This window comes from Adiantum capillus-veneris, chromosome 24 (assembly GCF_014529385.1).
Source record: "Adiantum capillus-veneris isolate H3 chromosome 24, ASM1452938v2, whole genome shotgun sequence".
Classification (NCBI taxonomy): domain Eukaryota; kingdom Viridiplantae; phylum Streptophyta; class Polypodiopsida; order Polypodiales; family Pteridaceae; genus Adiantum; species Adiantum capillus-veneris.
In genome coordinates, this window is record NC_140954.1 from 3,923,898 (window position 1) to 4,068,076 (window position 144,179).

General features: G+C 43.3%; 1 protein-coding gene across 6 annotated transcripts; it reads right to left on the reverse strand.

Moving 5' to 3' along the window:
• Positions 1 to 12,158: 12,158 nt before the first annotated feature.
• On the reverse strand, positions 12,159 to 104,135 carry LOC147425857 (arginine-specific demethylase JMJ20-like). 6 transcript variants are annotated; one of them, XM_086498481.1, is made up of 9 exons: positions 103,981 to 104,106; positions 103,795 to 103,867; positions 46,065 to 46,220; positions 45,633 to 45,789; positions 38,557 to 38,674; positions 38,308 to 38,458; positions 38,149 to 38,205; positions 37,955 to 38,066; positions 12,159 to 12,771 (listed from the first exon to the last, which is right to left on the reverse strand). In XM_086498481.1, the coding sequence occupies exons 3-9, from the start codon at positions 46,170 to 46,172 to the stop codon at positions 12,173 to 12,175; spliced, it is 1,302 nt and encodes a 433-aa protein (XP_086354607.1). In that variant the 5' UTR covers positions 46,173 to 46,220; positions 103,795 to 103,867; positions 103,981 to 104,106; the 3' UTR covers positions 12,159 to 12,172. The 6 variants fall into 6 exon arrangements, with proteins under 6 accessions (XP_086354607.1, XP_086354608.1, XP_086354606.1 ...); XM_086498482.1 differs by lacking the exon at positions 103,795 to 103,867 and adding an exon at positions 49,351 to 49,849 and having other exon boundaries at positions 103,981 to 104,091; XM_086498480.1 differs by lacking the exon at positions 103,795 to 103,867 and having other exon boundaries at positions 103,981 to 104,135.
• Between the last annotated feature and the right edge of the window lie 40,044 nt (positions 104,136 to 144,179).

Genomic DNA, 144,179 nt, shown 5'->3' on the forward strand with positions numbered 1-144,179 from the left:
TGTTATGCATAGGAGGGGTGTTGTGACATCATTGCTAAGCTATAGGTGCATTCAGGACCAAAAATAGTTAGGTCAAATCTACCCTGCAGCTATTTATCGTGATTTTGGCCAGTGGTCTTAAGGGGGATTTGAGAGCTTGTCCTTGTACCTTTAGGTGTTTCCCTATAAGTTTGGTTGCGTTTGGACTCCATTTTCTTGGTGAAATGATGAGGTTCCCTTGAGATGTGTAACTAGTTTTTGATGCCTGATATGCAGCTGAGTGTTGTTTTGAGTAAGCAAGGATTGAATGTGTTTTCCAAGAGACTGAAATCTCTTATAGCCTTCATGCACTAGTCGGATCAACTCCGTCCCACGGTATGACATTTATGTCCGTGGTTCTCGCTATCTCTACAATAAGATAGTTTGGCTTGGCAAGCAAAGGGCCCAACACTAGTGCTGGGGATTTGACTATGAATGATCAAAACTCTAACATTGGTAGATTATGAATTATGGGCTCCTAAAACTATTCAGTGGTATTGCACTCTTTGGATTGCATTGATTTTTATAAGGTGGATCAAATCTAGGGAAATGCAGCCAGTTGCTACTGGCTTTGTTAATTTTTCGTACTATTGGAAGCTTTTTTGAACTATTATAGTTACTTAGTTGAAACTATCTATTGAAGTAATCACTCATTTAGGAACAATGGGTTTACAAATCATCTTGTTTTCTTGTCTCATACAACCAATCAATGGACTGAGTTACTAGTTGGTTAAAGATCCTACTTGGGACACGTGTAAAATCTTAGATTTAATTCTTGTCTACAAAAAAAATTGGAAACTGGAATTGTTTTGGCAAAGAGGCTTTATATCTTGACTTCTTTACTCTTTTGGGGACCACACTTAGATCAGAAGGGGTGATGGCCTTCTCATCACATATATATATATATATATATATATATATATATATATATATATATATAAATGGGGTAAATTGCTAACCTTAATACATCACAACCTAATTCAAAGGATCTCGCTTGGATTAGAAGGGGGGTGGCCTTCTCATCACAACTTAAAACTATTTAAAATGTATGTAATCTTTTAAAATATATGGGGTATCTTTTGAAAAACACACCTTAAATACTTTACACTTGATCAGGAGCATACCATTTTTGCTGAGAATGGATACTTGTCTCTATTTTATACTACATGGATGGTAGGTTTAAGTTAAATTTTTTTTAAAGTAGGACATGGATAACATATGATAGGGTTCGTTGACATCTATAAAACATATTCAAAGCTAACCAATTTGTTTTTTTGTTATATGGATGCAGGTGAGAATTCTATCTCTACTTGGAAGCTTTTTAGCTTTATTACCGTCCCTCACTAAAGAACCTGACCTCCTATACTTTAAAACAAAAAACTCTTTTTGATTATTTCTTGTACAAAAGCACTAGAATGATACTTTATTCTTACTTTGATGTACAAAAGTGACTCTAAGATTGAGTCATTTTTGTGCTAATCAATGTCCTTAGTCTAATGCCAGCTATCTTTTGAACTATTAAGTTCTTTTGTGTATAAGTATAAGTTTAATACAGCAACACACACATCTTAAACACAAGGTTTTCCCATAATACTGGGAGACCATGATGCTAGCTTTAGATATAGAATGATGTAAAGGGCTTTCACGGACCCACTATCTATAATTCTTATTTAGGTTGATTGGTGTTAGGTGGTCCATCATAGACTATAGGTCTGATTCTTGCTCAGGGCTATTATAGTCTTCGAACTTTGCCACTTTTAGGGTTGCAGGTTAATCCAAGATTACTTACCCTTGTTCTAACTAATTTTTCAGGTCCAAATTAAAGACAAGATGACTGCTCAAATGAGGATTATCCATGATCCCTTGAAACATACAAAGATTATTGAAAATATCCAGCAATACTTCAAAGACCACCCATTACATAAACCCTCTCCTCCTAGAACTAGGCCTTTTTTAGACAGAAAAGCAAAAAACAAAAAGATCCCTTATCCCAAATAAATACGATCTAATCTCTCACTCTTTTGTTACAAGCCTTATCCCTTTCCCAAGGGCTTGAGTTAGCTTCAGAACCTCTTTCTATTGCTAACTCACTTGTTCTTCAATGTATTAGCAATCTGAATGCATCACAACTTATATATGATTCCGCCTTAGCAACTGACACTTGACAAATATCCTGAGGATGGTGTGGCTATGATTCACAATACATCTCCCAAATACCTATATTAGCTCAACAATATAATCAAGATCTTGCTCATTTCTCTTCGTGGTGCCGAACTTGTCAATTTTCTCAAAAATTTATGTGGGCTTAATCCCACTCTCATTAGTACTCAAGCTACCCCTCTTGTCCCACAATTTGGTGGCCTCTTTTATAAAGACAATTCTACTCTAGAAGGTGTTAAATAATTCCAAAATAACTTTGCACTCTCAGTGATTGTACCCTACTCAAAATGGTTCCAAAGATCTCTAAAGTGTTTCCTTTTCTACCGATCACACAAATCAAAGTAGAATCTTTTGGAAATGATCATCAGCTTTGGATTCTCCCTAACAAAGATTTTTTGGCACCCATATTTAGTGAAACTTAGGTATCCCTGGCCAACCTACTTGCATCTACTGTGGAAGACTGTCAACTCAAAAATTTTAAAGGTGGAAAGTTTTTGGACAAAGGGGAGCTTATAAAGGCCCCTTTCAACCTCAATTTTGTTGATCAAGCTAAATGTACCTCTAATGCTGACCTATATATGCGCACAAAAGGCAATATGGAGCTTGCCAAGAGAAATCATGACTTCTACATCGAATCAATCTGGAATGTCTATTGACCATATTTAAAATGTGCTTGTAAATTCCTTGACCCTAAGGCAGCTTGTGACTCTAGCAATATATGGTTTGACTATGTTATCTGGTACATTCTCAATCATTTGGAACAACTCTTCCCTGAGAAACATGTAGACTTCCATTTGTCTTTGATCTACTCTTGGCTGGGTGGATAAGCTAGATCCCTTGTTATTTCTCAGATTGCTTTCAACGCTTTCAGAAGCTTAATGCTTGACATCCTCAAGGAACTTAAATCCGATGAACCAAACACCTAACTCACCACTTATGCCAACTACAAAGGAGTCAAAATTGTCACTAGCTTACTTAAACCTTGTATTGAAGATGATAATTCCCCCTCTCTTAAAAGGCCAAACTCACTAACTATCCCCAACAACTCTTTCACATTTTTTCTTACTCCTAGCACTTCTACTAGCTTCATTATAGAAAAATCTCGTAGTTTTACTAGAGGGAAAGGAAGGAGCACCCCTATTCGATACCTCCTTGACATGTAACTCATTTTGATGTGCAAGTTATTTTTGTCCCTTGTGGAAGAAAATTTATTTTTGGTAAAATTTCTGTGCCTGATCAAAGTTATGTACATTGTTTATACTACAATGAACTCCTTGACTAGTTTGCTCCAAAATCTATCTTTTGTGATTAATCATTTTGATTTATTTTTTGGTAACCATAACTTACTGGAAATTTTCATGATAGGATGGACTTATCATCAGCCTAATAAAAATCTTATTTATAACACAGACTTTTTGCAAGACAATACTATTCCAGATTGTTCTTGTGCAAGATATGAGCTTTTTTGTAAGGACTTGGGTGAATTAGGTAAGCATGTGTGTACCTGTGATCTTAAGATCATTAATAATCATGTTATTTGAAGGATTATTGGTAAGGGGTTGAATCATATTCCTATATTCCAAAAAAATCCTTTTTACCCTTACAACTTTACTTAGTTGTTTGACTGAATTAGTCAATACTCTCCGTCTGGAGATAGTCCTACTAGACTTAACCAATTTGGTTAAAAGGTGATTCTTACAAAAAATAGCTCTCTTACCACACTTTCACAAAAGTGGTTCATTGTTGGGCTTACTTAATAAGGCCGCCAATAACCCTACTTTTATCTGCAAAAATCTTGCATGGAAGGCTACTCACTTACGTCTTGTCGAGGATGAGTCTACTTTACTTATCTCATAGAGAGGTCACCTCTTACATCACTAATCACTTTAATAATTTTGGATACTCATTAGATGAAAGAAAACTACTTGTGCTATTTTCAATGTACAAACACCACAAACATAAATTTAGATGGATTTCAGATGCTTCTAATGGGATCTTCACATGTGTGACTACAGACATTACTATGTGTTTTGATCTCGTTCTAACTGAGTTCAGATAAGTTTGTACCAAAAAAAATAATTGTGTTTTGATTTTCTTAAAATCCACTACAATCCATATTGGCTCCTTTAAAACTTCGCAGATGTAACACTTAACCTCCCATATCAAATTTTCTATCTGTTTTTTGCTGATATCACTCAATGTTATAAAAGTATACCCATTAATGGTGATCTTGGACTTCAAAAAAATCTAAGAACAATGATCAAGATAGCATTTAACAATGCTAGCTTGAGAGGACTTTCTTACATTTCTCTAGCACATAAATCCAAGTAAACTAAAAAGTTTAATGGATCACCACCTACTAACTTCAATGAAAATAATCTACGTACTATCATTTCATGGCTTCTTGATAATTGTAAAGTACAATTTGGAGGACAACACTTCAATCAATGTCTTGGTATCCCAATGGGCTTCTCATGCTCTCCTCTTATGTGTAACCTATACTTGGCATATTTTGAATACAATTGGTTTCTCAATACCATGGCCAATAAGGCTACAAACAGAAATCTCTCCCTCTTTACTCACACTTATCGATACATGGATGATATTCTTAGTATCAACAATAGATCATTTCAAGAGGAAATATCATCTATATATCCAAAATGTCTCAAAACCAAGCCTACCTTGGGAACTGGCTTTAATACTTCCTTGGGTTTCTTTTCCACATCTAAACATTTCTTAAACTTTTCTATTTTAGTACATAGTCCATATAATGAAATTTTTATATGCGGTTCATTTGGAAAAGAGAAAACCTTAAAATTCCTATTGTTGAGTTTATAAAAAAGAAGAGTAATTGACCCACTAAAGTGGCCATTAATTTGCGTTTAAGCTTATTATACATGATCCTATATTCTTCCTCAAATTGCTTCGTTGCTTGGGAGGAAATTAATTGCCTTCCTAATTAGCACTATGCCATTTTACATAATAATTGTCTAGGACTAAGTAACAATCTTGAGAACCTTATCACTTTCATTAGGCAGTAGGCCCATACTCAATGGGCCTCCTACTGACTCATTAAGTATGGTACCTAGGATTGGACGGACACACACACACACACACACACACACACACACACACACACACACACACAGAGAGAAAGGTCACTATTTCAATGGCTTACTTGCAGAACAATGTCCCTGACTACCCATGCACCATGTAATGGTAAAAATAATCCTATACCTCTGTTGCACTTACATTTTTTAGCCGCCTACTAGGTTTATCACCTCTTCTTGTGCGTATCAGGGGCTAATACCCTTATATTAGTGATCTTGATAGTACATGTCCCCTAATCTTTTCTCTCCCTTAGCTGATAACACTCCCCTTGAGATATTTTAATGAATGCATCTCTTTGCTTAAGTCCTAGATGCCTTGAACTATGACTCATAAATGAATCTTGGCATACATATCCCGTTTAAGAGCATGCTTATTTACGCTTGCTGTGTTAGGTGGACCTCACTCCATTCAGGTAAAAAGGTTACATCCTTTTGGCCCTTGTCGCTCTCCGGATATTCTTTGAAGCACGACCCTTCTCCTATCTAAATCTACCAGGTACACCATATTTATGTATACCTAACATGGCATTTATTTTTGCACGCCTCCAATACAAGGTATTTGCCATTCGTATTCCTATCGAGCTGTCGACTTGCTCTGCTAATCCTTAAAAAATACCCCTCTCTTTCCTCTCCTAGCCTTCACGCGGGCTATGCTTAGTCGATACCTCTCTCTCTCTCTGGCTCCCTTGTAGCAACAACCGTGTTGATTTGTAGTGCTTCATTCTCTAGCCTCTAGGAACTCATATCTCCTCTGGATCCTGGCTAAAAGCATTGAAGGGGGTGGATGGTGATGGGCTACCTACTACTATTTAAAGAAATGTGAGGGTGAAAACTTTTCTAAAATAAGGGGTCATTTTATTCATTCAGACATGTTAAAAGAGGGGATTTTTTAATACCCCGTGAATGCATGTATATAGGGGTATTGAAGGTGAACCCCCCGAGGTTTTCTCTTTCATTCTGTGAGATAGGGTCGTAGCATGCTTGTTGACTTGCTGTCTTCAACATGAAAATTATAGAGAAGGATGAAGCTTCTCAGGTTGGTGCCGAAATTAGTGTGTATTGATAATTTTTTAACTGTGGCAGCTTTGATTTGGTATATTTTTGGCATTTAAATGGCTTATCAATGTTCTCCCCAATGGCCTAACATCTGACGTGTGGCAACAATTAGCCATACTGGTTGAGGCTGAACTGCTGGTTCTTTTAAAAAAAAAAAAAAAACTAAAACCATTGTTGGTTTTGCATATGAATAAAATTCCTCAAACCTCTGCTTTCTACCATAACACGTTGATTTCAATATTGTGTCACTATGTTTTAATGCTGCTTTGGGGAAACTCTTCTAGGAAACTTTTTGCTTAAGACTACTCAAATACTGTTGGTTTGAATGGTTTTGGAAAAGCTTAGTAGTGTACAAGTTTTTTACTTAATGTGTTACGATGAACATGATTATGCTGGTTCTGACATTTTTCTTGGGATTGATTGAGCAATTTGTGCTCCTTCCCATTGGTCCTTCTCAAATTGTTGGTTGTTGGTTTTCACTCGAACATAATGATCTAACCAAATATTAGGGTTTCATTGTTTTGAATATAAATTAACTCTTGCTTTCATATTGTGCTATGAGAAACATAGCATAAATTAGGATTCCGACTCGGGCATATGTGCAATTGGCATTTAGCTCAATATAGTATGGTATAATATTGATACAATGCTTGATCAGCCGATTTAATCTAGGAATTACATGTATAAATTAGATCACATTTGAGTTGAAGCTTTTACATACTTTACCCTATGATAGGTTTAATTCAAGTTCTTTTTTTGGATCACTTTAGGGGTTATAATGAGAATGTTTTTACCATTTTTTTGACAAACCTTTCTAACTAGATGATTATGGTGTGCATATTCTAATGACGGATATTTTAGAACCTGGCTAGTGCTAGGGATTTGACTAGGAATGATTAAAACTCTAACATTGGTAGCTTATGAACTGTGAGTTCTTAAAACTATTCAGCGGTATTGCACGCTATAGATAGCATTGAGAGGTGGATCTAATCTAAAATGGATTAGGTCTAAAATCAAGGAAATGCAGTTTATTTCTAGTGGCTTTTTTGAGTTTTTGTACTACTGTGAGCTTTTTTGAACTATTATGGTTTCTTAGTTGAAACCGTCTGTTAAAGTCATAACTCGTTTAAATAGGCACCGTGGGTTTACAAAATCATCTTGTCTCATATAAACAGCCGATGGACTAAGGTACAAGTTGGTTAAAGATCCTACTTGAGACACAGGTGTAAAATCTTAAATTTAATTCTTATCTAAAAACTGTGGTAGCTTCATACCATTTTTGTTTAGAATGGATACTTGTCTCTTTTTTACACTATATAGATGGTAGGTTTAAGTTAAAAAGTTTTTAAGTAGGACATGGATAACAACTAATATGTTCGTTGACACCTTTAAAATTATTCAAGGCTAACGAATTTGTTGTCTTGTTTATATGAATGCAGGAGAGAATTCTATCTTTATTTAGGAGCCTTTTGGATTTGCTGATGTATGTCACTAAAGAACGTGACCTCCTATACTTTAAAACAAGAAACTCTTTTTGACTATCTCTTGTACAAAAGCACTAGAATGATATTTCATTCTTACTTTGATGTACAAAGATGAATCTAAGACTGAGTCATTTTTATACTAATCATTGTCCTTAGTCTAAAGCCAGTTGTATTTTGAATTGTTAACTTCTTTTGTGTATAAGTATAAGCTTAATACAACCACACACACACACACACACAAAGAAGAGAAGAGAGACTTAACTGTTGAAGGGACACTCCCAAGAGATTTCATCTATCCAACACATCTTCTTGAACTCAAGACCTATTACTTAGAGGAAAATGAGATAATTAATCTATCACAATTGAGAGAGAGAGAGAGAGAGAGAGAGAGAGAGAGAGAGAGAGAGAGAGAGAGAGAGAGAGATTAATGACAATTCCAATGCAAAAGATTTTATCTTCTTCCAATACCCAACGCTTTTTGCAGGTGGAAAATATGCTTGCACTCAAAATTTCCTTCAAGAACTATAGTGAATTGTAAGATAAATAAAGACAACATGAAATTTTTTGTTATTCCCATGAAGATTTAGGTGTACGAAGCCAAGAAGTGCCCAAAAGAGTGGTGAGGAACTTGACATGCTTGCTCCCACAGCCACATGTAAGGAGATGTCATCTTGATAGTTACCACATCATAGTGATGGCTGTGGTGGATAGAGAAAAAATCATATGAAGGGTTTTGACCATTTCAAACCTCTTTGTACACCACATTTTTTTGCCTTCATATGTCTAGATCTATTAACCACATGAACTACGGTGTTCATAGTCTCAATCCAAAACCCAATGGACAACTTAACATGAAAACATACTACAAACTCTCTTGAATAGTACGATTCATCTTTTTGGGCACATGTATGAGGTTCAATAAGCTCTTTGTAATTCTATCTAGCATGCTCTTGGAGGCTATGGAAAAGGTTGGTAGATTCCCTCAACAATCACAATCAAATGTACACACATGCATCTTATATATGTGCATTGCCACATGTGAGCACCAACATATTGGTCAAAATAAAAAACATTAGTGTGTGGTGAGCAATAAGGGAAAGCTAATACTCGATTAGACAATTTGGGGATATTTTCAACCATCTCTCACCTTGTTAGTACATGTAAACTAGAGAAATTAGTTTATGCTCTTTCTTATAATCCCAAGAATAACCAGCAATGGTGCTAAAAAGTTATGCAACAATCATCTTAGGAATCGGATGCCATGAATCAATACAAACATCTAAAATGTCCATCTTGGAGCCATAGTGATCTAGTTAAGGCAGAATGGTATTCCACACAAGGTGAGTCGGAGTTCAATAGTATGAAAATTGAGAAAGAGGAATCTATTCAGTAATGAACACGTGCAACGTTTGAAAGGTAACACTTCTTATCAATCCAACATTCTCAACTAGATACACTCAGAGTAATGCATGCATCCTCTTCATCAAGCACGCGTCCGCTCCACACACACATATGAAACTAGTTTAGCTTCCACCAAGCTTTGCACCATGCTCATGCAAGAAAAGAACACACACTAACACTACTTAAATAAAAATCACTAGAGCTTAAGTGCATAAGCAAAACATGACTTCACATTGTAAAAGATAATTTAAACTAGAGTTTCTCGTGACAATGTCCAAATGCCCAAGAACGGGTGTGCATCTTGATCCCAATTATGATTACCAAGATTTACAAATTGCAATTCCATTAAAGCTCCTTACAAACGCATACTACTTTATACCCACCACATTGTGAAATTTTAGCCACAATAGGTCATCATGTTTCAATCATTCTAGAAAATTATTTCTCAGTGTAATATGTTTACTTCTCTTAAATGCTAGCCTCACCGGAATACTATCATGTTTGCCATTGCCATGGTATTGTAGTAAAGTTTTTGGATGAGATGTACATTGGTCACAATCTTAATTTAGGTGATAATTGTTGTACTTGTCACTTTATCTCGTGGGTTGTATAAACTCAATGCATATGACAAATGTATGAAAGACTCAACATACTCAATGTCCGATTCAATGGCAACAAAGCAAGATTGCGGCATGGACATTGTGATGCTCTTAATTTTTTTTCGTTTGCTACATTTGTAGAAATCTAAGATGGTTGCTTCGTTGCTCCCTCGAGGCACAATCTAGACATGTGCACCCACCAACTCTCCTATTACAGCTTTGTAGTCTCTTACTTTGAACAAAGCCCTGCGTGGACAAAAGCCTTGTATTGCTCACTTGCACGTCTTTGGTTATCTGACCTATGCTGGCTAGAATTGAGAGACAAGGCGTACGAGTTGTATCACTCACGAAGTTCATTAACCTTTATAAAATTGAGAGTCTTGATGGTTGTATATGTGAAACAAACACCTACATAATGGACTAAACATCTTTAATTTTATCAATCATCCATAGCATAATGTCTTAAATTTGCCTTTCAATGCTTATAATGAATGACAAGTGGGATTGAGGTCGTCTTTGGAAAAATTGGCAGTGAGGCCTAAAGCTATAAAATCACTTCTGCACATAGCTTTTCATTATAACACCAATTGTTTGAAATGAGCTTTGAAGAGTTGGGTCAATGCACTTCTGTGTTGCGAGTCATTGTGAAAAATACATTTTTTGTAGGGCCTGAAATTGAGCATTTTGGAATTCTGTTTCTAACTGCATCAGCTTATAAATTTTCTCGGATTTTCTAAAATATGTCTTGACACAGACTCCATGAACACCTCAAAGTGTTGTACCTAGCTTCAGAACATAAGCCCAAAACTCTGTATTGAACTTGTGTTGAGGGAGAAGAGTACCCTTGATTTACAATATAACTCATAGAATATGGAGAAAAACATGCAAGTTGAAGAGATTAAACTTAGATAGTAAAAGTCCAAAGATTTAAGGAGTGTGAATTTCCTTGGACATAAAATGTTGGTCCCTTCACATGAAGTAGTCCCTCAGAGAGGCCTTTCTTTTAAACACAAGTACATCTCATCTTGTTGTTCATCTCATCTACGATATGTTTTCTGGACTCCCTTGTTGCCGCTTCTCTGTTCCATCTCTACGATTCTCATCTTTCTTAAGAAATTTCTCTCCCCTTTGAGAGCTGCTTTGCACTACAACTAGCCTTGTAAAAGGAACTTGATGAACCCATTTATAAGTTTGCAGTTGAGCTTGCATACAACAAGTTGGTTTTACAATTTTCGAAACAAAATAGTTACCTGCTGCTAATCTCACTGGAGAAGCATTGCTTAATCTTGCTATCTTGGTTGCAAGTTGACATTGTACCCTTTCATCCAATATGAAAAGAATACCTACTCTCACATTACCTTGTCCACCTAGAGAAGTGGAAGGAGGGTCGTAGCCTTGCCCCCCAAAGAGCCTTGCTTTTGGAGAATTAATTTGGTGATACAATCTATGGTTTCGCAATCTGTCTGCACTCTATTGACAAATTCCCAGCCCATACTAGAGCATTCTTATACTCAAATACTGGTAATGATACTGGTAGGTTCTTAATCTTATTCAATAGCCAGGAATATTCTCATCTCCTTATTTACCTCTTCATCTCGTCTGAAGTCCCTTTTCAAAAGGGATATGATTGCAGCGTTCGAACGAGGGTGGGCAACATCAGCAATCACTGCTATAAGCCAAGCGGGCGAAGGGCTTGCTTGTTCCACCTGCACTGAAAAAGTTTTTAAAAAAAACTATGAAGCAGCCCCTGGCATCGCGCCCAGTTGTGGCATCTTGTCGCCCATTGCCTTTCCTTCACAGAGCTTTGAGAGAAAGAGAGAGTTGCCATGCAGCCACCCACGTTGAGAGAGAGAGAAATCATCTGCAACCACCCACGTTACGTGTGTGTGTGTGTGAGAGAGAGAGAGAGAGAGAGAGAGAGAGAGAGAGAGAGAGAGAGCGAGAGAGAGAGAGAGAGAGAGAGAGTCGTCAGACCATGCACACACAAAATCGCAAGAGATTCTCCTTAATGTGTCATTTCTCACAATCGAGGAGACATACTAGAGCAACATACATTAACACTAATGTCACAATGAGTCAGTTGACCACTCATTTGTACTCTCTCTCCATTAAACCAAGTCTTAAGCATCCCTTGCCTGCTTGTGGCTTGCAGATCACCCACTTGCACTAGTGCAGGCAACTCACCTGACAAAACCATCCCTACCTTAAGATGCTTCATGTTAACAAGCTGCATTATCCAACACTGCTTCAAGACTAAAATGGATTGCAAACACTCCTCCACTCATTGAAACAAACCAATTTGCGAAAGATTAATTGATCAAGCAAACCAATTTGCGTAAGAAAACTAGAAACCAATTTGATAAGCTTGTCTAAATTGATCTATAATAGCTTGAATGACCAGGATCAAAGCAGTAGGTGTTTTCACCTTCGCTGCAACAACACTGATACTTTGAGTAGTACCTTGCAACAGAAGCCCACGTGAAGTTTCCGACTTCCCCTTCTTCGAGCATTCCATATCAATTAAACTAGCACGATGGGATACTTCTGACATATCAGGAGCACAAAGACACGATCCTGATATATCAGGAGAAGTACATGGACCAATCAAATTTGACAGAAAGGTGCCATACTCTGAATTCCGAGCATTATCAACCCAGGGAATCCAATTAGCACTTTCCACTTCACCTTCATCAGGTGATGCTAACATGCATTGCTCACATGTATCCACTGAAGCTAGAAGTTGAGCTACAAGCCTGATTGATTTCAAGTTAAACAGAACTTGAGTTGAAACTTCACGACTGACAGATGTTTTTTCTATAGACGTGGAAAAAATTTCTTGTTCATGCTTCTCCTCTTTGATCGTTGACCTATTATGATGTAAGTAGGAGAGAAAAAATACCATCATTCTTCTTAGAAAAAGAAATAAGTCCTTAAAATTCATCCCTGCACAAACAAAACTCTCTCTCTCTCTCTCTCTCTCTCTCTCTCTCTCTCTCTCTCTCTCTCTGTCATGGGGGTACCCACACAGTTCATTTGGGGGCTTGTGGCTTTATACAGATCAGTTGCGGGGCAGGTACACACTCCCGGGGGGACTTTCTACCTTGATTCACTCCACTATCGGAGTGAAGCAGGGATGCCCGCTATCTCTACTTTGTTTGGTATGTATGTAGATGAGGCATCTGATTACATTACGAGACTAGGGGACATAGGAGCACAACTAGCAGGGACATGGATCCCACTTTTGTTGATAATATTGTGCTGATTTCTGACTCCCCAAAGGGAATGCAGCGCCACTTGGATGCCTTACATGTATTTGCGGAGGATAGTGGATTGTCTGTCAACCTTGGTAAAACCAAGGTTATGGTGTTTAACACCACACCGCAGTGGGTCAAGAGGTCAGCTCCCACATTTACATATGGGCAAGAGACTGTGGAGTATACAGATGCATGTACTTATCTGGGGGTAGTTTTCAGTGGCCAGTTTTTTCGCTGAGAAGAGCAGCAGAGACTAGATTGACCAGAGCCTATGCAGCCTTGGACAGACTTGAGAGGATGTGTTCGCAGTTTCAGGAACCTCGAACCAAACTTTGGCTTTTTGATACTTTGGTGACCTCAGCTACGATGTACGGGGTAGCTATGATGTACGGGGTGCAGATTTGGGGCCCTGTCACGGCAGAGCTGGCAGCACTAATGGATTGAAAGGGATGGAGAGGCCCTTGGTATCTATGATTTCCCGAATGATTAGAGCCAAGGCCTCAGTACCTCATGAGATTATTAGAGCAGAGCTAGCTGCCACTCCGGTGGTGATTGAGACACTTACTAGATCAGTCTCTTTCATACATAGCTTGTGGGACCTTCCCAGAAACAAATATGCTCGGCTTGCTCTTGAGTCCTCCCGACAGTTGGCCTTACAGGGAGGCGCGGCCTGCTAGTATGGACAGATGACTTCTTGGTTCTAGATGCATGGTTTTAGCATGGACAGACTACCTCCCTTCCAGTACTCTTTGGAGGCCCCCTCTCTCACTGTGACACGAACAAAGATTACTAGATTTATCCGTCAGGACTTGATTCACATGGACACCAGTAGAGCCTACTCAAGAGTTGGGCACGAAGATAGCTTTTTACAGAGAACGTTTTCTCCAGCTCACGGCAGATGGCTTTGTAGTCAGGCCGAGCTATATGGATACGCATGTTTCGATTGAGGCCAAGGTATGTCTTGTATGCAGAGGGAGAGCCAGAGACAAAGCTGCATTACATATGTCATTGCTCCACATACTATGAGATTCACGGGCGATTCCATTGCTTATTGATGGAGGGTTTTGGACCACTTTTCATAGTTATGGGATACCAGGATCAGAGATGCTTGGGTTTGTTCTTGCTCAAGTTAAGGAGACTTAGAGATCGCTTGTTGAGGCGACCAGAGAGACAGACTTAGTGTCAGGTTACAGACTATTTCAGGCCAGCCATTACCACTAGACAGCTAGACAGGCAGGTTTTGCAGCATAGTTCGGATCCCACCTCCACTAGAGGCACAATGATCGACTATGCGATGGACCTAGGGGGATCGAAACGTCCACGATTATAGAGGAGGGCATCCAAGCATAGACGGAGATTACAGATGAGGATGAGGATTATTTTGGGCGCACCAGCACAACACCCAGTCAGGTTTTTGACCATGGAGGACATCGAGGAGATCCGACACCGACCGATGCTGGATTTACTCTGAGCTGGTGGATTATCCCCTTCTTAGTAGCTTAAGTTTCTTGCATCCCTCATTATTTTGTACCATTGTATCGACTAGAGAGTCTCTAGTCTTTCCCCCACTTTCACTTTCACTTTTACTTTCACTTTCACTACAACATTTTGTTTAGGATGTTAGTCTTTCTTTCAGCACACAGACTTTATATTAGATTCACCAGTTTGTAACTTGTTGGTCTCATAGGTCATTTTGGCCTTTTGTAGACGTTAATATGTCATTTCATTCTCTCTCTCTCTCTCTCTCTCTCTCTCTCTCTCTCTCTCTCTCTCTCTCTCTCTCTCTCTCTCTCTCTCTCTCTCTCTCTCTCTCTTTTCTAAGAAAAAATCTTCTTATTGAAATAAACATCTCAAGGGCACAGACTAAAGATAACTGTACAAGGCCGATCACTACAAAGGTGCAATCTCTTAATCCTCAAAATATACAAAAAATACCAGGACTACTACTTGGTTTTCAAGACTCTCATATCTCCTAGCATGTACATTTTTCTACAAGCCACAAGGGGAAAAAAAATTCCCCTCTACTATGTCATGAGCACAGCTAGAGTAACATCTCTCTCAGAATTGCATGAAGGTACAACAATGTCCCTAGGAGCCCTATCTGGCTCAAGAGAAGCGGGTGGAATTTCTAGAAGTGCAAGCTTGAAGAGGTGGATAGGCAGTCGTTGAATATCTTCATGCCTAAGACCGTTTGTTTGGGAGGAGTGTTCATTGCTGCTGTTTATTTTTATGTCCAGAAACATACATCTGTAAGCATTTGTGTTGCATCTTGATGTGTCAACCACTGAATATTCCTAATTGGGTGAGATTGCCTGGGTATATAACTTTAGTGCATCAAGACACCCCTTTAGAGATTAGCACGGTCTAGGTGTGATGGCTAATTTTGCTACGCTAGAATATCAAGAGCTTCAATTTCGAAAGAGAAAACTGAATGACCCTCCAGCTTAGCTTGACCCTCGGATATTTTTTATCTAACTTGAGTTGTTTTGCAGATATAAACGCAGACGATTACTCTTCTTGTAAAGAGGGTGTGTCACAAAATGTTGACGTGTCTACCACTGAAGGCCAAGAGGGTTATACCTCCCTAATCCTAGCCGAAGCCAACCTGCAGATCCTGGCTGAGGGGCCTAAACCCTAACTAAAAAGGAGCAGAAGAAGAAGACCTACCAAATTGCTGAAGATGGCCGTGGGGCTTAAAAGACAAAAGGGGTTATGATTAAAAATCTTGACCCAACCAACTTACAAATCATTGGCCCGAGGGGCCTAAACACTAGCATAAAACAAGGTGCTTGCTTTTGGACCAGCTGCTTTTAGAACTAACGCTTTTCATGTGAGATGCTTTTGGATAGGCCAAGGGCCTTCTAATATGTTGTGTGGGCTCTCTCTCTGGATTCTATTGTGTGGAGAAGCATAGCAGAGTTCCTAGAGCTTGTACTTTGTGGAAGCAATATAAAGAAATAAGGAAAGGGGTGCCAGGTTGGCATGCCGTGCTCATCCCGTTACAAAGTGGAGGGACCAGAACATCTACTCTTCCCACACATTGTCTCAATCCTCTCCCTTCTATCTCTCTCAAGTTCTATTTATTTTCAGCTTATCCATTGCTTATGTGCGCTCCTGTTTGTGACACTGGTATCAAAGCTCGGTCGTCTCTCTTTTTTTTTGCAGAGGAGGACCATTCTGAAAAGGAATGGGAAGAACCATGATGTGTCAAGGGAGAACCGCTGAAGAAGAGTTTCAGCAAGTACGAGTTCAACTTGCAGAATTGCAGCAGCTGTAACAAACTTGGACACTCCAAGTCAAGATTCCACCACGACAGAGCAAAGATTCACTTCAAAACAGTTCACAATTCACAATTGATTCGACACAGCCAGGCGGAATTCCGTGCCTAGAGATATTGGCCCCAAAGACTCGCGTCCCTTTCGGTATTTTTTTTTTTATTAATTTGTCACGTGACACATCCAACCCTATGTGTCCGTGGACAAGCTACAGCATGATCAGGGTTCGGTTACTCCAGTCAAGTCTAGATTAGCAGTGATCTGGCACTTTTGTGAGTCTATTCGTAGACCGTGCATGCCCAGTCACTGAGTGTAGATGCATATCCTCTGGTTGCACACATCATGATCATCAATATTCCCTTCAGAATCCATCAGATTCAGTCAGGGGAATTTTCCACTGCATTTAGCCTATTTTCCCTATTTTTGGTTATTTTCACTTATTATTTTTAAGTGACTTTCGAACAAAAGTAGGTAGGGCAATTTTGCTAAGTTAATATATAAGCAAACCCAAGTTAGCACTTTCTGGCAGAAGAGGCAGCATGAGCACATGCTCAACAGGCACCTTCTCAGCAGGACCCCAAAGGCTTCTAGCGTTTTTGCTCCACAGCATCTTGGCTAGGGTTTTTGGACAAGACACAGCAGATCAGCCAGCGTTTTACATTTGCAGAGCCACGGCGACAAGACCACAGCAGATCAGCCTAGCGTTTTTGCATCTGCAGAATCCCGGCGACAGAAACTCCATTTTCAGCCCTAGCGTTTTGTAGATCTATCGCAACAGAATCAGCCCTAGGACCAGCGTTTTCAGTTTTCAGCAGTCAGACATCGCAGATCAAGCCCCAAACATAGCAGATCTCACCTTCTCGCAGCAGTTCCTTGCCGCACGGTCAGTTTCCACAAAGTTTACAGTTTCAGCCCGGAAAACGCAGATTTCAGCATCTGCGTTTTCAGCGCGTCGTCGTCGCATCGTCGTCATCGACATCGTCACCGACATAGAGTCAGAATTCAGTAGATAGAAGATTAGCAGATTTCAGCCCATAGCGATTTTGGACAACAGTAGAAAGATTGCAGATTTCAGCCCTTAGGTCGACTTCGTCATCACCGTCGTCATCGTCGACGTAGCCTAGACTTGCATCAGTCTCATACATACCGTTTGTACCAGATTGTGCAATCATAAGTAGACCACTCTTGCCGACGAGTGTGGGGCCTTCAGAGGAGGGTTTTACAACGTCTCTGGTGTCGTATCTCTCTTCTCTCTCTCTATCTCTCAGTCTCATACACTTACACGCACAATGTCCATTCACTTTGTTTGTGATCGTAGCACTCTCTCATTAAGAACGGAAGGCTCTACCTTCGATAAGAACAAAAGGAACCTTGAGCACAATTCGGAGCACTCATCTTGAACAAAGCGCAAACATTCATTCCGCTGCACCTAACATAATCTGTGTTCAAAGTACAAGAGAGTGGGAGGTTCTCACTCTCAGACTCTGCGTCCAGATGCTCTGAGTTGTGAGGCCCTGCCCACTAATTTATAGGTTTACAAGGGATGACCAAAAAGCAAATCCCCAAAAGCTTTTCTTTTAAAAGCTTGTAAAAATAAAGCAATGTTCCAAAAGCTTCTCAATTCAATTGTGTAGAATTCAGCCCTGCGTTAAAGCAATTTTCCGTACGCTTTGCCACGTCAGCAGGTCAATGCAAAAAGCGCCGCAAATCACGGAAGTCAATACGGTATGCCACGTCAGCAAGTTCAACGTGAATTCCAAAAATCTGCCACGTCAGCCTGATGTATTTTACCAGGTCTGTACCCTACTGAGTGTGTCTGGGCATGCCACGTCAGCAGTTTGTGACATACCCCGCTCTTGAAAGCATTGTAATCGCCCTCGATTACAATGCAAAACAGTCAGAGGCCATAAACTATCTTAGCAGACACTGACTGTTAGTACCGACGCACTAGGAACAACACATCCAACACATGTACCAATCGACAGTCACATCACAAGACATCACTTGACATCACAGGACATCACAAGACAAATCACATTCAAAAATCATTCCAATCTCAAACCATGATTAATCGGCAACGTATTTAGCAATCGCATCTAGATCCAATCGGGACCTTTCAAATGCCCGATTGACTAATCCTTACTGCAATCATGTCTATAGAGATTTATCACACCAAAATGCTGCAGTCATTTCGTCTATCAGTTCCTACACTCAAACAAGTCAAGTACAAATCAGTAACATATATCAGGAATTCCAAATCTTAAAGTCATTACAGCATAATACTATCAGCTCACAGTATCCTTGAAACCCAATAAGGACATCAGTGACTTATCAAAAATTGGGGCAATCTGTTGACAAAGGAGCGGAGTGACTCCCCTCTTGTGCAAGCCCGCTACACCAAATTCCACCCAAGCTGAAATTGGGGTTCTATCGGAGTAGACTATGCTAAACCGAATGCTTCAAGGTAAAGGTTCACAATCTGAGGAGTATCTGTTAGGTCCTCCTCCTCCATCCACTTCGCATCCAATGCGAGATAGTTCTTGAATTTAACCAAGAACCGCCTTATCGCTTTACCTTTTATCTTTCTATCTTTATGTGCCAATATCTGTTCTGGAACGAGTATCTCCTCGCTTTCCTCCACTTCGGGTTGCTCATCTGGCTCTCCATCATCGGGCACAACGCCTTTAAAAGGCTTCAAGAGACTCACATGAAAAGCATTGTGAATTCTCAAAGTATCAGGCAACTTCAATCTAAAGGAGATGTCATTTATCTTTTTGGTTATCTAAAAAGGTCCATAATATCTCATGCTAAGCTTTGGAAAAAGCCGCTCCTTTCCCTTTTTCTTTCTAAGGTGAGCCTTCTCAAAACGTAAGAGCACCCAATCGTTCTCCTTTAATTTCAAATTGCGACGATGTCAATCTGCTGCCTTTTTGTGTCTTTCCTGAGAATTCTGTAAAGCCTCCTCGACCTTGGCAAAAGTTGTGTCCAAGTCCCTTGTGTATTGGTCGGCTTCAAAAAATCTTATCTTTCGTGCTTAAGAAGGGTGGAACCTTCGGAGCACCTTCAATAATCTCAAATGGCGCCTTCCCCGTCGAAGATTGAATCGTGTTATTGTAGGCAAATTCCACCAAGGGCAAATACTTTTCCCATTGAGTCTTCTGATTTGAAATGTAAGACTTCAATAAATCCAGTACGACTGAATTTGCAATCTCAGATTGCCTATCTATCTACTGCGGGTGAAAAGATGACGAGAACAGCAATCGTGTATCAATGTTCTGCCATCCAAAACAAATCGTGAATCAAGGATCTCTGTCAGAGACAATTGTCTCAGGCATGCCATGTAATCTGAATATCTGGGCAATGAACAGTCTTGCTAAGTGATCCGGCTTGACTATTTTCTTCACCGAAATGAAATAAGCTTGCTAGCTAAATCTGTCAATAACAGTCCAGATACCATCGTGCCCACTCTGTGTCTTCGAGAGATCAAAAATGAAATCCACAGCAATACTTTCCCAGGGGCGGGTGGGAATGGGTGAAGGATGTAACAATCCTTGTGCTTTATGTCTGTCAAACTTAACCTTCTGGCATACCAAGCAACTGCGTACAAAATCGTCCGCGTCCTTCTTGAGTCCCGACAGAATAAGTATTTGTCCATACCTTTCAAGGTGGTATCAATGCCGCGGTGACCCGTAAATGGTGGACAGTGACATTCGGTTAGAACCTTTTCCCTCAACGGCTGTGTAACACACAACATCCTTTTCTTCATTAAGTAGCCATCCCGAATAGAATATCCCGCTACTACCTCCCCATTCTGTATTTGACCGAATACATCTGCAAAATCTGGATTTGTGGCATACTGATCGATCATGTCCTCGAAGCTTCTATGACGTATCGCGGAAATAGCCAATTCCAACGGCTTCCGGGACAAAGCATCTGCCACCAAGTTCTTTTGTCCCTGCACATGGACAATTTGGAAGTGAAATTGTGACAAGATGTTTGCCCACCGCATCTGCTTTTCCGATAGCTGCTTCTGTGACAAGAAGTAGCGTAAACTTTGGTGATCTGTGAAGACCCTAAAATCGGCTCCGAGTAGGTAATGTCGCCACTGAGTAAGAGCATGGATAACTGCCAAAAGCTCTTTCTCATATATCTGTGCTGTCAATTCCGGCCTTGAAAACAATCGGCTCTCATAGGCAATGACATGGCCTTCTTGCATTAAGACTGCACCCACTCTACTACCACAAGTATCACAATATACCTCGAATGACTTTTGCAAATCCGGCAAAGTCAAAACTGATCCCGCGGTCAATTTCTCTTTCAATGTCCGAAAGGCAGTCACCTCTGTTGGTCCCCACGAGAAAGGGACTCCTTTCTGTGTCAAGATATGCAAAGGGGAAGCAACCTCTGCAAACTTTCTAATGAACCGCCAGTAGTAAGAACATAAGCCCAAGAAGCTTCTAACTTCATGGACATTCTTCAAATCGGACCAATCACGTATAGTCTCAATCTTGATCGGGTCCATCTGCACTCTTGTTGCTGAGACGATGTGTCCCAAAAAGTGTATCTCTGGTAGGAAAATTTTTCTTTGCATAAATCACCAACTTGTAATCTCGCAATGCTTGAAAGACTTGTAGCAGATGTTCTCTATGTTCTGCCTCATCTTTGGAGAAGACAATAATGTCATCAAAGAAAGTGCCAACAAAAGATCTGTACTCTCTGAAAATCCTGTCCATCATTCGGTTAAAGGTCGTTGGAGCATTGGTAAGGCCAAAAGGCATCACCAAAAATTCGAATAAATCGAAGGTCTTCCGGAAAGCTATCTTGTAGACATCTCCCGGCGTGATTAGGATCTGATGATATCCGCTCTTCAAATCGATCCTGCTGAAACAAGAGGATCCCTGTAGTCGGTCTAGAATATCTTCGATCCTAAAAATCGGAAATCTGTTCTTGATGGTGATTTTGTTGAGAGCTCTATAATCAATGCACATTCTCCAAGATCCTTCTTTCTTCAAAACCAACAACACCGGAGAGCAGTAAGGTGAAGAACTCGGCTGGATAAGACCCTTTTCCAAGAGGTCTTTCACTTGGTTCATAATTTCTTCATTCTGGGCTCGGCTCACACGGTAAGGTGGCCGGTTCGATGGTATGCTTCCAGGTATCAGATCGATGGTATGATCCTCAGGACGAGTTGGTGGCAACTCGCCTGGCAGGCCCTCAGAAAAGCAATCGGCATGAGTGTGGAGAAAATCTTGGCGTTCTTTATCAAGTTCAGACATATTTGTCCTGTGTTCATCATTCAACTCTTTCAAAAAGATCGAGTAAACGAACAGACTGGATTTCATTAATTTTGAAACGGCCGAAGCCGATACAATAGGGACAGACTCGCCCTTAAGTTTCACATTAAGTACGAGAACCTGAGCGAGTGCGACTAGACATAGATGTATCCAATTTACTATCACGCAAAGTATGCACCAACCATTTAGGCATACCCCTAGCCTCTTCATTCTCAGCCCTTTCCACATCAAGTACAACATGCACGTCTGCATCAATAACACGCTGATCTGTACCCCCATAGGCTGTACATTTACCTCACTAGAACATTCAATTTTTCTCCATTTGCCTCATTGGAACTTACATTTAAGTTTCCACCGTTAAAAAGAGACAATAGAGTGTCATAGCTGTCCTGTGAGCTTACATTACTATCCTTGGTACATGATAACAAGGGCTAAACAGAATCCTCCACAAATACATCATCTCGTGAAACCAAGATACGCTTTGTTTGCGGATATTACAACCAGTAACCCTTGCTTTCAGGATTGTAACCAACAAAAATGCATTTGACAACCTTATCATCCAATTTTTTGCAGTGCTTTTGTGGTACCAAAGCATAAGCTAAGCATCGTAGATGCTGATGTGAGCATTAGATGGCTTCTTATCATGCCATGCTTCATAAGGAGTCTTAGACTGCAAGGCTTTGGTAGGACACCTGGTAAGTACATAAGTAGCACACATAACAACCTCAAGCCAAAACGAATGTGGTAAAGCTTGACTCTGGACATACATCATGCCATATCTATAAGTGACCTGTTTTTCTTTTAGCAACACCATTTTGTTGAGGCGTATACGGCACTGCACATTGATGTTTTATCCCACGACTGCTAGAAATGCATTAAACTCGCGAGACATATACTCCCCCCCTCGATCTGAACGGAGGGTGCCCATAGTACATTTAAGACATTTTCAATCATAATCAGAAATTGCTTGAAGCATATAAAACACTTCTGACTTAGCTTTAAGTAGATACACCCATGCATGCCTGGAGTAATTATCAATGAAAGTCACGAATTACAAGTAATTACCCAAGGATGGAGTTTGCATACGCCCACAAACATTATTGTGCACAAGTTTACACCTGTAGCCCGCCAACTTCCTTGTCGCATTTCTCGTTGTGCATCTACATCCCGTACCCTCTTCCCTTTCGGTCCCGTCTTAGCCTTCAACATCCCTTGCTTTCAAGTGCAATTTGCCTACAGACATTGGGTGTTTCCAACCTCGGTAGGGTGGTTCCTGCCCTGCAATGCATGCTTTGGCAAGCGAGAGCATTAAATTGTGTTGATGCTTCTTTTGCACAATGTTTTGAAACCTCTTGGAGGGGCTCCCCAGTCTTGTTTCAACCCAGCCTGAAGTGAACCTTGCAAGCAAGGACCCTACATTGGTCTTCGTGGACGTGCAGAAAGTGCTCACTCTCACATGTCATCCTCCTGTACAAGCTGCTTGACGGGTTTGGTTTTTGTTCATTTTCTCGCCTTTCTTTACTTTATTTTTAGTTTTCAGCTTGCAATTCCTTGCAGTGGTTGGTGTGTGTGTGTGTGTGTGTGTGTTGGGGGTGTGCAGAGTTTGGTTTTGCATGCATTGTATTCCTCGCGCTCTTTAATATGACTTGTGTGTGTGCGCATGCACACCTGTGTTTGGGTGGCTGTGTGGGTGTTGGTGGAGTCTGTTATTAGAGCATGTTTTTTGCTTGATTTCCTTGGCTTCCTTCTTTTGTTGTTTACTTCATCGTCTTCCTTGTTTCCTTGTGTTTCCTGCATTGGGCTGGATAGGTTTGCTATTGTTAGCTTGCCGCTCTGCTCTCTACTCACTCTAAAACTTGTCCTCCTCAAATCCTCCTTCACTGTCTTCTTGGAGTTCCTTCCCTACATCTGGTCCTCAGGAGCCAACTTCAGCAAGTGGACTGGTTTTTATATTGGATGATAGCACCTTGTTAGCTCTGGTTCAATGCTTTCTTGCTCAGCTTTTGGCATCCTCCTGCAATTCCTTGGTGGTGTCCGTTGCCCCTTCTCTCTCATCTTCGTCAGTGGTTGCTCTCTCCCTTGTGTTTATCCATTGCCTTTTGTTGTCAGATTATACCAGCTAGCGGGCTATGCCTGAAGTTAGAGCTCTCACTATTGCAGATGTTCCTTGTCTTTTTCACCGCTAGTGGCTTTTGGTGGTTCAAGTTTTGATATACAATAGAGGAGTTTGTTTTTGGTGGAAGTGACTATCTTTCAGAGGCTGTTGTCATCCTCTCTCCATTTAGCTTGCCAAGGTACTTTTTACTCTCTTTAGTTTTTACCTTGGCTTTTAGTTTTTTGAGTCGCCATGTGGCTAGTTGTATCTGGTTTTTACATTGTTTAGATCGCCACCTTTGGGCTTGCTTTGTAATAATTGATGTATTTACCCTCAAAATTGGCACAATTTGGGCATTCTAAGGGATCTTTCGAGTAATAGAAATCAACTTCTTTCTCTGTCACAAACAAACGCGCATCCATGCGGGCGCACGCGCGCGCGCGCGCACACACACACACACAGATGAAATGAAATGACATATTAACGTCTACAAAAGGCCAAAATGACCTATGAGACCAACAAGTTACAAACTGGTGAATCTAATACAAAGTCTGTGTGCTGAAAGAAAGACTAACATCCTAAACAAAATGTTGTAGTGAAAGTGAAAGTGGGGGAAAGACTAGAGACTCTCTAATCAATACAAAGGCACAAAATAATGAGGGGTGCAAGAAACTTAAGTACTAAGAAGGAGAGGTCGTGCGTTAGAGCTCTTTGCACATTTTCCGCACCGATCTCCATCGCTCTCCCTTCATGGCGCCGCGCTGGGCGTGCATGTCATACCCTCCCACGTATTGCCGAACTACTACAGATGTAGCAGCTGCGACGAACTGCCCCATCTGACGCTCCGCCAACCCCTCCCTTTACTTCGACACCCCTTCTCCCTTCACTCCCGTCACCTGCCTTTGTGTCCTGTGCTAGTTTTCTTGATTTCTACGTTTTTCTTTCACTCACAGGTTTCTTTTCGATTGCTTGGTTGTTGCTTGTCTGCTTGTTGTGCCTATCTGCGATTCTTTGTTTTGTGTGATTGCTTGTAGCTGCATGTGTTTGTGTGTCGTTGCCTGTGTGGGGTGTGGATGCGTGTATGGTTGCTTGTTTGCATGTTGTTGTATGTTCTTGCTGTTTCGTTTCATGTTTGGTGGAAGTAGGTTCGATGGTTTTGGAGTGTGTTGAGGGTGGCAAGCATGAGAGGTTTACCCTCGCCTAGCTTCTTTTGCAGGTTGAAGAATGTCATAGGCCAGTTGACTTGCCAGGGATGGATAGAGGTCATCTCTCTCCCGGGTGTTTGGTGCAGAGTTGATTTGTAGCGGTGATTCTTATTCTGCTAGGATGCGTCGTTTTTACGGCCTTGGAGACTTGGGAGTCTTCTCTCAGAGGTTCTTTGGTGGAGTTTTCAGTGGGTGACCTGTTTTTGCTTCAGCTCTTTGTTACTTTCTTCCCTTACTCCCTTGCTCCTAGCTTTTGTAAATTCACCTATCTTTTGTAACTCTGTATCACTGATAGTTTTTCCCCTACAATTTGTGGATCTTGAACATTTCAGAAGTTTTTTCACTATCAGATCCATAATATTTTGTGTGCCTATGCCATGGGCACATGTAATGCCTTTGTTCCTGTAACTCTGATTACGTAATACGAAAGGGTAACAAGCCCCACTTTTTTTTTTTTTTTTTGGGGGGGGGGGGGGGGGGGGGGGGAGAGAGAGAGAGAGAGAGAGAGAGAGAGAGAGAGAACACCACCCTTTGCCACACACCCACATCCTACCACCTCTACACATTTGGAACCATTCGCTCCACCTCTTTTGTATGCCCCTCCACCTCTTCCTGTTCCTTGATCCTTCATAGCTAGTGCTCCTGTAGCTTGGCAGTTTTCTTGAGCCGAGTAGAGTGGAGATGGCACATGTCCTTCAGTGAGACGACTGCACATTTTGCAACGTGCCCAGAAGGCACGCTCTCTACTCGGCAGAGCAGTAAGAGTCCCATGTTCTCCTTCTCAACCTTTTGGCAGCGTAAGGAGCTGATGTCACAAACAGGTGACATGGCATGCCCGGACACACACAGTAGGCTACAGGCCCGAGAAAACACAGCAGGCTGACGTGGCAGATTTTCGGAATTCACGCTGAACTTGCTGACGTGGCATGCCATACGGACTTCCCGTGATTTGCGACGCTTTTTGCGCTGACCTGCTAACAGGGCAAAGCGTACGGAAAACTGCTTTAACGCAGGGCTGAATTCTACGTAAGTGAATTGAGAAGCTTTTGGAACATTGCTTTATTTTTACAAGCTTTTAAAAGAAAAGCTTTTGGGGCTTTGCTTTTTGGGCATCCCTTATAAACCTATAAATTAGTGGGCACGGCCCTCACAACTCAGAGCATCTCGACGCAGAGTCTGAGAGTGAGAACCCTCCCACTCTCTTGTACTTTGAGCACAGATTAATACAAAAAGAAACACCGAAAGGGGCGCCAGTCTTTGGGGCCAATATCTCTAGGCACGGAACTCTGTCAGGCCGTGTCGAATCAATTGTGAACTGTGAACTGTTTTGAAGTGAATCTCTGTTGTGTCGTGGTAGAACCTTGACTTGGAGTGTCCAACTTTGTTACAGCGCTATCAGAGCGCAGCCGATTACTCTGCTACTGGGAAATCCGATCCTCTTCTCGCGGCACTTATGGATTCCAACAACGAACAATCGACTTCCTCTGCATCTAGGGATGCGGGAAGAGATCATGAAGAAGATTCTCACGAAGAGTACGGCCCGCCTCGGCCTACTCATGCGGAGACTGAAGAGATGGAACGTCGACAATTGGTTGACGACGCAACGAAGATGATGATCAGCCTTGCGAAGGATCCGAAATTTGCAAAATTTTTGACTCAAACATCCTTCGACAAAGTGCACACCCAGTGGCAGAAGGCCACAAAGCCAACCCTCAAAACGGCACTCAAGAAACCTCCTACTCTAAGGATGTTTACAGAGCAAGAAGTGGAAGAGGTGGTTGATACACGAATTACTCAACTTTTTGACGCGAACAACAAAGCCAAAATGCAAGACAAAAAGCAGAAGAAAGGAACTGACTTCCCAGGTTATTTGGGTCGTCAATCTACTTTTGCCTCGGTAAGAAAGCAGAAGAAGCGTGTTCGATTTGAAAGAGTATCCAGTTCTTCTTCTTCTTCTTCTTCTGACAGTTCTTCTAGCTCTTCTGACTCGAGTGATGAAGATAGGGAATGGAAAAAGCGAAGCAAAAAGCAAAGCTTCGGAAAGGGCAAGAAAAAGGCAAAAAAGCCTAAGTTGTGCCCAGTTTTTGACAGTTCTACAGAGGACTCGTCTTCAAATAGTTCGGACTCCCACGATCACAGATTTTACGCAAAGAAGAAGCATTTTTATAAAGCCAACCAGTATGACTTTCTCGAAGATAAAAGCAAGAAAGTTTGAGAATTTAAAGAAGGTGAACAGTCAATTAAGTTTTGACACTTTTTTTGGATTCCGAGATGCTTCGAGGGCTTTGGCCTTCATACAACAATTTGATATAGCTTTCTCTGGAGGGCATTACACAGAGCACTCCAAGATTCGGAGGGCTACCTCTTTCTTCAAGGGAAATGCTCGAACATGGTGGTCCACTCTTATATTAAACAAGAAAGCGCCAGTTAAATGGCTGAAATTTAAATGGCCTATTATTTCTTCTTGGCTGACTCAGGAGTACGAACGAGACATACAAACTGCTTGGAATGTTCTTCGGATGACCAAGAGAAATTCTTTGGATGCATACTGCGAGAGGTTTTGGAGCTCTTTTCTACTTGTTCTTCATTTAAGAAGATCTTGTTTAAAGAACAGATTGAGCCGTTTTGTTGCGGACTTCCTCCAGAGATCCGAGATCACTGCTTCGAACAAAAGTCAGATTCTATTCAGAATTGATGGGTCATGTGAAACGGGTTTTGCCATACAGACACACGGAGGATTCTTCTCCGCCACAGAGGGACTCCATGGCAGCCCCCTCGCCTGACCCCACAGAACCCACCATCCGACTTGCTCTCTCGCCGACAGAGCAAGCGAGCTTAGAGGCAGAGGTGGCGCGCCTTCAAGCCACCTCTGTTATCTGCAAGATTCTCGACACCAGACCCAACAGCGGGGAGGTGCGTGATCTCCTCCAGGCCCGCCTTCTCGTAGAGGTGGGCAAGATCCTCGATGTTCAGCTTCTCGGACGTGGCTACTATCAAATAGAGTTTGAGACTCCCGAGATGGTGTCCAAGATCATCGCGATGAGCCCCTTGGCCATCCGAGCAGTTCGAGCACACTTTCGACAGTGGCGCAACGGTTTCCACCCAGCTACCGACGTTCTTGTCGAGGAGGCAGCCTTGCCCATCTCAGTCTACTTCTCCAGCCTGCGAAGGGAGTACCTTTCGCTCCTTTTCAGGATAGGCTCAACGATTGGGACTGTCCTGGAGACCATAGTTACAGGGGACGGGGGGGACGGGCCCTAGGGCCAGGGAACGGCTGGGAATGCCGAGGGATGGACGGAAAACGGGCCGGACGGGCGGGTCGCAGGGGGGATGGACCGGGGACGGCCGGGGCCGGACCGGGGTCGGACGGGGACGGCAGGGGTCGGCCGGGGTCGGATTCAAAAAAGTGGCCGTTTTTTACCGTTTGCAACGGCTCTGTGCAGCCCCAACTGCCATATTTTTTAAGCCTTGGCCCTTGGGAGGCTATAAAAGGCTCCCTTGGGCCTCTGCTCAATGCTCATTCCATTTCCCTCAAGCTCAAGGCTCAAGCTCATTCCATTTCCCTCAAGCTCAAGGCTCAAGTTTGAACTTTGAAGCTCTCCTCTCCCTCTTCTACCCACTTTGAAGCTCTCCTTTACTCTCTCTCCACACAAGCTCTCCTCTAACCCTTCTAACTTCTAAGCTCTACTCTCTCGAGTCTCTCCACCATCATGTCATCTCAAGCCAACTCCACTTCTCAAGCCGCTTCTTCTCGAAGGAGGCCCGCCGTGCAAACGTGGTCGTGGTGGGATGAAGTCTACTTTAGCTCGCGTGGCAAAGGTGGCGGTGCAAGACCATGGACGTGCAAGCTATGTCCATACAAGAGATCGGGTGGTTCAAACAAAGTGCGAGCCCATCTTCTTCATGAACCCGGTCACGAGGTGAAGTTTGGCCTCATGTAGCTCCCAAGAAGAGGTTGGATCTTCTTGAGAAACTCACTGTGTATGAGGTTGCGGAAGCGGCCAAGAGGGGCTGTTTTGTTGCCGTTGATCCCTCCGCCACGGCGACACCGCGAGAGCAAAGGGAAGCCAACCTTGACGACATCTCTCGAACCTTCAAGAGCCATGGATCTACACCGTCCTCTTCCCTTCCGCATCGCCAAACCACTCTCAACGAAAATTGGAATCCTAAATTGAAGGAAGAGGTAGATAGGTCGGTTGCCCGATTCTTCTTCCACGACCACATTGCCTTCCATGCTTCGCGGTGAGTTTCCCTTGGCATATGCACATTGCAATCTTCCATTTTGTATTCATAATGGGTTATAATTTCTCGACTCTCCATACTAACGCAACATGCTCTATTTTGTGTGGATAGGTCTCCATACTTTCGATCCATGGTTACGAAAATAGGGGAATATGGCTCCTCTTATGTGCCACCTTCATCGGAGAGGCTTCGCACCACCCTCCTTGACAAAGAGAAGCTTGCCATGGAGCAAGCGGCCCAAGCAACAAAGGATTTGTGGGAGACCAATGGCGTCTCTCTTCTTGTAGATGGATGGAGCGACACCCGCAAGCGGTCCATCCACGGGGTGGTAGCCTACTCTCGGGGGGAGATGTACTTTGTGGAGTCACATGATGCATCCGATAGTGGCAAGGCCGCCGAGATGCTTGCTGCGGAGTGGACAAGCACCATAGAGATCACCGGCCCGGAGAATGTCCTTTGTATGGTTGCAGATGGAGAGGCGTCAAATAGGGCAGCCGGAGCTATCATTGAGGGCATGTATCCCAGCATCCATGTCACATTTTGCATGGCGCATTGCCTCAATAACCTCCTCAAGGACATAGGGAACTTGTCATGGATTTCACTCACCATTGGTGACGCCTCTCGAATTGTCTCCTTTGTGCTCAACCATCAAAAAGTGCGCCATGAATTCTCAAAGAGGAGCCACTTGTCTTTGCTCAAATATTCAGAGACAAGATTTGCATTCAATTGGCTTATGCTAGGCCGCTTGTCTACATGTGGCGGAGCCTTAAGGGGCCTCTTTCTCAGTGATGAGTTCCAGGCCATGCCGGAGTCTACATCAGCAGTAGGATTGAAATGCCGAGAATGGGCCGACGACGCCGCTTGGTGGGAGGAGGTGAAGACTCTTGACGCCATGGTCAAGCCTATTCTACACCTACTTCGAGTGGTGGATGGCTTGCAGCCATGCATTGGCAAAGTCTACGAAGCCATGGATCGGATGATAGAGGCACTTGAGAAGCTTGTGCCCGACCCTGTTCAGTATGCGGAGATTCATGGCTTGTGTGAGTCGAGGTGGAATGGATACTACTCTCCACTTCATGCGGCAACTTATGTGCTTGACCCTGAGTTTCAAGGAAGGCGTCAAGAGACCGACAAGGAGGTGAGCAAAGGATGGCAGCTTGCATTGGAGCGCCTTGAGCCTAGTAGTGACATTAGGCGCAAGATTAGAGACGAGCTACTCAACTACAGGCAAAAGAAGGGCTCCTATGGATGTGTAGATGCACAGCTTGATCGCAACAAGATTGGCTCGGTTTTGTGGTGGGAGGACTATGGAGGAGATGGCCCACATTTGCAGCGCTTGGCTGTTCGTGTCCTTAGCCAAGCATGTACCACTAGTTGCTTGGAGCAACTATGGAGTGTGTACAGCCACATTGCCTCTAAGAAGAGGAATCGCCTTGGCGTTCAGAGGGCCAATGATTTGGTGTTTGTGAGCGCTAACTTGCGCATGCTTGCCAAGAGCGTCACACACAAGGCAGATCCTTTCACTGAGTGGGAGATGGCACAAGAGAATCCATCTATGGCCGATACTCTTTTGGAGGAGCTAGAGGAGGATTTCGAGCCTCAATGCGAGCCTCCCGAGCCGGAGCCCTCATACGTTGCTGACGACCTCGACTACGACGACGATGTGGAGATTCAACAGGCGAGCACTTCTTGAGTTTGATGATCATTGATCACTCGACTCTCGAGTCTAGACTCTTGAGTCTACGACTCTACATACTACATAGCCCTTTGTACTTTTTGTTATCCTTGAGGCCTCAGGCTTGTCGTAAGTCCTTTAGGCTTTTTGACTCTTGAGCCCTTGTGGCATGCACTTCTCATTTTGTATCCATCGATCATCGATATTTTATTAGCACATTTCAGCCTATATGACTCGTGTTCTTTGGTCTATTTAGTGTAAATTTATGGTCAAAGTGATGCTCTATGTGTGTGGCATGTGTAGGTCAAAAAATGCCAAAAAAACTCTCTTTTTTTTTTTGCCGTTCCGACCCCCGTCCCCGTTTCCTGACTTTTGCCGTCCCGACCCCGTTCCCGACCCCGACCCGCCGTCCCATGTAACTATGCTAGAGACACCTCGCACGGCAGCCTCTGTTGCTGCCAAGGCGGCCGGCATCCCCACAGTACGTGTTCTGGTTCAGGACACCCACACTCTCCCTAAGGTCATCCTACTACCTCAGATGAGTGGAGGTTGGTTCCGTCAGAGCGTGGAGTATTCAGGCCTCCCGAATCGATGCTTTATTTGTCGTCACATGGGCCATCTTGCGAAGGCCTGTCCACGGAGGAGACCCCGACCTACACCGCAGACTCAGCCAGCCCCAGCCTTCACGGGCTGGCAGCAGCAGTAGACGAAGTCACAGGGTACGCAAGCAGAGCCACCCTCCGAGACTAGGGCTCAAGTGGAAGAGGGCTAGCAACAGGTTCGTGGAGACGTCGACAGGGGCCACCACGCGAGCCTGGCACTCAGAGTGGTCTCCAGGCTCCAGTCCAGCAACAGTGGGTTCCAACAGGGAACCGTTTCGACCCTCTTCAGCAGGACGAGGCTCTGCTCCACCCTCCACCTCAGCCTCACCTCCCACAGCCCCTCCTCCCCTTGAGTTCCCCCCCCCCCCCCCCCCCCCCCCGCCCTCCTCCCCCCTCCCCCCCCCCCCCCCCCCCCCCCCCCCCCCCCCCCCCCCCCCCCCTCCTCTTTCTCCCACGAGCCCCCTTGCTTCCACATCTCCTCCCGCCCCTTCCCCGCAACCGTCCCAAGAGGCAGGACCATCCTCGGCTGCTAGGAGATCTCTTGGTGGCACTTTTGCCACGAGTCACTTGGCGAGAGAGGGACAACCTTTCTTGCAAACCCCCCTTCTGGTGCAGACGGACCTCTTTGCAGCAGTTCCTCTTGAAATGACGAGCTTCGACATTCGTCGTCGTTGGGATTTCTTTGCCTATGACTTTACACGGTTTCTCGGCGACCCCTCACCAGACTTTGAGGCAGCTTGCTTCAGAGTTCATATACTGCTCCTTGCAGCTAGAGGGTTAGAGGCCCTGAACTCAACGGTTGGCTTCTCTTTTCCCCTATGCGGCAAGGACAAGCCTGAGTGGACTTTAGACTCGGTGTTGGAGTGGCTTTAGGCACATGCCATCGAGTTCTCTCATCACATGGGAGACCTAGGGGTTACAGACTTGGTTCAGACTCTGTGGCTGTTGGCCAAGTTTTCGGTGACACCTCCAGACTCAACAGGATGTAGACACATTGTGGTTCACTTCTTTGCTAACACGCAGAGCCCGCCATGCTATGTACACATAAATGAGGACTCTTGGACAGAGGAGGTTGCCTTGCGCACGGCTCGTTCTTCTTGGGCTTGGGCTAGACACTCTTTGCACTCACGCCTATCTTGGGGACGCTCGGATGCAGATTACTCCCCACCCAAGCCTGCCTCGAAGATAGCACGGTTAGCTACTGTTGTAGCATCAATTCTCTCTCTCTCTCCCCATGAGGATCGTCTCATGGAACGTGCAGGGATTAGGTGGGCCCCAGTTTCAGCACCAGAGGGGCTAACTGCGTCAGGAGCTTCAACGATGCCTTGTGGGAGGAGAGATTGACCTTCTTATGCTCCAGGAGCATCATCGGTGTGAGAGCCGCATTAGACACTGTGGTCAGCTTTTGCGTGGGCTGTATGAGACATTTTGGCCACCTGCATTTGGACTTGGTGGCATCCAGGGAGGTGTGTGTATAACTATTGCGGATATTGGTAACAAGCCATTGTTGATAGAGGGATTATTGTGCCTGGCAGGGCTCAGTGGATCACTATGCACGTTCAGGGTTGCCTCTTGGGCTTCCTGAACATCTATGCGCCCAATGTGGCGCGTGCACGTGCAGAGTTTTGGTCTCACATTATAGAGTCTATGCCGCACGCAGAGCAATGGTGCATTGGGGATGACTTCAACATGTTGGAGGACCCCTCTGACAAGATTGGAGGTAGCCATACTACTGGGCATGGAGTTGAGTTGGCAGCTTGGGAGAGGTTATGTATGACTCTGCGAGTTTCAGATGTGTGGCAGCATTCTAGCTTTGTGAGGCCCCCTCGACAGCCTGGCCTTCTCTCGTTTGGACCGCAGAGTGAGAGGAGTGAATCTATCTCGGAAAGATCACTTCTACACTAGTGACCACTTTTGTGACTTAGGTGGGACAGTTTGCATTCTGGCTGGCACTTCTTTTTCGGACCATGCACTAGTGATCCTCACAGTGACAGATAGATAGAGGAGGAGGAGACGATGCTTTGCATCCCTGAGAGGGTCTTGCTGGACTCTGCTCTCAGAGAGCGAGTGGTGGCTCTTTGGACAGAGGACTTAGACATGCAAAACTCTCCTGCTGACAGAGTGCCGACTTGCTCAGCTTATTTGGCTATTTCTTCAGGAATCTACGACACGCCTGGCCGCAACGAGAGAGGAGGAGCAGTGTCTCCGACGTGGCGTGGCTTCCTTGCAGAGGATGCAGGAGCAGCATCCAGACAGTCCCTAGTTGGAGGAGCAGTTGCAGCAGGATCGCCAGGAGCTCGCAAGCACAGAGCAGAGGCGCCATGAGTTTGCTTTCCATCGACAGGCATCTCAGTGGACCCAGGTGGGTGACAGAGTGAAAGGGGCTTTCTTTGAGACAATGGGACCCCGACATGCGCATGCCAGGGTCAGCCAGTTGAGGAGGCCTGACGGGTCAGTTGCTTCAGAGCAAGAGGACATGCGTGCAGTTGCTACTGACTTTTACCGTAACCTGTTGTCAACAGAGCCTCAGTCAGGGCATCAGGATGCATGCAGAGAGCAGGTTTGGGCACAGATGCCTTGTCTTGTGACTGAGGAGATGTGCCAGAGGCTTGAGCTGCCTCTTCAGCTAGAGGAGCTCCTCGCGGCCCTCGGAGCACTTCCCCGTGGTAGTTGTCCAGGTGAGGATGGTTTGACTCCCAGCTTTTTCTTAGAGTACTGGGACTTGCTTGGCTCAGATCTCTGCAGTGTTTTTCACTACATCCTACACACACACACAGGAGAGATGCCTGACAACATGAGTGAGGGCCTGATTTACCTCATTCCCAAGGAGGGTGGCTCCTTGGCTGAGATTCGACAGTGGCGGCCAATCACCGTCCTCAACTTAGCCTACAAAAGTCTTGCCAAGGCTCTGAGTTGAGGATTCAGCCACTTCTAGAGAGCATTACACATGGGACACAGACAGGTTTTGTCAAGGAGCGTAGTATCATTGACAACATCTTTACTTTTGGGGAGGCATGTGCCCTCGCGTGCCTCTGTGGTGAGGATCTGGTGATACTTCTTCTCGATTTTGAGAAGGCCTACAATAGAGTTGACTGGGACTTTTTGGACGGCACTCTACGCAGGATGGGCTTTTCAGATGCCTGGATCATAGGTGTGTCAGCTCTTTACAGATGGGCACACAGTCAGGTACTTTTGGCAGGTGGTAGAGGTGATCGTTTCATGCTCACACATTCGGTCAAACAGGGCTACCCTCTTGCCCCCTTCCTCTTTCTGTTCTATGCTGAGACGATGAGCAGATTTTTGGTTTCGCATCAGATTAGGGCACCCTATTCAGGCTGACGAGCTACTGGATGCTGAGTTTGCAGACGGCTCAGCTTTGTACTTGGAGGGCCAAGAGGTCAACCTTCACAAGTGTGAGCAGGCTCTAGAGAGTTTTTGTTGTGCATCAGGCGCACCTGATCAACTCGAGAAAGAAAGTGGCTTTCTCGGTTGGAAGTGCTCCTACGCCTGATTGGCTGCCAGGCGAGGGTTTCAGATGGATCCCCCAAGGACTGCAGTTCCATACTTAGGGCTATCACGTTGGCTTGGACTCGTCTCCTCAGGCAGCAAATTGCTCCCCTCCTCTTGTCCATCAGGAGGAAGTTGTTACACTGGAGCTCCACACGAATTTCTTTGGCAGGCAGAGTTGTAGTGGCCAATCAGGTGTTGTTGGCTACTATGTGATACATCCGATCTTGTTGGATCTTTTCGAGTTCCTGCATCAACCAGGTAGAGAGGCTGATCAGGAATTTCCTTTGGTCAGGGCGCGGCACTCAAATAGCGTAGGCCAAAGTGGCCTGGCACGTCATCACTCTACCTTGTTCTCAGGGGGGGTTGGGGATCATAGACCCAGAACAGTAGAGCAAAGCCCTTCTTGGGAAGTTTTTTGTCAAAGGATTGCTTCCAAGGGAGGAGCCCTGGAAGGAGTTTTTGCTTCAGTGGCTTAGTGCTAGAGTGCCTCAGGCTGGAGGCCCTTGGAGACCTTCGGCCAGATGGATTTTCACAGAGATGCGCAGGGTTGGCCTGAGCAGGAGATTGGAGGACCGTTTTGTTGTGAGTCTGCTCCGCTCATGGGAGGAGCTGCGGAGAGGCCTGGAGCAGCATCAGCCTACTTGCTTGGAGAAGCACTTGAGATAGCCCCTTGTTTGGAACCCCATGGTTAGCACTCACAGAGGCCACTTGGTTGGTAGTAGGCCTCATGTTTCTTGGGGTCCCATGGCAGAGTCCAACACGCACTTTAGGTGACTGGCTACAGTTCTCACGCTTGTTAGAGGAGCTTCAGAGCATCCAGCTACAGGGCATGAGAGGGCTGCAGAGCATGTGTCAAGACATCACAGAGGAAGTACCAACTAAATGGCTCACACCTCTCGAGTCAGGCGCACCCAGATGGATGGGGGCCTTCACGCAACTAGAGGTCCTCATCGCGGCTTGCTCAGAGACTGTACCCTCCCTGTTTTTCGAGCTACATGGTGAGGGTCTTTTACACCGAGTTTCAATAGAGGCCCCACAGGTGGCAGAGTGCTGTTTTCGAAGGATCCGAGTTGTGGGCATATGTGAGAGGACTTGTGTCGTAGATCCTGACCCATCACCTCTTGAGACTGGCCACTGGAGGTTGTTGGCTTGGGAGAGTTGTCCACTAGCACGAGTTCAGTGGGATCCTGGAGAGTGGTTTTGGAGGGACCCTTTCGACTCAGCCAACCATCCAGTTGTCCCTTTCTTTCAGTACACTGTTCGACTGGGACAGCACATACTAGCAGCACGGAGAGAGGCTCGTCTTGCTGCAGCACCTCATTGGCAGGAGGAGGGTCTCACAGCTGAGTTCTTGTCAGCTTTTTGGGCGAGGTTGGGGGACGCCAAACAGCCGCGGCGAGTCACTTTGTTCCAGTGGCTCGTTGCACATAGAGCTACAGCAGTGGGGAGCTGGCTTGTACATAGTGGTCTCTCGGCAGCATGCGTAGCTTGTGACCATCCTATGGTGAGTCAGCGTCATTGTCTTTGGGACTATCCTATGGCACAGCAAGTTTGGCTTCGTGTCCTTTGGCTGATGCCAGCTCTTTCCACAGCACGGCAGTGTACTTGGGGCGCAGCTGCTTGGTCCACTCTCACGGGCCCGGCACTACAGTTTGAGCTATCCTCCACCAGCAGGATGATAGTGATGCAAGGGGGTCGACCTACACTCCAGCCTCCTACAGAGCTTACTCCACAGGAGTGGTGCAGTGAGAGAGGAGTGTTGGGAGCTCATCTGCGGCCTGACACTATGGTTCATCTGGCGGGCCCGCTACTTCAGCATCTTTGAGGCTCACCCTGTACCACCAGCAGAGACGGTTCGAGATCTCTGGCTAGAGCTGATCCATACTCTCAGGGGACAGTTCAAGCGACTCCAGGGCAGCTCCGACCGCATGCGGGAGTGTAGAGAGGCTTTCCTTCGACTCTGGCACCCTGGGCCTTTCTTCACCATGGTCAAGGGTGTGCTCAGATGGCACTACCGTCCACCTGTGTGGCTCTTCCCTCCTCCCATCTCCTGATTTAGCCTCATTGTACATACGCTGTTTTTTCATTGGGAGAGTCTCCCCTTATGATTGTTGTAGCCCTCTCTAGTAGAGGTGGTTGTAGCCCTATGGGCAGTTTCATTAACTAATAGAAGGATCTTTTTTCTCGGAAAAAAAAAAGATATGGATGCAGAGGTAGAGCTAGAATGGTTACATCAAAACCTGGCACCACCAAAAATATCAATCCTCCCGTAATGTGCAGGTTCAGGAGACCCTGTACCCACAACCTAGAACTTGACTCTCATTGTGAAATGTTTTTGTGTTCACATCTCAGGAAGTGCATCCTCAAGCTTTATTACATCAGTAATTACATTGCAGAAAATGTCATACTGCTGGAATATAGCATCTGCATCCAGACATCTAGATGAAGTTGACTTATCGAAAGAAGAACTGACATCAAAATTCCCATCTGTCCATTCAACGTGAATGTGCACCCCCCCCTGGCACCTCTCACCAAGCAACTCCAAGTCAGCCACTGCCTTTCAAACTCCTCAAGCAGAACCAGCTCTCTGTGAATAAGTCCATTTTTTAAGGGCGTCCATACTTCAAGATTCAGTGCTTCCTTAGAGATAAAGGCAGCAACAAATGTATGTGGAAGAAAACTGCTGCCGACTCACTTGATACAAGCATGAAGTTAGAGACTAGCGTGTACCAGTCCGCTGCTGCCAACCTCCCTTCAGACTAGTATGCACTATGAAATTAGCTTGACTCTGGGTGCTTCAACAAAAGACACTTGTAATCATTTTTTTGCCATCAGATAGCAGTGCAAGTTTTAATAGAAAGCACAAGTTAATTTTTCTCAAAGGAAAATGTGAAATACAGTAGACATTTGTGAGTTGTATGAAGTTCTGGAAATGCAGAAAGCACTGGGAATATAAAATTCAAGGATCAAAAACCTGAGTTTTCTGCAAGGTTTCTCTGGCATAGTTCCTCGAAGTCGTCAGCAATCAGTCTTATATCCTCAATCGATGCCCTTGTTTCTTTATAATCGGTCAAAATTAACTCCCACTGTATGAAAAAGACCAAGAATTGACATATAATATTCAGATAGTGGACTAAATCACGTAGCAGTATAAAAATTTCCACACACCACCCAATGCAGGTTGTAGCCATTAATCCAGTTGTGATTGATTGAGATGGTGTCTTCCTTTGAAAAACAGGGAGAGAAGTCTTACACTCAGATTTCTGAAGGTCAAACTAATAACCACGACGGAAACTCATATTCCAAGAACAAAAACTCAAATCTTACAAGGTTTGTCACTTGATGATACCACTTGCTCGGAACAAAAAGAATCTGCCCTTTCTCTTGTGTGCATTCTAGCCAACCTGCTTTATGAAAATTGGGAAATTCTTCGACTGATATGTCACCATAGATGTTATAAACTGAAGATCTCATGTGCCTGTAGCACACCACAATCCCAATTATGTTGAGAACGAGTCGTAGCCACGGACTTGACAGTGAGATCACAAGTTCATACAAAAATATTAGTTTGCCTACCTGTCAAAAATAAGGTGAGTCTCTGAGGGCGGCAACAGATGCCAAAGCTTCTTCCCACATATGTTGCTCGACCAGCTGTATGACCTCAATACATCTGCATGTAAAGGAGTCCAAGTTCCTGCAGCTTATATAGGACCCTCAACACAAGTGTGATAGATAACTAGAGGAGATAACTAATAGAAACCCACGTAGAAACAAGGATATGCAAGAGTAAGGCCAAAAACTTGAAGGATCCAGAAACAATTTATGCAGGAATCCCTCGTTGGGCACATTGGATACTTGTGACTCAAGCTTTTCATAGCAGTTGAAGATTAAACTTAAATGAAACTCTTGGAACTCCGTTCATGTAATGAAAAGCACTTAAGCTGCACATTTTCATCAGCCATCCCCTTGAGAGCCAAGAAGCCATCGGAACCATCTTTTTGTGAATTGTAACTAGTATAATTTTCTTCCGTGCAGGCAATGTGTTCTAGAGTCAACATCTTATAATCAAAAGGCTGCAATACTTCACTAATCAGATGTAGTAAGATAAGCGAGATTTTGAATCATTGATAAAAACTCCTGATAATATAACAGAGAGACAAAGGGATGCTTATATGAACACAACAAAGTGGTTAAGAAAGATATAGAAGCAACAAAGCAGTGAGGACTCAGCATATTTCAAAGTCGACCCTATGCACAACATATGGTGATCCATCGGCCTCTTGAAATCTTATGACCACATAGTGAAAGCCTTGTGCTTTCTACTTACAGCCCTCTTCTTCAGCGCTCTTGTGAGATATTATCACATCCACCTATGATCTTCACTCCACAAATCTTGATTCTCTCCTTGTCGGTAACACACTCCGAACAAGCATGTTTTTACCATGTAAAGATGAAATGTTACAGGCTTGGACACGTCACACTCCAGGCGAGAAATCAATAGCGACACACGAACAGAAACTTCAAAATCACTGAACTTTAATAGAAAATGAAATGAAATGTTATATTAAACGTCTTCAAAAGGCCAAAATGACCTATGAGACCAAACTGATACAATCTTGGTGGATCTACTACAATGTCTGGGTACAAAAATAAAATGAAGTATTGAAAAACTAAAATCTTAACTGCTAGTAAGCAGCTAGCTGGAACTGTGTAGGATATGAGTAGGGGGGGGGTGAAAGTAGTGACTGGGGGCTAATACAACACAATGTGGGTGTGCGTGTGGGAATATAATGGGTGAGAGCTGATACAAAGGCTGATACAAGATGAGCAAGATGTGCAATCCTCAAAAGAGCTGAATCATAGGAGATCCATCATCGGTCGCTGGCCGATCTCATCAATCTCCTCATGGTCAACAGTCGGACCGGGCGTCGTGCATGTCGGGCCAGAGTGATCCGAATCCTCTGATGCAGCCTCCGTCGATGCTGTGTAGTCCTCCGTAGTCGTGGACGTCTAGATCTCCCTAGCTCGGTCGCTCGATTGATCAACGTGCCTCTGGTGAGAGGAGAATGTGAGCTCAGCTGTGGTAGTTGCACCTGTGGCTGCCCAATGTCCACTCTAAAGAAGTCTGTGATTCTTCTCTGAGACTGGCTAGCCTCTCCTCTCATCAGGCTCTCTCTGTGTCTGCGCAGCTCGAGCAAAAACAGACCCAGACATCTCTGGTCCTCTCACCCCCATGACTCTAGAGAGTGGTCCAAAGCCCTCTCTAAACAGGCAGTGAAAGCGGCCTCATATCTCACAGTAAACTGGGCAGTGGCATGTGTAGTGCAACTCTGTCTCAGGCTCCATGTGACATAGGGGACATGTCCTAGCCTTTGCTGGTACTCAGCTGTATATACCAGTCTAGATCCGAAGCTGGTGTGAAGATGTGCGTATCTCGTCAATAGCACATCGTATCCCATGAGATAAGTGGGTGTCCATGTATCTCGGCCTGTCATAAAACCATCCTCAGTAAGCTGGAGAAAATGCTCTCTATAAAAAGCCATCTTCGTGCCCAACTCCTAAGCCAGCTATACCAAGTCCTCCTAGTATCTAGCTAAATCAGGTCTTGGCGGATGAGCCTGGTGATCTCGGTCAGTGTAAGAGTCAGAGAGGGTGCATCCAATGAGTACTAGAAGGGGGGCAATCTGTCCATGCTGAACCCATGTACCAGAAACGATGATGTCATCTCCCCATACCAGCATGTTGTGTCTCCCTACAAAGCTAACTGTTGAGAGGACTCAAGTGCTAGGCAGGCATATTTGTCTCTGGGGAGGTCCCACAAGCGGTGTAAAAAGGAGACTGATCCGGTAAGCCCCTCAACCACTAGTGGGGAGGCAGCTAGCTCTGCTCGAATAATGTCATGTGGTACTGAAGCCTTGGCTCTAATTAGCCGCAAGATCATAGAGACTAGAGGCTTCTCCATGTCTTCCCATCCATTAGTGCGACCCGACCTCCCGTGATGGTCCAATGAAGGCCCCCATATCTGAACTCCATAGAGCAATGCGGAAGCCACCAAAGTGACGAAAAGCCAGAGATTCGTCCGAGGCTCCTAAAACTGAATCTGTAAACACATCCTCTCCAATCCACCCAATGCTCCATGTGCTCCAGTCAGTCTAGTGTTTGCTGCTCCCCTCCGGCTGTGCGTATTCTGCCCATCTACTCAGCTGTTGCTCAAGAATGGATGCGTACAATTATGCCAATGTGTGTCCAATCATGATAGTGTGATAATTCCCAAGCTCCATAGAGTCTCCTAACTTGAAGATACATACAAAAGTAGATAAACTACAAGTATCAGGCAAACCCTCGCACATGGCACAGTTGAACATCACTCCTAGAGGCTCTGCAAGCAGATCCCTGGCATGTATAAAATGCTCAGCCACTAAGCCATCATGATCATATGCTCTCCCAGTCCTCATCCTATCAATGGCCTTCTTCCCCATCTCAGCGGTGAAAAAAGCAAGTGTGTGTGGGCATGGCTTGGGGGGGTCGGGAAGAGGCGGCTGTCCAAGAACTGTGTACAGGGAGGACGCATACTGGCTCCAGGCCTCTGTTGAAGACGGGAAGTAATGGCAGGAGGGGAGGAGTGCTCATGCAAGAGTCGCCATGCCTCACCTAAGTCCTGACTCAAGAATAGTTGATATAGATCCTGCTCTAGTCGAGCCAAAAATACCCTCTTCTTCCGCCGCACTAGGCATCGGAAGGCAATCTGTGACTGTCTATGAGTGATGTCCCCCAAAGGCACCTCCCTCTGAAGCCTGGCTCTCGCCTCGCGGCACTCCTCATCATACCAACCGTTTTGGGGCATGCTCCCAGAATGTCGTCTCTGCTCAAGCTGGGTGTGTGGGTATGCCTCTACTGCTGCATCATGGAATGTTTGTGTCCGTATAGTAGTAAGCTCCTCAAGAGGTCGCCCTGGCTCCTCAGTGCACAGGCGTCTGTAGATCCCATCTATGTAGACAAAGTCCGTCTCCCATGTAAAGGTGTAGCAAGTAGGGGCTGCTATCCGTGGTATGTGTGCTACACTAAACTGGAAAGAGATGGTCGTCGACACAAGGGCATAATCTACTGCCACACCAGCAGGTCTAGGTCCAATTGTGAGGTCCTGGATACTAGAGATAAAGCTCGGTTGTGCCATGACATAATCCAATGTGCTAGCTCCATGTCTGTGTGGAAAGCATGTAAAACCTCCCGCAGCAAGAATTCTGTGTAGGCCATTCAAAATGGCCAATCCATGTGCAGTCCCCATGTCTATCAAGTGTCGTCCATACTCAATATACTCCACATCTTGTGATATTCTAGATAGGCCCCTCTCTGCAACATCCAGCTCCCTCGGCATCTCCTCTAAATTTCCATAAAATATTGTCTGGTGATGGGCAGTCCTAGCATTGAAGTCAACCAAGATGATAATGTCACCATCCCTAGAGAACTCCCATATGTCATCATCCAAAATAGAAAAGAGGGACTGTCCTCTAGGTAGTGCATATATTGACGTACCCGGAAAAAAGTAGCAAATAGCAATGTAGTGCTATCTTCCTATCTCTACCCTCAGTCTTACCCATATGTACCTAGCTTGCTCATCCCTGCGGGCTATATGTATCAATGACTGCAACTCATCCCTGAATAAGACTGTCACTCTCCCTGACCCCGTCCTCTGTGCTCTGATCGAGTTTCTTGTCTACAAGTTGTCTCCCGTTTGTATCCACTGACATGTGGCATAGACTGCCCAAGGGCCTGATGTGTCTCAGAATAGAAGATGGTGTCCCTCCTAGTGAAATGTAGTGCTATCTTCCTATCTCTACCCTCAGTCTTACCCATATGTACCTAGCTTGCTCATCCCTGCGGACTATATGTATCAATGACTGCAACTCATCCCTGAATAAGACTGTCACTCCCCCTAAGCCCCGTCCTCTGTGCTCTGATCGAGTTTCTTGTCTACAAGTTGTCTCCCGTTTGTATCCACTGACATGTGGCATAGACTGCCCAAGGGCCTGATGTGTCTCAGAATAGAAGATGGTGTCCCTCCTAGTGAAACTATCCTCAAAAGCACCCACATCAAGGTGTAGAGATCCATTACAATTCCAAGCAGCAACTTTTGAGTGTGGTCCCATAGGTCTCGTGCCATCATGCGGAGCGTCTCTCCATAATAACTACTCATCGAAGGCCAATTTCCCTTTCTCTCGGGCTGTCCTTATCTCAGGCATAACTTCTCGCATATGAGCAAGCTATGAGAGTGTGAGGTCGTCCCCAAGGAATATCCCTGTCTTCTTTAATGTAGGACGCTTCTTCAAGAAATCCTTCTTTGCTTCCATGGAGGGGAAGCGAAAGATCAATGCTCTCTCCTTGGAAGTCTCCCCATTTCCTTCTCTCTTCTTCCCCACTCTCCATGCCTTTGTGTGAGTGGACTCACTACCCATCATAATTAGAAGTTCTTTGACTTCCCCTCCACATCATCACGATCTCTTAGACCAGCCACTCGTACATGTAAAGCTCTAGCCTTCCTCCTTTGCTCTTCCTCTAGGGTCATGTTGATGATTGTGGGAGCGGGGATGGCTATTAGTTCTTTCCCTTTCGCTTTCTTGGCGGCTACTATCCATTTCTCGGCATCATCTACCTTCTTTTGTGTTTTCGTGATTACATCTACCCACGATGACGTCTTTGCCTCATGTTGCTTCTCTTCTTCTTTGATCTTCCGCACTGTTCTCTGATGACTTTGAGTTCCTCTATCATCAAGGGCTGGATTTCCCCTTCTTCAAGTCCACTCCCTGCTCTAGTTTCCGCAAGCTCTCGCTTGAGGGCTAAGACTTCTTCCCGGAGCGCCTGGACTTCTGCCTAAAAGTCTTCTTTCTCCTCTTTCTATTGCTTGTCCTCATTGAAGACCATTTAAATGAGGTTGGCCTTTTCTTTCCACCATCCTTCCATCTCCGTTTTCCACTCTTTCATCTCTTTTTCCACCTGTGTTATTCTCTTGTTCGTGACCATGAATGTTGCCTTCGTTACCGCGAGGGAGACTTGCACACGGGTGAGTTGCTCTTGATCTCCATTGTGAGAGAGAGAGAGAGAGAGAGAGAGAGAGAGAGAGAGACACTAAAACAACCAAAAAATACAAGAAACCCTAAAAGCAGCAAGAAACAATTGTGAAACCCTTAAAAATAAAAATAAAAATCAGCTTCAAAACCCCTAAAAACGTGGTTATTTCTTCTAGCCTGTGACTTCTCTAGTCTGCACTTTTGAAACTTTAATTGTGAAATCAAGGTTCTCCTAGGCTCATCTAGGTACATGTAGATGGACACTTTCAAGCAAACCCACCAATCAGCGGTCGACATTTTTATCGTGCACATATAATGTGCTACTTGCTTGAACCTAGACCAACCAGCTAACTCACTGGTTACAACGATAATGGACGAGGAGCCCTTGGCATGAGTTGGGCGAGTGGTAGCCCAGCCATCAAAGTGGCTTAGTGCCCACCTGGTGTACCGCCCACCACAATCTATATACACAATTCACCTCATCCCCCAAGAGATATTCTAGCCATTACTCTGCAATCAACTCATTGGACTAGCGAGCCTAGACCAGCGAGCCAAGTCACTAGACACGACTGGTTAGGCACTTGGCATGTTTTGGTGAACAAGTTGTAGCCAAGCCATCAGGCATGGCCCTGGCATACCACCTACCACACTTTACACAGTTCATGTCATCCTCTAGTCCACTCACTAGCCACGACATTCTTGGACAAGCTATTGGCGTGAGTTGGCAAGTGGCAGCCAAGACATCATCGTGGCCAAGTGCCCACCAAGGATACACCCACCACAGTCTACACACTTCACCTCATCCTCTAGGAGATATTTTGGTCTTGTTTATAATCTCCATCACATGTTGGGAAGGGATCCGTGGCGGGCATCAATTTCTGGGGTTGAGACTATGTGAGTTCAACAAGTTAGAGCGAACTGCTCTGAGGCTACCCACATCACGCACCGAGCACACTTACCAATTATCCGCGAGAGAGTGATAGTTAACTATGGTGTATACTTGGCATCCCAAAAATCCACATACACTGAGGAAGATGGCAAACAATTTGAATTTGATTAGAAAACTTTTGTCTCTACTTTTTTTAATCCCTAATTTGGATTATGCTCTCTTCTACAAATTCAAACTATCGCTGGACTGCTACAAAATGAATGAGATGACATACGCAGTTTGCTAAGTAGATTTTGAGAAACATTTTCTTTTTACAAATCTTCAATGGGTCAACATCAGCGTCTTTGACTTACTTCCAGTAAAAATTTCAGAACAAAACTAACGGAAGATTGTAGACCAGTCTAGACTTGGTCAAGGTCTTCATGACAAGCCTACACAGGTAGAAAATGACTGCTTGAGACTATGCATTTTAAGATTAATTGTGGTGAATAGACAAATATAAGTTGACTTGGAAGCCTGCAAAAGCCCACCAAATTGAGATGTGAATATAGTCAAAATAAGAGGATAAACTTCCTCACAACAGGGACCACCAGCTAAACTTTACATCAGCTTATTTGAGGTATTTTGCAAACTAAGAAAAATGAGTCGGCACATAAATGATAACTAGAAAAACTAAGATTCATGCATAGAATTTGTACCTTTAGGTCCCATGTACACAAAACGGTAGTCCGAGAGGCACCCAGGTGTCTCCACTTCACCTTCATTAGCATGTAATTGATAATGCTCTAGATAGAGATTTAGCCAGTCATCCATGAAAAAAATTGGCGTGCTGTAAGGGCCATACTCAGGATAATCCTTCACATAGTTCAAACGGAAGTCTATCAGTAAACACTACACCAGGATAACAATGCAAAAAAAACTCCCCTTGAGAGCATGCATGTTACAATTTTTGGACAAAAAAGGCAGGAACAACAACCAAGCAACAAAAGCATGCTACTTATGCCCAATGAACTGTATATAAGTGATTCTTTGAGGCATTTTATGTGCTTGCATCAAAGCACACCATGCTAATTCTAGAGAAAAAACAAGGCCATCTGCACACACAAAGAGCTGATTATACACGGTTTTACCTTAACAAAATGCCAATCTTTCAAGTAAAGAAAAGAGCCTGCGCAATCCAAGTCTTGCTTATATGAATTATGGCGCTTCCAGTAAGTGATGTAGTCTGCAACAGTCATATTTACTCTCTTTTGATCAGTGAACTCCCTTGTGGAGCACTCTGCAACCTGCCCATAGAGCACCTTACTTCAAGAAAGCTATATAAAGAATCATGCTTGAAAACCAATTATAGAAAGGCAGTTATGCCAACACATTTTCATTGCAAGTATACCTGTACAGCTTCAGACAAGATCTGATTTTTATAAACTAATGAAAAGTGCAGGAATGTGTACATGCATGCACGTCACACACACACGAAACAAGCACGCACTTTTTTAAAGTAATGCCACAAACACCCCTACACACACAGCAACAGCAGCTTGTGTCAGCATATGCAGCAGAAGAAACACAAACACGGGCGAGAACGAGAGAGAGAGAGAGAGAGAGAGAGAGAGAGAGAGAGAGAGAGAGAGAGATGTGAAGCCAGTAACTCGAAACAAACACGGGCGAGAACAAGAGAGAGAACGAGAGAGAGAGAGAGATGTGAAGCCAGTAACTCGATAACTCCAGAGGTAGAATGATACAAGATGAGCTGTATGTGGATAGAGGCTGCACTAATATAGTGACCCAAACTCTGAGTCGGGTAAAAACTTTCAAAATACCCAACAGGGAGAATCCACAAAATTGGGAGTAGATGATAAAATGGGTAACCTGTTTGGTGCAAACCCTATATGTACTTAGAATCCCTAACAAAAGGGTGAAAGGGTGACCAACCCACAATCAAGGGCTTGAGTGCACGTGAGACAAGTCGTAAGCAGGAGTGAAGGTATGTGGAAGGTGAACGTAAAGCTCTAACACCCCCCCAGAAGCTAAGAAGCTTGGAGGAAAAAGCGTAGTCCGGACAAAATTTGGAGAGTCAAAATGAGCGCCAAGCCAAGAAACGACGAACCGTCCAGTGCCAAGTGAAGATGACCGTAGTGGAGGTTGCAATGATCAAGTCAAATGAAGCTGAAAAATTGGCCAAAAGAAGCAATTCGCGGAAGAGATTGAAATAGAAGTGTCAAAGATGAGAGTATCACAACCACAAAGAAGCCCTCACTCATCAGGTCTAGACAGTGAAACCTAGGAGATAACCTCCAAAACAACGAGACTAGGGATTTGAGGCCTCCAAGAATGAACAAAGAGTTTGAAATCCTCTCCACCACTGCATAAAGCACTACAAAGAACCACAAGGCCCAAAATAAACAAAACCTCCAAAACAACGAGACTAGGGATTTGAGACCTCCAAGAATGAAGAAAGAGTTTGAAGTCCTCTCCACCACTGCATAAAGCACTACAAAGAACCACAAGGCCCAAAATAAACAATCCTGTTCACCAATGGCAAACCCTCAAGTACTCAAGACTTAATAGAAAGTACTGTAGTCGAGAATCAAGTGCGTCATCAAGGTTATAACCATATCGTCAAGGTTATAACCATATCTTCTAAAGAATCACCTGCTTCATCTCTTGCATCTTCTCAATGTCATCCTTCATGGACTTCAACTACAGAGGTACCTCCAAGGAAGAGCTCTTTGTAGGCATCATCCTATTGTAAACTTTATCCAACTGGTTCACGATCTCTAAAGCATTGGCCATACTCCCAACATGTTTGAGTGTCTGTCGTGTACTATTGAGGAAGATGAAAGACCAGATCCTTGCATTAGGCCGACCCCGAGCACATTGAAGCTCTGCAAACTTCTCCAACTCCTTGGTAGAAAGAGATCCGTCTGTGGGAGCCTTTGGCCACTCAATCTCGTCGTGCACCATAAAGATAAGGTCGCAAGCCTCCATTACTGCCTCCATAAGCACCTTTGAGTCCTGATAGTTGGTGACATCCAGCCTTTATCATGTGGAAACACCGACAACACCGGAACCTTCCTCTCAAGTCACTCCTATAATTCCTCGCTATGAGTAGACTTTGACAAATGCTCCAACGCATCATCCATGTATCTAGGTAGACTTCCTCTTTTGTGTCCCCATCATGAGAACTCTCAAGTCTCCGCACATTCTTCTTCTTTGGTGCCATCGTCAAGACATTCCAAGGTCGCAAAAAAATCCTCCATGGATAGATACAAACGGGGCTTCAAGGCTACAAGCAGCCTCTCAACGAAAGGGATCTCCAAACTCCTCAAGAAGGGCAGGTACACCAGTTGAAATCGGTCCAAATTCAGTCTCCCCATCGGGCACAAAATCGGTCCAATTGGCTGGCCAAAGATCCACAAGGTACTTGGCACGAGCAGTCACACTCAAATCACCTTCAAGTCTCCAAAACGCAACCAACTCCTCGCTGAGAATCAGCAACACTCCTCGGTCATCCACCGGTTGTAACAAGAGGGGAACCACGTGCCAACGAGAAAGAACAGACTGAACAACTTTAAGCACTTCAATAACATTGAACTGAAAGAGATGCACGACAAACAAGATGCAGAGTGGCGGAGTTCTACCCGAAGAGAGCACTGGCCCCAAACCCTAGCGCCCCTTTCGGTATTTCTTTATATTGCATCAACAAGGTACAACTCCCATGGCTCAGCTCTGCATCTCCCACGGATAGACTGCCAAAGTGAGAGCCCTTAGGTCTTATTTGAAGGCCTTTACCCCTCTAAAAACAATACATGCAGGAGAAAAACAAGGCACCAGCGCTAGAGGTGGGAGAGGGGGGCTGAAATTCTGCCAAGAGTTGTCCTTGCGGCATCTTTAATTGTCTCGCTGCTAGGTGTCCTGTTTGTGTAAAACAACACACATTGGCTTTAAAAATTGGGGCAGGCAACCAAGTGTGGTCGGTCACTTGGGGCTTAAAAATTTTGGGGTGTTTTTGTTTAGTGTTAATAAAGTGCGTTGCTGGTCTTATACGTAAAAGAGCCATCTAAGAGTTGCAGCAGCGTGAAAAGCCAGCCAGCCCTGAAAATTCAGCAACGCAAAAGTTTATGCATGCGTAAAAATCTCAACAATGCAAATTGCAGTGAAGAGGCACTCTCAGCCAGCATTTTGTGATGACTCTTGGGGAAGGGGAGCACCACTTCATGCTGAAGAGGCACGGGCAGAAGGGGCACCGCATGAGCAACAGCCGGTGAAGAGGCAACAGCCAGCTACCAAGAGGCAACGATGAAGAGGTGAATCACGAGGCTTCCATCAAGAAATTTTAGCACGCACATCGAGTATGCCATCCTTCCATATATCTATATTATCTATGTATTACAGATAGATTAGGGCAAGGGTTACCTCATGGGACTCCAAGAGAAGGACTCCATCTTTCTTCTGCTTCCATACAACTCCGAAAGAGGGTAGGGTAGCGGAGAGGGTGAGAGGCTCACAACCATCAGGTCTAGGAACAAAATTTGCTATGATACCACTGTGAGGATTACTGCTATTAATTAGTGTTTCATCCTATTTAGTTATGTGTTCTTAAGCCTAAAAGTTGTAGATTAGACTTGAGAGACTTGAACACTGATGTTTGATTGATTGAATGAATGAAAACTAAGTAAATAGGCTCCTTATATAGGAGGCGAAGAGTCACAAATGAAAAGGCATATCTCATGGTGAAGAGACATGACTTTAGGCGTAAAGACAGATCCTTTGGACGAACAGCCGCAACCATTGGGTGAAAGGGTCTGACCAATCATTGAAGGAGTGTCGTTCTTGGTGAAGAAGCATGTCTCTATAGCGAAGAGAATTGACCATCCAAGTGTAGGGGTCCTCCTTGGCATGTCACTTTGCATATCTGCAACCATGAGAAAGTGTATGATGCAACTAAGTCACAATCGTGACACATAGACAGCAGACATAGATAGACTGAATGACAAGGTGGTCTTACCTTATGCACATGCATAGGTAGTGTCTATACACTTGACAACATAAAGACACAATAATTCTGACCTTTCCATAAAGTTGGACAAACATCATCACTAACATATGGTAGTTCACCATGATTTTCTGATCTAGATATTGATTTGGTTGTATGTTCTTTGTGTTGCAAAATAATTATTTGATGCTTGAGAAAACTCCATCCGGTTTGACCCGTTCTAGATTTTTAAACAACTCTATAAAAGCTTTTTAGGCAACGTTGTAAGAATCTTTACTATTGCAAAAGTTTAGGAAAAAATGATTGTTGTAGAAGCAAAAGTTAAACTATAAACTCAAAGGTTGAAGAATCAAACCCAATATGACCATAAATCTTGTCATAGAAGCGGTGCCAGAAAAAAAACAAACAAAAATTGATTTTCAAAAAAGTTGATGAAGCCGAGTTGCCAAATACTTGTGGTGTGCCAAAAGCAAATACCGATGCATAAGGCCTCTTGATTAAGGCCAAAAATCCACATTCAGCCGGCCAAAGGCTAAATAGAGCTTCAATGTGAAAACTTAACAAAATAAGCAATTGAGCCTACAACAGACAGCGTGACTACAATGCCATGTCATTATTGCTTAAACTGTCGGTGGATGCCAAGTTTTGGATAGCAATCGTGTCGATAATCACTCCCAAGGCCAAGGTGCTTGGATTGAGGTCAGCCTTGTGTTAGAGTTCATTTTCCTGTCTGGTGGTAGCTCCGATATCTCCCAAGAGCAGATTAGTGAGTTAGGGCTGTTTTGTGGCTATGCCCGGCCATACTTGACGTAGACGTACCTGTTCTCGGCGGTGCACTTCACTGTGATGCTCACCAGGTAGGCTTGCATGAGGCGGGACCCTCATTCCTAAGATTCCCCGGCGTCAGAGTCTCGAGTCTTCTGCAGTTCTGCGACTAAATATGTGTTCCATGTCACTTTTAGTGAGTTTACATATTTATTAGCCATTTATTGGGATCGTGGGGTTTTTTGGCTCAGTAGGGCAAACTGATAGTTTCTCTATATAGACATCCCTCCCCTTGTACTATTTGGTATGTTATTCAGTGCAGATCTCCAGCATTTGGGCACTCTCTGTCTCTCTAGCGTTTTTTGTGTTTGCTAGCGTTTTGACAGTCGTGCTCATTCTCTCTCTGGCGTTTTCTGCAGGCACCATCAATCTCCTCTTGCTGGCGTTTTTGCACATCGATCTCTCTCTCTACCTCTAGCGCTCCCTCTCCCAAGTGGCCTACACACCCTCGTGGTGCTGCTTTGCGCTCGGTGAAATCCAGTGCCCGTTCAGCGGGCGGTATGCGCTTAGCGCTAGTACCTTGATGGCGAGGAGATCCAACACGATAGATATTGACTGCCCATCACGGAGAGGTGTCTTGATTGCGGTTGTAGACGAGTTTCTCATCCGATTCACTCTTTTTCCGCTGCACCTTTGACATGGTATCAAAGCCACGGTGTGCTTTTGAATCGGATCGGTGATTTATGCGAGTTGGTGTTGCTGATTTTTCACGACGAAAAGAGGCGGTTTGCTGTTTTTTCTGCGTTTTTCACTCTTTTGGGGCTGATTTCAACTGTAGTGGACAAATTTGTAGATTTTCTATCTTCTACTTCGACCTCGCCGTATAAGATGCCCAAATTCTCCAACACCATGGAGAAGAGTGATGATTGAAAACATATTCAGCCCATGGTGACGAAGGAAACCATGAGGATGGGATCGGCGGCGGTGACACCACCGTCAATGAAGAATGGGGAGATTGGTCCAGTTCTATTCCGGCGTAAGTGATCAAACAATCACGATACCTACACTCCCTACCTTTCCCTCGGATCGGCAATTGAATGGAGACAACTATGCCATTTGGAAACCAACCATGATGGCGGTCTTTGACTCTTACGAGCTTGGAGGATTTGTCTGTCACCAGCGTGTGACTACTATCTATCCTTCTTGTTGATTTCTTTCTTATTATCTATTTACTTTCACTTTTTGGAAACACCCCTCGGAAAATCTAACTGCCCTGCATTGCATAGCTAGTGTGGAACTGTCCAGAGGGAGTCCAGGCCTGAGGGCAAGAGAGCACTAAGGTTGGACAAGGACAATGGTTAGCCAAGTGGGGTCATTGACTAGCCAAAGTGGAATCCTTTGCTACAGAGGCTACATTTCAGTTCTGGATGTGGCCGCAGTGTACAAAGACGGTCGGATGACCTAGAAAGATACAATGGCAGCATCTCCTAAAATTTAGGGAAATGCTATTTTGGGACCTGAAAATGTGTTGACGTCATTACCTCCGGAATGACAAGGGAAACATTTTCTTACTCTGCCGTGAAGTCAACTGGGCAACCGGTTGGGATATTTTTAGACGGCAACCCCGAAACGGGAAAATGCTTGTAAATGTGCCAAGTGGCACCTTCTGGTGCACTTGCCTCATGCAACAAGAAGTGGCGCTGAATTTGAAGAGGGAAGAGCCTCATTTTCAGATTTGTCACAGGTTAAGAGCTATGGAGTGCTTGCTTTCCCTCTTATGCACAGTGCGGTGCCAGGAGTGATGCCCTGCACGCTACGCACTGCCCTTTCTCTCCCCTTTCGCAGTATGTTATGCCCCACTAGTGGGCTCTTCATTTGACCAATGTACAGTTGTGTGGGTTCATGCGCGATTGCCGAGGCAAGAGCCTCTTGCACAGGTACTGGATTAGCTAGTGGCTAATCCCCCCACAGGTACAGGTGAATTCGGAGAGGTTTCACGCGAGAAATCTCGTCCGATTCAAAGGGCAAGTAGCCCTACAGGTGCGGGAGCTCGAGGACTTGCTACGGCTGCGACCGGCACGCGAAACGGAGCCCGAAACAGTGAATTACAGCCTGCTGTGTATTTTTGCAGGTTTAGGGTTTTGGCCCTAAACGGACCCTAATACCCCCAGGAGGTTCGGGGACGCAAGGGGACCGCTGTACGGGTGATCTGGCGCATTTTCAGGGCTGAAAACAGAGAATTCGGCGTGCTGCAGATTCTCGCCAGGTTTTGCAAAGTGCCCGTATGCGTCGGGAAAGTCAGTCAATGCGTGGGAATACTGACTGTGAAGGGTTCTAGTACAGTTATGCTGCCAAAATCGGGCTGGAACAGTGGAAATTCAGCCGAGTTTGTGCAGGGCAGCTTGTAGGGAACCACAGCGTTTATTCCCTCTTTTGAATAATAAAGAAATACTGAAAGGGGCGCCTAAGTTAGGGGCCAATCTGGTGTCGGTCTTCTCATACAGGTGCATTCTAGCATCTGTATCCCATTCCCCTCTCTTGTGTCACTATAGCGCAGGTATAATAGACGACTCGTAATGGGTGAAAGCTAAATCAAGGTTTAAAGTAAAGTCTACCGCCCTTTTTGGATTGAACAGGCCGGTTACATGGTTCCATCGATGGGATTAAATCACTTTTTCCCATAGAAGTGAGCCTTGCTCAGTTTTGGGCTTGAAGACACAGGGGATCATAGACCAGACACAAGGAATTGCAATTATGGCTGACAGACCAAATGATGTGACTGAAGAGGTTTCCTCTTCACAGGGTCAACAGACACATGAACTGGGTGAGTCCTCAAGACCACCACAGATTGATGACGATATATTCAGGACCCAGTTGGCTACTGCTGTGGCTATGTTCACACAAGTAATACAGAACCCGAGGTTTTTAGCCTTTCTACAACCTCGTGTTCCGTCTCAGCAAGTTGGGTCACTCGATCATATTCAAAAGCCTGTTAAGGCTCGAGCACAGGTGATTCATACTGCACAGTCAATGGAAACACCTGTACACTTGACGAAGAACATGCAGTCTCCGCAACCTATGCCTAAGGTGCAAGAACAGGTGGCTGAGATGCCAGTTTTTCAAGCTGTACCAGTTCAGCCCGCCACCTTTCAGCAGCCTATAGCTGGTTCTAATGGGCAGGGAAGCAACCTACAGGCTATGCAACAGGCTTCCCACCACCTTCATTACACCCTGGCTATTTTGGAGGTGGATCGGTATTCCAGAGCATGGCTGGTCATGCACCTGGAAATCAGTTTTACACGCCAGGAACAGTGTTTGGGGGTGCTCAAACGATGATGCCTAACCCCATGTACAGTGTCATGGGTATGCAACCAGGGTTTCAAAGCACTCAGGGCCAATTTGGGATGCCACAGGCAAATTTTGGTATGGCTTGAATTACAAATCAGCAGCCAAATATGGCATTTCAGGTCAAGTTAATAGCGGCCAAGGAACACAGATGAACCCTAATAGTGTTCCCATGTTTCAGTCACTTCCATATGACAATTTAACGCCGCTGAAGAGGCCAACTCCGTACAAAGAAGGTGGCAAAGGTGTATCATTCACGACCTTTACAGGGTTTGATGACAGGAAGAAGGCTCTTTCATTCCTCCAGCAGTTTGACAAGGCCTATGCAGGGGGAAATTTTACAGAGGCTTCAAAGGTCCGCAAGGCAGCCACTTTCTTGATAGGGAATGCGGGACAATGGTGGAAAACTTTATTGCTTCAAGGGCAAGCTCCGTCCACATGGATTTACTTCAAGCAGATTTTTGCAGCAGCATGGTTATCTGATGACTTTGAAGCAGATGTCATGACAGAATGGCACCAGTTAAATGCTGCCACTTGCAGAAATCTAGATGATTACAATCGGAAATTTTGGAAAGCTCTACTTCCAGTAACTTCCTATAGGTTTGTGCCATTGACAGAACAGATTGAAAAATACTGTTGTGGCCTACCTAAAGGATTGAGAAAGTATTGTACGAAGACCAAAGTCACTACTTTGACGCAGCTCATCGAGGTAGCAAACACTGGCAATGGTTTGCTCAAGGGAGAAGATTGTGAATTTAACACTGGCGTCAAGGGAGGATCAGGCAAGAAAAATTCAGCCGAGAAGCACGTTCCCAATGAGGCTCCTATAGGGACTCAGGAGTCGGCCAACGCAGGGAAAAACAAAGCTACGGCTGAATCAGAAAAAGGACCAACAAAGAAATGGAAAAGACGTTTTCCTCGCAAGTCGGAAGAGCAAAAGAAGGTCCTGAGGTCAGAGAACAAATGCTTCATCTGTGAGCAGCCTGGCCACATTGCTTACAATTGTCCTACAAAGAAAAGGCCAGTTGATTCTGATGACAAGGAAGACAAGAAAGGAAAGAAGCCCATGGCTGGTCTAGTGCCAGATATGGTGGGCGACAAGCCAAATTCAGATGCAAGTGAGCTTTGCAGAGCATGGGGAAAGGTCAGGGATCAAACAGTGCTTATCTTCTTTGATCCAGGTGCCAAAGCCAACTTCATTTCCCCAGAATTGGCTTCAAAGTTGGGAATCAGACCTGAAGAGATGGGGTATACAGCAGAGGCAGTTTGGCATGTCCTGGCCATACAGAGGCTGTGACACCCATCATTGGAAAGCTACGTCTACATATCCAGTCCTATGTAGATGCTGAAGAATTTTACATCATGCCACTGGACGGATGTGATGTGTTGTTAGGTATTCCTTGGTTATTTCGTGTACAGGAAATCATGGATGCCCACAACAAAAAGATCACTGTACAGAGCAGCGGAAAGACTCACATTCTGGATGTAAAGCTTAAAGGGGAGTCTATTGCTACTGTATCAGCTTCTGCTATTACTTCTGTAATGAAAAAGCATCTTTCTGCGTACTTGGTTTTTGCACATGAAGTATCAGATTGTGATGAATCAAATTTATCTATGCTAGATAAAGAAAGGTCAATGTTTTTACAACAGTATAGTGACTGTTTTTCCGATTCATTACCGTCTCAATTGCCGCCAGAGAGACCCGAGGACCATGCGATAGATTTGGTGCCAGGCAGTAGCCCACCAAATAAGCCTCCATACAGGGTTAGTGCGGCTCAGCAGAAAGAGATAATGGGCCAAGTACAAGAGCTGTTAGAAAAGCGGCTGATTCAGCCCAGTTCATCTCCATTCTGTTCTCCAGTGTTGTTGGTGCAGAAAAAGGATGGCTCATGGCGTATGTGCATCGACTACCGTGCACTGAACAAGAATACCATCAAGAATAGGTTCCCTATACCTAGAATTGATGATATTATGGACAAATTAGGAGCAACTATGTTTAGCAGGATAGATCTAAAGAGTGGGTACCATCAGATCCGGATTAGATCAGAGGATGTGCACAAGACTGCGTTTAGAACGACGTTTGGCCTTGACGAATTTTTAGTGATGCCCTTTGGTCTCACAAATGCTCCTGCTACGTTCAATAGGATGATGGACAGAATTTTCCGTCCACACCAGCAGTTTGTTGGTACATTCTTTGATGACATGATAGTCTACTCAAAGAATGAAGAGGAGCATAGGCATCACTTGGCCATTGTGTTCAAAGAGCTACGCAGTCATAGGTTGCTCATCAATGCAAAGAAAAGTGAGTTTTTTCTGGAAGAGATTCACTTTCTGGGACACATTGTCTCAAAGGATGGTGTCAGAATGGATCCTGCAAAAGTTGAAGCGATCAAGTCATGGCCAAATTAGAAGACGGTGCATGATGTCCGAAGCTTTTTGGGACTATGCTCCTATTACAGAAGGTTTATCCGAAATTTCGCTGAGATTGCTTCACCTTTACATGCTCTTCAAAAGAAGGCAGTCACCTTTAGATGGACACAAAAAGAGATTTCAGCTTTTAATCTCTTAAAGGCAAAGATGACTTCAGATCCAGTCATTGTGTTGCCAGATCTTAGAGAGTCATTTGTGATCCAGTGTGACGCCTGCGGTAGTAGCATTGGTGCAGTGCTAATGCAAGATGGCAGGGTAGTAGCCTATGAGAGCAGAATTTTGCAAGGGCCAGAGATGACTATGTAGGTCTATGAGAAAGAGTTACTGGCTGTGATTCATGCGCTCTTAAGTTGGAAACACTACCTGCTAGGTGCAGATTTCTTTGTCCAAACGGATCATCAGACCTTGCGATACTTCTTGACACAAACAAAGTTATCTGAGAAGCATATGCGATGGGCAAATATCTTGTCCATGTTCCATTTTCAGATTGTGCATGTGGAAGGCAAGAAGAACGTTGTGGCTGATGCCTTGTCAAGGAAGCCACAAATTTCAGCTGTGTCGATTCCTTATCATCATGAACTTGATGATATGAGAGGACAGTATGCAAATGATGAAGATTTTGCAAGGGTCTTCGAGCAACTAATGGATGGACAACGTCATGAACACTATCTTCTTAAGACGGGTTCATGATGATGCATGGCAAATTGTGTGTCACAAAGCCATTGCGACGCAAAGTTATGGAAGAGAGTCATGTCCCACCGTATGCAGGGCATCGTGGTATCGATGCTACAATTAAAGCGGTTGAGACATTCTTCTATTGGCCTACATTGAGAAGGGATGTGGATGCCTTTGTGCTAGAATGCCTAATATGCCAAAAGGTCGAGTTTGACAGGCAAAAGGCACCAGGGTTATTGCAACCACTACCTATTCCAGATAAACCATGAGAAAGTATTGCTATGAATTTTATCTTTGATCTTCCGAGAACGCCGACAGGAAATGATGGTATTTGGACCATTATTTGCAGATTCAGGAAACAGGCTCATTTTATTCCTGTCAGGAAGAAGATAAAGCCAGATCAGATGGCACGCTTGTTTATGAGCAATATTTTCAAGTATCATGGCATGCCACAGTCGATTGTTAGCGACCGTGATCCACGCATGACAAGTTTGTTCTGGAGAGGCTTGTTTGAGAATATGGGCACCACGCTCAAATTCTCTTCGTCATTTCATCCTCAAACAGATGGGCAGTCAAAAGAGGAAAATTCTACTGTCCTAGATCTGCTGAAGTGCTATGTGTCAGGACATAAAAGAAAGTGGGAGCAGTATTTGCCATTGGTGGAGTATGCATACAATAATACAGTGCATTCATCAACTGGCAAGGCACCTTTTGAGATAGTTGAAGGTTGCAAGAAAGTTCCTCCCATACTGCATACAAAGAACAAGATATTTGAAGCAGATAAGTATGTTCAGGACATGGATGAAATGTACAAGAAGGTCAAAGTGGCCTTAGAAAGGACTCAGGCAAAGCAAAAGAAAGCAGCTGATCGTCACCGTCGTGAAGTGGTATATTCACTTGGTGATTGGGTGCTTTTACGCTTTGAAAAGGCAAGGTTAAAGAAGATGAAGGGCAAGGAAAGACTGTTTCCAAAGCTCAGCATGCGTTACTATGGACCTTTTCAAGTGTACGACATAATCAGTAATGTTGCATATAGGCTCAAATTGCCTGACAGTTGGAAGATTCACAATGCGTTTCATGTAAGTCTTCTCAGACCCTATGTGGGTGATGTGCCAGAGGATATGCCAGCTGAAGATCAGCCGGAAGTCGAGGAACTTGACGAGATCTTGGTCCCGGAACAGATTTTGGCACACAAAGAAAGGAAAGTGAAAGGCAAGGTTGCTAGGCGTTACTTGGTAAAGTTCAGAAACTATCCACCAATGGATGCTAAGTGGATCGAAGAGGGTGAACTTGCAGAGTCACCAACTGTGTTATCACTTTACCTGGAAGCCTTCGATTTGCAACCTACCTTGACCCCTTGAGTTTCAAAGCTAAATGGATTGTCAGTGTCACAATGGCTTCTGAAACAAATGATGTACATGGTATTTAAAGTGAGCTCAAATCAAATACCTGTTACATGAATGTTAGAGCTGTACAGATTGTCAGTTTGGCAATTGCTCTTATGCAATGTCCAAAACTTTGGTTAGTGCTATAGAAGTGAGTATTTCTTGTCAGTTTGTCAAGGATACAGTGATTGCTTCTATTAAAGAGTACATGTGTAACTGCATTCTTAAACTGTCGGTTTGGGTATGCTCGAAAGTGTTACGGGATCCAACGTGTACTATAAGACAGTGGCAAAATGTGCAGCTACCATTTTGTCATTGGAAAGTTAGTGACTCAAAGCAATGGCAGAGTGTGCAGCTACCACTATGTCATTGGGACAGGGTTCACACGCAGGCAATACATGAGTCGACGAGGTGTTGAATACACCAGGGTTGACAATGAGCATGTATGTGTCGTACATGTGTCGACAGGTGTTGAATACATCAGTGTTGCCTAGGAGCATGAACGACATAGATGCAAATGAGGACGTTTGAGATTTCAAGAGGGGGGTATGTCACCAGCGTGTGACTACTATCTATCCTTTTTGTTGATTTCTTTCTTATTATCTATTTACTTTCACTTTTTGGAAACACCCCTCGGGAAATCTAACTGCCCTGCATTGCATAGCTAGTGTGGAACTGTCCAGAGGGAGTCCAGGCCTGAGGGCAAGAGAGCACTGAGGTTGGACAAGGACTATGGTTAGCCAAGTGGGGTCATTGACTAGCCAAAGTGGAATCCTTTGCTACAGAGGCTACATTTCAGTTCTGGATGTGGCCGCAATGTACAAAGAGGGTCGGATGACCTAGAAAGATACAATGGCAGCATCTCCTAAATTTTAGGGAACTGCTATTTTGGGACCTGAAAATGTGTTGACGTCATTATCTCCGGAATGACAAGGGGAACATTTTCTTACTCTGCCGTGAAGTCAACTGGGCAACCGGTTGGGATATTTTTAGATGGCAACCCCGAAACGGGAAAATGCTTGTAAATGTGCCAAGTGGCACGTTCTGGTGCACTTGCCTCATGCAACAAGAAGTGGAGCTGAATTTAGGAGGGGGAGAGCCTCATTTTCAGATTTGTCACAGGTTAAGAGCTATGGAGTGCTTGATTTCCCTCTTATGCACAATGCGGTGCCAGGAGTGATGCCCTGCACGCTACGCACTGCCCTCTCTCTCCCCTTTGGCAGTATGTTATGCCCCTCTAGTGGGCTCTTCATTTGACCAATGTACAGTTGTGTGGCTTCATGCGCGATTGCCGAGGCAAGAGCCTCTTGCACAGGTACTGGATTAGCTAGCGGCTAATCCCCCCGCAGGTACAGGTGAATTCGGAGAGGTTTCACGCCAGAAATCTCGTCCGATTCAAAGGGCAAGTAGCCCTACAGGTGCGGGAGCTCGAGGACTTGCTACAGATGCGACCGGCACGCGAAACGGAGCCCGAAACAGTGAATTACAGCCTGCTGTGTATTTTTGCAGGTTTAGGGTTTTGGCCCTTAACGGACCCTAATACCCCCAGGAGGTTCGGGGATGCAAGGGGACCGCTGTACAGGTGATCTGGCGCATTTTCAGGGCTGAAAACAGAGAATTCAGCGTGCTGCAGATTCTCGCCAGGTTTTGCAAAGTGCCCGTATGCGTCGGGAAAGTCATCCAATGCGTGGGAATACTGACTGTGAAGGGTTCTAGTACAGTTATGCTGCCGAAATCGGGCTGGAACAGTGGAAATTCAGCCGAGTTTGTGCGGGGCAGCTTGTAGGAACCACAGCGTTTATTCCCTCTTTTGAACAATAAAGAAATACCGAAAGGGGCGCCTAAGTTAGGGGCCAATCTGATGTCGGTCTTCTCATACAGGTGCATTCTAGCAGCCTGTATCCCTTTCCCTTTTGTTGTGTCTTGAAAAAACAGGTAAAGTGGGCGACAAATTAAGTGGGTGAAAGCAAATAAGGTTTAAGTCTAAGGTCTACCGCCCTTTTTGAAAGTACAGGCCGGTTTCATGGTTCCATCGCCGGGATTAAATCACTTTTTTCCATAGAAGTGAGCCTTGGTCAGTTTGGGCTTGAAGACACGGGGGATCATAGGCCAGACACAGGGAATTGCAATTATGACTGACAGACCGGATGATGTGACTGAAGAGGTTTCCTCTTCGCAGGGTCAACAGACACATGAAGTGGGTGAGTCTTCAAGACCACCACAGACGGATGATGATATATTCAGGACCCAGTTGGCTACTGCTGTGGCTATGTTCACACAAGTAATGCAGAACCCGAGGTTTTTAGCCTTTCTGCAACCTCCTGTTCCATCTCAGCAAGTTGGGTCACTAGATCATATTCAAAATCCTGTTAAGGCTCGAGCACAGGTGATTCATACTGCACAGTCAATAGAAACACCTGTACACTTGACGGAGAACATGCAGTCTCCACAACCTGTGCCTAAGGTGCAAGAACAGGTGGCTAAGATGCGAGTTTTTCAAGTTGTACCAGTTCAGCCAGCCACTTTTCAGCAGCCTATAGCATGTTCTAATGGGCAGGGAAGCAACCTACACGCTATGCAACAGGTCTTCCCACCACTTTCAGTATACCCTGGCTATTTTGGAGGTGGATCAGTATTCCAGAGCATGGCTGGTCATGCACCTGGAAATCAGTTTTACACGCCAGGAACAGTGTTTGGGGGTGCTCAAACGATGATGCCTAACCCCATGTATGGTGTCACGGGCATGCTACCACGGTTTCAAACCACTCAGGGCCAATTTGGGATGCCACAGGCAAATTTTGGTATGGCTGGAATTACAAATCAACAGCCAAATATGGCATTTCCAAGTTCAACTTAATTGCGGTCAGGGAACACAAATGAACCCTAACAGTGTTCCCATGTTTTAATCACTTCCATATGACAATTTAACGCCGCTTGAGAGGCCAACTCCGTACAAAGAAGGTGGCAAAGGTGTGTCTTTCACGACCTTTACAGGGTTTGATGACAGGAAGAAGGCTCTCTCATTCGTCGAGCAGTTTGACAAGGCCTATGCAAGGGAAAACTTTACAGAGGCTTCAAAGGTCCGCAAGGCAGCCACTTTCTTGACAGGGAATGCGGGACAATGGTGGACAACTTTATTGCTTCAAGGGCAAGCTCTGTCCACATGGATTTACTTCAAGCAGATTTTTGCAGCAGCATGGTTATCTGATGACTTTGAAGCAGATGTCATGACAGAATGGCACCAGCTTAATGCTGCCACTTGCAAGAATCTGGATGACTACAATCGGAAGTTTTGGAAAGCTCTACTTCCAGTAACTTCCTATAGGTTTGTGCCATTGACAGAACAGATTAAAAAATACTGTTATGGCCTACCCAAAGGATTGAGAAAATACTGCACGAAGACCAAAGTCACTACTTTGACGCAGCTCATCGAGGTAGCAAACACTGGCAATGGTTTGCTCAAGGGAGAAGATTGTGAATTCAATACTGGCGTCAAGGAAGGATCAGCCAAGAAAAATTAAGCGAAGAAGTATGTTCCCAAGGAGGCTCCGAAAGTGACTCAGGAGCCAACCAACGCAAGGAAAGACAAAGCTACGGCTGAATCAGAAAAAGGACCAACAAAGAAATGGAAAAGACGTTTTCCTCGCAAATCGGAAGAGCAAAAGAATGTCCTGAGGTCAGAGAACAAATGCTTCATCTGAGAGCAGCCTGGCCACATTGCTTACAATTGTCCTACAAAGAAAAGGCCAGTTGATTCTGAAGACAAGGAGGACAAGAAAGGAAAGAAGCCCATGGCTGGTCTAGTGCCAGATATGGTGGGCGACAAGCCAAATTCAGATGCAAGTGAGCTTTGCAGAGCATGGGGAAAGGTCAGGGAACAAACAGTGCTTATCTTCTTTGATCCAGGTGCCAAAGCCAATCTCATTTCCCCAGAATTAACTTCAAAGTTGGAAATCAGACCTGAAGAGATGGGGTATACAGCAGAGGCAGGTTTGGCATGTCCTGGCCATACAGAGGCTGTGACACCCATCATTGGAAAGTTGCGCCTACATATCCAGTCCTATGTAGATGCTGAAGAATTTTACATCATCCCACTGGACAGATGTGATGTGTTGTTAGGTATTCCTTGGTTGTTTCGTGTACAAGGAATCATGGATGCCTACAACAAAAAGATCACTATACAGAGCAGGGGAAAGACTCACATTCTGGATATAAAGCTTAAAGGGGAGTCTATTCCCACAGTATCAGCTTTTGCTATTACTTCTGTAATGAAAAAGCATCTTTCTACGTACTTGGTTTTTACACGTGAAGTGTCAGATTGTGATGAATCAAATTTATCTGTGCTAGATAAAGAAAGATCAATGTTTTTACAACAGTATAGTGACTGTTTTTCCGATTCATTACCGTCTCAATTAACGCCAGAGAGACCCGAGGACCATGCGATAGATTTGGTGCCAGGCAGTAGCCCACCAAATAAGCCTCCGTACAGGGTTAGTGCGGCTCAGCACAAAGAGATAATGGGCCAAGTACAAGAGCTGTTAGAAAAGGGGCTGATACAGCCCAGTTCATCCCCATTCTGTTCTCCAGTGTTGTTGGTGCAGAAAAAGGATGGCTCATGGCGTATGTGCATCGACTACCGTGCACTGAACAAGAATACCATCAAGAATAGGTTCCCTATACCTAGAATTGATGATATTCTGCACAAATTAGAAGGAGCAGCTATGTTTAGCAGGATAAATCTAAAGAGTGGGTACCATCAGATTCGCATTAGATCACAGGATGTGCACAAGACTGCGTTTAGAACGACGTTTGGCCTTGACGAATTTTAAGTGATACCCTTTGGTCTCACAAATGCTCCTGCTACGTTCAATATGATGATGGAAAGAATTTTCCGTCCACACCAGCAATTTATTGATACATTCTTTGATGACATGATAGTCTACTCAAAGAATGAAGAGGAGCATAGGCATCACTTGGCCATTGTGTTCAAAGAGCTACGCAGTCATAGGTTGCTCATCAATGCAAAAAAAAGTGAGTTTTTTCTGGAAGAGATTCACTTTCTGGGACACATTGTCTCAAAGGATGGTGTCAAAATGGATCCTGCAAAAGTTGAAGCGATCAAGTCATGTCCAAATTTAAAGACAGTGCATGATGTCCGAAGCTTTTTGGGACTATGCTCCTATTACAGAAGGTTTATCCGAAATTTCGCTGAGATTGCTTCACCTTTACATGCTCTTCAAAAGAAGGCAGTCACCTTTAGATGGACACAAAAAGAGATTTCAGCTTTTAATCTCTTAAAGGAAAAGATGACTTCAGATCCAGTCATTGTGTTGCCAGATCTTAGGAAGTCATTTGTGGTCCAGTGTGACGCCTGCGGTAGTAGCATTGGTGCAGTGCTAATGCAAGATGGCAGGGTAGTAGCCTATGAGAGCAGAATTTTGCAAGGGCCAGAGATGACTATGTAGGTCTATGAGAAAGAGTTACTGGCTGTGATTCATGCGCTCTTAAGTTGGAAACACTACCTGCTAGGTGCAGATTTCGTTGTCCAAACGGATCATCAGACCTTGCGATACTTCTTGACACAAACAAAGTTATCTGAGAAGCATATGCGATGGGCAAATATCTTGTCCATGTTCCATTTTCAGATTGTGCATGTGGAAGGCAAGAAGAACGTTGTGGCTGATGCCTTGTCAAGGAAGCCACAAATTTCAGCTGTGTCGATTCCTTATCATCATGAACTTGATGATATGAGAGAACAGTATGCAAATGATGAAGATTTTGCAAGGGTCTTCGAGCAACTAATGGATGGACAACGTCATGAACACTATCTTCTTAAGACGGGTTCATGATGATGCATGGCAGATTGTGTGTCACAAAGCCATTGCGACGCAAAGTTATGGAAGAGAGTCATGTCCCACCGTATGCAGGGCATCGTGGTATCCATGCTACAGTTAAAGCGGTTGAGACATTCTTCTATTGGCCTACATTGAGAAGGGATGTGGATGCCTTTGTGCTAGAATGCCTAATATGCCAAAAGGTCGAGTTTGACAGGCAAAAGGCACCAGGGTTATTGCAACCACTACCTATTCCAGATAAACCATGGGAAAGTATTGCTATGAATTTTATCTTTGATCTTCCGAGAACGCCGACAGGAAATGATGGTATTTGGACCATTATTTGCAGATTCAGGAAACAGGCTCATTTTATTCCTGTCAAGAAGAAGATAAAGCCAGATCAGATGGCACGCTTGTTTATGAGCAATATTGTCAAGTATCATGGCATGCCACAGTCGATTGTTAGCGACCGTGATCCACGCATGACAAGTTTATTCTCGAGAGGCTTGTTTGAGAATATGGGCACCACGCTCAAATTCTCTTCGTCATTTCATCCTCAAACAGATGGGCAGTCAGAAGAGTCAAATTCTATTGTCCTAGATCTGTTGAAGTGTTATGTGTCAGAGCATAAAGGAAAGTGGGAGCAATATTTGCCATTGGTGGAGTATGCATACAATAATACAGTGCATTCATCAACTGGCAAGGCACCTTTTGAGATAGTTGAAGGTGGCAAGTAAGTTCCTCCCATACTGCATACAAAAGACAAGAAATTTGAAGCACATAAGTATGTTCAAGACATGGATGAAATGTACAAGAAGGTCAAAGTGGCCTTGGAAAAGACTCAGGCAAAGCAAAAGAAAGCAGCTGATCGTCACCGTCGTGAAGTGGTATTTTCACTTGGTGATTGGGTGCTTTTACGCTTTGAAAAGGCAAGGTTAAAGAAGATGAAGGGCAAGGAAAGACTGTTTCCAAAGCTCAGCATGCGTTACTATGGACCTTTTCAAGTGTACGACATAATCAGTGATGTTGCATATAGGCTGAAATTGCCTGACAGTTGGAAGATTCACAATGCGTTTCATGTAAGTCTTCTCAGACCCTATGTGGGTGATGTGCCAGAGGATATGCCAGCTGAAGATCAGCCGGAAGTCGAGGAACTTGACGAGATCTTGGTCCCGGAACAGATTTTGGCACATAAAGAAAGAAAAGTGAAAGGCAAGGTTGCTAGGCGTTACTTGGTAAAGTTCAGAAACTATCCACCAATGGATGCTAAGTGGATGGAAGAAAGTGAACTTGCAGAGTCACCAACTGTGTTATCACTTTACCTTGAAGCCTTCGATTTGCAACCTACCTTGACCCCTTGAGTTTCAAAGCTAAATGGATTGTCAGTGTGACAATGGCTTCTGAAACAAATGATGTACATAGTATTTAAAGTGAGCTCAAACGAAATACCTGTTACATGAATGTTAGAGCTGTACAAATTGTCAGTTTGGCAATTGCTCTTATGGAATGTCCAAAAGCTTGGTTAGTGCTATAGAAGTGAGTACTTCTTGTCAGTTTGTCAAGGATATAGTAATTGCTTCTATTACAGGGTACATGTGTAACTGCATTCTTAAACTGTCGGTTTGGGTATGCTCGAGAGTGTTACTGGGCCCAACGTGTACTGTAAGACAGTGGCAAAATGTGTGGCTATCATTTTGCCATTGGAAAGTTAGTGACTCAAAGCAATGGCAGAGTGCGAAGCTATCACTATGTCATTGGGACGGGGTCCACACGCAGGCAATACATGCGTCAAGGAGGTGTTGAATACACCACGGTTGAATATGAGCATGTATGTGTCGTACATGTGTCGACAGGTGTTGAATACATCAGTGTTTACTGTGAGCATGTACGACATAGATGCAAACGAGGACGTTTGAGATTTCAAGAGGGGGGTATGTCACGAGCGTGTGACTACTATCTATCCTTTTTGTTGATTTCTTTCTTATTATTTATTTACTTTCACTTTTTGGAAACACCCCTCGGGAAATCTAACTGCCCTGCATTGCATAGCTAGTGTGGAACTGTCCAGAGGGAGTCCAGGCCTGAGGGCAAGAGAGCACTAAGGTTAGACAAAGACTATGGTTAGCCAAAGTGCGGTCATTGACTAGCCAAAATAGAATCCTTTGCTACAGAGGCTACATTTCAGTTCTGGGTGTGGCTGCAGTGTACAACGGGGGTCAGATGACCTAGAAAGATACAATGGCAGCATCTCCTAAAATTTAGGGAACTGCTATTTTGGGACCTGAAAATGTGTTTGCGTCATTACCTCCGGAATGACAAGGAGAACATTTTCTTACTCTACCGTGATGTCAACTGGGCAACCGGTTGGGAGATTTTTAGGCGGCAGCCCCGAAACGGGAAAATGCTTGTAAATGCGCCAAGTGGCACATTTTGGTGCACTTTCCTCATGCATGGAGAAGTGGCGCTGAATTTGAAAGGAAAAGGAGCTCATTTGCAGATTTTGTCACAGGTTAAGAGCTATGGAGTGCTTCCTTTCCCTCCTATGTATAGTGCGGTGCCAGGAGTGATGCCCTGCACGCTACGCACTGCCCTCTCCCCTATGGCAGTATGTTATGCCCCTCTAGTGGGCTTTTCAATTGACCAATGTACAGTTGTGTGGGTTCATGCGCGATTGCCGAGGCAAGAGCCTCTTGCACAGGTACTGGATTAGCTAGCGGTTAATCCCCCGCAGGTACAAGTGAATTCGGAGAGGTTTCACGCCAAAAATCTCGTCCGATTCACAGGGCAAGTAGCCCTACAGGTGCGGGAGCTCGAGGACTTGCTACGGATGTGACCGGCACGCGAAACGGAGCCCGAAACAGTAAATTACAGCCTGCTGTGTATTTTTGCAGGTTTAGGGTTTTGGCCCTAAACGGTCCCTAATACCCCCAGGAGGTTCGGGGACGCGAGGGGACCGTCGTACAGGTGATCTGGCGCATTTTCGGGGCTGAAAACAGAGAATTCAGCGTGCTGCAGATTCTTGCCAGGTTTTGCAAAGTGCCCGTATGCATCGGGAAAGTCATTCAATGCGTGGGAATAGTGACTATGAAGGGTCCTAGTACAGTTATGCTGCCGAAATCGGGCCGGAACAGTTGAAATTCAGCCACGCTTGTGCGGGGCAGCTTGTAGGGAACCACAGCGTTTATTCCCTCTTTTAAACAATAAAGAAATACCGAAAGGAGCGCCTAAGTTACGGGCCAATCTGGTGTCGGTCTTCTCATACAGGTGCATTCTAGCAGTCTGTATCCCTTTCCCCTTTGTTGTGTCTTGAAAGAACAGGTAAAGTGGGCGACAAATTAAGTGGGTGAAAGCAAATAAGGTTTAAGTCTAAGGTCTACCGCCCTTTTTGAAAGTACAGGCCGGTTTCAAAAAGGCTGTTGATCCTCACAGTCTTGAATTGATGTTATCACCTGGTGATTGGGTTCTATTAAGGTTCGAAAAGGCAAGGTTAAAGAAAATGAAGGGCAAGGAACGGCTGTTTCCTAAGCTCAGCATGCGTTACTATGGGACTTTTCAAGTGCTTGACAAGATCAGCGATGTGGCTTACATATTGAAATTGCCTAATGCGTGGAAGATTCATAATGCGTTTCACGTGAGTCTTCTAAGACCCTTCGTGGGTGATGTGCCAGAAGATGTGCCAGACGAGGATCAGCCAGAAGTTGAGGAACTTGATGAGATCCTGGTACCTGAGCAAGTTTTGGCACATAAGGACAGAAAAGTTAAAGGACGGGTTGCAAGACGCGACTTGGTGCAGTTCAAGAACTATCCACCTATGGATGCTGTCACAAACTGTTGACGTGTCAAAGCCTAAAGGATGGAGCCAACTTACAGATGCCAGCCGAGGGGCCTAAACCCTAAGAAGAACAAGTAGCAACAAAAGAAGAAGTCCTACCAGGGGCCCCGTCCAATGGGGCCCCAGTGACATAAAGGGATTAGAATAAAGCAGGACTCACACACACACTCACACAAAGCTGATGACGTGGTAGCTGTACGGCAGATTTTGTCAGAGTCACCAAATGTATTGCAGCTTTACCTTGAAGCCTTTGGGTTACAACCTACTTATGCCCCAACCCAACGTGTGCAAAGGAGGGGTAATGATAGAGCTACCACATCAAATGTACATATGAATTCAGTGTAATAGATGGAAATGAGAAAAGTATGAAGGTCTCATTAAGTCATTTTTATCTATGTTTTGACAGTCTTTCTTGCGGATACATGCGATGATAAAAGAGTGTTAACAACACAAGATCATCAGTGGCGTGTATTTATGGTATGCAATCGAGGACATTTGCGATTTCAAGAGGGGGGTATGTCACGAGGACGTGGCAACTGCTAACCTTAGCTGTTGGTTTCTTTCCAATGATTTTTGTTTTATTTTTAAGACCCTCTTTTTGAAGTTGCAAATGGTCGAACATTGTATGGCCAATGTGAACTGTAGTTCGGGAAGTTGTTCGGCACTGGAACTCGTATAGTAAGAGGATGTCTAGGCTCAGTCCAAGGTCATGTAGTTCCCTCCGTCGCACTTAGCAAGTTGGTGGATACTAGGAAGTGAACTCAATAAAAGCACAAAGTCAAGGTGGGATCACCAACAGAAAGTATCCGACAATTGGGCCACATTGCACTTTTGGATGCGGTCCCAATGAGGATAGATGGTTAGAAGACCAGTGGGAGCCCAACGGAAGCATCTCCTAAAAATTAGGGAACTACTATTTTGGGCCATGAAATGTGTTTGCGTCATTACCTTCGGAATGACAAGGGGAACATTTTACAACTCTGCCGCAAAGTCAACTGGGCAACCGGTCGGGAGATTTTTAGGCAGTAACCTTGAAACGAGAAAATACGTGTAATCGTGCCAAGTGGCGCATTTTAATGCACTTTCCTCATGCATGAAGAGGTAGCAATGAGTATTAAGCTGGGAGGCTCATTTTGCAAGAACTGTCACAGGTTAAGAGCTATGGAGTGCTTGCTTTTCACTCAATGTATAGTGTGGTGCTAGGAGTGATGACCTGCACACTTCACACTGCTCTCTCTCCCCCCTACGTGCAGTTATGTGATGCCCCACAAGAGGGCTCTTCATTTGACTAATGTACAGTTGTGTGGGTTCATGCGCAAGTACTGGATTAGCTCATTGCTAATCCCCCGCAGGTACAGGTGAATTCGGAGAGGTTTCACGTGAGAAATCTCGTCCGATTCAAAGGGCAAGTAGCCCTACACGTGCAGGAGCTCGAGAACTTGCTACGGATGCGACCGGCTCGCGAAATGGAGCCCAAAACAGGGAATTACAGCCTGCTGTGTATTTTTGCAGGTTTAGGGTTTCGGTCTTAAACGGTCCCTAATACCCCCAAGAGGTCCGGGGACGCGAGGGAACCGTTGTAGAGGTGATCTGGCGCATTTTCAGGGCAGAAAACAGAGAAATCAGCGTGCTGCAGATTCTCACCAGGTTTTGCAAAGTGTCCGTATGCGTCGGGAAAGTCATCTATTGCGTGGGGATACTGTCTGTGAAGCGTCCTAGTATAGTTATGCTGCCGAAATCGGGCCAGAACAGGTGGATTTCAGCCCGGATTGTGCGGGACAGCTCGTAGGAAATCACAGGTTTTATTCCCTCTGTTAAAGTATTAAAAAATACCAAAAGGGGCGCCAGATTTGGGGCCTACAGGTTGTCGGCGTCTGGTCGGAGCATTCTAGCTTCCGAGCCGTGTGTGTGCATAAGTGTTAATTTCCGTAACACGTTCCCTTTGCAAAGTGCTCTGTGTGTGTGTTTAAAGTAAAGAATTTCGGGTGCAAGCCAAAGCCTACCGCCCTACGGGCCAGTTTCAAGCTGAGGCAATTGCAACGGCTGTCCACACCATAAACCAACCTCCAACCTCTTTAGTACCAAAGATGACACCATTTGAAGCCTACTTTGGTAAGAAGCCCGACGTCTCCCGGATTTTTGGGAGCAATGCCTATGTTCATGTATCGGAGGAGCAGAGGAGAGGGAAGTTTGACCCCAAGACCTGAAGAATGTTTTTTGTCGGCTACAACTCTCTTTCAGTGGGATATCGACTTTATGATCCAGAGAAGAGGGAGATTGTTTTCAGCGTGATCTTGTCTTCAATGAGACCTTACCTTCAAAGGGGACTTCCGCTCCCAAGCCTTTCACGATGACTCTGGACTTGCCAATTCTTCGAGACCCGGATTTTGATTTGCCCTATGATGAGCCCTCTTCTCCTATCCCTCTCCCTCAGGCTACGGAGAAGCATGCACCCATTCCCGATCATGGAGTTGACAGTGGATCTCATCGTAGTGCCGAGGCAGAGACAGATATGCCAGTAGCTCCTCCACGGGGAGCAAGCTCGCCGACAAGTTGTTGAAGTGGCTATTGGAGACTTTGCAAGATTCAATAACCTCATATATTCCACCCGATTCGCGTGAAGCCGGTACCACACGACGCTCTCAACGACTTCCACTTGCTGAGGTGGATGAACCGTTACTACAGTGATCATGGACAGAGTTCCTCTTACAGTTGAGGAGGCACTTTTACAACCAAAGTGGAAGTTGGCCATGCATTAAGAGCTTGATTCCATCAAGAAGAACAACACATGGATGTTGGTTCCGCGGCCTGCCAAGCGGAGAGTGAGTGGGGGTCAAATGGGTCTACAGGACCAAGTACAAAGCTGATGGACAAGCACAAGGCGAGACTAGTTGCCATAGGCTTTTCCTAGAAACCTGGTGTAGACTATGAGGAGACCTTTGAACCAATTGCACAGATGGCAACCATACAGATTGTTTTTGCCCTTGCTTCCTTTTTCGGGTGGCTGGTTTTTTAGATGGATGTGGTTTCAGCATTCCTCAATGATTTAGAGGAGGAGGTTTATATAGAACAACCTCCAGGGTTCGAGATCCGGACTCTCCAAATTGGTTTGTAGGTTGCTCAAGGCCCTCTATGGCCTCGAGCAATCCCCTCGAGCCTGGTACCACAAAATTGATTTCTTTTTCCTACGACACTCCTTTCAAAGATCTTCAGTTGATCCAGACTTGTACATTTATCATGAGGGAGGGTTAGTGACACTTATAATCCTCTACGTCGACAATCTTGTGATTACAGGTAGCCATGTTAAGCACATCCGCAGTCTTATGGCACCTTGGCAAAGGAGTTTGAGATGACAGATCTTGGCTTGCTTCATCATGTAATGTGCAACGGCAGTGAATGATGGTGTATGGCTCAGGACGAGTGATCAATGGGTGCTCACGCACCCAAGCCTCAAGGTTCCTTTTACTTAGCTGAAGGGAGAGCCTTCAGCTTCGTGAGAGAATGTGCAATGACCAAAACAAGAGAGTGGAATGCAAACTGAGTGAGAGTGAGAGAGAGAGAGAGAGAGAGAGAGAGAGAGAGAGAGAGAGAGAGAGAAGAGACGACACCAGATGGGCTCCCAAACCCCCCTCCAAGGGCCCCCCCCCTCTCTATTGCTAGAGAGATATTTGCTTTAGATTGCACTAAGTCTAGTACAATGCTTCTAGATATTGTGGTACTGACGACGACGATGTCGACGACGACAATAATGTCGACGATGACGATGTCGACGACGACAACGATGTCAAGGCTTAAATCTGAAAATGCTAAGATCCGATGTTGTGGATCTGCTACTGCTGCGAGGCTAGGGCTGAGCTACTACTGCCGAGGCCTGCAAGAGCTGAGAATGCAAAAAGCTGACTGTTGGTGGCTGAAAATAGAAAACACTGGCTGATCTGGGCTGAATCTGCAAAACGCTGGCTGGTGTCTGCTGAAAACTGAAAACGCCAGGCTGAAATGGGGTGCTACGGTCGTGACGGCAAGGATCTGCAAGGGATGCTGCAATTTCTCGTGAGGCTAAGGGCTGAAAAGCTGGTTCTCCTTGAGAAAACGCTAGGACGCCTGAGGTGCAGCAGACGGCTGACCTCCTTGTGTCCTGCTCCTTCTTCTATCTTCAATTGGCGCCCCCAGACTACTTATATAGCTTCAACTGGTGTCCCAGACTACTTATATAGCTTCAAAATGCTCGGTCGAGTAGTGCTATAATCAGCCCACAATTCTAGAAATGATTAATAATAAAGTCACTTACTGAATAAATGACCTTATAAAAGGTGTTTCATATGCAGTCGCAAAACCGGGTTTATGCGGTGGAAAATGCTCATTCTTAGGGTTGTGCAATCAGAGGGTATGCAACTACTCTAAGTGCCTTGACATGCACGGCCTACATATGGCGTCCATAGAGTCTGCCAACAACTCCAGGGGTCCAGTGAAGTGCTCCTCGCCGGCCCACTCTGCTGCGTGGGTCGCACGATACTTGAACTTCATGAAAGTCTGCAATGCTTACTTCTTTGGGCCGCGCCGAAAGCAACACAGAATGACCTGCGGCGACTCCACTGCTCTAACTTCGACTATGGTCGCGGATCCACCTTCTTCAAGAATCTCCTCTGAGGAATATTCCTAAACCACTTGAAACACAAAACCATAAACATATACGTTCCTTGTAGAGTGGCTGGAAAAAAACTATTCTTCTTAACTGACTGTGCATGCAATGCAGATGAACAAAGTGACGGAGTGTCAAACCGTTCACCAAACACATGCCAAGAGTGTGATCAAATCTTGACCTTTCGACCTAAACCTATCAGCTGTGGCAAATCACAATGGAAATGCCAATGCTTGATGGACAATCGGCTCCTTCTTTTTCTGTGAGTATATCATGCCAAGGAATGAACATGCAAAAGCGACTAACAAAACGGACAATCATGAAACATTGTGAATTCCTTGAAAGCAACTTTTCTTTCTTTTCGAGAGTGATCTGCATACATCCGTGCTCATCCGTAAGTGAATCATGTGCATCGTGCAAAACAGCATGCCTATGAAAAGGGAACACATAAAGACAGTGATGAAAGTACAAGAGACCGTCACGAATGAGAAACTCGAACAATGCGTACTGATGGCTAATCATGCGAAGACAAAATACTTCTTGAATGAGGTCTTTGGACCTCGATTCGAGGACCAAGATCGGTCCTACGTGACTGATCGTATCTGCCATGAGGTTAGCTTTTCTAGAAACACAATGTAACCGGCCTGTTCAATCCAAAAAGGGCGGTAGACTTTACTTCAAACCTTAATTTAGCTTTCACCCATTATTAGTCGTCTATTTTACCTGTACTTTCAAGACACAACAAAGGGGAGAGGGATACAGGCTACTAGATTGCACCTGTATGAGTAGACGGACACCAGATTGGCCCCTAACTTAGGCGCCCCTTTTGGTATTTCTTTATTGTTCAAAAGAGGGAATAAACGCTGTGGTTCCTACAAGCTGCCCTGCACAAACTCGGCTGAATTTCCACTGTTCCAGCCCGATTTCGGCAGCATAACTGTACTAGAACCCTTCACAGTCAGTATTCCCACGCATTGGATGACTTTCCCGACGCATACAGGCACTTTGCAAAACCTGGCGAGAATCTGCAGCACGCTGAATTCTCTGTTTTCAGCCCTGAAAATGCGCCAGATCACCTGTACAGCGGTCCCCTTGCATCCCCGAACCTCCTGGGGGTATTAGGGTCCGTTTAGGGCCAAAACCCTAAACCTGCAAAAATACACAGCAGGCTGTAATTCACTGTTTCGGGCTCCGTTTCGTGTGCCGATCGCATCCGTAGCAAGTCCTCGAGCTCCCGCACCTGTAGGGCTACTTGCCCTTTGAATCGGACGAGATTTCTGGCGTGAAACCTCTCCGAATTCACCTGTACCTGCGGGGGGATTAGCCGCTAGCTAATCCAATACCTGTGCAAGAGGCTCTTGCCTCGGCAATCGCGTATGAACCCACACAACTGTACATTGGTCAAATGAAGAGCCCACTAGAGGGGCATAACATACTGCCAAAGGGGAGAGAGAGGGCAGTGCGTAGCGTGCAGGGCATCACTCCTGGCACCGCACTGTGTGCCTTGCCAGTTGATGAATGCACTGTATTATTGTATGCATACTCCACCAATGGCAAATACTGCTCCCACTTTCCTTTATGTCCTGACACATAGCACTTCAGCAGATCTAGGACAGTAGAATTTTCCTCTTCTGACTGCCCATCTGTTTGAGGATGAAATGACGAAGAGAATTTGAGCGTGGTGCCCATATTCTCAAACAAGCCTCTCCAGAACAAACTTGTCATGCGTGGATCACGGTCACTAACAATCGACTGTGGCATGCCATGATACTTGACAATATTGCTCATAAACAAGCGTGCCATCTGATCTGGCTTTATCTTCTTCCTGAAAGGAATAAAATGAGCCTGTTTTCTGAATCTGCAAATAATAGTCCAAATACCATCGTTTCCTGTCTGCGTTCTCAGACGATCAAAGATAAAATCCATAGCAATACTTTCCCATGGTTTATCTGGAATAGGTAGTGGTTGCAATAACCCTGGTGCCTTTTGCCTGTCAAACTTGACCTTTTGGCATATTAGGCATTCTCGCACAAAAGCATCCACATGTCTTCTCAATGTAGGCCAGTAGAAGAATGTCACAACCGCTTTAACTGTAGCATTGATACCACGATGCCCTGCATACGGTGGGACATGACTCTCTTCCATAACTTTGCGTCGCAATGGCTTTGTGACACACAATCTGCCATGCATCATCATGAACCCGTCTTTAAGAAGATAGTGTTCATGACATTGTCCATCCATTAGTTGCTCGAAGACCCTTGCAAAATCTTCATCATTTGCATATTGTTCTCTCATATCATCAAGTTCATGATGATAAGGAATCGACACAGTTGAAATTTGTGGCTTCCTTGACAAGGCATCAGCCACAACGTTCTTCATGCCTTCTACATGCACAATCTGAAAATGGAACATGGACAAGATATTTGCCCATCGCATATGCTTCTCAGATAACTTTGTTTGTGTCAAGAAGTATCGCAAGGTCTGATGGTCCGTTTGGACAACGAAATTTGCACCTAGCAGGTAGTGTTTCCAACTTAAGAGCGCATGAATCACAGCCAGTAACTCTTTCTCATAGACCTGCATGGTCATCTCTGGCCCTTGCAAAATTCTGCTCTCATAGGCTACTACCCTGCCATCTTGCATTAGCACTGCACCAATGCTACTACCGCAGGCGTCACACTGGACCACAAATGACTTCCTAAGATCTGGCAACACAATGACTGGATCTGAGGTCATCTTTTCCTTTAAGAAATTAAAAGCTGAAATCTCTTTCTGTGTCCATCTAAAGGTGACTGCCTTCTTCTGAAGAGCATGTAAAGGTGAAGCAATCTCAGCGAAATTTCGGATAAACCTTCTGTAATAGGAGCATAGTCCCAAAAAGCTTCGGACATCATGCACCGTCTTCAAATTTGGCCATGACTTGATCGCTTCAACTTTTGCAGGATCCATTCTGACACCATCCTTTGAGACAATATGTCCCAGAAAGTGAATCTCTTCCAGAAAAAACTCACTTTTCTTTGCATTGATGAGCAACCTATGACTGCGTAGCTCTTTGAACACAATGGCCAAGTGATGCCTATGCTCCTCTTCATTCTTTGAGTAGACTATCATGTCATCAAAGAATGTACCAACAAACTGCTGATGTGGACGGAAAATTCAGTCCATCATCCTATTGAACGTAGCAGGAGCATTTGTGAGACCAAAGGGCATCACTAAAAATTCGTAAAGGCCAAACATCGTTCTAAAAGCAGTCTTGTGCACATCCTCTCATCTAATGCGGATCTGATGGTACCCACTCTTTAGATCTATCCTGCTAAACATAGCTGCTCCTTCTAATTTGTCCATAATATCATCAATTCTAGGTATAGGGAACCTATTCTTGATGGTATTCTTGTTCAGTGCACGGTAGTCGATGCACATACGCCATGAGCCATCCTTTTTCTGCACCAACAACACTGGAGAACAGAATGGAGATGAACTGGGCTGAATCAGCCCCTTTTCTAACAACTCCTGTACTTGGCCCATTATCTCTTTCTGCTGAGCCGCACTAACCCTGTACAGAGGCTTATTTGGTGGGCTACTGCCTGGCACCAAATCTATCGCATGGTCCTCGGGTCTCTCTGGCCGTAATTGAGACGGTAATGAATCGGAAATGCAGTCACTATACTGTTGTAAAAACATTGACCTTTCTTTATCTAGCACAGATAAATTTGATTCATCACAATCTGACACTTCACGTGCAAAAACCAAGTACGCAGAAAGATGCTTTTTCATTACAGAAGTAATAGCAGAAGCTTTACATCCAGAATGTGAGACTTTCCCCTGCTCTGTACAGTGATCTTTTTGTTGTAGGTATCCATGATTCCCTGTACACGAAACAACCAAGGAATACCTAACAACACATCACATCCGTCCAGTGGCATGATGTAAAATTCTTCAGCATCTACATAGGACTGGATATGTAGACGCAACTTTCCAATGATGGGCGTCACAACCTCTGTATGGCCAGGACATGCCAAACCTGCCTCTGCTGTATACCCCATCTCTTCAGGTCTCATTCCCAACATTGAAGCCAATTCTAGGGAAATGAAGTTGGCTTTGGCACCTGGATCAAAGAAGATAAGCATTGTTTGATCCCTGACCTTTCCCCATGCTCTGCAAAGCTCACTTGCATTTGAATTTGGCTTGTCGCCCACCATATCTGGCACTAGACCAGCCATGGGCTTCTTTCCTTTCTTGTCTTCCTTGTCATCAGAATCAGCTGGCCTTTTCTTTGTAGGACAATTGTAAGCAATGTGGCCAGGCTGCTCACATATAAAGCATTTGTTCTCTGTCCTCAGGACCTTCTTTTGCTCTTCTGACTTACAAGGAAAACGTCTTTTCCATTTCTTTGCTGGTCCTTTTTCTGATTCAGCCGTAGCTTTATCTTTCCCTGCGTTGGCCGACTCCTGAGTCCCTTTAGGAGCCTCATTGGGAACGTGCTTCTTGGCTGAATTTTTCTTGCCTGATCCTGCCTTGACGCCAGTGTTAAATTCACAATCTTCTCCCTTGAGCAAACCATTGCCAGTGTTTGCTACCTCGATGAGCTGCGTCAAAGTAGTGACTTTTGTCTTTGTACAGTATTTTCTCAATCCTTTGGGTAGGCCACAACAGTATTTTTCAATCTGTTCTGTCAATGGCACAAACCCATAGGAAGTTACTGGAAGTAGAGCTTTCAAAAACTTCCGATTGTAATCATCCAGATTTCTGCAAGTAGCAGCATTTAGCTGGTGCCATTCTGTCATGACATCTGCTTCAAAGTCATCAGATAACCATGCTGCTGCAAAAATCTGCTTAAAGTAAATCCATGTGGACGGACCTTGCCCTTGAAGCAATAAAGTTGTCCACCATTGTCCCGCATTCCCTGTCAAGAAAGTGGCTGCCTTGCGGACCTTTGAAGCCTCTGTAAAATTTCCCCTTGCATAGGCCTTGTCAAACTGCTGGAAGAATGAGAGAGCCTTCTTCCTGTCATCAAACCCTGTAAAGGTCGTGAAAGACACACCTTTGCCACCTTCTTTGTTCGGAGTTGGCCTCTCCAACGGCGTTAAATTGTCATATGGAAGTGACTGAAACATGGGAACACTATTAGGGTTCATCTGTGTTCCTTGGCCGCTATTAACTTGACCTGAAATGCCATATTTGGCTGCTGATTTGTAATTCCAACCATACCAAAATTTGCTTGTGGCATCCCAAATTGGCCCTGAGTGCTTTGAAACCCTGGTTGCATACCCATGACACTGTACATGGGGTTAGGCATCATCGTTTGAGCACCCCCAAACACTGTTCCTGGCGTGTAAAACTGATTTCCACGTGCATGACCAGCCATGCTCTGGAATACCGATCCACCTCCAAAATAGCCAAGGTGTACTGAAGGCGGTGGGAAGACCTGTTGCATAGCCTGTAGGTTGCTTCCTTGTCCATTAGAACCAGCTATGGGCTGCTGAAAGGTGGCGGGCTGAACTGGTACAGCCTGAAAGACTGACATCTCAGCCACCTGTTCTTGCACCTTAGGCATAGGTTGTGGAGACTGCATGTTCTCCGTCAAGTGTACAGGTGTTTCCATTGACTGTGCGGTATGAATCACCTGTGCTCGAGCCTTAACAAGCTTTTGAATATGATCCAGTGACCCAACTTGCTGAGACGGAACAGGAGGTTGCAGAAAGGCTAAAAACCTTGGGTTCTGCATTACTTGTGTGAACATAGCCACAGCAGTAGCCAACTGGGTCCTGAAAATATCATCATCCGTCTGTGGTGGTCTTGAGGACTCACCCACTTCATGTGTCTGTTGACCTTGTGAAGAGGAAACCTCTTCAGTCACATCATCTGGTCTGTCAGCCATAATTGCAATTCCCTGTGTCTGGTCTATAATCCCCTGTGTCTTCAAGCCCAATCTGACCAAGGCTCACTTCTATGGGAAAAAGTGATTTAATCCCGTCGATGGAACCATGTAACCGACCTGTTCAATCCAAAAAGGGTGGTAGACTTTACTTCAAACCTTGATTTAGCTTTCACCCATTATTAGTCGTCTATTTTACCTGTACTTTCAAGACACAACAAAGGGGAGAGGGATACAGGCTGCTAGATTGCACCTGTATGAGTAGACGGACACCATATTGGCCCCTAACTTAGGCGCCCCTTTCGGTATTTCTTTATTGTTCAAAAGAGGGAATAAACGCTGTGGTTCCTACAAGCTGCCCCGCACAAACTCGGCTGAATTTCCACTGTTCCAGCCCGATTTCGGCAGCATAACTGTACTAGAACCCTTCACAGTCAGTATTCCCACGCATTGGATGACTTTCCCGACGCATACGGGCACTTTGCAAAACCTGGCGAGAATCTGCAGCACGCTGAATTCTCTGTTTTCAGCCCTGAAAATGCGCCAGATCATCTGTACAGCGGTCCCCTTGCATCCCCGAACCTCCTGGGGGTATTAGGGTCCGTTTAGGGCCAAAACCCTAAACCTGCAAAAATACACAGCAGGCTGTAATTCACTGTTTCGGGCTCCATTTCGCGTGCCGGTCGCATCCGTAGCAAGTCCTCGAGCTCCCGCACCTGTAGGGCTACTTGCCCTTTGAATCGGACGAGATTTCTGGCGTGAAACCTCTCCGAATTCACCTGTACCTGCGGGGGGATTAGCCGCTAGCTAATCCAGTACCTGTGCAAGAGGCTCTTGCCTCGGCAATCGCGCATGAACCCACACAACTGTACATTGGTCAAATGAAGAGCCCACTAGAGGGGCATAACATACTGCCAAAGGGGAGAGAGAGGGCAGTGCGTAGCGTGCAGGGCATCACTCCTGGCACCGCACTGTGCATAAGAGGGAAAGCAAGCACTCCATAGCTCTTAACCTGTGACAAATCTGAAAATGAGGCTCTCCCCCTCCTAAATTCAGCGCCACTTCTTGTTGCATGAGGCAAGTGCACCAGAAGGTGCCACTTGGCACATTTACAAGCATTTTCCCGTTTCGGGGTTGCCGTCTAAAAATATCCCAACCGGTTGCCCAGTTGACTTCACGACAGAGTAAGAAAATGTTCCCCTTGTCATTCCGGAGGTAATGACGTCAACACATTTTCAGGTCCCAAAATAGCAGTTCCCTAAAATTTAGGAGATGCTGCCATTGTATCTTTCTAGGTCATCCGACCCTCTTTGTACACTGCGGCCACATCCAGAACTGAAATGTAGCCTCTGTAGCAAAGGATTCCACTTTGGCTAGTCAATGACCGCACTTGGCTAACCATAGTCCTTGTCCAACCTTAGTGCTCTCTTGCCCTCAGGCCTGGACTCCCTCTGGACAGTTCCACACTACCTATGCAATGCAGGGCAGTTAGATTTCCCGAGGGGTGTTTCCAAAAAGTGAAAGTAAATAGATAATAAGAAAGAAATCAACAAAAAGGATAGATAGTAGTCACACGCTCGTGACACACAATCATCCAAACCACCAAATTGCTCTTTATGAACAATCACCTCTCTATCATGCAAAACATGTCTGTCGTGCTTCGGAGAAGACGTGACAGCAAGAGAGTTCTTTTCATACAATGACGCATGCTTTTCTAAATTGTGGGACTATGTACTGAGAGAAACAATCATACTACGTGTTTTAACCTCTTTCGAATCATGAGAGTGAGAGACTAGTGGCAAAGATCGAATGTTCTTGTCACAGCGAAGGACCACGGGAGGTGCTCCTTCAACTGTGAGAGAGAGAGTGTTTTCTTTCCAATCAATGCATGGATTATAACCTTTAAGCCACTTGATGCCAAAAATCAAAACTAGCTCTCTGAGAGGAGAAACCACAAAATGATGACGAAAACCAACATTTTGTACTAATACTGTCACATCAGGACATTCATGCGTGAACGAAGAGTGCATGCCTGAAGCAAATCCAGAGATCACAATGGGATCTATGCGGAGAGCTTCTAAACGTGCGCTCTTCACGAGAGAGTCACTAATCACATGATGCATACTACCCGAATCAAACAAGATAACAATGCGTGTACTATTCACATGACCATAGCACAGCATGGGAGACTCGTCTAGATGATCACGAGAAACTTCGGACACATTAGTATTCTCACTGAGTGCATTCACAAGAGATGTGGAGGTTCTTTCTTAGGACAATCTCGTTTCATGTGACCTTTAGTGTGACACTTAAAACATCTTTTGTCTCGTGCATATTCGGCTTGTTCTTCAAGAGTTAAAAACTTAATCGACCTCCTATGATTCCTTGAGCAGATTTTTCATCAAGTATCAACTTAGGGGTGTCCTAAGTTATAACCTTTCCTTTAGATTCATTGTGAGAATTCTTTGCTCTAGGTGTAGAAGAAGATTGCGAAGAAGAATTACCGTCGTTCTTACCAATGGTCTTACCGTGCTTACCATTCTGTTGGTCTTCAGAAGTACTCGACTTGTTCTCTTTGTTGTGCTTCATTTCTTGTGCTAAGGCCATTCTGACGGCGTCATTATAGGGCTGAAAACTTGCACATTGAACTTGATATACTCGTCTAACCCAAAGAGGAAAGCCTCCTTGCGATCCTCATCGACATCGACTCCATCAAGAACCTCGTCGTCGTCGTCGTCATCATCGACATAGACCCATCAATACCTCGTCATCGTCATCGACATAGACCCATCAGTACCTCGTCATCGTCGTCGACATAGACCCCCATCAGTACCTCGTCATCGACATAGACCCATTAAGACCCTCACATCGACATCATCGTCGTCGACATAGATCCATAGAACCTCGTCGTCGTCAACATCATCGTCGACATAGACCCATCAGTACCTCGTCGTCGACATAGATCCATCAATACGTCATCCTCGTCATCATCGTCATCGACATAGATCCATCAGTACCTCGTCGTCTACAACATAGAACCTCTCATTATCTCAGTACCTACCAATACCCAGCATCAGTACCCATTAGCATCAGCATCTCAGGATTTAGCATGATTGTATCAGCATTGTGCAAGAATAAAGAAAGTACTTGCTCTGGCAACAAAGCAAGGGGGCCCTTAAGGATTTCGGACCATTTACGCAAGTGAACGCCAATCTGCAAAATACGGTTAGAAAAGACATAACAAGGGATCTATTTTGCTTAAGACCATGCCAAACTTCTTTTAACCGATCAAGGTACTGTGAACACAGCTTAAGAATTATGTACACCTTTGGGTACATGGATAACACACGAAGATGCAGACCTATGCAAAGGTGAGTCATCTACCAGTCGAATTTTTTTCCTGGTAAACGGAATGAGATGAACCAACTTCCTTTTTAAGAATTGAACGGGAGTTTGTTATACTCTCTTGAGCGCCTTTTTGCGCACAAGGATATTCGGACACGAGAATCTCTATTTGAAGATGTGTTCGATAGAAGGAATTTGAGTTTCTCTACGGAAAAGAGGTTTTCTGATGGTGGTTGATCATTGAGTACGCTATGTGCTTTTACCATTACAGTAGCAACCTTTGGTGGGTTCGCCCTTAAGTGGGTCGAGTTTGAACTTATGTTCACAGAATGTTATGGCTATAATCTTATCTGCCTCTTGGACACAAGAGGTTTAATACCCTCTTGGACTAACAACGAAGGATTATGCGCAAGGACAAATACCTAGCTTGACTTCTACGAGGATAACTCTTCTCGAGAATGAGAAAGCGGGATTGGCTTAACAGATTTTCGGATAAGGAAACTTCCAATTTGTTGGAAAGACGCGAATGATGAGTTATTACATGGCTTGTAAGTTTTGATGATTGGTGAAGGATATCCTCGAGGTACTAGAGAAAGGACATGAACCAATAAGGTAAGCATTGAATTTTTGCATTTCTGTTTAATTTAATTTTTAAGTTCTCTTTTGAGAAAGGACCAGCTCAACTCACCATTGACCAAGATTTTGAATTTTTCCAATGTCTCCCCGGCAGCTCAGTTGGACCTCTACAGTTGAGGACAATTGTTTATAAGTGAGAGGGATGTTGCTAAATTGGCTTTATCTGACACAGAGATAATTCTAAATGAATTATTGGAATTTTAAGTGAGAGGGTTTTTCTCACTGGAGACATCCGAGTACAGATATTTCTAGTGCGTCATTTAGAGTAATGACGGGAGCACTATGAAAGGGAATATCTGTAAGGCCACCAGGAACGGGTACTTCTGATGCGTCACATCGGATGGGTGACACGGAGCATCGAGAAGAAGTATCCGACCATCCTGAAACGGACATCTCTGATGCATCATAGGATGGGTGATATAGAGCATCGCGAAGGAACGCTCGAAACGCAACTCGGTTCTCGAAAAGCAATTCCCCGGAAGAGATCTCTACATAGAAAATCCTCTCTTCCAGTCCTATACACAAAAGAGGGGTGTTCTCACGTTCCTTCTCGTAAATCAGGCCCGTCTATGACGTTTATGGGCTGAAAACAGAGAAAAACAGCAGCTTGTCGCGATGAAAACACGCTCCGTAGGCACTTCTTCGCGAGGGAACTCACACACTGGGTCTTGGCGACATCTGGTGCACTTTTGAGCGTCTGCAGGAGAAAGCGCTCTGAGGAACTAGAGCCAGATCAGCCCAAGGGATTCCTACCCGAGTTTGGGAAGTAGATCCATGGATCCAAGAGTGGTAGACTCTCGAGATGTGATCCGGAAGTTGAAATTCCCAAGGGGAGGACTTAGTGTCCAGGAAAGCAGAGTTATTCAGCAGGAAGAGGACTCTGGAAACAGGGTCGGAAAAGAGTTGCAAGGATGCCATGCCCTCAGTCTAGCAGGTGAGATCCAGAGGCGAGAACCTTGATTCTCGAGGATTTGGAATAAGGAACGGAAGTTCCTTGGAATACGGTTTTGCCCTAGGAATAGGAAGCCGAGGCTCCTGGGAACCATCAAGTCTTATTCTAGAACGAACGTGATAGTACGTTCGGTTCAAGTGCTTGTATAGGATTCTCCTCAGTAATAAAGATACTATTACGGGGGGGAACCAGCCCATCTTCTGGTCCCCAGTACTATGTCGATCTTCTCACTCTCTATCTCTCTCTCTATCTATTTCTCTCCATTACCTCTAGCTTCAGTATTTATCCGAGTATATTCTATATAGCTATGAGCTCCCGTTTGTGACAGTGGTATCAAAGCATGGTCTCCTCTCTTTCTCTATAAAGGAGGACGACTCTGGGAAGATATGGGAAGAAGCCATGACAAGCCAAGAGAGAAGTAAGCAGGCAGAACTCTAAGCCCTATTGGAAAAGCTCGTTGTCACGATTGTGACTTGTTACACTCTTCTTGATTCATTACAGATACAGATGCGAAGTGTGACTAACCCAGGAGGACTCCTGTTCTCGAATGCTCACACCCCTTCGCCCGAAAGACATACACCTTCGCCAAAAGCCATACTCCTTCGACGACTGGTCACACCCCTTCGCCCTACGGGTGCGACTCTTCACCCAATGGTTGCAGCTCTTCGCCGAAAGGATGTGTCTTTTCGCCTAAAGTCATGTCTCTTCACCAAGAGACATGCCTCTTCACTAATGACTCTTCACTTCCTATAAAAGGAACCCTTTGTACTCAGTTTTATTCATTCAATCAAACACAGAGTCTTCTCTTCTGAGTCTTGTTTCTAAGTTCAGTTCAAGTTTCTTAAGTCTTAATCATGAGTTTAAGTACTTAATTAAGGATTAGCACCCAAAATCCTTACACTGGTATCATAGCAATTTAATTCCCGGGACCTGAAGGTTGTGAGCCTCTCACCCTCGCCGCTACCCTCTCCCCCCCTTCCCGAAGTTGCATGGAAGCAAAAGAACGATGGACAATATACAATCCACCATGAGGTAATCTTCTCTTCTATATAAATACAGTCAAGCAGAAGACAGAAGATGAAGATGGGTGTTGCGGCATACCGGCTGCACTCCTGGCATGTACCTCTCTGAAGGGATGCACCCCTTGCGTTCCTCTCTTCCATGCACTGGAGCATCCTGCCTCGCACCCCTTGGCGATGACGGGTCGCACCCCTTGAGAGCCCCAGCCCTGGCAGATGCACCTCTTGCGTGCAATTTTCACATGCGCTGGCGATGCCTTTCTGGAGAGAATCGACGTCTCATTACGCAGCCAGTGATTCCTTTTCTTTGTTGATGGTCAGTTTTCAAAGCCCTTATTAAATTGGCTAGCCACTTTAAATTTGGGCCAGGACCAATTTAACCCCTAGTGTGCAAAGGCCTCAACATTTTAAAAAAAACCAAATTACAAAGTCCAGGCAGCGTGTGCAACTGATGGCGCAAACAGCGATTCCAGACGCCTCTCTCCCGCGTGGTGGATCCCCTCTTCCAGCGATGGCAATTTTCACGCATCCGTTTCATGCACGCGATGGACGGCGATCAATTCTGGATTCTAGTGCCTTATCTCTCTTATACAGACGAGGTTTCCGAAGACATCTTGCCGGAACATCCTCCTCTTGCTCCCGAAGTGATCGTTATACCAGATACCCCAGAACCAGAACCCGCATATGAACCAGAAATGATTATCATTCCGGATTCCCCGTCTCCAGAACCCGCTCCAGTTCCAGAAGAGATATCGGTTCCCAAATCCATTACGGCGCCCGAACCTGTTCCTGTTCCTTCACTATAGCCAACAGTTTTGCCGCAGAATTATCTAATATATGTTACCCATCGCCACGACTCTCGCTTATTACAGGTCTGGATGGTGTGGCACATCATTGTTACGTGCGAGCCTCTTCATTTGCCACATTTCAAGCACATTCTGGGACGATACTCTCACTTGGCCTATTCTTTGACGAAGTGTCAAGTGGGTACAGTGAACGACATTATCTCACAACGGCCTCTAGTTCGGGTTCATAGCAAGTTGCAGCTTCCGAATTATACACCTTTGACACCAGACGACACACCTCCTATCAACGAGGTGGAAGATATCGAGGATTCGGACCTTAGAGCAGATTTCTTGGAGGACTTCGATGCAGCATCAACAGCAGCTTCGCCTTTTTTCAGCAACCACACCTCTCCAGCCTCTCCGAGATATTCCCTTTGAGCTGTCAGAATGTCATAGACAGGTAGTGCTCCATCGGACGGTCCGATCGCCATCCTCAAAGAGCAAATGTTCGTCATCCAGGAGGCCCTTTCCACCGGTCTTGCATCGATGACAGCCCGTTTGGATGTCTTACAGGCATTTTCTTCTTTGAGGACACAGCCAGCTGCACATTCGGTTTCCTTTATAGCAGAGTCAGTTCCTGAGCAAGTCAAATCTCCAGAACCACAGGTAGACAATCCAGAATTAAAGTATCTTTTTAAAATAATAAACACAGCACAGAAAAAGAAAATTGATGCAAAGTTGCCCGAGCCATACAACAGTCGCTGCGATAAGCGCGTGTTGGACCATTGGCTTTTCAAGATGGATGTTTATTTCTCAAACACCGATCTCATTGAAAGTAAGAAGGTTACTTTGGCAAGTTCCCTGCTAAAGGATACTGCATTCCTTTGGTGGCGTCGACGAGTTAAAGATGGAAAAATCACCGCTACTTGAGACAAATTCCGACGCGTTCTTTGCAAGGCTTTTGAGCCTGCAAATGCCGATTTTCACGCCCGGTCTTCTCTCCGCCGCCTCAGCCAAACTGGTTCCTTGGCCGCGTACATCTTGGAGTTTCAAAAATTAACTCTTGAGATAGAGACTCTCAGTCCTTCCAACAAACTCCACAATTTTGTTGACGGACTAGAGCCTTCCTTGCGAGATGATGTCCATAAATTTAACCCTGCCACACTGGATGCTGCAATCGCTTATGTCGAGCGTCTTGGCGATAATCGGCGCCCATTTAGAAGTTTCCTTCTTGGTGATCGAGCTTCCAATTCTGCAAGCTCTTTACAGTGTAATTATCAAGGACAAGGTGGTCAAAATCAACGTTCTTTCTCAGGACCTCAATCTTCGAGCTGCTGGACACAATTCTTTTCGACCCCAATCTTATGGACAAGCAGCCACTTCCAGAGCCTCCTCTTTTGCAAATAATCAGAATCGACGACACAATCGTCCCAATCATAGAAGGAATGGTCGTCGTGATTTGCAACAGGATACTTCTTCTGGACAGCAAGTGTCACGTGACACATCCCAACCCTATGTGTCCATGGACAAGCTACACCACAACAGGGTTCAGTCAGTCCAGTCAAGTCTAGATTAGCAATGATCTAGCACTTTTGTGAGTCTATTCGTAGACCGTGCATGCCCAGTCACTTAGCATAGATGCATATCCTCTGGTTGCACACAACATGATCATCAGTGTTTCCTTCAGAATCCATCAAATTCAGTCCGGGGAATTTTCCAGTGCATTTAGCCTATTTTCCTATTTTTGGTTATTTTCACTTATTATTTTTAAGTGATTTTCCAACAAAAGTAGGTAGGGCAATTTTGCTAAGTTAATATATAAGCAAACCCAAGTTAGCACTTTCTGGCAGAAGAGGCAGCAGGAGCTTCCCGCTCAACAGGCAACTTCTCAGAAGTACCCCCCAGCACCCCCAGCGTTTTTGGATCCCCATCCTCGCCGGGCAAGTTCCCAGATTCTTGGCGTTTTCCTCATTTGCAGACCATCGCCATTACCCTCAGCATCCTAGCCATATCAGATCCCCAGCATCGCCATCGAGTCCCATTTGCTAGCGTTTTCCAAATCAACTTTGCTAGCATTTTTCCCCAGATCAGCATTAGCGTTTTTGCAAGCATCAGAGCACATCAGCGTTTTGAGATTCAGCCCTAATCTGCAGCAGATACATAGCGTTTTCAGCCTATGGTACCGTAGCAGATCAGCCCCAGATTGGTTACAGAAGTCCCCTCATTTTCAGCCATAAAAACGCAGCCAAAACAGTCATTTTCAGCCACCGAAACAGTCCCAAAATTCAGCGATTAGAAGATCTCAGATTTCAGCCTTCAAGTCGTCGTCACCACCGTCGTTGTCATCGGTATAGTCCAAGTTGCATCAGTCCATTGCATACGCATTGTACACCTTTGTGCAATCAAAGTAGACCACTCTCGCCGACGAGAGTGGGGCCTTCGGAGGAGGGTTTTACAAACTCTCGGGATCTCTCTTCTCTCTTTCTCTCAGTCTCATACACTTGCACGCACAATAGCCACTCACTTTGTTCATAATCATAGCACTCTCCATAAGGACAGAAGGCTCTCTCCTTCCCTAAGAACTAAAAGGAACCTTGAGCAAATATAGATCACTAATCTTGAGAAAATACAACATTCATTCCGCTACACCTAACAGCAAGCCTCTTCATCGGCTCCTTCAACCTCCAACTCCAACCGTCCAAGATTATGTACAATTTGTCATGGACCGCACAGGTGGTATGAATACCCCAAGAAGCCAAACCCTTCAAATCCTCGCCAAAATTCTCACATGGAGACCACAATTTCAGAACCTATCCACAGCCAACCTCTTGTCCCAGACAAAGGCAAACAAGCAGCACGTTGTGCTCGAGTTTCTAAGGTGGTGAGTGCCTTAATGATGAATGCTCGAAATCGTCTCGCTGCTCCAGTGGATCTTTCGAACCAGGTTCTTAGCCTCCTTGGCTTTGTTGGCAAGCAGCCGATCAATGTTCTTGTGGATAGTGGGTGCTCAACTAATTTCGTCAGCACATATTTGATTACTAAACTTCGCCTTCAAACTCAACCTAGTAAGGCAGCTTACCTAGTAAGGCGGTTGATGGCTCCTTCCTCGAATGCAACAAAAGGATTAAAAAGCTGGATTTTCAGATTCAAGATTACCAGGATCAGCTTGGTTTTTCAGTTATGCCCTTGTCACATTACGACTTGATCGTTGGCCAATCGTAGTTATTTCAATATGATCCAATAATCAGTTTCAAAGATCACTCAATTCGGCTCTTTCACAAGCAACAAGAAATAGAGCTTCGTGGTCTTTTCAGTACCAAACCCATTATATTGGTTTCTGCTTTACAAGTCAAACGGCTGGTTCGGAAACGTGATTCTGCTACTGCCTTAATCATGTTGCCAGATGTCAAACCCGATGCAAAAGAAGCAGAAGTTAAATCCTCCTCAAACATTGCTTATTTGCAACAACCCTTCTTTCAACCACATCTGGACTTGTTTCCCGACGAGCTACCAACAACTTTGCCTCCTCGGCGTCCCGTGGATCACCCCATAGATTTGATCCCAGGCCAACCTCCACCAATTCGAGCCCCTTATCGAGTTTCATACTCAGAATCTCAAGAGATACAGCGGCAGCTAGAAGATTTGCTTGATAAAGGTCATATTTGCCCAAGCAAAAGTCCCTTTGGAGCTCCTGTCTTGTTGGTCAAAAAGAAAGATGGGTCTACGCGTCTTTGCATAGACTATCGTGCTTTGAATAAGTTGACGATTAAAAACAAGTTTCCCCTGCCTCGCATTGACGAGTTATTTGATCAATTATTGGGAGCCAAGATCTACTCCAAAATAGATCTAAAGTCAAGGTATCACCAAATTCGCATTCACATTGATGATGAGTACAAGACAGCTTTTCGCACAAAGTATGGTCACTATGAATTTTTGGTATTGCCATTCGGGTTAACCAATGCCCCGGCCTCTTTCATGACGTTGATGAACGAAATCTTCGGACCTTACTTGGACAAGTTCGTGATCCTGTATTTGGATGACATTTTAGTTTTCAATCGAACGATGGCTGATCACAAGGAACATTTGTAGCTTGTCTTCCAAATTCTGCGAACCAATGTGCTATACATCAACAAGAAGAACAGTGATTTCTTCAAGAATCAGGTGGAATACCTTGGTCATATTATTTCTGCTAGTGGCGTTGCAGTAGATTCCAAGAAAATACAGGTCATTGTGGATTGGCCTTTACCGCTCACTATCTCAAATGTGAGCTCTTTTTTGGGACTTGCAAATTTCTATCATACCAAGGTCCACAAGTTCTCGGATATTGCAACTCCTTTGACTGAGCTTACCAAGCAGGATAAACTTCAATGGACTGAAGAAGCAGAACAGTCGTTCAAAGCCCCTAAACATGCCTTGACGACAACTCCAGTCTTGGCTATTGCAGATCCCACTCAACCTTTTCAAGTAATGACCGATGAGTCAGATCGTGCTTCTGGAGGTGTTCTTATGCACAATGAGCGTGTCATTGATTTTGACAGCCGCAAATTTTCAGTCATTCAAATGAGATACCCAGTTTATGACAAGGAATCCTTAGCCATTGTTCATGCTTACCGCACTTGGAAACACTATCTTCTTGGCGCACATTCCGTAGTGCAGACAGATCATCAGTCATTGACATATATTTTTACTCAGCCAGTGATGAATCCTCGTCAAGGACGATGGGTTGAGTTCTAGGCAAATTTTCATATGATGATTCAATACGGGTCAGGCCTTGCAAATGCAATTGCAGATGCCTTAAGCCGCATGCCTCGCTCTATCAACTTTGCCATTTCTAGTGTGCAAATGGAAATACCTGCTTGTTTCAAGCATGAGTATTTGACAAATAGAGATTTTGGGGATGCATTTCAAGCTCTTAAATCCTCTACTCCGAATCCAACACGGATGAATATGTTTGCAGCTTACACCATTGTCAATGACTTGCTGTATTACATTGACCGCATATGTGTTCCACACAATGCGCCATTGCGGAAAATTTTGATCCAAGAACATCATGAAGTCCCTTTTGCTGCTCATCCAAACATCAACAAGACATGCAGATTGTTATCTGCAACATATTTTTGGCCACAAATGCAACAAGATGTTATCAAGTTTGTCAAAGCTTGTCAATCCTGTCAAACAATGAAAGCTTCTCGACAATTTCCTCAAGGATTACTTCATCCTTTGCCAGTACCTCAAGAAAGATAGGAAAGTGTCAGCATGGATTTTATCACTACTTTGCCTCGTTCTCAAAAAGGCAATGCACAGATTCTCGTAGTGGTTGATCGGTTTTCAAAGATGGCACACTTTGTTCCTTGCAAGAAGGCTGCTTCGGCTCCAGACGTTGCGCAATTGTTTGTGCAACACATTTTCGGATTACATGGATTACCAAAGTCTATTGTTTCAGACAGAGATCCAAAATTCACAGGGCATTTTTGGACATCTCTCTTCAAATCTCTTGGTACAAATTTGTTATTCAGCTCAGCATACCATCCTCAAACTGATGGTCAGACAAAAAGAGTGAATCAAATTTTGGAAGAAATGCTTCAACATTACATACAAATTCGATTGGGGTCATGGGAAGAGTATTTTCCACTTGTGGAGTTGGTGGTATACCAAAGCTCTGCAAGGAACTTACAACAAAACTTGGATTCAATTCAAGGCTGAATTTTCCGACAAATTTTCCGAACCTCTACGCTTTGAGGAAGGCATCCAAGAAGATTGGGATCGGTTCGCCCAATAGGAACACAAGCGAGTCAAAGCAAGTAGTGGTTTACTCTTCCCAAGGTAGCTCCACTCTTGACCCTCTCTGAGGAAGGAAAGATGAAGAAATTCAACGAAGTACTTTTATCTGAATTTTAGTAGACGCATCTGCAAGATACTTTGCAAAAGATGGGGGAGTCAGCAATAAAAGCTGAAAGTGTACACCTTAGTCTACATAGAATCTAATCCCCGCAGTGGGACGGGAACCATTGAACACAGAAATAGCGAATTTTTGTTACCTCTCCTCGAAGGATACGTTGCTATCCGGAGAAAGTTTGGAGTAAGGAAATTCAATCTAACTCCTGAGTTTTTGAATAGAAGACCCTCAAACTTTAAGTGAGAGGGCAGATCTTTGATCAAAGTCACATCTTTGAGGAAATCATAAAGTGCATTGTGCTTGTTTGCTCTTTTGCACAAGGTATGGTTATGTCTAACCGGGACTACTCACTCTCAAGTGTTTATGAGAGTAAAATTGAGTTGAAACATTGCTTTATGCGATGAATTGGTTTGCTTAACCATCCAGAAGGTCCATGATTGATCTGGTATCCGGTAATTCTCGAACAGATTACCTGTCACAAATGGGATGGCGTGGCTAACCCAAGACACACACACACATTGCTGAGATTTGCCCAGAAAATGCGCTCACAGTGACACGTGGCAGGCTGTACGGAAACCCTTACGCTGACTGCTGTTGACGTGGCATCTGTACCGATTTTGCGGATTTTACGGAGCTGTTGACGTGGCATTGCGTACGGAAATCCGCTAGCTAATTTTGGACAGCTTTTGGGATAATTGCTTTTAAAAGTGAAAAGCTTTTAAGATTTACTGCTTTTGGGGCTCTGCTTTTGGGTATCCCTTGTATTAATAAATAAGTGGGCTAGGCCTCACTTCTCAGAGCATCTGGACACAAAGTCTTAAGAGTGAGCACCTATCCACTCTCTTGTACTTGAGCACAGATTAATACAAAAAGAAATATCGAAAGGGGCGCCAGTCTTTGGCGCCAATATCTCTAGGCACAAAACTACGTTGGGCCGTGTCGACTCAAGTGTGAATTGTGAACTGTTTTGAAGTGAATCTCTGTTGTGTCACGGTAGAATCTTGACTTGGGGTATCCAAGTTTGTTACATTACCTGCTACTGCAGGTAGTAAATTATGAAGGAACCATTCTGAGCTTTCAAGCAAAGAAATGCTTTCATTAAGCTCGAGTACTCTTTAAGCCCACACCCCCTACCCGGTAAGGGAAGATATGGTAGTGCTTTTCGCACAAGTGAATGAACACTCTCTTTATGAGGGAAGGAGCGAGAGCCGGCTACGACATGTGCCCGTGGAATTTGAGATATGAAATCCGAGTTTCTCTGATGAGCAAGTTTGCTCTAGAACCAAGTCGAGGAATCATCTGGTTGAGCGTCTTCACTCTAAGGATCTTACGAAGGAAAGGTAATTTCCGAGGTTCATCGAACCTCTAACACAGCTTAAGAATTATGTACACCTTTGGGTACATGGATAACACACGAAGATGCAGACCTATGCCAAGGTGGGTGTAACAGACTTGGACACTCCAAGTCAAGAATCTACCGCGACAGCACCAAATAACCACTTCAAAACAATTCACAGTTCACACTTTATTCGACACTGGCCCGGCGGAGTTCCGTGCCTAGAGATATTGGCCCCAAAGACTGGCATCCCTTTCGGTATTTCTTTTTGTATTAATCTGGTACTAACCAACCATATCCTCGAAGTTCCTATAATGTATCGTGGAAATAGCCAGAACCAATGGCTTTCGGGACAAAGTATTTGCCACCAATTTCTTCTATCCCTGCGCATGGACAATCCAGAAGTAAAAAGTGACAAGATGTTTGCCCACCGCATTTGCTTTTCCGATAGCTGCTTCCATGACAAGAAGTAGCATAAACTCCCATCATCTGTGAAAAACCGTAAAATCGGCTCTGAGCAGGTAATGTCGCCACTGAATAGGAGCTTGGATAGCCACCAAAAGCTCTTTCTCGCATATCTGTACTGTCAATTTTGGCCTTGAAAACAATCGGCTCTCGTAAGCAATGACATTGGCCTTCTTGCATTAAGACCGCATCCAGACTACGACCACAAGTATCACAATATACTTCAAACGACTTCTGCAAGTCCGGTAGAGTCAAAACTGGTCCCATAGTCAATTTCTCTTTCAAAGGCTGAAAGGCAGTCACCTCTGTGGGTCCCCACGAGAAAGGGACTCCTTTCTGTGTCAAGATATGCAAAGGGGAAGCAACCTCTGCAAACTTTCGAATGAACTGACTGTAGTACGAACACAATCCCAAGAAGCTTCTAACTTCATGGACATTCTTCAAATCGGGCCAATCACGGATAGTCTCTATCTTGGCCGGATCCATTTGCACTCCTACTACTGATACAATGTGTCCCAAAAAGTGTATCTCTGGTAGGAAAAATTCACTTTTCTTCGCATTAATGACTAACTTGTGATATCGTAATGCCTGAAAGACCTGAAGAAGATAATCTCTATATTTTGCCTCATTCTTGGAGAAAACAATGATATCGTCAAAGAATGTGCCAACAAATAGCATGTACTCTCGAAAAATCCTATCCATCATCCAGTTAAATGTCGCACGAGCATTGGTTAGGCCAAAAGGCATCACCAAAAACTCAAATAACCGAAAAGTCATCCGAAAGGTTGTCTTGTAGACGTCTCTCGGTGCGATTCGGATCAAATGATATTCGCTCTTCAAATCAATCATGTTAAAACACGAGGATCTCTGTAATCTGTCGAGGATATCATCGATCCTATGAATCGGAAATCTGTTCTTCATGGTGATTTTGTTGAGAGCTCTATAATCGATGCACATCCTCCAAGATCCGTCTTTCTTCAAAACCAACAACACTGGAGAGCAATACGATGAAGTACTAGGCTGGACAAGACCCTTTTCCAAGAGGTCTTTCACTTGGTTCATAATCTCTTCATTCTGGGCTTGGCTCACACGGTAAGGTGGCCGGTTTGGTGGTGTGCTTCCAGGTATCAGATCAATAGTAGGACGAGCGGATGGTAACTCGCCTGGCAGGCCCTCTAAAAAGCAATCGGCATGAGTGTGGAGAAAATCTTGGCGTTCTTTTGTTCAGGTCAAAACATATTCGACCTTTATCCATCGTTTAATTCTCTCCCAAAAAAATGAGTAAAGAAACTAAAGGTCATTAAGTACAATCTCTGAGCCCTTCATTTGTCAAAGTCGCTTTCTTGGTCCGGTAGTCAACCACGGCGTTGTTGTGGTACCAAGGGATTTCGAGTAGATCGTCACAACCTTCCAAGGCAAATACGTAAAACTCCTCGTGCCCTAAACACCCTTGTCATTGCAAACGAAGTTTACTAATGCTCGATGTAATGGCAACATCCCGCCGGGTGCCACTCGAACTACCTCCGCCTGTGGCCTCAGCCTATCGGACGTAATTCCAAATCGAGCCGCCAATTCCAAGTGAAAAGAAGTTGGCCTTGGCTCCTTTAAAAGAGCTTCCTGATCTTTCACTTTGCCCCAAAAGCGGCAAAGTTTATACTTTCATTCATTTGATTCGGTTCAGGCCCCACGCAATGTGGTACCAGTTCTGCTTTTTATCTGCCTTTTCTGCCACGTCCCTCAGCTGCTTTAGAACTTTCTGGCCTTTGTTCATCCTGTTCATTCGGTGCCTTTTTAGGACACTTCGCGGATATATTCCCAATTTGCCCGCATTCTTTTCTCCAGAATCTTTCGCAATAAGCGTCCACTGTATCCTTCTTGGTCATCCGAAGATGGTTCCAAGCAGTTTGTATATCGTGTTCATACTCTCAAGTCAGCCAAGAAGAAATAAAAAGCCTCTTGAATTTCAGCCATTTAATTGGCGCAGTCTTGCTTAATAGAAGTGTGTACCACCAAGTTCGTGCATTCCCCTTAAAGTAAGAGGCAGCTCTCCGAATCTTAGAGTGCTCTGAGTAAACGTCCTCCCGCAAAAGCGATGTCAAACTGCTGTACAAAAGACAAATCCTTCGAAGCATCTCTATATCCCGAAAACGTGTCAAATTTAATTGATTGCCCACCTTCTTTAAACTCTCGGACTTTCTTGCTTTTGTCTTTCAGAAAGTCATACTGGTTGGCTTTGTAAAAATTCTTCTTCTTTGCATAAAAGTTGTTGTCATCAGAGTCTGAATTGTCTGTAGACGAGTCCTCTGTAGAACTGTCACTCACGGGGCGAGATTTAGACTTCTTTGTCTTTTTCTTGCCCTTTCCGAAGCGTTGCTTTTTGCTTCGCTTTTTGCCTTTTCGGTCTTCTTCGCTCGAGTCAAATGAGCTAGAGGAACTATCAGCAGAAGAAGAAGAAGAAGAAGAATTGGGTACTCCTTCAATCGAACACGCTTCTTCTGTTTGCCTTTTCAAATGTCGACTGACGACCCAAATAACCCGGGAAGTCAGTGCCTTTCTTCTGCTTTTTGCCATGCTTTTTAGCTTTGTTTTGCGCGTCAAAAAGCTGAGCAATCCATGCATCAACCACCTCTTCTAATTCCTTCTCTGAATACTTCTTGTGAGCAGAAGGTTTCTTGAGAGCGGGTTTTGGGGGTGGTGTTGTGGTTTTTTGCCACTGCGCATGCACCTCCTGGAAAGAAGTCTCGCTCATACCTTTTGCAAATTTTGGGTCCTTCGCAAAATTGAGCATCATCTTTGTTGCATCGCCGATCAATTGACGACGCTCCATCTCTCGACGCTCCGCCTGAGTAGGCCGAGGCGGGCCATACTCCTTGCCTGAATCTTCGTTGTGATCCCTTCCCGCATCTCTGGATGCAGAGGGAGTCGACTGGACTGGTCTTTGCCTGAAGCCATAGGTGCTGCGGAAAAAAAATTCAGATCGGATTTCCCGTAGAAGAGAAATCGGCCGTGCTATGATACCACTGTAACAGACTTGGACACTCCAAGTCAAGAATCTACCGCGACAGCACCAAATAACCACTTCAAAACAGTTCACAATTCATAATTTATTCGACACTAGCCCGGCGGAGTTCCATGCCTAGAGATATTAGCCCCAAAGACTGGCGCCCCTTTTGCTATTTCTTTTTGTATTAATCTGAGTTCAAAGTACAAGAGTGCGGGCAGGCGCTCACACTCAGACTCTGTGTCTAGATGCTCTGAGTTGTGAGTGGCCTACCCACTTATTTAAAGAGTACAAGGGATGCCAAAAGCAATGCCCCAAAAGTTGAAAATCAAAAGCTCAAAGCGTTGCAAAAATAAAGCAGTTTTTCTTTCTCTCTCTTGCTTGGTAAATTAAAGCAAAGAGGTTTTCTCTCTCTCTCTCTCTCTCTCTCTCTCTCTCTCTCTCTCTCTCTCTCTCTCTCTCTTTTTTTTGGAAAAATCAGAGCTGTATATTACCGAGTACAATATAATCCCCAACGGATGCCAAAATAGCCTATCACGTGGGGTGTACAAGCTGAATGTAAGGGTGAGAGCCACTATAGTGACAACTCGAGTAGAACAATCTCATGGTGGTCTGTGTGATGAGTGGAGGAGAAACCACCGAGGGGGGGCATATTGCCATGTAATCTGGCCACCTGTAAGTGTGAAGAAGAGTGGAGATCGGGCCCAACGCCGAAGGAAGGCAAATCGACAAGCCTCGGCTGCTCTAGATGTACCTGAGGAAGAATCCCACTGCCAAATCAGGGTGTGAATGATGTCCAACCAAATGGCAGTGAGGGTATCCTGAAGGAGCTGTGGAGCCACACTGAGAATGTGAAGACAACGAGCTCTCCAAAAATTCCATAGTGTAATGCTAGTGATGACTGAAAAAACTTCATCACGTGTCTGTGAGGATCCCCCTGCCAAGCGATCTGTGGTAACATAGCCAAAGTCCCTCGCCGATAACCAGTCGAGGTAAGCATAAGAGCTGGATCTGTGTCTGAGCCCTCGTAGAAAAGATGCGGTCCGGGCATCGGCATCAACCATGAGACAGATCCCCAAGTGAGAAATCCATGTTGAGCACCGGCTCTGCTAAGTAAAAAGCAAACTGCTAGCCACACTATATGAGAAGAGGAGCATGACCAAAGACAGTGTGCAGGTGACTCATGTAGTCACAAAGGACATCGAGGACATAACGGATCATGACCCATAGTAGCTAGCCAAGTCCCAACTGGAAGTCATGCATGTGCAATCATCCACATGAAAAAAGAAATACGACGAGCTGCATGTAAATCCCAGATGGCTGACCAAAACTGTTGTAGATAGGCATGGGAGAGACATGAATGTAACCAGAAACGCATACAAGTGGGCTGCTCTGGGTGCTGTCTCATCAATGCTAATCTTCCAATTCTGACAGTGTACTCAAAGAATGATACAGGTGCACCGGTGGGGTTAGAGTGAGGCCAATGCCACTCTCCTGGGTCCCAATAAAGCGCTCTCTCTCTCTCTCTCTCTCTCTCTCTCTCTCTCTCTCTCTCTCTCTCTCTCTCTCTCTCTCTCTCTCTCTCTCTCTCTCGCCAAAAGGCGTAGGAAAAAAGCAAGCCAAAAACTGCCCTAAATCTCCGCAACCTGCGCCGCAAATAACGGGATTCCGTACTATTGCCACGTGGCAAGTTCCCCGCAAATTCCGAGACTGTTGTACGGCCAACCACGTCAGCTTTTCCATTTCAGTGTTAGGGTTTCCACAGAATTAGGGTTTTTGATTTTAGAGTTAGGGTTTCCACAAAATTAGGGTTTTTGATTTTAGAGTTAGGGCTTCCACAGAATTAGGGTTTGCACATAGCGGACAGCCACATCATCACTTTGTGACAGTGGATCATCGTCATCTACCAATCGAATATTTTTTTCTGCTGAATGGAATGAGATGAACCAACTTCCTTTTCAAGAATTAATCGGGAGTTCGTTATACTCTCTTGAGCGCCTTTTTGCGCGCAAGGATATTCCGGCACAAGAATCTCTATTTGAAGATGTGTTCGGTAGAAGGAATTTGAGTTTTTCTACGGAGAAGAGGTTTTCTGATGGTCGTTGATCATTGAGTACACTATGTGCTTTTACCATTACAGTAGCAACTTTTGGTTGCGGTATATATTTCTCCATGAGCAGGTCAAGTAGCATTTACACGCTGCTAGAATAAATTCGAACTATTATGTTCATAAGAGTAAAATTCGCCAACCGTTTTAAAATGGTAAGAATTACCTTAACCACATATGGGAGAACATCCTTGAGATCTAAAGAGGGTTCGCCCTTAAGTGGGCCAAGTTTGAACTTATGTTCACAGAATGTTATGGCTATAATCTTATCTGCCTAAGATTTGGCAAGGTGTCATTGATGCTTGCAAGGTGAAACGTTTTTGATGGCCTCTGCAAGGAAGAGATGCTAATGGGCGTCGGAAAAACACTGCTCGTGGTTATAACTTGCTGGAGAAAAAGATTAGAAAGGAGTGTTGCCGTGCACAAGGGATCTTCGGATCAGAACAATTGGCCTACCCAAAGCAACGGCCCGGAACAAGAACCTTCTTTAAGGTAATAGCAGACTCTATTTGTGAAAGATAGACATCGAGATTAATGCTCTATGATTTGGGCATTCCCTATGTGGGAGGACACAAGAAGTTTAATACCCTCTGCACTAACAACGCAAGATTATGCGCAAGGACAGATACCTAGCTTGACTTCTAGGAGGATAACTCTTCTCGGGAAGAAGAAGGCGGAATTGACTTTATGCTCTATGATTTGGGCATTCCCTATGTGGGAGGACACAAGAGGTTTAATACCCTCTGGACTAACAACGCAAGATTATGCGCAAGGACAGATACCTAGCTTGACTTCTAGGAGGATAACTCTTCTTGGGAATGAGAAGGCGGAATTGACTTAATAGATTTTCGGATAAGGAAACTTTCGACTTGTTGGAAAGACGTGAATGATGAGTTCTTACATGGCTCGTAAGTATTGATGATTGGTGAAGGATATCCTCAAGGTACTAGAGAAAGGACATGAACCAATAAGGTAAGTTTTGAATTATTGAATTTCTGCATTTTTTTAAGTTCTCTTTTGAAAAAGGACCAGCTCAACTCACCATTGACCAAGATTTTGAATTTTTCCGATTTCTCCCCGGCAGTTCAATTGGACCTCTATAGTTGAGGACAACTCTTTATAAGTGAGAGGGATGTTGCTACATTGGCTTTATCTGACAGAAAGATAATTTTAAATGAATTATTGGAATTTTAAATGAGAGGGTTTTTCTCACTGGAGACATCCGAGAACAGATATTTCTAGTGCGTCATTCAGAGTAATGACGGGAGCACTGTGAAAGGGAATATCTGTAAGGACACCAGGAACGGGTACTTATATGTCACATCGGATGGGTGACAAGGAGCATCGAGAAGTATCCGACCATCCCAAAACGGACATCTCTGATGCATCATAGGATGGGTGACATAGAGCATCGCGAAGGAGATTGTACCGTAAGTTCGGTAGGAAAGGACTAGGTGATGGGTATTCTTGATGCGTCACAAGGTGGGTGATGGGTGCACCATAGTCAGGAGGAAATTATGAACTATGTTAGAATTGTGCACAAGGAAAAGCAAGCACTTGAATCAAGATGGGTTCGAAGGAAACTTAGAGGAAAACAGATGCTTGCTTTTCGGGAAAGCAAATGCTTTCCCGCGAGGAAGTCTATGTTTGCATTGCAACTGTGCATGTGATTGCATCCAGGGACGCCTGGGAAGTGCTGTGAAAGCATTGTTTTCAACTCATAAGGTTTTATTGAGTTTTTGGATAGATTTCAACTATTTTTAAAATACGCCGGCCGCCCACGTAATAAGTGGGCAGCCATCTGATAAATAAGGCAACAGATCAGCCAACGTTCTCTCTCTCTCTCTCTCTCTCTCTCTCTCTCTCTCTCTCTCTCTCTCTCTCTCTCTCTCTCTCTCTCTTGCCGCGATCTCTACGCGAGCAGCCAATGCTCTGCTACCTTTGCCGTGGCAAGGGAGCTATAAAAGCATCACACGCCCTCTCCTAGAGGGAAGAACAGTTTTCGCAAGGAGGAGATGCTACTGCAGATTTCAGCCACAAAGAAGACGATGTCGGTGATGCCCATGGCTGCCCCAAGTGCTCCATATGTCGCCAAGACCCAGTGCATGAGTTTCCTCGCGAAGAATTGCCTACGGAGCGTGTTTCCATCGCGAGAAGCGGCTGTTTTTCTCTGTTTTCAGCCCATAAACATCGTAGACGGGGCTGATTTATGAGAAGGAACCTGAGAACACCCCTCTTTTGTGTGTAGGATTGGAAGAGAGGATTTTCTATGTAGAGATCTCTTCCAGGGAATTGCTTTTCGAGGAACCGAGTTGCGTTTCGAGCGTCGAGACTTTGAAGGTAACGATTTTCATGTTATGATCTCTAAGTATTTGTTTGCAGATGTACTTCCTCCCAGTGAGGGAGTAGGAGCAGAGGAAGGCATGAGCCTCTGCAAGAGAAAGCACTCTGAGGAACTAGAGCCAGATCAGCCCAAGGGTTTCCTACCCGAGTTTGGGAAGTATATCCACAGATCCGAGAGTGGTAGACTCTCGAGATGTGATCCGAAAGTTGAAATTTCCAAAGGAAGGACTTCGTGTCCATGAAAGCGGAGTTCTTCAGGAGGAGGAGGACTCTGGAAACAGGGTCGGAAAAGAGTTGCAGGGACGCCATGCCCTCAGTCCGGCAGGTGAGATCCAGAGGCGAGAACCTTGATTCTCGAGAATTTGGAATAAGGAACGGAAGTTCCTTGGAATAGGGTTTTGCCCTAGGAATAGGAAGCCGAGGCTTCCGAGAACCATCAAGTCTTATTCTAGAACGAACGTGGTAATACGTTCGGTTCAAGTGCTTGTATAGACTTCTCCTCAGTAATAAAGATACTATTACAGGGGGAAACAGCCCATCTTCTGGTCCCCAGTACTATGTCGATCTTCTCACTCTCTATCTCTATCTCTCTCTATTTCTCCCCATATCCTCTGGCTTCAGTAATTAAGTGATAAATTCTATTTATCTGAGTATATTCTATATTGCTATGCACTCCCTTTTGTGACACTATCTGACTAGAGTACATCCCGACTTCAGATAACCTTGCTGACATCTTCACCAAACCTCTTCCACAGGCGACATTATCCTCTCACGCCAGCTCCCTTTGACTACTTCCCCGTCCAGGAGCTTAGAGGGGGTGTTAGAGTTCATTTTCCTGTGCGGTGGTAGCTTCGGTATCTCCCACGAGCAGATTATGGAGTGAGGGCTGTTTTGTGGCTGTCGGGCCGTACTTGAGGTAGGCGTACATGTTCTAACTTCTCGGAGGTGCACTTCACTGTGATGCTCACCCGATAGGTTGGCCTAAGGCAGGACCCCTCGTTCCTAGGGTTTCCCGGGGTCAAAGTCTCGAGTCTTCTGCAGTTCTGCTACTAAATATGTGTCCCAGGTCACTTTTAGTGAGTTTACATATTTATTAGCCATTTATTGGGATTGTGGGGTTTTTAACTTTTTTGGCTGAGTAGGGCAAACTGATAGTTTTCCTATATAGACAGCCTCCCCCCCCCCCCGTTATGTTATTCAGTGCGGATCTCCAAGGTTTGGGCACCCTATCTATCTAGCGTGTGTGCGTTAGCGTTTTGGCAGTCGTGCTCATCCTCTCTCTAGCGTTTTCTGCAAGTACCATCGATCTCTTCCTGCTGATGTTTTTGCACATCGATCTCTCTCTCTACCTCTAGCGCTCCCTCTCCCCGATGGCCTACACACCTTCGCAGTGTTGCTTTGCACTCGGCAAGATATGGTGCATGTTCGATGGGCGGTACGCGCTAGTACCTTGACAGCAAGGAGATCCATCCCGACAGATGCGAGATCTATTGGCTACCCATCACGGAGAGGTGTCTTGATCGCGGTTGTAGACGAGTTTCTCATCCAAATCACCCTTTTTCTGTTGCACCTTTGACACCTTGATGGTTTTTATGCAAGTCAAATAGTACCTTCTCTTCACTACAAGCGGCTCTTCCTACGGCCTTGTGAAGCGTCGAAGCTTCGGCTATGGAGGCCTAAAATCCCAAGGCTCTGATACCATGTTGTGAATCACCAAGGTGAGAGGGAGGAAAAGAAGAAGCACGAGCAAGAGAGAGGGAGAGCAAAGAAATTGGACATGCAAGATAACTCTTATTATCTATAAAAAATTTGAGATCTACAATGGTTATAAAGCCTACTAGACATGCATGCAACACCTCACTCTAACCACTAAAACTGCTAACCATTCAACTAGTGGTGCATGCTCTACATGCTTTAGGAGATCTATTCCACATGGGAGGCTTTATTCCAATCGGGGAGAGAGAGAGAGAGAGAGAGAGAGAGAGAGAGAGAGAGGACAAGCCTCGCTTTGCATACAATAGAGACTAGAAAGCTCACAACTCTACCATAATGGGGGTGCCCCCTTCTCCCCATATAGAAGGCTACAAAATATGCATGACCCACCTACACATATCACATTAAAATAAATGGGAATGTGAAGGGTCAAAAAAACACAAAAATATGGTGCCCAACAAAAAGGCCACAAGTGGTACACCGGACAAAATTTGGGAAAATTTTCCCAAAGGCCTAGACTCTAGACACGCCTCACAAGGCTGGGCACAGCCACAAAGAACCCCACTCAGAAGATCTAGATCTAGACACGAAAGCCAAGAGATGGCATCCAAAGCTCTAACGGAACCATACTCAACTCTAAGTTTACTTCAAGAACGCAGCATACATTTGGATACAAAGCACATAGCTAAAACTCATGAATGTCAAAATGACAATTATTTAGTTTCAAGTGATAAGAGAGAGAAAGATTGAAATTTGATGCTCATAATTTTCAACCTATAGCTTAAACCCCCACTTTTGAAGGTTATGAAAAGGGACAAGTTTGGTATTGTTTTTTGAACAGGTATAATATCTCATTTTTCAGACGTCCAGAAATAAGAACCATACACGTCCAAATCCAAGTATGGTACACATGGTATCGAACAGGTATGATGTCTCATTTTTCAGAAGTCAGACATAAGAACCATACCAGTCTGAATCCAACTATGATACACATAATACCATGTTCCCCAACATACCACAACCACAAGAGCCTCGACCCACCACCACGAGCTTGTTCACTGCTTGATGGTAAAGAAAACACCAGGTCAGGCAGGCTTCAGGAGAGCTTTCTCTACCATCGACCATATGTATTCACTTTGAGGTGTTTGATTGATCATACCAAGCTGAGGAAGAGAAAGCTATATTGTTGCTTTGTGGATTTCCACAAAGCCTTTGATACAGTGCCACGAGACTGGCTTTTCAAGCACTTCTAGTCACTTGGTATACCATGGTTTCCTTAACCATCTACTGAATTTATTTTGCCCAAGCCTCTACTATTGTAAAAGTGGAAGTAAACAAGGTGTCGGCCACAACTAAAGCATAATGCTGCTCAGATCGCTCTCTTCGTGTGGAGCCACGCGTAACTTCTTCTTCTAGAGGAGCCAACAAGGTTCATGGTATTCGAGGGATGCCATAGCTAAAGAACGATCAGCTTTGGGTATGGTACCTGAACATTTGAATTGCCGAAACGGGTGGCAAGGTAGTCAAAGTCTGGGACGCCAAATGGAGAGGACCACTCTCTGAAAGCACGCCAGTGATTCATAAGGCCCGAGATCAGGACTGGCAAATTGGGGCGCATGAACTGGTCCCTAAACTGGTGATAAGGAGTTTGCAGGCCATCTATGAGGGGTACCTGTGCCACCACCCGAACCTTCCCGTTTCTTGTTTCGTCCATGTCTTGTCAGCAGACAGCTACTTCTTTGTGTGTGTGCGCGCGCGCGCGTGTGTGTGTGTGTGTGTGTGAGAGAGAGAGAGAGAGAGAGAGGATCTTTTATGAAAGTTGAAAATCTCTATGTCTGTTTACCTCACAAAACAAGGCGAGTTTCACACCACATATGTATTTAGCAGCGTTCAGCTTTTATTGCCCGGAATCTCCATAGATTCCTCACCTTCGTTCCTTGCCTCGAAGGCTTTGAACCTCGCGCAGTGCATGGAAGAGACGTACGAAATATACTTGCACCCGAGCGGTTAGTGTTCGCAAGGTGTACTTCAAGCATTAATAAAAATTCCTTTTTCTCGAGCTCCATGCGGCATTGTTGTTGCTCCCACGCTCCTATTATGCCCTGGCCTACTGCTTGCGTCGAGATCAACCACCTTACTCTTACCGACAAGCAATCCAATGAAGAAGGGGGATTGGATGAAACCGACCTTGTAGGCTTGGCCACAAATGAGGCCTCATACAAAGACAGTGGACTGGGCGAGGTCGTCATGGCAGAGGGATGCAAGGAGTAGATGTCAGAAGAGGAGGACCTTGCATGTCGTCTCGTCGCCCACCACCGTGCAACTTCCTTAATCAAAGGGGCCCCTTAAGTTATGACAGTAGGATTTCTCAAGATTCTCTTCGATCTTTTATTTTCAAGAATCATAGGCACAACATATTAGTAGTTTGTTATTCATTTGCCGAAATCTTCATGGATTCCTCTACACCTTCTCCCAGCATCAGACTCACAAGCCAAAACTAACTAATGTTGAGCAGTATTCGAACCCTGGTTGGCAGGAATGTCGACCAGGGTCAGACCCACAAACCAAACCTACCTAATGTTAAGCTGTATTCGAACCCTGGTCGACAGAAAGGTTGACCAGATGCATACGCTAACCATGTGAGCACCACAGCTTGGTTAATACCAGCGGGACACCATGACTATAAAATAATAAACATGCCTCCCCTTTCGTCGCGCCCGCCACCTTGTCTCGTGCCTACGCTCTGTCATCGCCCGCCGCCTTCATTGCCCCCTACTACCTGCAGCACACCCCTAATTGGTTACCTCGCCGCCACATAGCTCCTTATCAAGGGATCTTGCAAGATTTGTGCTTTATAATGAGTTTTTTAAAATTGTTGGCACATATTATGTTGAGAGGAATTTAATAATAAGAGGCTTCTTTGTGAGAGGAAAAACAAGAAAGTGACACTAATATTTTAAACTAGTGTGCCATGATTACTTCACAAAGAACACGATTCAATCCAATGTAGTATAGGATTTAGGACAGATAATAGTATACGTCTGTGTGATATATGTGTTGCAATGGTAGGCTAGTAATTTACCTAGGTTTTGTGTCATAGATTAATTGGAGGAACTCACGCATAGTTCATTGATTGTCCAAATTTTGCAAGATTGAAAAATTTGGATATCAAGTAATGAAAATTTTGAGCTATGATCTTTAAAAGATCGTGAGAAATGCAGTATGTGCTCGCATATTTGTGCCCAAAAAAAAAAACCATACGGGAATATGGCGGAGAGGTGGCACCATCGTCACCCAATTATTTTAAACCGTAGGGAACGTGCCCTACCCCCGTATGCTTGTTTTTTCCTTTAGTGTTAAAGGGTTACAATTTGCTCCTCCTCTAGTGTTGGATGGTCATCTTTGCTTCTCCTCCAGTATAGGAGGGTCATTTTTTTGGGATTTGTAATGCATTGACAGGAATTCATCACCTTCAAGTTTGCAAAATAGTTGTGTCTTGATGATCTTGTTGCAATCATGCTACAAGTACTCACAATTGTGGCCAAGTACACTCTACAATGCCTCATCTGTCCATATGTACTTGGCTCCCTATTTTGTCAATGCAAATTTGGACACTTGTTCACCTAGAGTTCACTATATTTCACCATATTTTTAAGCAGACTTATCATGGATGTTCCTCCAATGTGTCCACAAAACCAAGCTATCAATGTGCAGCTTCCTATTTTCCATGGGTAAACATTGCACCTCTACATCTGCGCATTCTTTGTGTTTTCTCCACAATCTAACATGGATATCGTGAAATAACCCCACCTCTGCTACTCCTCTTCCATGACTTACATCATCATCACCATCACCATGTATCTATGCCTATGATCATCATGCTCTCTGTGAGTCCTTCAATCACTATCTTATGGCTATGATCCCTTCTATATTCATCCTCTCTATATTGGTCTCTTTATCATTCATACCTTCTCTCATGGCGATATCCTACTCGGATGACTTCCACGTGCTACATCCACATACGCTTAAGGAGATAATCTTGTTCATTCCTTGAACGCTTTTGCTACGCTACTCTTGCTCATGTGGCTTCCACGTGCACAACATCATCATCATCATCATTGTTGGCATATCCATTGTATCTATGTCTGCAACCATCATGCTCTTTGTGAGTCCTTCAATATCACCATCCATGTGGCTACGATCTCTTCTATATTCATCCTCTTGGTCATGGTCTCTTAGACGTTCATATGTTCTCTCATGTCGATCTCCTATTGGGATGTCAATCTCATGCCATGGTCCATTACCATTGATGCCAACTCATCTTAGGGTTTTGTATCTACTATTATATTTGTTGAAACTCAGGGAGCTCTTGTGGAAGGCCACATACAGGACATACAACCAGGAAGGCATGCGAAAGTGCAAGAAGATCAGCTAGTGATAATTGCTCGCAGTTGTTTCCTCCTACTCTTGAAGTCACTACATCTTGCTCTTACTATTGGTCTTTAAGGCTACATATACCATTGCTCTTGGGATGCTGCTCATCAAGGATCTCGTCTTTGGTAGCACTAACTATGAGTCGAGATGAGGACTCTTTGGTGGGATCAAAGGACACTTCTCTACCTACCTATGGATAGAGTTAAATGTGACATGTCATATCTATCTCATCTTGTGGTATTGCTCGCACTTGCTTCTTCTTGCTTTCGTGGTTGCTTCCTCTTGTTGCTTGTAAAAGCTACATAAGGCGGCTCTCAGGTCGTTGCTCATTACGGCTTTTGTCTCTAGTAACACTTACTATGAGTAAGGAGGAGGACTCATTGTTGGGGTCAAAGGATGCTTCTTTGCACATCTTTGGATAGCGTCGCGTAGGGCATGTCATATTTCATCTCATGTCTTATATTTTGCGATTATAAAAAGCCTCCTCTTTCTCTTGGCCTAGTTGCTTCCTCTTGCTCTTGGGCTAGCCTATAGCTTTGTGAAGGCTGCTCCTCTCAGGTTGTTGCTCGTCAAGCGAGAAGGCTCTCATCTCGTTGCTCGTTCTCTAATTATTTTATGCTTTTTGATCCTGTATTAGAGGGCTTGAAGGCTATAGAAGGGTGCTTTTGGGTTGTTGCTCATCAAGGCTCTTGTCTTCAGTGCACTTACTATGAGTCAGGGCAAGGACTCCTTAGTGGGATCATAGGATTCTTCTCCGCCCACCTTTGGATGGTGTTGCATGCGACATATCATATCTCATCTTGTGGTATTGCTTGCACTTGCTTCCACTTGCTCTTGAGGCCACTTCCTCTTTCTCTTGGGTTGTTGCTCGCTCATCGCTACTCGTCTCATTGCTTGTTTTGTATTTATTTTGCTATTGTCCATGGAATAGCTCTCTATTGCTTGTCCAGCTTTTACTTGGTCGTGCTGCTACTCGTGCTCATGCTCGTCGGTTGCTCCTACATCTAGTCAATGTCGACAATGTCGACGTTGTTGATGCGCTCGTTGTCGTTTGCTTTTGCACTTGCTCACTTTTGATCCGCTAAGTTTTGCTCGCGTTGAAAATCAAAGCCTTCCTTGCTCATTGCATTTTGGTAGCATTAAGAAGCAACGTAGCTCCGCTTTACTTAAGTACTCAAAAACTCTAGTGACATGGATCACTCACGCGCCATGATTTAAACGATTACTCACACCCCACAATTTAGACGATCACTCACACGCCACTCAACGTAGCTTCGCTTTACTTAAGTACTCAAAAGCTCTGGTGACATGGATCATTCACACGCACTGGCAAGACTGACCATTCCTTTTGATAGCACGCTCTTTCAAACTACAAGCTTGTTCTCCCAAAGAATCGTTAAGTTTGGCGGTAATCTGCACTCTAAAGTAGTCATTCATGTGTGTGGTGATGTAATCAAGACATAAGCCCATTGATGTGTATGTGTATTTGAATAATTTTTGTCCATTATAGTTAGAGTGAGAAATCATTCCAATTATCATATACATTAGGACAAAAAATGAATATATGGATCAATTAAGTATTCATCTTAAAGGTTGGATTGCAGTTAAACTAAACCTCTTTAAGTAAAGCTAGAATTCTCATCTACATCCATATAAACAAGACAATAGATTTTGCTAGCCTTGGGTTCATTTTACAGATGTGAAAGAACCTATCAGTTGTATCCACTTGAGAACTTGTGGGTGCTCGACGAGATGCTCTATAAAATGAGCCTCTTTGTGCTCACTTTCATTCAATTTAGTTATCAAGTTTGTGTCTACACTCTAATCCAATCCCTTATTGTGTAATTAACTGTTGATTATCATGTTAATGTCATGAATGGTTCTCTACTTTATCCTCCCTAGTCTTTACAAATGCTATTAGAGCCATTAGAGGTGATTAGCATTTTCCAATCATCCATCAAGCTCCTTAGCCTAATTAGTATCTAATCATTTTTGTGAGCATGTTCTTGGGCCCATACCCTCAAACTATTACTCTCCATCTCTATTAAAATGCTAATGAACATTAGCCATTTCCAACTAAGCATTCAAGCATTTGTATTAAGCATTAATTTTCTTACCTTTAGAAGTGATTTTGCCCTTATTTAGGCTCTAATTACTCCTCCCTTAAGGACACATTTAGAAGCTCATTTATGTGTGAAGAATCCCTACATTAAGAGCTTTTGTATGCCCCCTTAAGATCTCGCAATTGAATCTCATTAGCACCTTTAATCAAATTTATTGAGTGCTAGTGTGTGTGTGTGTGTGTGTGTGTTTTGTTGACACTACAGAGCTAAAGGTGAAGCACCTTTTTTAGGAGCTCTCTCACAAGAGGCCCCCGAGGGTGGGTTGGTTTCTATATCGGAATTATGGCCCTCAACACTCCAATTTTAGAGTGGGGAAGGTAGGCAGATGTCAAACTCACTATCAAATCCAATTAAGGATCATGTCAAGTCCGCATGCGACTACTCATGTGTGAACTCCTTTTTGAAACGCTATTGGCGGATGCGTGCAATTCCTAAAAAGGCATTTTTTTTGGAACTTTGGGTCCATAGACAACCAAAAAGTGAGGAGACTCCAAGGCCAAGACCCTTGAGCCTTTCTTGCCTAGGGCTCAGTCCCACAGGAGTGCCACAAGAGTATCAAGTCCCTTGGCCTAGAGCTTGTTCCCATGAGTAAGCCAAATAAAGCCGGTGCCATGTCATGCTAAGAACCATTTCCCGTAGGGCAGCATAGATTCAAAGATCCAAGGTACTCTTGAAGGAGGTTCAAAGGAACTTTGAATAAATCAAATCAAAGGCAAAGAGGTATTTCACTGCCTTCTAGCGTGAAGGGTGACCAATCAAAGTGAAGAGGTACTTCACATAAAAGCGACAAAGAAGGAATAATTCTCTATGGGCAAAAAAACTCTCTCAAGCCTCTCTTCTTACATTCACTTTTTGTTTAAAAAAATTGCATCCAAGCACAACATCAATGCAATGTATGTCATAAAATATTCATTCAGATGGATGACTTTGTAATTGTGCTTTTGTAAGAGGTTAGACATTGGCTTTGGGAGAGTCTCCTAAGCTAAGACCCCCTTTTGCACAAATGAAAGAGAAGGGGATTAAGAAGTTTAATGGGAATGGGTTTCACATGTTGCAGGCCAAATTAAAGCGTTACCTAATGAAGAAAGGGTTGTGGGGAATACTCAAGCCCATACTTAGTGATCCCTCTTCTAGTTATGGGGCACATGTGCAAACGAGCTATCAATGCAAAGAAACAAGTGAAGGATGAGCAAGCACAAAAACTCATAATCACATTATTAGTTTTAGGGTTACATGAATGCGCACACAACTTGGAGATGAAGAAGAAGCTCAAGGCACACAATGGAGAATGTATTACCAAGTGTGCAAATACAAAATAAGATACCCCTAGAGTGATGGACTTGTATACATAGAACAAGGGAGAAAAACCTCCTACTAAGGGAAAAAAATGCATCGACGATTGTAAGTGTGTTCACACACATCACTACCGTATACATGGCAACACATCCCCCTTGGGAGTGATGCAGTGAAAGGGAAATGGCACATAGAGTATAGGGAAGTGCCATTCCCTATGGATACGATCATCCCACAAAGGAAATCAAAGCCAAAGCTTTGTGAAAAGCTTTGAAATTCTCACGAGGCAGTGTTTTTGTGAATAGGTTCACAAGGTTGTCCCGTGTCAGCACATAAGCTAAGTTGATCTCTTAAGCTAAGAGTCTCTCCCTGACATGGTGATAATGCATCTGAATGTGCTTTGTTTAAGCATGAAAGACTAGGTTTCTTGCAGCTGCCAATGCGCTTTTGACTGTCACTATATACGAGAGTGCCACACTTTTCTCCAACTCCCAAATTAGGCATAGGGATTCTAAGCCACACACGCTCAAATGTAGATGTGAAAGCTACCCTATACTTAGCCTCACAACTAGAGGTGGCCATAGTCGTTTTCTCCTTGCTCAACTTAGATATGCATGAATCGCCAGGCATGAAATAAAAACCATTTGTGGATACTCGTGTGTCATAGCAACCAACCCGTTTGAATCAAAAAAATCATGTAAATATGGTGCCAATGATCCCCCTTGGGATAAAAAAACCTACAATCTATAGTGCCACTCAAGTAGTAGCAAAAGACCCTCTTAACTGCCTATCAATGCTTAGACCCTAGGCTTGCATAAATCTGATCACTTGCAAGACTCCAAAGTGAATATCTAGCCTTGTAATGTGTACATAACTAAGGCAATCAATAGCTATCTAGTAGAGAGTAGCATCTACAAAATCTCCAACATCATGTATAGTTTCAAACCTGCCTCCATAGGAGTGGAAATTGAAATTATCAAAAACCAAGGCTAAAAACAAAAATGTGTAAGAAAAATCAAAGACAAAATAAGCCAAATATGATTCCAAAATTTTCATCAAAAGCATAGACCGTGTTTAGGCTTAGAGCCAAGGGTCAAATTTAGAAGAAAAAAAAAACAAAAAACAGTCAACCATACATTAGGTTTTGAAAGGCAATTAAGTAACTAGGGATATCACAAAGGTCAAAACATCCTCTTAAAAAATAAAGGATGAAATGTTCATAGCAGAGAAAGAGCCCCCTTACTATCAGAGGTTAAGAGATGATATTGGTAGAGTGCAAAAGAGATTAACTAGCAGAAGTAACAAAACCATTTTTTAATCCAATATAAGGTAAAAACCAAAATAACCTTCTATTTGGAGCTAGAGAAAATAAATCAAGCATCCTAAAAAGAACTCAAAAGGATAAGAATTGTAAGATTTGAACATTTTCTAACATGAGAACATGGATCGGAGCCTATTCATGCCAAATGTTATGAGCATAAAAGCAAATTCCTATTATTTGCAAATGGAGAAAAGACCCCCAAGTAAGCCACCTTTAGAGTGTGAGTTTAAAAAACCAGAACCATTTTCCATATAATACCAAGAAGGTCTTCTTAACCCATTGGTGTAAGGTTTTTCAAAGAAAATGCATTGCCAAGGATTTATAGAGATAGACTAATGTTTGCAAAAAGAGCACTAGCTTTTAGAGTCACCTACTCAAAGTTCCACAATCAATTGTTCAACCATTCTACATTCTTACAAAGAAAAGCTATTTAGGCAAGATCCCATAGCAAAATGAAGCATCCACCTTTTCAAAAGTAAGCCAAGGCTATACCTTATCAAGTGAGCTTTACACAGGATTATGGTTTTTCATAGCATATTAAAAGCTAGGAATAAAGTATCAATAAAAACCCTACTGCTCATAAGTCCAACATGCTAGAATAACCAGGTAGTCCCTAGACCACAAACCATGCAGACCTACAAACTAATCCAATGCGAGTGACATAGCATAACATGCTATCACCAAGTCTTTTTTATGCAATATAAGGTAAAAAAACCCTAAAGTCATTTTGTTTTGACTAAGATAGTTGAAACAGACAGGCAAGCAACTCAAGAGATGAAAGGGTGGGTAGTATTTAAATTCATCAAACAATGTATAAGGCAAAGAACCATCAAGCAAGTTCTCATTACCCTTTCCTTTGATCTGTGCTCCTACCTAAAAATTGTGGGTGCAATTCAATGTAGCCAACATCCAATTGGCACAAGTAGGCTTCTCAATCAGCTGAAAACTAGCCCATTTGTGCTTACATTGCAAGGGAAAGATGAAGTTTATCAGACTCTGTACAAAAAGAATAAAGATCGAGAGATGGAGCTTAAGCTTGAGTAAATGCAAAGACGTGAGCTCTCAATAAGCTTTATGCAGGAGGAAGAATCCTATCTCAAGGAGATAGAATGGCTAAAGGAAGATCTACAAAAGGCAAGGACTCTACTAAAGGTAAACTACTAAAGATGGAGGTAGAACCACTAGAGAAACCAATGAAATATTTAGAAGCACTACAGTTTCTATAGTGCATGGAAGAAACAAGTGGGATCTCATCACTTTCAGAGATAGCTTCTTAGATATGGAAGTCGTCCCTTCAAAGATCCTAAAAGAATTGGGCATTTTGAAGCCAAAAAGGTCTATTTCCAGATATAGTGTGCATCATGAACATAAACATTAAAAAGCTGATTTTCACCTACTTGAAGACTTTTCATATAGCAAAACATACATATACACCCTAGATATCATTCCTAGATGGATCCAAGGGCCTATGTTATGATCTTTCTACCCAACCTACGGATGAGATCATACTATATAGAGACATTCAAAGAGGCCTTCTACACAAGGTTCTTCACTCATAGGTTGAAATTTTTTGGCCCACAGCAATAGCATCCTTCGAGCATGATCTGTTGGATATTCAACCATGGAACTAAAGAACAAAATCAACATGCAGTTCATTAGAGTAGCAAAGAAAGATCTCCACATCAAATAGCAATAAGGACTAAAAGAGTTGAAGAAATGGCACACAACGTGAAAACTAGCTCATACAAAGTCCATTCTTTTTCAAAAATCATTTCTTGTGCTTGAGTAAAGGAACACTACTTATGGGAAAAATGAACAATTTTGAAAATTCCTCACTATTTGGTCACGATAAGCCTCCAAAAGCTGATGTACCATAGTATATCACAAAACAATAATATTTTGCAATCCATTTCATATTAAGAAGGCTGAGTATTTTTCTAGACTATATGACAATTATTCCCATAAACTTCAATGAGTTAGTGATCATACCATATCGTTCTTTTAGTCTCACCGATTTTGTTTTAAGACAAAGAATAAGGTTCAAAAAAGTTTTGTTTTTTTCCATTTTGATGACATCCCATCAAATATTATATAGCCATGCTCATTGGTGTAGGTAAGTGCAGGTAAGTGCATGTCTTCTTAGGTTCCCATGGACCTTTACACTCATAAATGGCCATGGACCACTTCAAAAACATTATAAAAGAAAATCACCTTTGATAATTTTGTGCATAATACAAAAGTACTAAAACAACAAACTTGAAAAACTAAGCTCCATATTTTGATCTTTTCAATCCCCTAGAGAATGCTCAATATAGAAGCAAAGTTAGAGATCCTGATTAGTGAATATAAGCTACAAAGTTTGCATAGTTGGCCATTGAAATTAGCAATACTATGAAGATTATAGTTGTTAATGTAGAATGGCTCTATTTCTTGTTGAATTGAAAAGATCAACTATGCTTGTATAGTTCGCTATTTGGGATATTGGGTGCCCCAAAATTCAAGGAAGAATAGTTTCATGTTATGAAACCCATGTGCATAATCAAAATTGTCTTTGGATTTTATTGTAGTCACTAAAAAAACCATGAAAGCGTAAAATATGGTACAAAAAATAGGATTAGGAAATTCTTGTAATTAGGTCATAACTTTCACAATAACCATTTGATTCTCCTCAAAAGACGAGGAAAATTTGTTGATCAATTGCTTTAAGTCTTCTTGGCAGTTGTTTTGTTTTTGATGCAATAAGCTCTTTGGATAGGAGCAAGCAAATAACTCCAACTTTGATGATGTGAACCCATCTCAGATACAAAAAAGTTTGCTTGGATGTTAGTACATATTTATTATGGTTATAATAAACAAATGTGTTATATATCACAGTCTTGTCACATTTATTATATCTCTTTTCCCTTATCACTTTTGAAAATCTCTCTAATTCACAAATGACTTTATTGAGGGACTTGCTCATTTTTTTGTCGCTCGAGAAAACTCGCTCACCATTTTGTAGAACCCTATATATGTGTGTGTGTGTGTGTGTGTGTGTGTGTGTGTGTGTGTGTGTGTGTGTGTGTATGTATGTATGTGTGTGTGTGTGTGTATACCATATTGATACACACACACACACACACTTGATCATGGCATCTCACCATGATAGTTACATCTAGCTACACTCACATCTATACTTAACCTATTGGGGTTGCTACTTGAACTATTGATGAAACCAATGCTTCAGTTGACTAAGGCTTTGAAACTATTGGAGCATGCTTATTTTAGACTATAAGTGGCTTATTTTGAGCATGAGGGGGTCCACTTTGAGATTAAACCTTGTAACTGCCTCATAGGGTAATTTTGATTGCATCCTTGATACTTTTTATTATTGACATTGCTATCTTGGTAAGCATGGTTTAGTGTGAACAACTTTTTTAGTAAGCTAAGCTCAGTGGGAGCAATCCCTTAATGACTTAACCCATAAAGGGTGCATAAATGAAAGGTTTCCTTTCCCATTATGTTTCCTTATGGCATGTATTGGATGCACTCTCCAATGCGGGGTTAATACACTCAGCATCTATAGCGACGGGTCCCTTCTCCCTTTCACTCATGGTGCTTCACGATGAACACATCTTTTTCTGATGCTTGGCTTGATGGTGGGCGGCTTGGCACGACATTTGGCCCATCCATTTCTTGACATCATTCACACAGTAACTCCTACTCTTACCCTCCTATAGAGGAGGACATGTGCTAGGCGGTTGCTGCACTTCCATAACTAATGGCTTTTGGTTTTCCCCCCTGCCTCTTCCTCTTCCACTATATAAGGTGAGGGATTTTACTCCTCCCTCACTTAGACTTGGTGTAGGGGCTTGTGTGTTATTTTCAAAAGAATGAGTGAGAGATGGCTCTACAATGGTTTACTTCCCGTGCTACTTTGGAAACTATTGGGACTGCTTCTGCTTCAAATGTTCTATTTATTTACCATCAATTGTGTGATGTGCAATCTACCACATTGACATTTACCTGATTGGCTTTTGTTCTAACTGGTGTTTATTGATATTAATTCTTGGCAACTTGAATAAGTAATACTTGTTAACCTTGGTTGTTGCAGGGATACTTTGATACTGCATATTAACTTGGATCTTGTTGTCTTGCTATTGCTAAAATTTGAGCCTCATACATACTTCTTACTCAGTCTTAACATTATGGGTAGTCTTGGGCACAAAAGTTGATGAGGATTTTTCTTGCTTTTTGCCGGTCTTGTGGCTAATAAGGCTTTTGCATATATTATATCTTATTAGTCTTTGATAAGGGTTCCCTTTGCTCAGAATTACTTGGCTTTCAGCTGGCTTTTGATCTAATTGGTTTCTACTAATACTAATTACTGATAACTTGAAATCCTTGCTAACCTCCACTGCTGCAGGGATACTTTGAAGCTTTAAATCGTGCATTCTTGCCCTTACTAAGCTTTGAATCTGCTACATGCTTATAATGGGAAGACTTGGGCACAAAATAGGATGAGGATTTTTTCTGGCTAGTGCTGGTCTTTTGTCTAATAAAGCTGTTATCTGTTTTGTTGAACTCCTAGCCTGTTCTCTATATTGAGCTGGAGACTTTTTGGTAGAAATGGACTATTGATATACTAATCTAAGCAATGCAAGACCTTGTGCTTATGTTATCATTAATGGTTTTGGTTGCTTATTAAGGGTACTTATGCAAAAGAAGATGGGGGGATTCTGGGACTAGATTCTAGCCTGCATATGGTTACTGATCTGGTTTTGATGCTTTACTACCTCAGATTTGGCATAAGGAAAAGGGAAAAAAAGTAGATTGTGATGTTTCGATATGTGGGTTTTGATATGGGGGAGCCTGTTTGCTTTGACTTGCAAAAAGTCTTACCTTCAGCCTATTGTTGAGTACTAGATTAATGATTGTCTTCTGGTTCTTGGATGTTTGGCTTAAATCTGACCCTTTTAAACTGTGGGTAACCATATTCTTACATATACATTTTACCATATCTAGCTCTTGGTTGTGATACTGCCATAAATTGGTGGTAACCTTTTACATATATACATATTTCTGGTAGGATTGAAAGCTATTAAGTGCTCCAATTCTATTTCAAAATTTAGTTAGAAATAATCTGGCATCCTCTCATGTACGAGTTGTTTTGTCTTGGTTTGTCACAAAGAGGATTAGGTTACCCTTTTTTTTGGTGATTTTTTATCATCCATACAAGGGTATAAATGGGAAGACAATATACCAAGATGAAGAAGTTTAAGTTGGTTTTTGACTAGTAAATACTGGGTGTATTCATTTCTTTACTAAAACGATTGGCAAGATCTTCTATATGACAATGCTTATTCCTGTAGTCCTGAGCTAAACTAGGATTTCACTAGTAATAATCCTAGATGATTCTAGCTTGGTTCACTGTCATGCTGACTTGACATAATCTTTTCACTTCTAGTGTGCTGACTTGACTAATAAACAGCTGGCTTTTATCACTATTATGCTGGCTTGCTTTCTTTTAGACCATTATAGGCTTTTTTGTTTGGTTTTTTGATTTGCTACCCTTCTAGTATAGTTCTACCATTGTTCTTTATCTTTACCTAGCTAAAGCTATACTACTGTTTTGATCAAGCATGATGAACCTTGGAGGAGTTCCATTATGGCTTTTTGGAAATACAGTTTTTAGTGGTTATTGGCAACCAATCACCGAGCTTGTTGGATTTGCATTAGCTAACCCTAATTTGTTTTAGTCTCTACTTCTTATTTCAAGGATATAATGTTGTTGATTATTGACTGTGAGATACTCTTGCTTATAGAATAGGATTTGGTTCCACTATTTGAATGGCTCGACTTTGATCCATACAATAGAATTATAGTTACAATTCAAAGCTTTTGTAATCATTTTATAGTTATACTTACATGGTTTGGTTAAGGATGGGTTGACAGGATGGTACTTTTTGGTACAAAGTTCACAGGATTATTTAGAATGTGGAATACTTGAGATTTGTTAATTACTTTAATATTTAGGATAGTAGCTAGTCTAATAATTTTTAAGTTTGACATAGATAACAATTGATAAGTTCTTTGAAGCCTGCCATATGTAGCCAATTCTAACATATCTATTGTCTTGACTATATGGATGCAGGTGAGAATTCTATCTTGACTTAAAATGGTTTAGCATGCTGCAGTTCGACTTTGAAGACCCTTGATAATTCAATCGGGACGACCTCAATTGTTCTGCTACTTTTGTATAAAATCATTAGAATGATACCTCATTCTTATTACGTTGTACATTGATGAATCAAAGACTGAGTCATTTCTGTACAAATCCTTGCCTAGTTTTCCAAAGCCAGTTGTCTTTTGAATTTCATGTTGCTTAGTGTATATGTATTTAATTTAATATCGCAACACACACGTCCTACACATAAGGCTCTCCCAAGCTACTGGGTGGATCGAGACACTGGCTTTAGATTATTCTCGTCTATAGGCTTTGATTGACCCACTGTCTATAACTCCTTGTTAGGTTAATAGGTATTAGGTGGTCTTTCCTTGACTATAGAGTGGGTTCTTGCTCACGGCCATTGTAGTCTTTTGGCTCGACCGGTTTTAGGTTGCAGGTTAATCCAAATTTACTCACCCATGCTTAATCAACTAAAATTCTTGTGATTCCAGGTTCATGCTATTATTAAAATGATTGGACTTATGTGATTTTTCCATGATCTTGAGCTATTGTCATGGAATACATCATCTAAAGAATTTTCTATTGGCTGTCAAAGCCTTAAAACTCTTATTGGAGTATAGTCTTCCTTGAAGAAAATATTAGATATTGTGTTGATAAAACCCCGATAAAACCTGCTTTACTTTCTTCAAGGGCACTTTGATGTGGTACATCTACGCTACACTTCATACTTGACTATTTAACTCTCATTGACTTGATGAGGAAATAAGCCTAAACTCAATGGGTCTACTGCCTCAACATTGAGTATGGTGCCTGGGTAAGGGTGGGCGTGCAAGCGCACGCAAACACGCACACACACTTGGTCACGATATCTAACCATGATAGTTACATCTAGCTACACTCACATCTATACTTGACCTACTAGGGTTGCTACTTGAACTATTGATGAAACTAATGCTTCAGTTGACTAAGGCTTTGAAACTATTGCAGCATGCTTACTTAAGACTGTATAGCTAGGAAGAAAGCTTGCGGTTTTAGACCTAATTTTTTTCAGGTTTCCTAATTTCAAACTTTTAGGGTACCCCAAGACTAGTTTCCAAAGACCAAAGGACCACAAAGACCTAACTTTTGAGAGACCTAATCAGGGGCAAAAAGGGATAAGTTGCACTAAGTCAAAGTGGGCTTGTCAAGGACTATCTTGAGAGTTTTGAGTGAGCCTTAACCATGAAAAATCATTTACCACCAGGGTTTTCTAGTCCACTAAGAAACATGAAAAACGCAAGAAACACTACCATGCCGACAACACTGGGATTGGGAGAATACTTATAGGAGAGGCATCCTCTGATCAACAAACCAAACATGAGATTCATAAAAAACAATGAAGCCATGAGAGTTCTAACAAATTACGCTCATGAGGGCATATATAGGTTCACAAACAGGGATCCATATATCTTTTACAAGTGTGTAGAACCCAATGCAAGAGAGTTGACCACCCATAAGAACCTCTATTCATTCACGTATACAGATGTCCACGGAGTGCAAGTTTTGATGGTAGATAAGTATGGAAAGAGAGTAGAAACTTGTTGATCCAATTGACCTAGAGAGATATACGTACAAGGGTACTGTGATCTCTACTTACTTTTAGCCAAAAACAATGCCAAAGCGCGATTCAGAGAGGATTCCACCGGGATTTTCTCTAAGACGAGAGGAGAGCACAAGAGACGTCTTTCTAAGAGACCATGAATTGGTTAGATTGGTGACTCAACCACAACAATTAAGACCATATTAAGTGGCTCAATGTGTCAAAACAAAGTACATTGGGTCAAGGGATCCATATGCTCATGTCTCACACTTCAAACAAGCTTTGAGAGTTGAACAGATTGCAGATTTCCATACTCAGTATGAGAGATTTGGGTTGACATTGGAAGCAAGAACCTTGACTTGGTTGCAGCCATTGAATAGAGATGATTTTTGCAACATAGCACAACTCTTACAATAATCCACGGAAGAGTTCTCATAGAGGGGAATCAAGCACAACACGGCGTCACAGATCTACGCTTTCAAACAGAAAGCAAACGAAAGAGTGAAGGAAGATTTGCTTCACTTTAAATAGTACTTAAACAAATATTTTGTGAGAGAGTTACCGCAAGATGAGAGATTGTCAGTTCTCTTCATTGAGGGCTTAAAGAACGAGACTCTAAAAAAGGACCTACATTTGCAAGGATGCACGACATTTGAGCAAGTCACTAGAGAGGCTCTTTATCTAGTTGAGAATTCTAAGGCGTACAGAGAGGTGACGGACGACGTGGAAAGCGTGATTAGTAACGCCTCTTCTTCAAAGAGTGAATCCGCAACAAAGTGAGATGTTCAAACGCCTACAATGCAGAGCTTTGACCAAGTCGTCGAAGAGGTGATTAGAAGGATAAACGAAGTCTACACACAAAACCTGAATGTATGACATCCTCAATTGAGGAGATGTAATACTTGTGGAGGGGATCGCCCCACTCCATGGTGTAGCACTCAACCAAATCCGCAACAAGTACTAGGGAAACAACCACCTCTTTTGAATGGTGGTAAGGTAGTAGTCAACTACACTCAGCCAACGCATCTACCACAACCCGTCAAAAACCAGTACTCCATGGATGTGAATACACTCATGTTCATAGCCAAAATCAGGAGAATGGTTTGAAGAACATTCTTACCGGGCAAGAACAACCATTGGCTGGATCACAAGCTATGAAACAAGAAGGCCAATGCTATGAATGTGGAGGGTGGCCATTGGGCATGAAGCTGTCCAAACAAGGGTCAATGAATACAATTCTTTGGATTTTGTGAACGTTGTGGAAGAGACCATCTACTTCAACATTGTGTTAAGAATCCAGACTACAAAGGGAAACCAACAATGAATGTTGTAGGCATGATGCCTTCTTCAAGCGGATCCGAGGTAAAACCCACAATTCTCTTAAAGGTGGTGACTTGAGCTCAAGCTCAAGAAGATGCCAAAAATGCAATTGAGAACATATCGATGAGAATTGGAAGAAAATCTTGGAAAGCCAAACAAGATAAAACAAAAGCGAAGAGGAGTAGGAGAAAACTGCTTTGAAATTTGAACTGAACCAAACCAAAGAACGATTTAAACATGAGCAAGAAAGTAAGAAAGACACAAAGGGAGCAGAAGAGTCGAAGATTGACTCAAGAGGTTCAATCTTGGTGGACAAAGTCTTTGAACCTTTAAATGCAATTTTGAAGGCATATGAGGCTAGGCTAAAACCCAATCAAACCCAAGAGCATAGATGGCTAAAGTATCCTCATTTAGGGTATGAAAAAGAGAGGTTGCAAATGTGCAAGGAGCTCATCCACCAAGCAGCCCAAGCTCTTATGGAACCACATGTTCCAGATGCTCCAAAAATGGAGGTGGTAATCCGCAAAAGAATCCAAGAAATGGAGAACCAAAGTCTTGCAAATAGAGACCAGGAAGAGCCAGAAGTTGAGGCACCTTTAGATACAAGGGAAGTAGCCAATACCACATATGGGGTGGGCTCAGTGATGCCAATTCCGGAGGTAGAAGAACCGTTGCCACAATCCTTATGGGAATTGATTAGAACCAAAAACATGGTAGTGCTACTTTACAGTCAGCAACATGTCCCTGAGATAAACATAGATCACGAATTTTTCCCAGGGGATATACGATCTCTATATGGGGATGTCAGGTATGTAGCATCTGAAGAGAGAAAACCACACTCTCTACAGAATTTGCCATCTTTGATAGGAGAACTCAAAACAAAATCTGAGGTTAGAGTGGTACCTTCTCAATGGAAATTCACACCAAAAATGATGGATACCAAGAGCTTGCACGAATCGATGTCTTCTCCTATACAATGCACCCTTTCTCTCTCAGAGTTGCTAAAAATTAAACCACATATATGGGGCCAAATGGGAAAACACCTGGAAAAGATGGGGTTGAAAATCCCTTCACATGACCAACTTGTAGATGAAACCATGGCTAAAACTTTTCCTAAGAAACCACAAGCAAAGCCATTATCAGTAAATAAGGTGGGTGATTACTGCGAAGGCGAGGAAGGAAACACCACCTTACCACTTGAGTACAAAGTAGTTGGTGGATCACGTGTCACTTTGTAAAGATTGCCCAAGGCATCCATGCAAAGGACTACTTTAGTAATTGGGTCTTGTTGCAGCAACTAGATTTTAGGCATAAGAAGAGGGCCTAGCTTCTCCTTTGTCTTCCTTACCACCTAGAACTCAAATCCAAATTCATGTTGATACCTTTAATCCATTGATGGATTGCTAAACACTAAATTGAGCGTAAGCGTTTGATCATTGTCATCTTTGCTTTGGTCAGGTTGCAGCTTCTTAGCCCTATCATCTCATTGTAGGAGAAGTTAATGAGATTTTTCTCCAAATGATGCCTTTCTAGCTCATTGGATGCTCTTGATGGCATTGCATTAAATTCTAAGGCTCACACATTTGCTATCTTGTTCATAGCCGATTCTATTTTAGGTTCTATTTTTAGGTTTTTGTTGACTTTGTTTGACTCGTCAACATTTTCCTACTCTAGGAAAGGTTCCACCTTGGGAATATATGGGGACAATGGGGATCCAAGATAATTGTTGGCCAAAGGTATCTCATGTCCAGTGCTGGGGTAGAGCTTGTCTAATGGAAATTGAGCCTTGCACATCATGCCCAATCTGAGTGAATATAAATCTTCTTATGTACCTTTGTATAGTTTATGGTTTAGTGCACTTCAAGCCATAGGGGTGCTTAGCTCATTGTTAGGGTTTAGGTCTTCAATGTAAACAAAACCTTGGTTTGCATGTTGCAGTTGCATTATGGTTGGGTGGTCTATCAACTCAGGATATGCATGGCTCAAGACTTTGTCGATGTTCAGGTTTGTACTATCCTTAAATTGAAATTATAAGGTGCCATCTATATCTTTATAGAAATTTGGATCATTGTTCCCAATTGGCTATACTCTAGAAGCAAGATAATGGTATTGACGTATAGTTCACACACGCTCTTGATGTAAATCTTTCCGTCAAAAATCTGCATAACATGCTTTTTGACCAAAGAAGCCATAGACGAGCCATACACTTGTAGCAAAATGTGACCACTCAGTGGCATATGATCATGTAGGGTGCTTGATGCTTGGCCATTGTACACACAAATAAGCAATTTGCACTTTGGGTGTTGGTCAAATAGCATTTTGTTGTAAAAAGATTAGGGAGTTATACATTGCCACCATAACTTGATCAAAATTAAAACAAGAGATGCATAACATGGTCACATAGCCATAAGAAGAAACTTAGAGAGAGAGAGAGAGAGAGAGAGATGAAAAAATATAGTGGGTTGGAATGGTCGATCCCTCCCATAGGGCGTTTTGTATTACATAAGTTTTAAAATAAGAAATACTCACAACTCTTTACTAATGGTCATGAGGAGCTCTTACAGCCAAAAGAATGCTCAACTTTTCCAAAAACAACTTATTTTCTAGGTGCAACCTATTTTATACAAGGTAAAAAAATCTCTATACAATAAGCTTATCTTGACAAGAGTCTATGGTTTTTGTAGACCCAAACTTTTCTTTTGAGACAAATTTCCATAAATAGGTCATAGCTTCCAATACATAGGCTTTTCATTTTATAGAGGCATAAAAACACATTTAGAACTACCTATGCTAGCTATGAAGCACTTTAGAGGTCACTAAGTTGTCTTTTAACATGATCTAATACCATTTTCATGAAAATTGGGCAAAAACAACACACGTTTTTTAGCTCAACTTAGGTTATAAAATGTTGTTCAAACTCAACTTTAAAGGTGGAATCAGTAGCCCCAAAGAATTTCAAGTTTTTTTAGGTCATAAGAAGGCTTTGTGGATATCAAGCACTTTAGAACCTCCTTTGCATCTTAAGCAATGATTCTAGGAAGTTTTTGAGTTAAGAGGACACAAACGTGTCCAAGGACATAAAAGTGTCCTATTTCCAATCTTAAGAATAACTCTTTTGCTCAACTACCGAGACCCCTTTCCATGCATGCTATACATTGTGGCTTCTAACTTGCCTTTGTTGGAATTAGGGTTGCAGGGATGCACACACAACTTAGAGAAGATGAAGAAGCTCAAGGCACACAATAGATAGTGTATTGCTTAGTGCACAAATAAAAAGATAAGTTAGCCCTAGAGTGATGGGCATATATATAATGCACGTGGGAGAAGACCTCCTAGTGAGGAAAAAAGTACCTTGACGGTCCCAAGTGTGTTCACACACATCACTACCACATATATGGTAATAAAACCCCCTAGCAGTGATGCAATGAACAAATCATAGAAACTTAAACAAAATTCTCTAACTTTTTCAAAAATTAGAATCACTAGAGTAACACTAATTTTAATTCAGTAACCAATATTAGTGAAATAAAGAGTTAATGCTTTTCAAATCCAACATTGGCCTCCTCTAGCTTAGGTTATGGCTTCCCGATAATGGTGCCAAAAAAGGTTGGGTTGTCACCATAGCATATCATGCTCAAGACACACATTGTCTAAATGGGCGATCCTAAGAGCTCATGACCCTACTAGGGCATGAAAAGATTTCACAAACGTGAGAGTTGGAATGGGTAGATTAACCTCTTGGAATGACCTCTTGGAAAAGAGAAGCTATTGGAAAGGTGCCATGGTAAGGCAATCTTCTACTTTCTCACAACCACTACTCTCAACATCTCACACACACAATGTAGTTGCAAAATTGCTATCTACACACACACACACACACACACACACACACACACACACACACACACACACACACACACACACACACATGGAATGGCATAGAGTGCAATGCAAGACTAAGGCAAACAATCATGCACATCTAAATTACTCAACACACACATATGCATGGAAATGAATGACTTTGCATGTGTAGTCCAACCACAAGCATGATCAACACACACAAAGCATGTAAGCAAGAAAGCATAAGGATATAAAGAATGTAAGCAAGACTCGTAGAGTGGAGAAGAAGCGTGAGGAAGAAGAAGAAGTAGCAAAGCTCTTTAGTTCTTCTCACCCTCACAAAAGGTGAGGTCACATTCTACAAATTGACTTTTGTGAACACATTAATCGCATAAATAATCACCTTAGATGCACTCATCTCATTGCTTTTATTGAAACTCATTATGAGCTCAATCGTCATTGTACAACACCACATTTGCAAAAATTACATGGAAAATATTATTTACAATGGAAATTTGTAGACCGTGTTTGCAGTTTCTCCACTTCAAGCTTCATTTTGATAGTTGTAGCTTAAACCTATGTGATGTGTGTAAATCACTACACATCCCCATGACAAGGTAAATATATACAAGTAATATTCTTCACTTTGGATCATTAAAAGTCAAACAAAGCCCCAAATAAGGTACAGATTTCTAGAATTCAATAGATTGAACACAAGTACTCTAACAACGATGTCAAAATTCAAAAATATCTTGGGGATAGCTTCCACAAGACTAGGATCTCAAGTGGTATGAATCTTGAAAGAAAATGCAATCCTACATGGATCACAATTATAAAGGCACGGGTCTTGTAAGGGTAAGGTTGTTACCATATATGTGGTAGTGATGTGTGAACACACTTAGGACAACTAGGGCACTTTTTCCCTCACTATAAGTCCCCCCACCCCCCCGCATTGTATATACGCCCATCACTCTAGGGCTAACATATCTTTCTATTTGTGCTCTAAGAAATAATCTCTTTGTTGTGGCCTTGAGCTTAGTCATCCTTCTTTAAGTTCCGTGTGCATCCTTGCAACCCTAATTCCAACCATTGATATTAGAGTAGGTTGTGTCCTCTTGGGCATAGTCTCACCACTATCATTAGCACCCCCTACTCAATTTCTCCAACTTGGGTGAGCTTTGGTTAGTGTCAGAAGGTCGAGTAATACATCGGGCTAGCTCGTAGTACTCGGTGTGCTAATTTTTTTGATTTGGGCTCATTTTGGCCTCCGTTTCCACTATAGATAGTAATGTGTAGGTAGTTTTGTCCTTTTGTGTAGAATTTCTATAAGCACAATTTTTTGCAAAATTTGGGTTGTGCTCCATATTATGTGCTAATCCTACATTTTTTTCCCTCTTTTGGAGCAATTTTCACATCATGTGCCGCCATGGTTGACAAGAACACAAATGTTTTCATGATGTTTGTTGTTTAGGAAAAATTGGATGTGGATAACTATCCAATGTGGGCTTACATGATGATGCGTGTTCTTGTGTCAAAGGGCGTGTGCAATACATTGATGCACATCCACTTCCTGTGGATAAAGACTCTATTGAGGATGTTGCAGGTTCTACTAGGTTTGTTGCTACTACAGTTGTTTTACCTATATTTGCGAAATCTCATTGGGATGTTAGAGATGTGTAGACTCATGAATTCATTGTGATATGTGTGAAATTTACTATTAATCCTCAACAAAATCAACAAAACAAGCTTGGGATACTCTAGTTGGTCTTTATGCAAGTCGCAATAAGGCAAAAGTTGCATCGTTGCTTAAAGAGATGGAGTCAAAGATTATGCAAGAAGAAGATGACATCGACACTTTTCTTGTTGATATCAAGGATATCAATGAGCAACTTATTTTTGTAGGTGAAGTTAATTCGGACAGTTCACTTGTGCAAACTGTCCTTGATGCGTTGCGAGACTCTTACCAAACTATTGTTGGTACTTGGAGACTTATGATCCAAGGAAACGCTCAAGAAGCCAATGCATTATGCACATTGCTATTATTGAAGTCAGGCATTTTATGTTGCTCAAAGAAAAGGTGGTAATAGATATGCAGCACTTCTCATGGTTTTTTTGTGAGTAACAGATCACATGTATCTAGTTCTTCTACTGGCAACAACTCATTTCGGGATTCTAGTGAAAAAGGAAAGAAGAAGCCATGATTGCAAGGCTAATGATTACTTGATAAAGAAATGTCCTTAGTTGAAGGCAAAAGAAGCGAAGAATAAAGAGGTTGGAGCTACCACTAGAGTAGCTATTGTAGAATCTTTTTTTAATAGAGATTGTGATGTTGATGTAGATGCAGAGTGGGCATTTAGTGCAAACTACAATTATGATCCTTCTGACCATGATGCATGTATGTCAGTTGTTGAAGAGTCGCATGTTTGGTACTTTGATAGTGGTGATGCCTCTCTTGAGGCTATCTCTCATGGGAATATGGTACTTGTGTCAACAATGCCTCTTATACCAATTAGGGTGCATGTATAGCCTATGGGGGTTTTTGAAAATGTTACGGATTAGCCTATTATTGATGCAAACATATATGATGTACTTGATGTGGAAAGGGCTAAGAATAAAGAGGCTAGGGGTATGCCAAAATGGGTGGTGTATACTTGCATGACAGTAAATTGGATGCACCTATGTCTAGTTGTACTCATTCAAATTCTAGCCATGCATCATATGTGTCAAATCGTTATGCTTTGGTTTTTTCTAGTTTATGTAATGAAGAAAAACCTCTTTCTTTTGATCAAGCACAAAACTCAAAAAATTGGATGAATATAATGTTGGAATTAGGATTGCAAGGAAACGCACACAGCTTGGAGAAAACGAAGGAAGCTCAAGGCACACAATAGAGAGTGTGTTACTTAGTGTGCAATGGAAATGATAGATAGCCCTAGAGTGATGGGCGTATATACAATGCACGGGGGAAAAAACCTCTTAAAGAGGGAAAAAATGCCCCAGTGGTCCTAGTGTGTTCACACACATCACTACCACATGTATATGGTAACAAATCCCCCCTGAAGTAATGTGGTGAACAAGAGCTGGCACATGAGTAAAGGGAAGTGCCATGCCCCAAGGACATGATCAATCCACAAAGGGGAGTAAGCCCAAAGCTTTGCGGAAAGCTTCAAGCTTCTCACGAATCAATGCCTTTGTGAAAAGATATGCAAGGTTGTCCTGTGTTGGCACATAAGCCAAGCTGATCTCTCCTGTTGAGAGCCTCTCCCTGACATAGTGGTAATGCACCTCAATGTGCTTTGTGCGAGCATGAAAAACTGGGTTCCTTGCAACTGGCAATGCGCTCTGACTGTCAGTGTAGATAGTGTTGGCAGTGCCCTATCCAATACCCAAATCATCCATAAGGCGTCTGAGTCATACACACTCAATCGTAGCTGTGAAGAATGCCTTGTATTCAGTCTCACAACTCGAAGTGGCCACAGTAGGTTGCTTCTTGCTCAACCATGATATACATGAACTGCCAAGCATGAAACAAAAACCACTTGTGGACACTCGCGTGTCAAAACAACCAGCCCAATCTGAGTCAAAAAAAGCATGTAAGTCTGGCGGCAATGATCCCCCCTTGGGATAAAACAAGCCAAGATGTAAAGTGCCACTAAGATAGCGGAAAATCCTCTTGACAGCCTACCAATGCTTAGACCCTAGGCTATACATAAATCTGTTGACTTGTGAGACTGCAAACTGAATATCCGGCCTCGTGTTGCATACATAAATGAGGCATCCAATAGCAGTTTGGTAAAGAGTGACATCAGCAACATCACCATCATCATGTAGACTCAACTTCAAAGCTGTTTCCATGGGAGTGGCAATAGGTTTACAATCTCAAGTCCAAACTTACATAACAATGTCTCTATGTAACTTTTTTGACACAAGGCAATACCACCATCACAGTGCTTAAACTGTATACCCAAGTAATGATGCAACAGCCCCAAATATTTCATCTTGAAAGTAGCATTCAAATCAGCCTTAAATTCAGCAATATGTCTGTCATTTGGTCCAGTGATCAGCAAATCATCGACATAAAGAACCACGATGAGAAGTACATCACCCTCACGCTTTACATACAATGTGCTTTCTGTTGCATTGTTACAAAATCCTTGTTTGACCAAACGAGTGTCAGCTTTCTCATACCAAGCACGAGGAGATTGCTTTAACCCATACAAAGCCTTCTTACATCTGCACACTTTGTCCTTGTCCTTTCTTGACAAAACCGCGAGGCTGCGTTACATAAACTTCCTCAAATAAGTCACCATTCAAGAAAGCAGTAACAATGTCTGATTGATGTACATCCCAACCAAATGAGCTTCCAATGCACATAGAAAACGCACCGTAGTCACAGACAAGTGGGAACAAAAGTCTCTTCATAATCTATACCTTTTTGTTGTGCATAACCCTTTGCAACAAGTCGAGCCTTATGGCGATCGATCTCACCATCCGATTTCCCTTTCAACTTGTAAACCCACTTTGTACCAATAGTCTTTTTGCCAGGAGACAAATCACATAAAGTCCATGTGTCATGTGCATCATATTCTAATTGCATGGCAGCCATCCAATTTTTTGAATTTTGTGCTTCATCAAAAGAGAGAGGTTCCTCAACATCATGTAAGCTAGACATAGCTAAAGCATAACAATCTGATGCATACGATGCATGGCAAGAGCCTGAAGGAGTACGACTAGACGAAGGTGCATCCAATTTACTATCAGACAATGTATGCACCAGCCATTTTGGCATACCTCTAGCCTGCTCATTTTCAGCCCTTTCCTCATCAAGTACATTGTGAGGTCCCCACCCCGCCATCTCAAATGGCGGATCTGATGGTAAACCTGGTGGCCACTAGATCTATAGCGGAAGCAAACAAAGTGGCTCAGGGTTCATCTAGCGGACGATCTCTCATCACAAAGTCAGTCGAGTTCGAACCTACTAGCAACGAGATCTAGCTCCACCTCGCAGGGGAAGCGTGCTTAACTTACCTAGCGATCATAAGACCCACCTTCTAAGAGGAGAGAAATCCCGAATGCCTTTGTCCCCATGTTTCAGAGGCACGTACACTTGAGACCTCTCCGCTCTAGGGGCAATGAGTAATTCTAGTGTCGATTTAAGCACTATGGGGACAGAGAGTTCCTGACCAATCGGGACCACCCTTCTCATAGGCTTTGGCAACCTGAGCCAAAGCCCCCACTTTCCACCCCCACACTCACACTTCCTTGTGTGTCCTAATTACTACCACAATGGTTGTTCAACATAAAGTTCCTTGATTAAATTCCGATTCACAAGGTTCGTTAAGACAACCCTTCAACCAGTATTGCAAAGCGGCACCAAGACAGTAACTCTAGTAAAAATTCTACTCAAACTTATTCATTAAAATTGCAATGTTCTGGAGGTACAAAAGCCCCCCTCCAGCGAGAATTTACTCCTCCTGTTGTCGCCTAGATGCCCATACAACTAGGTATGTCCACCGCATAGAAAGCACGACATGGTCATTCCCACCGCATAGAAAGCAAGACGTGGGTTCCCACCGTATAGAAAGCAAGTCGTGGGTAAAGGCCCTAAGCTAGTAACTCTAGCTACTGCAAAATCGTCGCGAGCCTCCCCCTGTGATCAGTAGGGGGATCAAGACTAGTTCAACATTGGAAATAGAATGAACATGCCGAGCTAAATTTTCCCTAGCACACATTCTTTCCTATTTCAAACATTATATCCATCAACCATTCTTTCCTACTTAGACTTTAATATACAATTGAATTCAAATGCCGAGGTTTCCGTCGGATTTCTCCAACATGTTTAGGGATATGGTCTTTCCTAACTTATCGTATGCAATGTTAAATTAAACAACTTGAATGAAAATGTGACCTACCTCCTCCATTTCCTCGTCAATGGCCCGTGAGATGGCCGGTACTTGGTTGTCCATGGGAGATTTTCCTTTCTCATTCACGTTGCTTGTTCCTACCTCGCGGTCGTGGACACCACCGAAGCGAGTTCTCTGTACCGGGGCCATTTTATACTCACTACTAATTGACAACTTGGAGAAAAAGAACGAATGTCCAAAAGTACCATAACAATCAAGATGACAGAATAGAATCACTGAACAATCCTTCTTATACGAGAGGATTAGGTTTCCTTCGAGACATAGCAATTTTATGGATAATAGTTTACTTATCGTATGGGAACTGGCTCTAAAGTTTAAATACTTGGCCTAGGTAATTAAGAATTTCAAAATTTTACTAATTAAATTACTAGAGAGATGAATTAGACATACTCAATCACCTTCCTAGTGTAAGTAGATGCAGAATTACCGTATGCATAGGTGAGAGAAAATTCCCTTCTTAGTGGCTTAATGACGGATTAATTTCCCTTAATTACATCTTAATTTATGAATAAATTGAATCTAACTTAGTTACTCCAATATTGTATGATAATAGAATGAAATTAACCAAATCCACATCATTATCGGCTTGACAATTATTTACTATGATGACTAGCGGGAAATTCTAATCGTGCATTAATCTATGATTCGGAGAGGTTAATTGCTTGCATGATTAACAATTGGATGATGATTATGTAATAGACTAATGATATGGAGAATTAGAGAGCAGCTATTGAGAAATATAGCAATGATTATGCATAGTAGTTGCGAGATTAAGAGAATGATTTGCAGCAAAGCATAAATTAAATCGATATTACCGTGATTAGGGGTTGAAATCTACTCGAATTTTTGATCCAATGGAATTCTCAAGACGAGAATCGGGCAGCACTTCCCTCCTTTGCTTCTTCTCCAAACACTATGTGTGTCGGCAACACCTCCCTAAGGTGTGTGTGTAAGTGTGTGTGTGTGTGTGTGTGTGTGTGTGTATTGAGTGGGTGTGTGAGCATGTGTGTGTGTGTGTGTGTGTGTGTGTGTGTGTGTGTGTGTGTGTGTGAGCACACTCTTAAATAGGCCTCTCCATGCTGAAAATCGACCAGGCTTGCTATCTGCATCTGAGAGCTACTCCACTTATGCATGGCAAGTCCAATTACACGCCTACCAAGTGTCCAGTTAGCTAGTGTAACTGACTCTCACACTCACTCTCAAGCTTGGAAACTCTCCCACAACTCCCAAAAGAACAGAGGGCACCCCCTAGCTGCTAAAGCAGGCTCTAAGTGTCCTGGAACCTGTTCCCACACAGCCTCGAGCCTCGGTGCCTCCCCGCTCAACCTTAGGAAAAATTGGTTTTAGGCTAAAACGGGCCATACGAGTCGAAATTTAATGCCGTAAATTGCTATACTAAGCTCTAACTAAGGTGTATCTGTCCGAGTACCTGCCATATTTAGCAGACCCTCGGGGTCCGAAAATGCATTTTTTTCAAATTCGGGGTACGGGTGCAGTTTTTCGAGACGGTCAAAACTAGACGGGTCGGACGACCAAAAACTTACTATTTTTGGATTTTTTTCATAAAAAATATTTTAATTCACATTTTGAAGCTTTATAACATTCTAAACATCATGGTACTGGCAGAATTTGGAAAAGTGCTAAAAATAGTAACTTTTTCCATTATGTTCACTCCATGGTACAAGGGTGCTCTTTTTCGTCGGGGTCAGAGACCTTACATACATCATGTACATCTGCATCAGTAATAGGCTGATTTGTAACATTTTTGGAAACCCCCATCGGCTGTACATTTGCCTCATTGGAATTTACATTTGTATTTCCACCACTGAAAAGAGGCAACAAAGTGTCATAAATGTCATGTGAGCTTATATTACTGTCTCTAGTACATGACAGCAAGGGCTGAATAGAATCTTCCACAAACACTACATCCCGTGAAACCAAAATACGCTTTGTTTGTGGACGACGATACAATCTGTAACCTTTGCTTTTAGCACTATAACCAACAAAAATACATTTGACAGCCTTATCATCTAATTTTTTGCACTGCACTTGTTGCACTAAACCATAAGCCAAACAACCAAAAACACTCATGTGCTCAATAGATGGCTTTCTATCATGCCATGCTTCATATGGAGTCATATACTGCAATGCTTTCGTAGGACACCTATTGGGTACATAAGTGGCACACGTCACAACCTTGAGCCAAAACGAATGTGGTAAAGCTTGAATCTTGACCATACATCTTGCCATTTCCGTAAGAGACCTGTTTTTCCTCTCAGAAACACCATTTTGCTGAGGCGTATACGGCACTGTAGATGGTGTTTTATCCCACGACTAGCCAAAAATGCATTAAATTCATGAGACATATACTCCCCCTCTTGATCGGAAGAGGGTGTCCATAGTACATTTCGATACATTTTCAGCCATAGTCAGAAATTGTTTTGAAGCACATAAAAACTTTGGACTTTGCTTTAAGCGGAAACATCCATGCATGCTTGGAGTAATCATCAATGAAAGTCACAAAGTACAGGTAATTGCCCAAGGAGGGAGTTTGCATGGGCCCACAAACATCACTATGCACAAGCTACAACTTGCATGTGGCCCTAACTGAACCATCCTTTGGAAACTTAGAATGCTGCATTTTACCCAAAATACAACCTTCACAAACAGGTTGACAGGTGCTTCAAGAGGCGGCAAAGAAGCAACCATATCAGATTTCTACAAACGCATCAAACTGGCAAAATTCAGATGACCAAAACGTGCATGCCAAAGTTTTGCATCTGAAATAGCCCTTGAATCTACAACTGCATTTGCAAAAACTTTTCCACACTTGTCATACAAATTGATCTTATACAGCCCGTGGCACAAAAGCCCAGATGCAACAATTTCATCACCAAAACTGAGATCATGAATTGTACATCTGTGATCCACAAATTTGACTACAAGTCCAAGTCTAGCAAGTGCAGATACAGACAAAAGATTCTTCTTGATCCCAGGTACATAAAGTGTATCAACAAGTGTAAAAGAACTGCCATTTGTAGTAGTAAGCACAATCTTTCCAACTCCCTAAACCGGATAAGAGGCATTGTTGGCACAAATGATTGAATTCCCATGAGGGACAGACTCGAGAGAGGTGAACAATTCATGATGTGAGGTAGTGTGCTTTGTAGCACCACTGAATCTGCAGCAAATGACAAGCATGCATCATGGACAGCAGGATTGTAAGTGCACTCTGCACTAAAAGCCCATTTTGCATCAACATCAGCATCACAGTCTCCTTTTACAAAAGACTCAACAATGGCTGCATTTGTAGTGGAACCAGCATTTGCAGTGGAACCACCCTCTTTCTTCTTAGCCTCTTTGGCCTTCAACTTAGGACATTGCTTGATCAAGTGATCATTAGCTTTACAATAATGGCAACGCATCTTCTTTTTGCCCTTATCACTAGAATTTCCAGACGAATTGCTGCCACTAGAAGCATTAGGAACAGAATTTTTGCCACTCGTAGCAGAACCATAAAAAGTGGCTGCATTGCTGTTACCACCCTTTCTTTAAGAAGCAATAAAAGCCTGTTCAACTGCACGCTGACTAGTTCTGTTTTTTTTGGAAAGTGACTCTTGCAATAGCAATGTGCATAATGCATCAAACTTGACAACTTCAGGATTTCCTTGGGTCATAAATCTCCAAGTACTAGCAAAAGTCTGGTAAGGCATCAAGAACAGTCTGCACAAGGGAACTGTCTGAAATGACTTCACTTGCAGAAATAAGTTGCTCATTGATATCCTTGACACCAACAAGGAAAGTGTCCATATCGTCTTCCTCATGCATAATCTTTGACTCCAGCTCTTTACGTAGCAAAGCAATTTTAGCCTCATTGTGACTTGCATAAAGACCAACCAAAATATCCCGAGCTTGTTTTGTAGATTTTGTTGAATGAATGTGAGGAACAATGGTGCACTTCACAGACAACGCAATCAATGCATGAGCCTGCACATCCTTTACATCCCAACGAGATTGTTCTGCCGTAGGCAAAACAACTCTAACAACATAAATTCTTGCAGTAAGACCTGCAACATCCTCAACATCGCCTGCATCCTCAGAACCAGGACGTACATCAATGCCCTGCACAATATTCCAGACGCCCTTTGACACAAGAACATGTTGCATCATGTAAGCCCACATAGGGTAATTGTCCCCATTCAATTTGTCCTCAACATTAAACATCTTGAACAGCTCTGTGTAGTTGTCAGCCATGGTAAATGTTGCACCTGATGTGAAAACTGCCCGAAAAGAGGAGAAACGAAGCGGGAGCAACACGTGCTATATAGCACAAACCGTTGAAGACTGTAAGGCACCTGTTATGCAGAAAATGGCACTGACAGAAATTCTACACAAAATGAGGAAATAGCATGTGCAATATTGTCTGTAATGAAAACGGAGGCCGAAATGAGCCCGAATAAAAAATATGAGCAATCTAAGCTCTACGAGCACTCTCGAAATTTTTAGCGACCTGTGAACGCTCACCAAAGCTCACAAAAATTGAAGAAAGTGAGCAAGTGTGTGCTAGAGCTGCTGGCGACTTAGCCCGGGAGGATGCAACCTGATCTGATACCAATTGTTGGACTTAGGGTTGCAAGGAAACGCACACAGCTTGGAGAAGACAAAGGAAGCTCAAGGCACACAATAGAGAGTGTGTTACTTAGTGTGCAATGGAAAAAATAGATAGCCCTAGAGTGATGGGCGTATATACAATGCACAGGGGGAAAAACCTCCTAAAGAGGGAAAAATGCCCCGGCGGTCCTAGTGTGTTCAAACACATCACTACCACATGTATATGGTAACATATAATGCAATCAAAATATGATGCATTTATAGAGAGAAAAACATACACTTTATGTGATTTGCCTTCTGGCAAAAAGGCCATTGGTACAAAGTGGATTTACAAGTTGAAACATAGGCCAGATTGTGAGATGGATCGCTACAAGTCTAGACTTGTTGCAAAAGGCATTGACTATGAAGAGACTTTTACTCGCATTTGTCATATGACAATTGTTTGTTTTCTATGTGCTTTGGTAGCTCATTTTGGATGGAACGTGCATCAATCAAATATTTTTACTACTTTCTTGAATGGTGATATATTAGAGGAAGTATATGTAACATAGCCTCACGATTTTGTCAAGAAAGGACAAGAAACAAAAGTATGCAAATGGAAGAAAGCTATGTATGGGTTGAAGCAATCTCCTCGTGCTTGGTATGAGAAAAGTGATGCTCATTTGGTTCAACAAATCTTTTGAAACAATCTGAATGAAAGCAATTTGTATATCAAACGTGAGGGTGATGCATATCTCATCGTCATTTTATATGTAGACGAATTGATGAGTATCAACCTGAATGAGATACACATTGCTGCATTCAAGGCTGAATTGAATGCTACTTTCAAGATGAAAGGTTTGGGGTTTTGTATCATTACTTGGGTATATGTTTAAGCAATGTGATAGAGATATTGATGTGTGTCAAGCAAGATACATAGAGGCAATGCTATGTAAGTTTGGACTTGAGGACCGCAAACCTATTGCTACTCCAATGGAAATAGTACATAATTGTCATGTAGTGTAGTCATTATGATTCTTAATGCCTGCTTGTCCTTGGCTTGAAGTTGTGTGCTCATAGCCCATGTCTGTATGTATGCTCCACCAATGGATGATGGATCAATGATCATTGGCTTGACTACTCTCCCCACAATAGATTTTTCATTAAGTAGCCTTCCAACTTGGTTTGCCAAGTGTGAAAGCACTCCTCATTAAGTTTCCTTTCTCTTCCATTGTGCTAATAGAGGTGTCTTAGCTTAGAAGACTCTCCTAGCTAGTGTCTACCTCTTTACAGGAGCACAACTATGAAATCATCACCATAAATGTAGATTATGATATACATTGCAAAAACGATTGTGCTTGGTTACAAAATTTTAGGGTTAGTTGCGAGAGAGAGAGAGAGAGAGAGAGAGAGAGAGAGAGAGAGAGAATTCCTTTTGTGAAGCTCCTCTTCACAAAGAGGTAGTGCCTTTTGCTTTGAAGTAGTCAAATGAAGCCTTTTGAAGTTCTTTGGTCGCCTTTGAATGCTTGTTGAAAATCCTTTTGAATCTCTCTTCAGTATTTTAAAAGCTTGATGATTTGCCTTGGGGTTTGGATTTGAATGGCTTTGGAGCTCTTTTAAATTGCTATGTTGCTGCTCGATGGGACCATACCCTTAAAGGGTCTCAAATGCTTTAAGCCTTGAGGCATGCTCGAGGGACTGACTGCTTAATAGGGGCTCTTGAGGCCTTGAGAAATCATCCCGTGGGAAGGAACCCCTTAAAAAAGCTTTGGTGATAGAGCTGCAGCTCACTATGAGCCGCAAGAAGGGTCGCTTGAGGAGTTGAAAAGGCTACACAGCCTTTTAGAGAGGTGAGGCAAGGTCCAAACTAGCTTAGGTGGTCATGTGTGAATCCCTATTTGCAGAACCGACCACTTCCAAAGGGTGCAACTTATTGCCCGCTTGAGATCCACCCACGAGCCCACGATGGGAGCTTGACCCCACAACCCTCAAGGCCAAAGTTCTATATCTGGTGAGCTAGCAAGGAGGCCTTTTGGCTTTGCTTGTGAAGGGCTCCACAAATAGAAAAATAAGCCTACTTTGGCAGAGAGCATTCATGCACACACCACTCCACACACACCTTTTATGGGGGGGACAATTAGGGGCTAATGTCCTCCAAAATTAAGTGATCAAGCAGTCAATTATAAGGGCTAAAAAATGGAGGGTTTTGATAGTTTAATAAGATGTCCAAACCAGGTGCAATTGTTTTGATAGCTTAATAATATGGCCAAACGAGGTGCAATTGAAGCATGCAAGAGCTCTACAAAATGTCTTTAATGGGCACTTTGCACACACATAAATTACACAAGCAATTGCAGTATACAGTGAGAGTAATGTTAATGCAACATGGGTTGAAAGTGAACACAAAGGGTGTGCATTGATTGAGAAATTGCACACATGATCATTGCTAAATGCAAGTTCTCCTCACCTAATCACCAAAGTATAGTGTAGCGTGCTCGTGCCCAAGTGTGATTAGGTATTGGGGTTATTAAGCTAATGCAAATAGGGATTAGGGAATCTAACACACAAAAGTATAACAACAAACCTAGCTAGCATAACCTGGAGCTCTAATACCACTTGATGGGAATGGGATCATGTTAGCTAGGGTGGATGAAAGAGAAACATCATGCACACAAGTGAGTGTGTGTAGGCTAGATTATCACTCAAGGGAATTAGGTTCCAAGATAAATTAACTTGGACTCATAAACACGATCTTGAGTAGTTTCTAAGCCATCACAAGCTCAACACAAACAAGAGAATGTAATGCAAGCATGGAATGGATTTGTTTATTCATCAAATGAGCTTTAAGTAGTAGCTCTACAGTCTTGCACCACTACATGTGGGATAGTTCCATATTTTCTCTCCTTGACTCATTCTCTAGTGACTGTAGGACAAAGCTCACACCTTACATTCCTAATGTCTATGGAAACTCAAACGCCGTGCTACCATTGAACGTTTTTTGAATTTCTTGCACTTGTTTGGTTTCAACTATCTTTTGAAGAAACTTCACTAATGTGTTTGGCTTCATCATTGTGCTAAAAGAAATACAAACTATTATTTGTTTCCCTTACCTTAACAGAGTTTTGCAATGCTTGAACCCCTCAAGGTTGTTTCTTTGTAGGGCTAGTAAGTTCTGTGTAGGGAGCATCCATAGGAGGAGAAGCCATCTCATTGGAATTTGAGACAATGACATCTTTGACCACCACCACAAGAACTTTGTAGAAAGAGATTCATCCACAACATATAACTCTTGTCCTAAATATTGCTAGTCTTTTCTAGTGGCACTGTTAACTCTTCACTCCCAACCATAAGAATGGCAGGTATAACACTCAATGTTTGCGGTGCAACATGTTCTTGTAGGTACCTAACCCCCAAAATAATATTCCCATTGGTAAAGGGAAAAGCTCCTTCAAACGTGGGGAAGACTATAGTGCATGACATGGTAGTAGAGTTCAAGAAATTAGCACTAGATTGGAAAATGAGAGTGACAATGCATAGATATGTGTAGGAGAGTTATGAGTATATTATGTTAACCCTAGAAGTTATTTGTTTATTTAATAATTGTTTGAAATCCAAATTAATTTTTTTACTGTTGATTTGAATTCTTTTGTGTGAGAGGATGTTCTGGATAACTAATGTCATTGCTCACTCTAGCATATGTTAGAAGCTACTACCTATAGATAGATTTTGAAATTAGAAGAATGCAAATTGCTATGGTTCTTCTTACACACGCATCCAATTTTTGGGTAGCTCACTATCATTTAGTATATAGAGCAACTACTTTGCCATGGAATTCATGTGCTACTAAATTATACATCAATTGTTTCATGTGGTACTGAATTATGCGCTTAATTTCTTTGATCAATTGGAACTTATGGTATTTGACTTTATGCAACAATAAGGCATTGAAGAGGTTGCTTTTTGCAATGCGGTAATCATGCTTTTGTTGTATACATATGATGTAGTGCTTCTAGCGCACACTTTAGCGGAAGCACAAAAGCTTCTACTTGGAAAGAGTTTGAGAATGTCCAAAAGCGTTTTCTCACAAACTTTCTCCAAGTTAAGACACAAACACCATATATGCTCATATTGTTTGAGTCAGCATGTAGTTCAATTGAGGTTATGGGCATGGAAAGGGTTGTGGAGTACATGATAAAGATGTGTCAAAACCCCTCACATCAACTTCCTACAATTGCATGGGAAGCAGCATAAAAAGTTCAAAAGATGGATAAAATCAAGATCTTGAGCGTAGGATGGATACAACACATATAAAGAAGTCATCAATTCCCCATTTCTCAAATGGTCCATAAGAGATAATAGGAGTTTGTGGCTCGTAGATGAGCCTCCTATCCGCAGTCTTCTACACTTTTTACATGTTTTGCAATAATAGTGAACATCTCTTTGCAAACTAGGCCACACAAACCCGGCTTGTAGAATCTTTCTACTTGTGATGTCAAGTGCAAAGTGTCCTCCACAAACACCATCATGTAAAATGGTAGTTTCTTGTGTGATCTCTCGAGAGAGAGGTATTCAGGTGGGGGCTCTTGAATTCTCCTTTGAGAAGGAGACGTGTCATCAAGGAGCAAATTTTTGAGCCCTTCATATGGATCCTCTTCTTCTTCCCGAATCAGAAAGAGGCCTCTTTTGGAAGTCTCGCAAGGAGGCTTCCTAGGTGCTCTCTCATCATGGTGGGGAGCTTGGAGAATCCCTTGAGCATGAAGCTGCCGTAGCACTTCACTTTGGAGGGATGGATTGCCTATGGCTTGTTGAAACCTAGAAACAAGGTAGTTAACAAGCATAGGGGCATCATTAGTAGCCTCCTCATTAGCAAAATCAAAGTTATCAACATATATTTCACTCTCTTTACGATTGTCAGCCATTCTAACAACTTTTAGGTGTAAACTTTCACACCCCTTCTCTATCTACACACATGCTTTCTCTCTCTTTGTCTCTTCCTATGTCTCTCTACCTCTCTCTCCCTCCACACACCAACACACTCTCTCTCTCTCTTTCTCTCTCTCTCTCTCTCTCTCTCTCTCTCTCTCTCTCTCTCTCTCTCTCTCTCTCTCTCCAACCTCTTTCTCTTCCTCCTTCTCTCACCCCCTCTCTCTCCCTCCCCCTACTATTCTCTCTCTACTCTGTCACTCTCTACACACACACTCTCTCTCTATCACCCTCTATCTCTCCTCCCACGCACCCTCTCTCTCTCTCTCTCTCTCTCTCTCTCTCTCTCTCTCTCTCTCTCTCTCTCTCTAATGTAGCCGATTTTGACCTGGCAGACAATAGTTCACTCTTTTGATCTTAACTTATTCATCTAAACTTTGATTTGGGTGATTTATAGCCTTCATCGAAGAGCATAATGCCCTCTACACACTGATGTAAAAACAAAACATTTTTGAATTATGGAAGGATTTTTTGCAATAACATTTTTTATGTGAACAGGTTCAAGAAGTTGGCTCTCATCTCTTATTTTACATACAATGTCTTCCGGCACTCACAATGATTCTTCTTCTTCAACAAGGTCCAATAGGAAATGATCTACAATTTCCTAAGTATGGAGATAGCAACAAAACCACTAAACCAACGACATCAAAGACCATGATTTTGGCATACTTGGTATTTTTGCAAGAGACAGTAAACAAGAAAGATGAAGACTTATGGGCACTTTCAATGGAGAATGGCATGCTAAGGGTTCTTGTTATTGAGAATGAGAATCTCAAGAGGACACTTGATATGCAAATAATGCATTTGATGCAAATTGAAGAAGAAATTAAGGAATGTAAATGCTCTCTTGTGGACTTAAATGCTTTGAAGGAGCACATGAGCAAAGTGGAGTATGACCATGTATTGAAAGAGGAGAAATTTAACACCATGAGTCGAGATGTATGCAACATGAAAAATGTATGCACAAACAAGTCTTGGGCTAATGCATGTGGTAACAATGTGGTTTCTAATTTTGCTCTCATGCAAGCTACGACCCAAACAAAGAATGTTGAGATTGTGGATGTAGATGAATTGAAGGAAGAGGAGCAACGTTTCAAGAACATTGTTATTCGTGGAATTTGAAAAGAGAACTTAGAGACAACTCCTTCTCTTGCCATTGTTATTGAATATTTATTCAAAACCCAGTTTGGCATGTCAAGAGTTATGGTTTACAGAGCACATAGAGCGGGTAAGCAAGGAGCTCCTTGCTTGAGAGAACGGCCAATCGATGCACCATGCCGCACGAGACCAAACCAAAGATTATCCTTGATAATAGTTGGATTTATTTGAGGGATACAAAATGTGCCCAAGGAGGAGGTGAGTCCCTCCAGCCAATAGGAATGTGCGACCCTATGAGACCAAGTTACAATTGAAAGTATGCTTTTGGAGTTGCAGTGGATACCCATGGACTGCGGGGGTTGGCATAGATGAACTAACAAGCAAAGCCAATGTTGTACTTCTTGTTGAAACTTGGGAGCATGATACACGAGGATTACAATGTACATTCATTATGTGGTCAAAGAATCTCAATCAACAAAAGGGCAAGGAGGGATAGCATGTATGATTAATAAAGGATTGAAAGATTTTGTATCAATTGTGAAAGATAGCAAGCACAAACATTATGTAAGACTGAAAATTATGACACCAAAAAGAGCACCCATTTTTATAAGTGCTTGCTACATTCTTCATCATGATTTCCCTTTTATACTTGCATGGATAGAGATCATCTAGTTTTTGATTTAGAGGAGGACATTGTTTATTTTAAAGACAAAGGTGATGTTATTGTCTTTGGGGATATGAATGCTTGCACAAAAACATTGCAACATGATACTCAACAATTTGACATGCCATACATTTCAAGGGAGTTGGAGGAAGTTCACTTGTATGATTGTACTTCAATGGGGATGAGAAAGGGATCGATCACTATGGAAAGTTACTTTTACACATGTGCAAAAGCATGAGTATGCTCATTGCTAATGATGTATGTTTGTGGAGTGAAACTGATCAATTAACCTGTAGAAAACACAATGGGGATAGTGTGATTGACTATATGCTACTCTCCAAAGACGTCATGTATCGCATAAAGAGTTTTACGCTTGGTCAATGGACCCCAAAATCAGACCATTGAACCTTGTATATGGACCTTACATGTAGAGAAACAACTAAGCATGATAATTTGAGCCAAAGGGAAGAGAAGTTATCTCTTTGTATGAATTTCAAACGGGCACCAATGTATCTTGAAATGCTTGAGCAAAAGTTATGGATGACAAAGCTTCAAATATGACGTACCGTTGCAAACTAAATGGGAAGCTTTCAAGAAAGTTATTTGTTCTTATGATGAAGAATGATTTGTGTCTAAAGCATGTCCATGGTATCAAGAAAGATAGATCACGCAAAAGGTGGTTTGATAAAGAATGTCAAGATACTCAATAGTCTTAAAGAAAGCTAGATGCAATACTGGACAAAGACAACTATCAAAGTCATTTGCATACGTACAAGGCATTGATTCAAAACAAGAGAAGAATATGGGAAGCCAAGCATAAATTTTTTCAAGTCCAAGAAAAGGCACGCACATGCGGAAGATTTTGGAGAAACTTGAGGGGCAATAGCTTGAGTCTTATGGACATGTACACACAATGTAGGTAACTATATGAGTAACCAAATAATATTTAAACACAATGTAGGTAACTATTTGAGCAACCAAATATTGGAAAGATGCCATTTTATGGTTCACTCCCATGTATGCCCTCTTTTTTTACTATTGAGGATGTGTGCAACGGGCTCAAAAAGTTGGCCACTGCTTCAAGGTATCAAGCCAAAAATGATTAAAAGGATAGGAGATTTTACACATGATTGAATGTGTGATATGTTCAACCTGCACTTCAACATGGTATGCCTCGTGATTGGAGAACTAATTGGATCAAGCCTTTGCATAAAGTAGGGGATGTAAAGCATGTAAATAACTACCAGACTATAATGATTGGTGTTACCATATACATGTGGTAGTCATGTATGTGAACACACTTAGGACCGTCGAGGCATTTTTTCCCTCGCTAGGTGGTTTGTTCCCCCGTGCATTGTATATACGCCCATCACTCTAGGGATATCTAATCTTTCCATTGCACACTAAGTAATATACTCTCTAGTGTGTGACTTGAGTTTCCTTTTTCTTCTCCAAGCTGTGTGTGTTTTCCTGCAATCCTAATTCCAACAATTGGTATCAGACCAGGTTGCGTCCTCCCAGACTCAGTCGCTAGCAGCTCCAACACACACCTGCTCACTTGGCAAGCCTTCACAGGTTGACAAATATTCTAGGTAACCTCAAAGATCTTAGTCTGCTCAGATTTCTAATTCGGGCTCATTTCGGCCTTCGTTTCCACTACAAGCAGTATAGTGTAGGCTATTTTGTCATTTTGTGCAAATTTTTTGTTAGTGCAATTTTTTGTATAACAGGTCCCTTACAATCTTCTACGGTTTGTGCTATATAGCATGTGTTGTTCCCACTTTTTTTCTCCTCTTTTTCGATAGTTTTCACATCAGGTGGAGCATTTACCATTGGGTGACAACAACACAAATGTGTTCAAGATGTTTGTTGCTGATGATAGATTGGATGGGGAAAATTACCCTATGTGGGCTTATATGATGCAGCATGTTCTTGTGTTGAAGGGCGTTTGGAATATTGTGCAGGGTATTGATGTACGTCTTGGTTCAGAGGATACAAGCGATGTTGAGGATGTTGCATGTCTTATTGCAAGGATTGCTCTGCTAGAGTTGTTTTGCCTACGGCTGAGCAAGCTCATTGGGATGTAAAATATGCACAGGCTCATGCATTTATTGTGTTGTCTATGAAGCACACTATTACTCCCCACATTCTTTCAATGAAATCTACAAAACAGGCTTGGAATATTTTGGCTTGTCTTTATGCAAGTCGCAATGAGGCAAAAATTGCATTGCTGCATAAAGAGCTGGAGTCGAAGATTATGCATGAGGAAGGCAAAAATTGCATTGCTGCATAAAGAGCTGGAGTCAAAGATTATGCATGAGGAAGATGACATGGAAACTTTCCTTGCTGGTGTCAAGGATATCAATGAGCAACTTGTTTTTGCATGTGAAGTCATTTCTAACAGTTCCCTTGTGCAGACGGTTCTTGATGCTTTGCTAGATTCTTACCAGATTTTTAATGGTAATTGGAGACTTATGACCCAAGGAAATTCTGAAGTTGTCAAGTTTGATGCATTATGCACATTGCTGTTGCG

Excerpts from the sequence above, each read along its gene's own strand:
- LOC147425857 (XM_086498477.1), bottom strand. The coding sequence starts at position 104,022 with ATGGACGAAACAAGAAACGGGAAGGTTCGGGTGGTGGCACAGGTACCC. Across the intron at positions 38,675-45,632 it reads TGTGTACATGGGACCTAAAG|GAACTTGGACTCCTTTACAT; the intron begins GTACAAATTCTA and ends TATAAGCTGCAG. Across the intron at positions 38,206-38,307 it reads ATCATCAAGTGACAAACCTT|GAAGACACCATCTCAATCAA; the intron begins GTAAGATTTGAG and ends TGTTTTTCAAAG.